Source organism: Salmo salar, chromosome ssa13 (assembly GCF_905237065.1).
Source record: "Salmo salar chromosome ssa13, Ssal_v3.1, whole genome shotgun sequence".
Lineage (NCBI taxonomy): Eukaryota > Metazoa > Chordata > Actinopteri > Salmoniformes > Salmonidae > Salmo > Salmo salar.
In genome coordinates this window covers 25,859,758-25,981,653 of record NC_059454.1, presented here as the reverse complement: position 1 = coordinate 25,981,653, position 121,896 = coordinate 25,859,758, and the positions used below count along the sequence as shown (strand labels likewise).

At 43.9% G+C, this 121,896-nt stretch overlaps 5 protein-coding genes and 1 pseudogene across 9 annotated transcripts in view; 3 read left to right on the top strand and 3 right to left on the bottom strand.

Annotated features, from left to right (window-relative positions):
* Positions 1-11,185: 11,185 nt before the first annotated feature.
* On the bottom strand, positions 11,186-18,149 carry LOC106566705 (uncharacterized). Its single transcript, XM_014135004.2, has 8 exons — positions 18,110-18,149; positions 17,330-17,485; positions 15,856-16,087; positions 13,607-15,635; positions 13,279-13,471; positions 12,553-12,749; positions 11,569-11,742; positions 11,186-11,311 (listed from the first exon to the last, which is right to left on the bottom strand). The coding sequence occupies exons 1-8, from the start codon at positions 18,113-18,115 to the stop codon at positions 11,296-11,298; spliced, it is 3,003 nt and encodes a 1,000-aa protein (XP_013990479.1). The 5' UTR covers positions 18,116-18,149; the 3' UTR covers positions 11,186-11,295.
* Positions 18,150-39,529, top strand: LOC106566707 (poly(rC)-binding protein 2). Of its 5 annotated transcripts, none has more exons than XM_014135017.2 (13): positions 18,150-18,381; positions 19,315-19,448; positions 19,737-19,760; positions 20,398-20,430; positions 20,680-20,796; positions 21,266-21,397; positions 21,749-21,877; positions 24,016-24,090; positions 25,758-25,799; positions 36,113-36,185; positions 36,302-36,357; positions 38,051-38,220; positions 38,360-39,529. In XM_014135017.2, exons 2-13 carry the CDS (start codon positions 19,380-19,382, stop codon positions 38,394-38,396), a joined length of 957 nt encoding a protein of 318 aa, XP_013990492.1. In that variant the 5' UTR covers positions 18,150-18,381; positions 19,315-19,379; the 3' UTR covers positions 38,397-39,529. The 5 variants fall into 5 exon arrangements, with proteins under 5 accessions (XP_013990492.1, XP_013990490.1, XP_013990491.1 ...); XM_014135015.2 differs by having other exon boundaries at positions 25,758-25,817; XM_014135016.2 differs by having other exon boundaries at positions 18,160-18,381; positions 21,749-21,880.
* On the bottom strand, positions 38,794-52,658 carry LOC106566706 (mitogen-activated protein kinase kinase kinase 12). Its single transcript, XM_014135010.2, has 14 exons — positions 52,416-52,658; positions 50,456-50,997; positions 47,819-48,002; positions 47,399-47,590; positions 47,094-47,252; positions 46,835-46,993; positions 46,509-46,617; positions 46,207-46,316; positions 45,745-45,861; positions 45,332-45,466; positions 44,445-45,156; positions 44,276-44,343; positions 43,698-43,995; positions 38,794-40,905 (listed from the first exon to the last, which is right to left on the bottom strand). Exons 2-14 carry the CDS (start codon positions 50,934-50,936, stop codon positions 40,750-40,752), a joined length of 2,880 nt encoding a protein of 959 aa, XP_013990485.2. The 5' UTR covers positions 50,937-50,997; positions 52,416-52,658; the 3' UTR covers positions 38,794-40,749.
* A 1,130-nt stretch (positions 52,659-53,788) lies between these two features.
* On the top strand, positions 53,789-69,109 carry LOC106566710 (aladin-like; annotated as a pseudogene).
* Positions 69,110-69,519: 410 nt separating this feature from the next.
* LOC106566709 (collagen alpha-1(II) chain) lies at positions 69,520-98,391 on the bottom strand. Its single transcript, XM_014135018.2, has 53 exons — positions 98,084-98,391; positions 93,768-93,787; positions 93,449-93,481; positions 92,507-92,539; positions 92,253-92,306; positions 91,685-91,786; positions 90,993-91,070; positions 90,488-90,532; positions 90,110-90,163; positions 89,377-89,430; positions 88,567-88,620; positions 88,274-88,327; positions 88,037-88,090; positions 87,866-87,910; positions 87,692-87,745; positions 87,239-87,283; positions 86,724-86,777; positions 86,220-86,318; positions 86,048-86,092; positions 85,804-85,902; positions 85,565-85,618; positions 85,354-85,461; positions 85,164-85,217; positions 84,778-84,876; positions 84,597-84,650; positions 83,853-83,951; positions 83,601-83,654; positions 83,352-83,405; positions 83,020-83,073; positions 82,847-82,900; positions 82,571-82,615; positions 82,316-82,414; positions 82,031-82,138; positions 81,859-81,912; positions 81,655-81,708; positions 81,469-81,522; positions 80,917-80,970; positions 80,709-80,816; positions 80,459-80,512; positions 80,286-80,339; positions 80,006-80,167; positions 76,409-76,516; positions 75,734-75,841; positions 75,136-75,189; positions 74,352-74,459; positions 74,179-74,232; positions 73,950-74,057; positions 73,764-73,817; positions 73,031-73,138; positions 72,627-72,915; positions 72,229-72,416; positions 71,707-71,943; positions 69,520-71,525 (listed from the first exon to the last, which is right to left on the bottom strand). The coding sequence occupies exons 1-53, from the start codon at positions 98,175-98,177 to the stop codon at positions 71,379-71,381; spliced, it is 4,263 nt and encodes a 1,420-aa protein (XP_013990493.1). The 5' UTR covers positions 98,178-98,391; the 3' UTR covers positions 69,520-71,378.
* A 14,989-nt stretch (positions 98,392-113,380) lies between these two features.
* Positions 113,381-121,896, top strand: part of LOC106566711 (glutaminase kidney isoform, mitochondrial) — a 28,704-nt gene continuing 20,188 nt past the window's right edge. Inside the window, exons 1-2 of the mRNA XM_014135020.2 lie at positions 113,381-113,841; positions 114,623-114,707. Of these exons, the coding sequence (XP_013990495.2) occupies positions 113,633-113,841; positions 114,623-114,707 (294 nt within the window). The 5' untranslated portion in view covers positions 113,381-113,632. The remainder of the gene's footprint in view (positions 113,842-114,622; positions 114,708-121,896) is intronic.

Below are 121,896 nucleotides of genomic sequence, written 5' to 3'. Positions count from 1 at the left end.
CTTCTTGGGTATGACCCTACAAGCTTGACACACCTGTATTTGGGGAGTTTCTTCCATTCTTCTCTGCAGATCCTCTCAAGCTCTGTCAGGTTGGATGGGGAGCGTCGTTGCACAGCTATTTTCAGGTCTCTCCAGAGATGTTCGATCGGATTCAAGTCCGGGTTCTTGCTGGGCAACTCAAGGACATTCAAAGACTTGTCCCGAAGCCACTCCTGTGGTGTCTTGGCTGTGTGCTTAGGGTCATTGACCTGTTGGAAGGTGAAACTTCACCCCAGTCTGAGGTCCTGAGTAAATAAGGTATTTCTGTTTTTTATTTGTAACATATTTCGCTTTGTCATTATGGGGTATTGTGTGTAGATTGGGAAAAAAATGAATTTAATACATTTTAGAATAAGGCTGTAACGTAACAAAATGTGAAATAAGTCAAGGGGTCAATACTTTCCGAATGCACTGTATGCGCTGGGAATATACACTGAGTGTACAAAACATTAAAGACACCTTCCTAATATTTAGGTGCACCTTTGCCCTCAGAACAGCCTCAATTCATCAGGGCATGGACTCTACGAGGTGTCGAAAGTGTTCCACAGGGATGCTGGCCCATGTTGACACAGTTGTGTCAAGTTGGCTGGATGTCCTTTGGTTGGTGGACCATTCTTGATACACACTTGATACACGCGCTGCAGTTCTTGACACAAACTGGTGCGCCTGGCACCTACTACCATACCCTGTTCAAAGGCATTTCAATCTTTTGTCTTGCCCATTCACCCTCTGAATGGCACACATGCACAATCCATGTCTCAATTGTCTCAAAGCTTAAAAATACGGTCCCTCTTTAAATGACGTTCAGCTTATAAAGCCTTCATATACACTACATAAATGTGTTACAAATCATCTATAACCTTATATCATTTTTAATAAAGGGTTCATAAATGTGGCATACTTGTGTGACATAACCACCAATGTCAAATGTGACATAACCCACTATGTCAAATATGATATAAACCTGTGCTTTATAAAGGGTGGCATAAGCACCGCTTAATAAAGGCCTTATGGATCATATTAAATTGAGGCTTCACAAAGCATTTATAATCCTGTCATGTGTCTTGGTAGAGCATTGCAAGGCCAGGATATTGGGTTCAATTCCCGGGACCACCCATACGTAAAAATGTATTCCCACATGACTGTAAGTCGTGTTGGATAAAAGTATCTGCAAAATTGTATATATAATATTATATTTCACTAAAACACTTCTAGGATGGCCCAACCTCTTTCCCTCTTAGGTGCATAATCAATATTGGACCTGACCTCAACTTCCCCCAAAATGCTGTGCTGAAAGATGACACAAACTTTATAGTACAGCAATAAATGCTTACTTCTGTTTGATTTTAGATTTTTGAGTGTATTTTCCCATTAATTCAGTGAGCATGCCCTGCACTGTTGTTTGGTTAGCGGCTTGTCTGTAGTGTGGTAAGCGCACGTGTGATGTGATTCGGCAACCAATGGAATGGGTGGAGTAAAAGTCCAGCAACACTCCCTATTATTCAGAGACCCATGAAATAACACCATATTTACATTCTACAGACCCTACTCAGTATTCCCTACAATACGTACTGCTGTACCCAGAATAGTTCTTGATCTAACCCAATCTGTATTCTATATACAGTGATTCGCATAGGTGGCATTTATTTGACCTTGGAACATGTTTTAAAACCCAAATATAATGCAAATGTCACTTAAATATGAACAAATAGGAATCATTGTTAATGTTTAGACAATTATTTTTTCATATCATCAATGGTTATTGACACTTTTCTACTATTATGTGGAGGTCTTCTATTTAGAACATTTCTGTAATTCCGTGACCCAGAAGTACTTTTTTGTGTGTTGCTGACGAGATACTTGTCATCGTCGTGTGTTTAGGTGGCAGGGAAGTCAGGCGCAGGAGAAACCAACTTGGTATCACTGGAGTTGTTTTAATAAAATAATAAACAAACAACGAACTCAAAAACCAAAATGTACATAAAATAACATGGGCAACAATACCCGTAGCTCACTACTACAAAATACACGACACAAAATAACATACAAACAACTCGGACAAGGACATGAGGGGAAACAGAGGGTTAAATACACAACAGGTAATGAATGGGATTGGAACCAGATGTGTGTGAAAACAAGACAAAACCAATGGATAATGAAAAATGGATCAGTGATAGCTAGAAGACCGGTGACATCGATCGCCGAGCACCACTCGAACAAGGAGGGGCATCGACTTCGGCAGAAGTCGTGACAATACTGATCATGTGATGAGTTCGCCAATCAAATGCCCCACTTGTGCTGCCACTGGACAGCGAAACAAGTTAAGCTTTATTTATTTTAATTAGTTTGTAGTAGTTACAGTTCAAGTCAGAAGTTTACATACACCTTAGCCAAATACATTTAAACTCAGTTTTTCACAATTCCTGACATTTAATCCTGCTAAACATTCCCTGTCTTAGATCAGCTAGGATCACCATTTTATTTTAAGAATGTGAAATGTTAGAATAATAGTAGAGAGAATGATTTATTTCAAATCAAATCTAATTTATTTATATAGCCCTTCTTACATCAGCTGATATCACAAAGTGCTGTACAGAAACCCAGCCTAAAACCCCAAACAGTAAGCAATGCAGGTGTAGAAGCACGGTGGCTAGGAAAAACTCCCTAGAAAGGCCAAAACCTACGAAGAAACCTAGAGAGAAACCTGGCTATGAGGGGTGTCCAGTCCTCTTCTGGCTGTGCTGAGTGGAGATTATAACAGCACATGGCCAAGATGTTCAAATGTTCATAAATGACCAGCATTGTCAAATAATAATAATCACAGTAGTTGTCGAGGGTGCAACAAGTCAGTAACACAAGAGTAAGTGTCAGTTGGCTTTTTCATGCCGATCTTTGAGAGTATCTCTACCGCTCCTGCTGTCTCTAGAGAGTTGAAAATAGCAGGTCTGGGACAGGTAGCACGTCCGGTGAATAGGTCAGGGTTCCAGCAGGTCTGGGACAACAGGTCTGGGACAGGTAGCACGTCCGGTGAACAGGTCAGGGTTCCATAGCTGCAGGCAGAACAGTTGGAACTTGAGCAGCAGTACGGCCAGGTGAACTGGGGACAGCAAGGAGTCATCAAGCCAGGTAGTCCTGAGGCATGGTCCTAAGGCTCAGGTCCTCCGAGAGAGAGAAAGAAAGAAAGAAAGAGAAAGAGAGAATTAGAGAGAGCATATTTAAATTCACACAGGACACCGGAAAAGACAAGAGAAATACTCCAGATGTGACAGACTGACCCTAGCCCCCCGACACATAAACTACTGCAGCATAAATACTGGAGGCTGAGACAGGAAGGGTCAGGAGACACTGTGGCCCCATCCGATGAAACCCCCGGACAGGGCCAAACAGGTAGGATATAACCCCACCCACTTTGCCAAAGCACAGCCTCCACACCACTGGAGGGATATCTCCAACCACCAACATACCATCCCGGGACAAGGCCGAGTATAGCCCACAAAGATCTCCGCCACGGCACAGCCCAAGGGGGGGCGCCAACCCAGACAGGAAGACCATGTCAGTGACTCAACCCACTCAAGTGACGCACACCTCCCAGGGACGGCATGGAAGAACACCAGTAAGCCAGTGACTCAGCCCCCGTAATAGGGGTAGAGGCAGAGAATCCCATTGGAAAGAGGGGAAACCGGCCATTTATTTCAGCTTTTATTTCTTTCATCACATTCCCAGCGGGTCAGAAGTTTACAAACACTCAATTAGTATTTGGTAGCATTGCCTTTAAATTGTTTAACTTGGGTCAAATGCTTCGGGTAGCCTTCCACAAGCTTCCCACAATAAGTTGGGTGAATTTTGGCCCATTCCGCCTGACAGAGCTGGTGTAACTGAGTCAGGTTTGTAGGCCTCCTTGCTTGCACACGCTTTTTCAGTTCTGCCCACAAATTCTCTATGGGTTTGAGGTCAGGGCTTTGTGATGGCCACTCCAATACTTTGACTTTGTTGTTCTTGAGCCATATTGCCACAACTTTGGAAGTATGCTTGGGGTCATTGTCCATTTGGAAGACCCATTTGCGACCAAGCTTTAACCTCTCTGGGGTATGTGGGACGCTATTCAACAGCCAGTGAACAAGCAGGGCGGCAAATTCAAAACCACAAAATCTCATAATTCAAATTTCTCAAACATACAACTATTATATGCCATTTTAAAGATACACTTCTCGTTAATCCAACCACATTGTGTCACGACAGTGACGGATGGTGGCGCCCCTCCTCGGCCGGGCGGAGCTCGGCGGTCGTCGTCGCCGGCCTACTAGCTGCCATCGATCCCTTTTTGTTTCACTTTCGTTTGGTTAGGTCTAGGTAGGCACGCACCTGTTTTGGGTTAGTAATTAGTAAGGGGGGGTTATTTAGGTTAGCGTAGGATGTATGTGGTTGTACGTGATTGTGTTGCTTGTCCGGGTTTTGTGTGTTCGTCAGAACGTGTATTGAGTTTTCCCTTCTGCCAGTGGTTTCTTTATTTTGTGTACACCACCGCAGAATCTTTCAGGGCTGCGCCCCTATACCGTATCGACCGCGTACAGTACTTCAAATAAAGAAGTGTGGTCACGAACTCTCTCTGTCTCCTGCGCCTGACTCTACCTCTCCTGTTGTTCCTCGAGCCAGCCCGTGACACATTGTCCGATTTCAAAAAGTCTTTACGGCGAAAGCATAACATTAGATTATGTTAGGACAGCACCTAAACAAGAAAAACCACACAGCCATTTTCCAAGCAAGGAGAGGCATCACAAAAAACAGAAATACAGCTAAAATTAATCACTAACCTTTGATGATCTTCATCAGATGGCACTCATAGGACTTCATGTTACACAATACATGTTTTTTCTTTGCTTTATCTTGGCCAGGTCGCAATTGTAAATGAGAACTTGTTCTCAACTTGCCTACCTGGTTAAATAAAGGTGAAATAACAAAAAAAAAAAAAAATGTATGTGTTGCTCGATAAAGTTCATATTTATATCCAAAAACCCCATTTTACATTGGCGTGTAATGTTCAGAAATGTTTTGCCTCCCAAAACTTCCAGTGAATGAGCACATCATTTTACAGAAATACTAATCATAAACGTTGATAAAATATTCAACAGTTATTTAAAGAATTATAGATACACTTCTCCTTAATGCAACCGCTGTGTCAGATTTCAAAAAAGCTTTACAGCGAAAGCAAATTTTGCAATAATCTGAGTACAGCGTTCAGATACGAAACCAAACCCGCCATTTTGTGGAGTCAACAAAACTCAGAAATAATATTATAAATATTCACTTACCTTTGATGATCTTCATCAGAATGCGCTCCCAGGAATCCCAGGTCCACAATAAATGTTTGTTTTGTTCGATAAAGTCCATCATTTATGTCCAAATACCTCCTTTTGTTCGCACGTTCAGTCCACTACTCCAAATGCAGGAAGCACGTGCAAATCTTCAATAATATTCCAACCGGACAATTCCAATGTCTTCAGAAAAGAAAAGGAACACAGCTAACTCTCACGTGAGTGTCCGCCTCTGAGCTCATGTCATTTTCTCACTCATCAACTTCCAGGCCCTCTTGTTCGCTTCATATTCACAGTAGAAGGATGAAACAACATTCTAAAGACTGTTGACATCTAGTGGAAGCCTTAGGAAGTGCAAAATGAACCCTAAGTCACTGTATACTGGATAGGGAATCACTTGATAAACTACAAGCCTCAGATTTCCACACTTCCTGGTTGGATTTTTCTCAGGTTTTTGCCTGCCATATGAGTTCTGTTATACTCACAGACATCATTCAAACAATTTTAGAAACTTCAGAGTGTTTTCTATCCTGAGTAGCAGGCAGTTTAATTTGGGCACGCCTTTCATCCGGACGTCAAAATACTGCCCCCAACCCTAGAGAAGTTAACTTCCTGACTGATGTCTTGTGATGTTGCTTCAATATATCCACATAATTTTCCTTCTCATGATGCCATCTACATTGTGAAGTGCACCAGTCCCTCCTGCAGCAAAGCACCACCACAACATGATGCTGCAACCCCCGTGCTTCACCGTTGGGATGGTGTTCTTCGGCTTGCAATCCTCCCTCTTTTTCCTCCAAACATAACCATGGTCATTATGGCCAAACAGTTCTATTTTTGTTTCATCAGACCAGAGGACATTTCTCCAATAAGTACTATCTTTGTCCCCATGTGCAGTTGCAAACCGTAGTCTGGCTTTTTATGGCGGTTTTGGAGCAGTGGCTTCTTCTTTGCTGAGCGGCCTTTCAGGTTATGTTGATATAGGAATCGTTTTACTGTGGATATAGATACTTTTGTATCTGTTTCCTCCAGCATCTTCACAAGGTCCTTTGCTGTTGTTCTGGGATTGATTTGCACTTTTCGCACCAAAGTAGGTTAATCTCTAGGAGAATGCGTCTCCTTCCTGAGCGGTATGACGGCTGCGTGGTCCCATGGTGTTTATACTTGCATACTATTGTTTGTACAGATGACCGTGGTACCTTCAGGCATTTGGAAATTGCTCCCAAGGATGAACCAGACTTGTGGAGGTCTACAATATTTTTTCTGAGGTCTTGGTTGATTTCTTTAGATTTTCCCATGATGTCAAGCAAAGAGACACTGAGTTTGAAGGTAGGCCTTGAAATACATCCACAGGTACACCTCCAATAGACTAAAATTATGTCAATTAGCCTATCAGAAGCTTCTAAAGCCATGACATCATTTTCTGGAATTTTCCAAGCTGTTTAAAGGCACAGTCAACTTAGTGTATGTAAACTTCTGACCCACTGGAATTGTGATACAGTGAATTATAAGTGAAATAATCTGTCTGTAAACAATTGTTGGAAAAATTACTTGTGTCATTCACAAACCGACTTGCCAAAACTATAGTTTGTTAACAAGAAATGTGTGGAGTGGTTGAAAAACGAGTTTTAATGACTCCAAACTAAGTGCATGTAAACTTCCAACTTCAACTGTAAGTGTTGAGTTAGATTACACAATGTAGTTACCTCAATCATTATTTCAAATAATTTTGGTGACTTCACAGCAATTGTGTGAAGATGAAATGTAGCTAGCTAGCAGGTTCAGCTAAATACAGAGCCCCTAGATACAACCATGTCTCATAGTCACATCATGAGATTTGTAAATGAAAGAGCAATATACTATTACGAATTGAATGGAGTTTTCCATCTTTCCATTTAGAGTTTATGGTGCAGTACAGAAACCCCTTATCCAGACGGTGTAACAAAGGCATTTCCTAACAGACCTGTTAATTTTCTTTGATGTTACTTTTAAGGGTGGAACCAACATGCAGTACCTGCAGCAGGAAGAGAGGCAAGAACCAATTTCATTTCTGGACTTTTTGAAACTTCATGTATTTGTTTTAAAATGTACAGATAACAGGAAATGTATGGTTTAAACATGTCTTTAATGTTTATTTGTTTTAGCTGTTAGTGATCATTCCCTAAGTGTTAATACATTAGTGTTTACATAATCCTTTATGTATGTGCTATGAATGACCAAAGGTGACTGACTATATAGTAAGTACAGCATCATATGATACAAGGCATTTAGGTTTAAGTTCTTTATGACCAAAGGGGTCTGACTTTAAATGAAGTACAGTGTCATGCAGTACAGTCTTTATGGATGTGTTATGAATGACTGAATGTGCCTCACTTCAAAGTAAGTATTACAGGACACTACATAAGGTTTCAGTAAATAGGTTATTCATGTTCTGATGATTTATGAAGGTTTTCTCATGATCCACAGTTTACTGTAGGGTGTGAGAGGTATTTAAATGAGTTAATGGAATTGCAAAGCTTGCATTTGTGTTAGTGTCTGTGTGTCAGAACAAAGATGATTTGGAGTAGTCCAAGCTGAGACTACAGCACCAGGTATTTCTCTTTTTTTCCCATGCTGGAGACCAGAGCTTGATTAAAACCTGTTACAATGGTGCCAACATTTTGTGGCTGATCTTTCAGCGGGGGAGTGGGTGAATGTATCAAAGACCTGACTGGGCCCAGCACCACACGGTATGGATAGTTTTTGTAGCGTGCGTGTTTGTGTACTGAGGAACATGCAACTTAGTTCCAGATGAAAGACATTTTCAATTTCTTTAGGTTGGAGGCATTCATCAAGATAAGTATTTCTTGGTGTAACGTCGTCTCCAGACTATTGCACACACATAACATACAGTATAAGCCTGGATATCAACCATTCAAAGTCGGCCTTAGTGGGTGTGCCATAGAATTCTATAGGAGTGACCTTACTGAGTAGAATGTTTGTCATCGTCACTACGTAACACAGTCAAAAAGTCATAATTATTGCTAAACCCTGCCCATTTCCACAATTGATCTTCTTAAAATTGTATTTGAAACCTAACCCTAACTAATGAAGGCCAACTTTGATGCGTTGGTCCATCAGAAATACCGCGTACATGGGGGAATGAGATTAGGTGTAATGTGACTAACATGACATCACTTTAGAGTGTATCCTTCCTTCAGCACAATATGTCGGCCTTTATAAAGCACACGTTTATATCATATTCGACATTGTTACTCATGTCACATTTGACATTGGTGATTATGTCACACAGTTATGCCACATTTATCAACCCTTTATAAAGCATGACATACGGTTATAGATGCTTTGTAACACATTTATTTAGTGCTTATGAAGGTATTATGAAGGCTTTATGAAGCCTTTATAAGCTGAACGTAGTTTAAAGCGAGACCAAAAATGATTCTTCACTCAAAAATGAAGGAAAACTAACATCCAGAGGACCTATCATGCTTTCACTCCCTCCTCTCTACCTTCTCTTCCTCTGTATCTGCCACTTTCAACCGCAATTTCAAGCTTTTGCCTCTAACCCTAGGAAACTCTTTTCCACCTTCTCCTCCATTCTTAATCCTCCACCCCGTCCCCCTCCCTCCTCCCTCTCTGTGGACGACTTTGTCAACCACTTTGAAAAAAAGGTTGACAACATCCGCTACTCATTCACTCAGTCTATTGAGTAAACTGGTCTCACTCACACATAACTACCCTTCGCCTTGACCTCTTTCTCCCCTCTCTCTCCAGATGACATCCTGCGACTAGTGAGGTCTGGCCACCCGTCAACCTGCCAGCTCGACCCCATTCCCTCCACCCTTCTCCAGACCATCTCTAGAGACCTTCTCCCATTCCTCACTTCCCTCATCAACTCAGCCCTGACCTCTGGCTGCGTTCCCTCTGACTTCAAAATGGTTCGAGTTACTCCCCTCCTCAAGAAACCAACTCTCGACTCATCTGATGTCAAAAACTATAGATCTGTATCCCTTCTTTCTTTTCTTTCCAAAACACTTGAACGTGCTTTCTCTTATCAACTTTATTGTTATCTCTCTCAGAACAATCTTCTTGACCCTAACCAGTCAGGCTTCAAGACGGGCCACTCAACCAAGACTGCTCTTCTCTGTGTCACGGAGGTTCTCCACACTGCCAAAGCTAACTCTCTCTCCTCTGTTCTCATCCTCCTAGATCCATCCGCTGCCTTCAACACCGTGAACCATCAGATCCTCCTCTCCATCCTCTCCAGGCTGGGCGTCTCATGCGCTGCACACTCTTGGATTGCATCGTACCTGGCAGGCCGCTCCTACCAGGTGACGTAGAGAGGATCTGTGTTTTCACCACGTACTCTCACTACTGGTGTCCCCTAGGGCTCGGTTCCAGGCCATCTCCTCTTCTCTCTATACACCAAGTAATTTGGCTCCGTCATATCCTCACATGGTCTCTCTTATCATTGCTATGCGTTTGACACTCAACTACTTTTCTCTTTCCCCCCTTCTGACACCCAGGTGGCGACACGCATCTCTGCGTGCCTGGCAGATATCTCCAGTTGGATGTCGGCCCACCACCTCAAGCTCAACCTCGACAAGATGGAACTGCTCTTCCTCCCGGGGAAGGCCTGCCCACTCAAAGACCTCTCTGTCACGGTTGACAACTCCACAGTGTTGCCCTCCCAGAGTGCAAAGAACCTTGGTGTGACCTGAGACAACACCTAGTCGTTCTCTGTATACATCAAAGCAGTGACCCGCTCCTGCAGGTTCATGCTCTACAACATCCATAGAGTATGACCCTACCTCACACAGGAAGCGACGCAGGTCCTAATCCAGGCACTTGTCCTCTCCTGTCTGGACTACTGCAACTCACTGTTGGCAGGGCTCCCTGCGAGTGACAATTAAACCCCTGCAACTTATCCAGAACGCTGCAGCCAACCTGGTTTTCAACCTTCCCAAGTTCTCTCATGTCACCCCGCTCTTCCGCACACTCCTCTGGCTTCCAGTCGAAGCTTACATCCACTGCAAGACCATGGTGCTTACCTACGGAGCAGCAAGAGGAACTACCCCTCCCTACCTTCAGGCTATGCTCAAACCCTACACCACAACCCAAGCACTGTTCTGCCACCTCAGGTCTCTTGGGGTGGGAGGGCAGCTCCCGCTCAGCCCAGTCCAAGCTTTTCTCTGTCCTGGCACCCCCAATGGTGGAACCAGCTTCCCCATGAAGCTAGAACAACAGAGTCTGACTCTACTGACTCTACTTATAGCTACGTTATTGAGGAATCGTGTACTTTCTATGCCTCTGATATGTGGTTGTCCCACCTAGCTATCTTAAGATGAATGCACTAACTGTAAGTCGCTCTGGATAAGAGCGTCTGCTAAATTACTTAAACGTAAATGTGTAGTGTGAGTGTACATACACCTTTTGTTGTGCAAAGGTATATGGTGGATATTGTGTGCGACGTGAGTGAATAAAAAAAAGTTAATTCTCAGAACTGCTCTGGAAAGCCAGATACACTTCTAATAGGGTTTTCAGGAAGCAGTTAAAGACTCCTAGTAGGCTTCCGCATGCATTAACATACTGTAGGAATCAACCCATGTCCAGTCCTGATACCAAAGCAAACAAAGACGGAAAGTCTTATGGAAGGGGAGAGGAAACCCCTCTCATCAAGGTTTTTTAAATGATGTGGCTATGTGAATGGATTCACTGGACGCCTCTTCCCGACAGCTCAACAACTGTACCTTCTGCACATGTGCTTGTTCAGCTGTCCTGTGACGCCACTGAAAACTACAGTGTGGGAGTAAATGAGGCATGGAGCATGGGGCTGGAGTGAAAGTATTATTTATTGGATGGCGTTTGAGATTAGTGACAGACTGGATCCCTTCAGTAGATCATCTCCCTATGCATCAACACATCTCCTCTTGCAAGCATGCAGCTATCCCCCACTCATCCTGAGACAGAGAAGAGATGAGAACACACTCAATAAGTACATAGTACTTTAAAGTATTTTTTACTTAATTACTTTACACCACTGCAGTTCACACATCACAAACCAATGAAAATTTAGAACTGAAACTCAATATCACAAGCAGTCTATACCTTTCACCAGGGGGAAGGACATAATCCTAAAATACTAAGATCTTGCCTTGAATTGTCCAAACAAGCTCCTATCCATTGATACCAGTTGATGCAGTGTGTGAGGCCTTACCTGCCCTGTGCAGAGCGCAGTGCAGTGGCTCGGCTATGGTTGACGTTCATCTCCATCAGCAGAGGGATGGAGGAGAGGTTGCAGGGGGGAGAGGCCATCTTCCTGGCCAGCTGCATGTTGTTCATGGTCAGATTACAATGCCACAGTGTGGGTAGCTGGCCCCTCAACAGCTCCCTGAGAGAGACAAAGCACTGAGTTACTGTATCTGTACCAATTAGGAAGGGAAGGGAGAGCTGAGGCTGAACATTGCAGTATGGTTACATGACTGCAGTATCTTAATAATAATTTACTGCAGCAACATAAAGGCCATTTAATGAGTTCACAATACTGGGGTTTGACAGTGGGAGTCCCTGTACCTATATAGAACAAGAAGGCCCGCACACTGTTAAAGCTCCCAATTCACCGCTTTATTGATAACGTTTCGATCCAAAATGGATCTTCGTCAGGTCAAACACACTGAGTGTTCACATCCCAAAATATACACATTTCACCTCACATTACCATGTGACGCATGATGGGTGCAAAAAAAACATTTGTATATCTCTAATAATTAAATAACAATGAGATGGGTACATGTAATGGTTCCAGAAAATAATATATATTTACAAAATAACCATGTGGGTAACCTGGAAGGGAAGACAAATCAAAGTAAAGTGACATATTCAGGTAACAAATGGTCTGATATCAAACTCTTGATTCAGACCTCTAGGAAACATGGTACACAAACGGTAAATCCAATAGAATTCTCTTCTCAATAATAGATTATCAGTATCTCCGCCCCTCCTAGGAGTCTTAACATGTTCGATGCCAAAGAGCTAATGTTGTGACGAGTCCTGATATTACTCCTGTGTTCTGCTATCCTTGTTTTCAGAGCTTGTTTTGTTTTTCCTACATAGCATAGACCACAAATACACTTGATCAGCTATATCACATTGTTTGGGGAACATGTAATGATGCCCTTAACCTTAATGGCCTTGCCCGTACCTGACTCCGCTCAGGGGTCCGGCCATTGGAGCGGGAATCACCAGGTGGGGGGCCTGGGCTGGAGTGGGCAGTTGGCGGCGCTGGCAACCAGGGTTCAGGGACCACGTCAGCTTGTGGGACTTGATGGCCAGATGTTGACGGGAGTGGCTGGGGCACGGGAACGGGGTGAGCAGGTGCACATTGTAGTCTTGTCTTATCTGAGGAAATTGTAGGAATTGTGGTTGATTTATTTATTTATTTTAAAGGTGCTGTGCGGGAAGTCTTTTGTATCATCGTTTACTAATCTAGCCATCTACATTTCAAAGTATAATATGAAGTATGGTTGTACAGTCCAAACAATACGCTGTGAAATACCTTCTGAACAGCCATTACTCTTGTATATTTTCTGTTGAAATACCCAACAAATACCCGACGGAGATAACAAAAGTCGGAAAACTGTACCGCCTACTGCCAGAAGCAGGATCGCTTCACATAGAACGGATATAGATCAACAGAGTTTGCTTTCCATGGGAATGACCATTCTAAAAAGTATGTGTTTGAGGAAAGGCTCTGAACCCATGGGGTTTCAAATGTTCCATTGAACAGCTTTAACATTTTAAATGACCACAACATTATTAAAGATAACCAACGATAAAGCCACATGAAAAGCCATACCTTTTCAAAAGCACTGAAATGAAAGTGAATGTAGCAACCATATTAAGGCTTGTGTCTACTATTCTTCCTCACCTCACTGAAAAGATATAGCATGCGAGCAAGGCAGGTCTTGCGGTTGTGTTCAATAGCAGCTTGTTTAGCACTCCACCGACGTAACGTCCGTTTCTGGTACACATCCAGTTTTGTCAGGAAGGAGTATATTTCTTTTACCGACTGCCCATCCTTTAGCTCCCGAGCAGCAAGTAACTGCATATTCAGATTGTAACTGAAAAGAAAAAATAGAGGTTGAAAAATAAGTTGAATTCCAAAAATACAAGTTCTGATCAATAAATGGTCACGTGAATCATATGAACAAAACAATTCTACCAAAAAAGAGTATGAGCATAAATTCTTATCATACCTGACTTGCTGCACTGATCTGTAGGCCATGAACTTGCGGAGCAGGCAGGCCAGTCTCATCTCATCCATGCCCAGAATGTGTGTGATGAGGTCCTTGGCCATGCTGTACAGCTCAGTGGAGATCTCCCCGCTGATCGCCGCCTGCCTCAGGAGATTCAGGTTGGTCCTCTGAGACACCACGTTCACCTGGTAGGTCGCCCCCACCATCACCGTTTTCTCTATCTTCCTCCCCTCCTCCTCAATCTCCATCTTATACCGCTCCATGTCCCCCTGGTTGGCTGTCTCTATAAGTCTGGGTTTCAGTACTTGCCTCGTTGTCTGATGTGGAGTATGTCTCCTCTTGATTCGCTTCTCTACCGGTACTTTGACAGTTTTCTCAATGTGGTGGTGGCGTTTCTTCTCCACTCTGATCTCCTCTTCCTCTACAAAGCTGTCAGAGGACGAGATGGAGAAATGGCTGGTGGATGGCTGTTCCTCCTCAGTCTTGGTCTCCTTATCCAACTTGTTGTTCATGTCTATGAGGTTCTCCAGGGTCAGGCGCATCTTACAGGCCTGCTGCTTGCTCATGTTGTTGATGTTCTTCAACTGGATCAGGACCTCAGACACAGAGTGACGGCATTCTTGGTGGGGTCCTTTCTTGGAAGCTGACTTGGCGTTCTTGTCTTCTTCTTTCATGAGCATGTGCACATTGGCACCCAAACTCTCAATGTTCTGGTCATGCCTGATGAACATAGAGTTGATCTCTTTGAGCATGTCCCCTGGTGACTTGGTGGTGTCGTCCCAGAACCCCTCCCGGGCCACTTTGTCCTCCTCAAACGGCATGCCCAGGATGCTGTCTGTAAATTTCCGATGGAGTTTGGAGGTGATGTTGTTGAAGGAGTCTCGGATGGTTTTCTGAAGGATGATGTAGAGTTTGATGGCGTCATTGGCCTTGTCTGCCTCTAGGCCTATACCCTTAACACTGAGGGACTTTTCAATTATGTTGAACACAGATGACTGGAAGCCATCCAAGAGGCGGGTGCTGTTCTTCTCCATGGCCTCAAAGAGGTCCAATTCATCAGGTGATGGCTCGGGCTTGATGTCCTCTTCAGACACAGGGGAAGGTGTGGGAGGTATCTCCTCTTCGTACGTCTCCTCTTCGACATACTCCTCCTCAATGGGCTCTGGCTCCGTCCCAGCCGCAGTCTTGGGTGGGCTCTTGGGTAGCTGTGGTTCCACCACTGATGGGGCTATCTTTGGCTTCTTAGACAGAGGGGGCCGTCTGGGATATTTCGGCTTGAATGAGGCTGAGGTGCTCTCTGGCTGGGTTTGGCTCTGAGTCATGGGGAATTCCATCACCGGCTCAATCACTTTAATCACAGGACCCTGTTGACCTGACCTGACCATCCCATCCAGCTTGTGGATCTGGAACTTGTGCGCTGCGATCTCCTCCTGAAGGTTATAGTTATCTCCCTCCAGTTTGGTGATCCTTGTCTTGCCCCCTTCCAGCTCTGCTCTGGCACGGGCCAGGTTAGCACGGCAGTCATCAGCCTTCATCTCATCCAGTTGGGCCTGGGCTTTGTGGGCCTCGCCAGTGCGCTCCTGCAGAGCCTCGTTTAGGTTGTGGAGCCCCGTCTGAATGAACTTAAAGGCCATGCTCATGGCCTTGTTGCAGGACATGGACTTGGCGATGTCGCCCAGCATGAAGGACAGATCTGTGGAAGACTTGGTGGCCAGGCTGGGGTCCGCCATCATGCGGTCCACTGTGGGCGGCTGCAGCTCCTGGATCTTCAGTATCGTCCTGGCATCGACTTTTGACTCCAGCCACCAGTGCCACACACCTCCCTTCTTATGTTCTGCTTCTTTCTTTTTGGTTCTCCTGGTGTCGAGTTCAAAGAGGAATCCACAAAGCTCATGAAGACGTACAATGCAAGCTTGGATGTCCGACATGAACCTCTGGATCTTGTCTTGCATCTCCTCAACCCACTCCTCAGTGATGCCATCCACCTCCCGGAAGTCCTCGTCCTCCTCAACCTCCCCCAGCTCCTGGTCTACAGCAAACAATCAATAAAATAAAATTGTATTAATAAAGCCCTAACAAATGTCACAATGTTTTTTACAGTGTCCTAACTTAAACTCCTGAAGAGCAAGCAGTGTATAAAAATGATTGTACAGAACATATATCACAACCATGGTATGAGCATTAATTGCTGAAGCACTTTGGTCCAATTCTAAAGCACTTTGAACAGCTTTTTGCACTGTGCCACTCACTCATGTTTCTGAGCCACTGGAGGACCACGCTGAGCTCATTTTCCTTGTCCAGGCTGGACTGTAGGAATGCTTGGATAGTGACGAGCTGCTGGCCACGCCTACGCTTCTCCTCCAGATGCTGTGATTGTGTTATCAGGTCATCATCCTCCTCCTCTACAGCCGAGGCAAAGCGCATGCGGTACAGCGCCTTGTTCACACTGTTCAGGATCACGTGCAGTCTCCCTGCCATGTCCTGTAGGTATTTGTATTTGTATTTATTAAGGATTCCTATTAGCTGCTGCCAAGGCCGCAGCTAATACTACTAATAATACTAATAATACTACTACTACCACATATCTACAATACAAAATCCACGTGTACGTGTGTGTAGAGTGCGTGTCTTATCATCTGCATGTGTAAGCGTGTGTCTGTGCCTCTGTGTGTGTTTCTTCACACACAGAGGCACATGTCCTGATCTCGCATCAGGATGGTGTGTATGAGGCTAGGAGATACTGGATAGGCCTACATGGAATACTACTACAAAGACTATTGTGTAACGATGGAAGGGGAACAGCAGTAGAGAGACTTGAACCTGACTCTGAGGTTACAGTGGGGCGAGTGCACTACCACCTGTGCTGTAAAAACATGAATGCCACACTACTATGAAGTGATTAGATGAAGAAGTAGAACACGTGGCATCATGAAAAAGTGCTTCTCTGCCATATGACCTACAGGTAGTGAGGGGAAATTGGTAACTATGCTCATATCTCATTCCAGCTAACACATATGTTTCTTAGAGCTTGGTGAGATCGTGGTTGTCCTATGGTTATTTTGCATACAACTTTCACACAACTTTCTGGGAATGTTGCAGGATAGTTGCTTGGCTTTGGAACATTCTCAGCACATTTAAGGAATTTGACCAAAAAAAACATACTTTACTTATGTGCTTGGAGTTTTAATAATAATTTTTAATAATCTTATGTTTCACTATTCTGCCATAATACCTATCAGACATGCTGCGCAGTAATATCGTAATATGAACCCTAAACCATGTATACCAGCCAAAGTTACGCCAAAATAAGCTAGCGGTGTTATTTAAATTGTTAATGACACATTCAGGAAGTTTTAACAAAGTTATTCAAAAACCTCCAAATAACATAATTTCTGTTCTCAGAGCATTAATAAAACCTCCCATGAAAACTTTCAAGGATCCAGAGTAAAATGTTCTCTGAACCCAGCACAGGCGAAATTTTGACTTCTGTTCTCAGAACGTTTAAAAAACGTTCAGTTTTATCGGCCAGGAAACTTGTAGCTTCATTCCAACAACCAATGTAAAACCAAAAACATATGTTCCCACAACTTCCAGGGAACCAAATATGCTAGCTGGGCTCATATGCTCTTCTTAAAATGCATATTTTTATGACAATTCTTCACAGCAATAATTGCATATGGGCATGGGCGTTACAAATGGAACCCTTTTTAGAATGTGACTCACTCGTTTAGCTCGACCCATTTCAGCAATTTCCAATTTCCTCAGTACCACCTCAACGGAATGTGGTACTTCTTGAGGTGTAGAAAGGATCTTGTCCAAATCGATATCACTCATAGTTGGTTTCTCCTCCATTTTCCCCTTTGATAAATAACTATTTCTCTGAAAATATAAATACAAATAGATATACTTTTGAAAGAAAAATAGATATGATATAATCTCCTATTTATCTCATGGGCTCTTTAAATAAATACACATTAAGTACCAAAAAATAAACATTTTTGATGAAGCCGAGGCAAAGTCTCATTCGTTCAGAACTGAGAACTTTGAAACACACTAACAAAATAATAATAAATTACGTCATATACTTTGTTACATCATAGACTCCTTTCAGTTTTGGGGAGGAAATTCGATTTTACAAGGGAAACCTAGAATTATTGTAGGCCTATGTGGATTTCTCCATCACCATTCTGAATAATAGCTTTTGCCCAGACATACTCTGCTATTTTCCCAGGAATGAGCTAACACTGCATGGCCATCTGGTCAAATTACTCTCACATCAGTGGCTTTGCCTCTATTATACTCCCTGCTATCTTTTAACACAGATACAAGACCATTCTACTGTCAATTTACAGAAAAAGACTAACAAATACAACATGTTATTCAATAAAAATAAAAAAGATTGCTTAGCTAGCTACATGCGTTTGTCTTGTTGTTCATATGGCCGCCATAGAGTAAGCACAGCCAAAATAAACGTTTTTATATTTTTCTATATTATTTATTTACCATCATCAATATGTGTGGTTTGTAAATGGGGATAAAATGGTGACTACAGCCAGTGTTTTTAATGGGTGGGGTTAACTCGTTGGGGAGGATCGGGTTAAAGTTGAAAGTTGAACAATTTTCCTTTTGTTGTCTTTTGTGTTAAGCAGAAGATTGGAACCCGATCGAGCAGCAGCGTCTCTTCCCTTTTCCCCGAATCCTTTTAAAATTCCCTCCCGAACCTCTTCCCTTAATACCCTACCCTCCCCCTGAACACATCTCACAGTACGGTTCAGGTAAGGCTGCCCTAACTACTGCATTTTCTTTGGAGTGAAGGACAGGGTTAACGGCGCCTGAACGAGTCTCAGGACCTAGGCCGCAACATTCAAAAGTGCGGAGTATCGTTACACATGCTAGTTTGCTAACATTGTGATCATTCTGATTTGATTAACGTTAGTTAGCCAGTTAACGTTTGATATCTTCCTTTTTAAACTAGTTAGTTAATGGTTTTAAAAACAACCTAACGAGAAAACATGCAGCTTGCACAATATTGATGTATCCACACTACTGTACCCAAGGTATGGATAGTTCTCATTAATTGATTCATTTAGGTTTTTCAACTCTAACTAGTTTAGCTAGCTAGCCAATGTCACTGCTAGCCATACTGCTAGCTAGCTAACTCGTTGTCATTTCAAGTAGGCACGTGAAGCTTTGGCATTTTATTTCCACTATAGCAAGCATTCTGATTTATATCCATAAAAACAATGCTAGCTAGCAAACGTTACTACTAGCTAGCTACTACAGTAACTTTGTTTTAAAGTGTTTTGTATTTTCCAAGGTGTAAATAAACGTAGGTAGCTAATGTTAGCAACTAAGTCTAGTTAGCGTCGCTACACAGGGCTGTTTCTTCCAGAGTTGTTTTACGTTAGCTAATCAATAGGCCTTTAACTAGCTAGCTACTATTATTATCTGAACCGGTACACTGCAATGTGAACCGAGTCAGTGAATCTTGGGTGTAGTTAATGAATCAAGTTAATCGACGTGATTCACTTACGAGATGGCATCATCAGACTGGTACTATATCCATCTCATCTGGTCAGCACATTCAGCTGCTAGCTTCACTCTTTTCAGCTTAACACTCTATATAGAACAGTAGCTAGTTTTGGTTGTTGGTTGCCCTCTAACTTAACACTTGGCCATTTATCTCTCTGGTCCCTCTTGTCTTGCAGACCTGATACTTTTGACCAGAGACTCGACTTCTTGGCCAGTCTAGACTAAAGACACTACAACAGCTATGGACACCAGTGTGGTTGAAGGAGGGCTCAATGTCACCCTTACCATTAGACTACTTATGCACGGAAAGGTGAGTGTGAACAGGAGATGGGTGATAGTGTTATGACCATTACACCATGGTTGTTCCATTCACAAAACTCATTCATTACTGTGAATAGTCAGCATAAACCTAATCTCTTGCCACTGTCTTTAGTCAGGCACCAGAGACTAGCATAAACCTTGCACACTACATTGGATAACTTGGATATAATGGGCAAAACTAATACAGACAGGTTTCTTTCAATCTTGAGTAAAGCTATTAAGTGAATATGAAAAACGGATGGATTAGTGACTGTGTTATTGCTTTTCTTGTCTGCAGGAGGTTGGAAGCATTATTGGCAAGGTGAGTGTGCCTTTTTCCTGATGTTTCTCACTGTGTTCGGCTTTGCGCTGATCAATCATGGCTGTGACTGTTGTGTAAACATCTAGCTGCGTTTAGCAGCGTAGGTATATTTACATAGTGTTGCTCCCCATTGTATGGGTTGCACAAAAACACTCCATGGGAAGATAGAACTTAAATAATATCCATTTCAACTTACTGTGCTGGTGGGCAGGACAGTTGGTCATTATGAGAGGGGGGATTTCAGACAAAATATTGAAAGTGATGTATTATTAAAAACACTTTCCAAACGTGGGTCTGTTGTAGACTCACTTCCTATCTGCTTACCTCATGTCAAAATAAAAGTCCTGCACATGCGCCATATGTGGACAAAAAGTAATAACTTGCGGGGGACTTTTACTTTTATTTGGTCTACAACTGACCCAAGTTTGGAAAGTCGGTTTAATAATGCATTCTTTTAGATATTTTCTCAAATCCCCCCCCCCCCGTCATAATCACCAACCGTCCTGCCCACCGGCCCAGTAAATTTGACTGTTTTTGTGCAACCCAATACAATCGGGAGAAACAGTAGTGAATGTAAATGCACCTGCCTTGCTAAAAGCAGCTAGTAAATATTGTGGTTCCTGTAATTTATCTGCAGAAAGGAGAGTCTGTGAAGAAGATGAGAGAGGAGGTGAGTTGTCTGTCATTGCATTGAGGCTGTATAGAAGTGTTGAAAGGAGTTTGAGAGAAGTAAACAATTCTATACATTTTCCATGTCTGATTCTGACTCGTGCTTCAGGGTTGACAGATTGCAATTTTAGAACCAAAATCAGGCTGGCACTGACAGCTTTAATGACTGAATTCCTAAATGCAATGAAATATATGGAGTCTTAATATTTTAGCGTTGTAATAAAGAAACAAGTGACTTTGTCTTGTGCAGAGTGGTGCTCGTATCAACATCTCAGAGGGGAACTGCCCAGAGAGGATCATCACCCTGGCAGGCCCCACCACCGCCATCTTTAAAGCCTTCTCCATGATCATCGAGAAGCTGGAGGAGGTTCGAATGACTCCTAACTACAGATTTCAAACAGGCCATGTATAACTCCCGAGTGGTGCAGCAGTCTAAGGCACTGCATCTCAGTGCAAGAGGTGACACTACAGACCCTGGTTTGAATCCAGGCTGTCTCACATCCGGCTGTGTTTGGGAGTCCCATAGGGCGGCGCACAATTGGCCCAGCGTCATCCGGGTTTGGCCCGGGGTAGGCCTTCATTGTAAATAAGAATTTGTTCTTAACTGGCTTGCCTAGCTAAATAAAAAATGTTTAAGTCTGACTGGAATTGTATTACAATGAAATTGTAAAGAAAATAGTTTTTATGCACCCATAACCACACAATTTTAGAGTAAAAATACTAGTAGCAATTTCTGATTTTTCATAGTAAAGATCCTAAAACATCTATACGACCTACATTCTAGGTCTTTGGACTGACGTCATCCTGACCAGTGTCTCCTGTTCTATTCCCCACAGGACATCAGCAGCTCAATGACTAACAGCACAGCCACCAGTAAACCGCCAGTTACCCTGCGCATCGTTGTGCCTGCCAGCCAGTGTGGCTCGCTCATCGGCAAGGGTGGCTGCAAGATCAAGGAAATCAGAGAGGTAAGTACAGTACAGCCACACAGGAGGCAGTCATCATCACAGCTGGGGGTTTCATGAGATATATTCTAAAGAGAAGTATTGACAATGGAAATTCATCCAAAACCTTTTTTGACTGTTTGGCCAGTGAATGGAAGATTATTGCCCAACACCTGTCGTTCAATACTATGATCCAACCTTTACTGACACCAGGGTTCTTTTCGCCTAAGAATAATGCATCTTTGGCACTGGGTCACCACATGAAATGTTAATGTTTATTCAAAGAACTAGCTATATTATTATTTATTATTAGTATTATTATTAGTAGTAGTATAATTGTCTGAAGATATTTTAAAGAGAACTGTATCTCTGTAGTCGACAGGAGCTCAGGTGCAGGTGGCAGGGGACATGCTGCCTAACTCCACGGAGCGTGCCATCACCATTGCAGGGACCCCCCAGCCCATCATCGAGTGTGTCAAGCAGATCTGTGTCGTCATGCTTGAGGTAGTAGTATGGGAACAATGGCGCACTACCCCTTATTTGTCTTAGATTGTCAGGAATGTTACTTAGCTTCCTGATTTGATAACCATTGTTTTTCTACATTTGAAGTGCCTGCAAAATAACTACTGTGTATGTTAGAGGTCGACCGATTATGCTTTTTCGATACCGATTATTGGAGGATCAACGATATTGATTAATCGGCCGATTTTATTATTTTTCTAATATATATTTATATATTTTTATTATTTATATATATATATATTTATTTTTTATTATTTTTATTTATTTATATATATATATTTATTTTTTTATTATTTATATATTTTTTATTATTTATTTATATATAATAATGATAATTACAACAATACTGAATGAACACTTATTTTAACTTAATATAATACATCAATATAATACATCAATAAAATCAATTTAGCCTCAAATAAATAATGAAACATGTTCAATTTGGTTTAAATAATGCAACAACAAAATGTTGGAGAAAGTAAAAGTGCAATATGTGCCATGTAAAAAAAAGCTACCGTTTAAGTTCCTTGCTCAGAACATGAGAACATATGAAAGCTGGTGGTTCCTTTTAACATGAGTCTTCAATATTCCCAGGTAAGAAGTTTTAGGTTGTAGTTATTATAGGACTATTTCTCTCTATACCATTTGTATTTCATATACCTTTGACTATTGGATGTTCTTATAGGCACTTTAGTATTGCCAGTGTAACAGTATAGCTTCCGTCCCTCTGCTCACCCCTACCTGGGCTCGAACCAGGAACACATCGACAACAGCCACCCTCGAAGCAGCGTTACCCATGTAGAGGAAGGGGGGAAACTATTCCAAGTCTCAGAGCGAGTGACGTTTGAAACGCTATTAGCGCGCACCCGGCTAACTAGCTAGCCATTTCACATCGGTTACACCAGCCTAATCTTGGGAGTTGACAGGCTTGAAGTCATAAACAGCGCAATGCATTGCGAAGGGCTGCTGGCAAACACACGAAGGTGCTGTTTGAATGAATGCTTACGAGCCTGCTGCTGCCTACCATCTCTCAGTCAGACTGCTCTATCAAGTCATAGACTTAACATAATAACACACAGACATACGAGCCTTAGGTCATTAATATGGTTGAATCCGGAAACTATCATCTTGAAAACAAAACGTTTTTCCTGTCAGTAAAATACGGAACCGTTCTGTATTTTATCTAACGGGTGGCATCCCTAAGTCTAAATATTCCTGTTACATTGCACAACCTTCAATGTTATGTAATAATTACGTAAAATTCTGGCAAATTAGTTTGCAACGAGCCAGGCGGCCCAAACTGTTGCATATACCCTGACTCTGCGTGCAATGAACGCAAAATGACACAATTTCACCTGGTTAATATTGCCTGCTAACCTGGATTTGTTTTAGCTAAATATGCAGTTTAAAAAATATATACTTCTGTGTATTGATTTTAAGAAAGGCATTGATGGTTAGGTACAGTCGTGCAATGATTGTGCTTTTTTCGCAAATGCGCTTTTGCTAAATCATCGCCCGTTTGGCGAAGTCGGCTGTCTTTGTTAGGAAGAAATAGTCTTCACAGTTCGTAACGAGCCAGGCGGCCCAAACTGCTACATATACCCTGACTCTGTTTGCAAGAGAGGTGACACAATTTCCCTAGTTAAAATAAATTCATGTTAGCAGGCAATATTAACTAAATATGCAGGTTTAAAAATATATACTTGTGTATTGATTTTAAGAAAGGCATTAATGTTTATGGTTGGCGCAACGTGTACCTAAGCGATTATATGCAACGCAGGACAGGCTAGATAAACTAGTAATATCATCAACCATGTGCAGTTAATTAGGTATTATGATTGATTGTTTTTTATAAGATAAGTTTAATGCTAGCTAGCAACTTACCTTGGCTTCTTACTGCATTCGCGTAACAGGCAGGCTCCTCGTGGAGTGCAATGTAAGGTTAGAGTTTTTTTTTTTTTTTATCTGCTAAATCGGCGTCCAAAAATAGATTTCCGATTGTTATGAAAACTTGAAATCGTCCCTAATTAATTGGCCATTCCGATTAATCGGTCAACCTCTAGTGTGTGTATGTATAGTTTCCGGTTCCTAATAGTTGATTTGTTTCTCTCTCTCTTCAGTCTCCGCCTAAGGGTGTAACCATCCCTTACAGGCCCAAACCCTCAGGCTCTCCCGTTATCTTTGCAGGTGGTCAGGTAAATAAACCAACCTAATTAATCAACTAATTAGTCTGCAATTCATGTCAGTTGTTTGTTAATTAAGTTTCCCTTCTAAAGTGATAGCATTGTCATTTGTTTTAGGGAAGTTGAATACCACTGTATCTTTAGGTCTGTGTTACTACATTTAAGTAGCATTATTCTGCACTGTGCAGATGTCAGCACCATTGCCGATTGGCCAGCGTTTCTATGTTAGAAATCCCCTCCAGTAATTGTAGAGTAGCTGAGCTGACAGATGGGTTGAATGCCAGCTGGAGGGTGCATATGCCTTACCCGCGTGACCATATCATTGTTTTGTGTGTAATATGTTCTTTGTGTGTATATACACAGTGCCTGTCTTAAGTATTCACCCCCTTTTGGATTCATTCACATTTTATTGTTACAAAGTGGGATTAAAATTGATTTCATTGTCATGTTTTGTCAACGATCTACACAAAATACTCTGTCAAATGGAAGAAAAATGTATTTATTTTTTGATTAATGAAAAATAAGACCCTAATAAACAATGATGCGTATTCACCCCCCTGAGTCAACAATGCATGTTAGAAACACTTTTGGCAGCGATTACAGCTGACTCTTCTTGAGTAAATACTTTGCACACCTGGATTTTGCAATATTTGCCTATTATTCTTTTCAAAAGCTGTCATTGTTGGGGATCATGGTTAGACAGCAATTTTCAAGTCTAGTCATATATTTTCAAGTAGATTTAAGTCAAAACTTGGCCACTCAAGAACATTTGCGGACTTCTTGATAAGCAACTCTAGTGTAGATTTGACCTTGTGTTGTAGGTTATTGTCCTGCTCAAAGGGGAGTTACTTTCCCAGTGTCTGGTGTAAAGCAGACTGAACCATGTTTTCCTCTAGGATTTTGGCTGCGCTTAGCTCCTTCCCGGTTCTTTTTATCCTGAAACTCCCCAGTCTTTACTGATGTCAAGCATACCCACAACACTGCAGTGACGTGTTGGATTTGGGCGGCAGGTAGGCTAGCGTTTAGTGTTGGGCTAGTAACGGAAAGATCGCTGACAAAAATGTGTGCCCTTGAGCAAGGCGTCTCCACAGTGGAGCTCTGTTAGAGTGACCATTGGGTTCTTGGTAACTTCTCTGACCAAGGCCCTTCTCCCCTGACTTCTCATTTTTGCCGGGTGGCCAGCTCTAGGAAGAGTATTGGTGGTTCCAATCTTCTTCTGTTTAATAATGATGGAGGCAACTGTGTTCTTGAGGACCATCAATACTGCAGAAATGTTTTGGTGCCCTTCACCAGATCTGTGCCTTGACACAATCCTCTCTCGGAGCTCCACGGACAGTTCCTTCGACTTCATGGCTTGGTTTTTGCTCTGACATGCACTATCAACTGTGGAACCTTATATAGACATGTCCAGTACATTTAATTAAAGATCAATGACTAATTACAATAAAACATTTTAAAGAAAATAAATCCATTGGTGGTGACTACTTATGATGCGTGTTGATGTATGAATTACCCCATAGCATTTTTCTCATTCCAGACATCCAAGGTCATAGGTCCCCAGTGTACTATAGCCTGTTTATTTGCGTGTTTGTCTATACATTCACTTGGTGTGTATGCATGTGCATGCACTTTGTTTCTGTTTCCCTTGCGCCCTCCTAAGTGCTGTTCTCTCATTGCAGGCATATGCTGTCCAAGGACAGCACGCCATTCCACAGCCTGACGTAAGTGAAGGTCATTCTGTAAGTGAGCCCATATATCTACACATACAGTCAACCCTCCTGGGTAGCCATGGCATCCACCCTCTATTACATGCTGTACTTTTTGTCCCTCCCCCCAAAGCACCCAAGTTCCATTTTGTGTTTCAATTCATGCAATGCTAAGGCCTACTTGTAGTTCTAAACACAGTTGGTTGTTTCAATGACTATTTGTTGCCGTGTGTATTGTTTAGTTTCTCTGCACACCAATTATGTTTGATCGGAATTCTGAATTTAGGCTTTGACTCATTGGCTTGATTGTTTGTGATCCTATGCTAGTCTTCTACTGTCAATCAATCCATTGTGTTGAGTTGCTGCATGTATGGTAATTATAAAAAATTGACAGCACATAGTACTGTAAAGTAATTGCTCAGAAGCCCCGCATTCCGGCTTCCTGAATGGCGCAGTGGTTTAAGGCACTGCATTGCAGTGCTTGAGGTGTCACTACAGTACCGGGTTCGTTCACTGGCCGTGACCAGGAGTCCAATAGGGCGGTGCACAATTGGCCCAGTGTCGCCCGGGTTAGGGGAGGGTTTGGCCAGGGGGACTTTACTTGGTTCATCGCGTTCTAGCAACTCCTTGTAGCGACTCCTTGTGTACAGCTGGCTTTTCCAGGTTAAGCGGGTGGGTGTTAATGAGCGCGGTTTGGCAGGTCATGTTTCGGAGGACGCATGACTCGACCTTCGATAATTGGATCACAATTGGGGAGAAAATAAAAGAACCCCCCCATTCTCTGATATGTAGGATGCATGCTATTTCAGCCTATGGTATCGGCTGCCAATTGCCTAAATCGTTCCAGTATCAGACGATAATTTCATAGCCAATGTTTTCTGCAGATATTTCGTAGTGTTAAATCTTCGCCAATAATTTCTGTGTTGACAGAATTTTCATTTTTATTTTATTAGGATCCCCATTAGCTGTTGCAAAAGCATCAGCTACTCTTCCTTTTGTCCACACAAAACATGACATAAATCAGAACATTAATAGACAAGAACGGCATCAATTTAGAAAAGGCACACGTAGCCTACATTTTTTATATATATATATATATATATATATATATTTTTAACCTTTTATTTAACTAGGTAGGTCAGTTAAGAACAAATTCTTATTTACAATGACGGCCCGGACAATGCTGGGCCAATTGTGCGCCGCCCTATGGGACTCCCAATCACGGCCGGATGTTATACAGCCTAGATTCGAACCAGGGACTAGTGACGCCTCTTGCACTGAGATGCAGTGCCTTAGACCTGTGTGTGTGTGTGTGTGTAACTATTTACCTGTACTAGAATGCTTAAAAGGCTGCTAAAATTTGAAGTATCAGGGTTTTTTTGGCAAGGAAAATATCGGATATCGGCCAAAAAATGTCATATCGGTGCATCACTAACAGAAACCCAGCCTACAACCCCAAACAGCAAGCAAAGCAGATGTAGAAGCATGGTGGCTAGGAAAAGCTCCCTAGAAAGGCAGGAACCTAGGAAGAAACCAAGAGGAACCAGTCTCTGAGGGGTGGAAAGTCCTCTTCTGGCTGTGCAGGGTAGAGATTAGAACAGTACATGGCCAAGATGTTCAAATGTTCATAGATGACCAGTAGGGTCAAATAATAACAATCACAGTGGTTGTAGAGGGTGCAACAGGTCAGCACCTCCGGAGTAAATGTCAGTTGGCTTTTCAAAGCCGATCATTGAGTTAGAGACAGCAGGTGCGGTAAAGAGAGAGAGAGAGTCGAAAACAGCAGGTACAGGACAAGGTAGCACGTCCGGTGAACAGGTCAGGGTTCCATAGCTGCAGGCAGAACAGTTGACACTGGAGCAGCAGTACGACCAGGTGGACTGCGGCATGGTCCTAGGGCTCAGGTCCTCTGAGAGAAGATTGAGAATTAGAGGGAACATACTTAAATTCACACAGGACACTGGATAAGACAGGAGAAATACTCCATATATAACAGACTGACCCTAGCCTCCCGACACAAACTATTGCAGCATAATTACTGGAGACTGAGACCGGAGGGGTCGGGAGACACTGTGGCCCCGTCCGACTATACCCCCGGACAGGGCCAACCAGGCAGGATATAACCCCACCCACTTTGCCAAAGCACAGCCTCCACACCACTAGAGGGATATCTTCAACCACCAACTTACTACCCTGAGACAAGGCAGAGTATAGCCCACGAAGATCTCCCCCACGGCACAAACCCGAGGGGGGCGCCAACCCTGAAAGGAAGATCACGTCAGTGACTCAACCCACTCAAGTGATGCACCCCTCCTAGGGACGGCATGGATGAGCACCAGTAAGCCAGTGACTCAGCCCCGTAATGGGGTTAGTGGCAGAGAATCCCAGTGGAGAGAGGGGAATTGGGCAGACAGCAAGGGTGGTTCGTCGCTCCAGTGCCTTTCTGTTCACCTTCACACCTCTGGGTCAGGCTACACTCAATCATAGGATCCTGAAGAGATGAGTCTTCAATAAAGAGCTCTATAGGAGAAAGCCCTGCCTCCAGCTGTTTGCTTAGAAATTCTAGGGACAATAAGGAGGCCTGCATCTTGTGACTGTAGGGGTAGGTATGTACGGCAAGACCAAATCGGAAAGATGGATAGGAGCAAGCCCATGTAATGCTTTGTAGGTTAGCAGTAAAACCTTGAAATGAGCCCTAGCCTTAACAGGAAGCCGGTGTAGAGAGGCTAGCACTGGAGTAATATGATCACATTTTTTGCTTCTACTCATTTTATTTAGTGCTTTATCCGGGTAGCCGGAAAGTAGAGCGTTGCAGTAGTCCAATTTAGAAGTGACAAAAGCATTGATTAATTTTTCTGCATAATTTTTGGACAGAAAGTTTCTGATTTTTGCAATGTTACGTAGATGGAAAAAAAGCTGTCCTTGATATGTTCATCAAAAGCGAGATCAGGGTCCCGACTAACGCCGAGGTCCTTTACAGTTTTGTTTGAGACGACTGTACAACCATCAAGATTGTCAGATCCAACAGAAGATTTCTTTGTTTCTTGGGACATAGAACTAGCATCTCTGTTATGTCTGAGTTTTAAAAGTAAAACATTTGCTGCCATCCACTTCCTTATGTCTGAAACACAGGATTCCAGGGAGGGCAATTTTGGGGCTTCACCATGTTTCATCGAAATGTACAGCTGTGTCGTCCTCTTAGCAGTGAAAGTTAACATTGTTTCTGAATGACACCACCAAGAGGTAATATAAATATATATATATATATATATATATACTGCTCAAAAAAATAAAGGGAACACTAAAATAACACATCCTAGATCTGAATGAATGAAATAATCTTATTAAATACATTTTTCTTTACATAGTTGAATGTGCTGACAACAAAATCACACACAAATAATCAATGGAAATCCAATTTATCAACCCATGGAGGTCTGGATTTGGAGTCGCACTCAAAATTAAAGTGGAAAACCACACTACAGGCTGATCCAACTTTGATGTAATGTCCTTAAAACAAGTCAAAATGAGGCTCAGTAGTGTGTGTGGCCTCCATGTGCCTGTATGACCTCCCTACAACGCCTGGGCATGCTCCTGATGAGGTGGCGGATGGTCTCCTGAGGGATCTCCTCCCAACTCCCGGACAGTCTGTGGTGCAACGTGGCGTTGGTGGATGGAGCGAGACATGATGTCCCAGATGTGCTCAATTGGATTCAGGTCTGGGGAACGGGCGGGCCAGTCCATAGCATCAATGCCTTCCTCTTGCAGGAACTGCTGACACACTCCAGCCACATAAGGTCTAGCATTGTCTTGCATTAGGAGGAACCCAGGGCCAACCGCACCAGCATATGGTCTCACAAGGGGTCTGAGGATCTCATCTCGGTACCTAATGGCAGTCAGGCTACCTCTGGCGAGCACATGGAGGGCTGTGCGGCCCCCCCAAAGAAATGCCACCCCACACCATGACTAACCCACCGCCATACCGGTCATGCTGGAGGATGTTGCAGGCAGCAGAACGTTCTCCACGGCGTCTCCAGACTCTGTCACGTCTGTCACGTGCTCAGTGTGAACCTGCTTTCATCTGTGAAGAGCACAGGGCGCCAGTGGCGAATTTGCCAATCTTGGTGTTCTCTGGCAAATGCCAAACGTCCTGCACGGTGTTGGGCTGTAAGCACAACCCCCACCTGTGGACGTCGGGCCCTCATACCACCCTCATGGAGTCTGTTTCTGACCGTTTGAGCAGACACATGCACATTTGTGGCCTGCTGGAGGTCATTTTGCAGGGCTCTGGCAGTGCTCCTCCTGCTCCTTCTTGCACAAAGGCGGAGGTAGCGGTCCTGCTGCTGGGTTGTTGCCCTCCTACGGCCTCCTCCACGTCTCCTGACGTACTGGCCTGTCGCCTGGTAGCGCCTCCATGCTCTGGACACTACGCTGACAGACACAGCAAACCTTCTTGCCACAGCTCGCATTGATGTGCCATCCTGGATGAGCTGCACTACCTGAGCCACTTGTGTGGGTTGTAGACTCCGTCTCATGCTACCACTAGAGTGAAAGCACTGCCAGCATTCAAAAGTGACCAACATCAGCCAGGAAGCATAGGAACTGAGAAGTGGTCTGTGGTCACCACCTGCAGAACCACTCCTTTATTGGGGGTGTCTTGCTAATTGCCTATAATTTCCACCTGTTGTCTATTCCATTTGCACAACAGCATGTGAAATGTATTGTCAATCAGTGTTGCTTCCTAAGTGGACAGTTTGATGTCACAGAAGTATGATTGACTTGGAGTTACATTGTGTTGTTTAAGTGTTCAATTTATTTTTTTGAGCAGTGTATGTAGTGAAAACAAGAGGTCCTAAAATGGAACCTTGAGGAACACTGAAATTTTACAGTTGATTTGTCAGAGGACAAACCATCCACAGAGACAAACTGATATCTTTCCGACAGATCAAATCTAAACCAGGCCAGATCTTGTCCTTGTAGAACAATATCCAAAAGATGGTATCAAAAGCAAGTGCAGTCTCGGTACTATGATGGGGTCTAAAACCAGACTGAAGTGTTTCGTATACATTCTTAGTCTTCAACAGCTTTTTCTAAAAATGTTGAGAGCAGTGGGAGATTTGAAATAAGCTGACATTTTTGTACATTTTCTTTTTAGTCTTAAGTTTTTTTATTTTATTTTTCTGGATCAAGGTTTGGCTTTTTCAAGAGGTTTTTATTACTGCCACTTTTAGTGAGTTTGATACACATCCGGTGGATAGGGAGCCATTTTATGCTCAACATATGAGGGCCAAGAACAGGAAGCAGCTATTTCATTAGTTTAGTTGGAATAGGGTCCGGTATGCAGCTTGAAGGTTTAGAGGCCATGACTATTTTCACCAATGTGTCAAGAGATATAGTATTAAGAAACTTCAGTGTCTCCCTTGATCCTCGGTCCTGGCAGTGTTGTGCAGACTCCGGACAACTGAGCTTTGGAGAAATATGCAGATTTAAAGAGGAGTCCGTAATTTGCTTTCAAATGATCATTAACTTTTTCGTCAAAGAAGTTCATGAATTTATCACTGCTGTAGTGAAAGCCATCCTCTCTTGGGGAATGCTGCTTTTTAGTTAGCTTTGCAACAGTATCAAAAATAAATGTATGATTGTTCTTATTCTCCTAAATTAAGTTGGAAAAATATGATCGAGCAGCAGTGAGGGCTCTTCAATACGGTACTGTCTTTCCAATCTAATCGGAAGACTTACAGTTTGGTGTAACGCCATTTCAGTTCCAATTTTCTGGAAGCTTGCTTCAGGGCTCGGGTATTTTCTGTATACCGGGGAGCTACTTTCTTATGACAAATGTTTTTAGGGGTGCGACTGCGTCTAGAGTATTACGCAAGGTTAAATTAAGTTCCTCCGATGGTTAACCAATTGTTGTACTCTGATGTCCTTGGGTAGGTGGGGGGGGAGTCTGGAAGGGCATCTAGGAATCTTTGGGTTGTCTGAGATTTTATAGCACGGCTTTTGATGATCCTTGGTTGGGGTCTGAGCAGATTATTTGTTGTGATTGCAAACGTAATAAATTGGTGGTCCGATAGTCTAGGATTATGAAGAAAAACATTTAGATCTACAACATTTATTCCACAGGACAAAACTAGGTCCAGAATATGACTGTGGCAGTGAGTACGTCCGGAGACATGTTGGACAAAACCCACGTAGTCGATGATGGCTCCGAAAGCCTTTTGGAGTGGGTCTGTGGACTTTTCCATGTGAATATTAAAGTCACCAAAAATTAGAATATCTGCCATGACTACAAGATCCAGTAGGAACTCAGTGAGGAACGCTGTATACGGCCCAGGAGGCCTGTAAACAGTAGCTATAAAAAGTGATTGAGTAGGCTGCATAGATTTCATGACTAGAAGCTCAAAAGACCAAAACGTGGTCATTTTTTTGATGTTGTGTGAATTGAAATTTGGAATTGTAAGTGTTAGCAACACCTCTGCCTTTGCGGGAGATATGGTCACTCGTGTAACCAGGAGAAGAGGCCTCATTTAACACAGTAAATTCATCAGGCTTAAGCCATGTTTCAGTCAGGCCAATCACATCAAGATTATGATCAGTGATTAGTTCATTGACTATATCTGCCTTGGAAGTGAGGGATCTAACATTATGTACCTTCCGCGTTCAACAGGAAGTGACGTCAATATGCGGGCTATGGATTCAAGTTGTTTCCCCTCATCAATCTACACACTACCCCATGTATAAAAAAAATTAATAATAATGAAATACTACATTTACATAAGTATTCAGACCCTTTACTCAGTACTTTGTTGAAGCACCTTTTGGCAGTGATTACTGCCTCGAGTCTTGGGTATGACCCTACAAGCTTGGCACACCTGTATTTGGGGAGTTTCTCACATTCTTCTCTGCAGATCCTCTAAAACTCTCAGGTTGGATGGGGAGCATCACTGCACAGCTTTTCAGGTCTCTCCATAGATGTTAGGTTGCGTCAAAGTCCGGGGTCTGGCTGGGCCACTCGAGGACATTGAGACTTATCCCGAAGCCACTCCTGCGTTGTCTTAGCTATGGTTGGGTTGTTTGTCCTGTTGGAAGGTGAACCTTTGCCCCAGTCTGATGTCCTGAGCACTCTGGAGCAGGTTTTCATCATGGATCGCTCCGTACTTTGCTCCGTTCATCTTTCTCTCGATCTTGACTGATCTCCCAGTCCCTGCTGCTGGAAAAACATCCCCACAGCATGATGCTGCCACCACCATGCTTCACCGTAGGGATGTTGCCAAGTTTCCTCCAGAGGTGACGCTTGGCATTCAGTTCAATCTTGGTTTCATCAGACCAGAGAATCTTGTTTCTCATGGTCGGAGACTCTTTTTGGCAAACTACAAGCGTGCTGTCATGCGCCTTTTACTGAGGAGTGGCTTCCGTCTGGCCACTCTACCATAAAGGGCTGCTTTGGTGGAGTGCTGTGGAGATGGTTGTCCTTCTGGCAGGTTCGCCCATCTCCACAGAGGAACTCTGTCAGTGACCACCGATTTCTCAGTTTGGCCGGGCGGCCCGCTCTAGGAAGAGTCTTGGCAGTTCTAAACTTATTCCATTTAAAATTGGAGTCCGCCGTGTTCTTGGACACATGCTGCAGACATTTTTTTTGGTACCTTTCCCCAGATCTGTGCCTTGACACAATCCCGTCTCGGAACTCGACAGACAATTCCTTCGACCTCATGGCTTGGTGTTTGCTCTGACATGCACTGTCAACTGTGGGACCTCATTTAGACAGGTGTGTGTGCCTTTCCAAATCATGTCCAATCAATTTAAATTACCACAGGTGGACTCCAAGTTGTAGAAAACAGGATGCACCTGAGCTCAATTTCGAGTTTCATAGCAAAGGCTTCTGTTTTAAAATGTATAATTTTGCAAATATTTCTAAAAACCTGTTTTCACTTTGTCATTATGGGTTGTTTAGAATAAGGCTGTAACGTAAGAAAATGTGGAGTCTGAATACTTTCTGAATGCACTGTATGTGTACTCACTCACAGGCCAGTCTATTTGGTACACACATCTAGTACCGGGTTGGACCCCCCTTTGCCCTCAGAACAGCCTGAATTCTTTGGGGCATTCTAAAAGGTGTCAGACACGTTCCACAGGGATTTTGTATGTTCCAAGATGCTCCATTGGCTTGAGGTCTGGGGACTGCGCAGGCCACTTAAGTAAACTGAACTCACTTTCATATTCCAGGCAAAGTTTTTCCAGTCCTCAATTGTCCAGTGTTGGTGATCGCGTACCCACTGGAGCCGCTTTTTCTTGTTTTTAGCTGATAGGAGTGGAACCCGGTGTGATCGTCTGCTGCAACAGCCCGTCCGTGACATGGATAGACTAGTTATGCATTCCGAGATGCCGTTCTGCACACCACTTGTACTGCGCCGTTATTTGTCTGTTTGTGAGCCGCCTGTTAGCTTGCAGAGTTCTTGCCATTCTCCTTCGACCCGTCTCAACAAGCTGTTTTCCCTCGGGGGACTGACGCTGACGGGATGTTTGTTTGTTACACGATTCTCGGTAAACCCTAGACACTGTCGTGTGTGTGAAAAGACACGTGATTCATTCACTGTCTGTAGGTGCGATACATTTTTGTGAACTGGGTTGTGTACTTAATGAAAGTGTGTGTACAGTACCAGTCAAGTTTGGACACGCCTACTCATTCAAGGGTTTTCTTTATTTTCACTATTTTCTACATTGTAGAATAATTGTGAAGACATCAAAATGATTAAATAACAAATGGAACCATGTAGTAACCAAAAAAAGTGTTAAGCAAATCAAATTATATTTTAGATTCTTCGAAGTAGCCACCCTTTGCATTGATGACAGCTTTGCACACGCTTGGCATTCTCTCAAACCGCTTTCCCAACAGTCTTGAAGGAGCTCCCACATATACTGAGCACTTATTGGCTCCTTTCCCTTCACTCTGCGGTCCAACTCATCCCAGACCATCTCAATTCGGTTGAGGTCGGGTGATTGTGGAGGCCAGGTCATCGGATGCAGTACTCCATCACTCTCCTTGGTCAAATAGCCCTCACACAGCCTGGAGGTGTTTTGGGTCATTTGTCCTGTTGAAAAACAAATTAAAGGCCAAACCAGATGGGATGGCATATTGTTGCAGAATGCTGTGGTAGCCATGCTGGTTAAGTGTGCCTTGAATTCTAAATAAATCACAGACAGTGTCACCAGCAAAGCACTATCACACCACCTCCATGCTTCAGTGGGAACCACACATGCGGAGATCATCCGTTCACCTACTCTGCGTCTCAGAAAGACACGGCGGTTGGAACCAATAATCTCAGATTGCCACCGGTCTAATGTCCATTGCTTGTGTTTCTTGGCCCAAGCAAGTCTCTTATTCTTATTGGTGTCCTTTTTAGTAGTGGTTTCTTTGCAGTATATTGACCATGTCCTGGTTCACGCAGTCTCCTCTGAACAGTTGATGTATTTCTTATGGATCCCCATTAACTAAGGCAGCAGTTACTCTTCCTGGGGTCTAGCAAAATTAAGGCAGTTAAATGTTGAGATGTCTGTTAATTGAACTGATAAGATTTATTTGGGCTACAATTTCTGAGGTGTAGATAACTCGAATGAACTTCCTCTGCAGCAGAGGTCACTGGGTCTTCCTTTCCTCTGGCAGTCCTCATGAGAGCCAGTTTCAGCATAGCGCTTGATGGTTTTTGCGACTGCACTTGAAGAAACTTTCAACGTTCCTGAAATTTTCCAGATTGACTGACCATGTCGTAATGTAATGACGGACTGTCATTTCTCTTTGCTTATTTTGAGCTGTTCTTGCCATAATATGGACTTAGCCCTATTTGGTAAAAGACCATCTTCTGTATACCACCCCTACCTTGTCATAACAACTGATTGGCTCAAACGCTTTAAGAAGGAATGAAATTCCACAAATTAGGTTTTAACAAGGCACACCTGTTAATTCAAATGCATTCCAGGTGACCACCTCATGAAGCTGGTTGAGGGATTGCCAAGAGTGTGCAAAGCTGTCATCAATGCGGATACTTTGAAGAATCTAAAATATATATTTTGATTTAACACTTTTGGTTACTACATGATTCCATATGATATTTCATAGTTTTGATGTATTCACTATTATTCTACAATGTAGAAAATAGTACAAATAAAAACCCGTGGTGTGTGTACAATCCTTTGACTGGTACTGTATATATAATTGTGTTGATCATAGCCCTCTGTCTCCTGACTTATGATGTCTGTCTCCTTTCATTTTCCCCTCTTCATCTCTTTCCATCTCTCGCTCTTCCTCTCCACCTTTCCATCTCTCTCCACAGCTTACCAAACTCCACCAGCTGGCCATGCAGCAGAGCCCTTTCCCCATCGCTCCCAACAACCAGGGTTTCCAAGGTAGGTCACAGAGGAAGGATGGAGACAGGAAGCATTTGATTGACATGTTATTTGTTTATACGGTGCATTGTGTGCAATGTTTGCTTTGTAGGTACTGAGTGTTTTTCTCTCTCTAGCTGGGATGGATTCTTCTGCACAAACTAGTTCCCATGAGCTGACCATTCCAAACGATGTAAGTGTCCCAGTCCACCCTTGAATTCTCTCACCTGTTCTCGTTACTTCAGCTGAAGTTTCATGTAAATAATTCAGCCATTTGGTTAGTCTAATTGTCTAATATACTTGTCTGATCTGTGTTTTTAGCAGAAACATGTTTAAATCCAACTTCCATTTACAGTGCGTTCGGGAAGTAGTCAGACCCCTTTGACTTTTTCCATATTTTGTTACAGCCTTATTTTAAGATGGATTAAATCAATTTTTTTCCTCAATCTACACTCAATACCCCATAATGAAGAGAGAACCAGGTTTTTAGAAATGTTGGCAAATCCATTAAAAAGAAAAAACATACCATATTTACGTAAGTATTCGGACCCATTGCTATGAGACTCGAAATTGAGCTCAGGTGCATCCTGTTCCATTGATCATCTTTGATGTTTCTATGACTTGATTGGAGTCCATCTGTGACAAATTAAATTGATTGGACATGATTTGGAAAGGCACACACCTGTCTATATAATGTCCTGCAGTTGACAGTGCATGTCAGAGCAAAAACCAAGCCATGAGGTCTAAGGAATTGTCCGTAGAGCTCTGAGACAGGATTGTGTCGAAGCACAGATCTGGGGAAAGGTACCAAAAAATGTCTGCAGCATTGAATGTCCCCAAGGACACAATGGCCTCCATCATTCTTAAATGGAAGAAGTTTGGAACCACCAAGAACCCGATGGTCACTCTGACAGAGCTCCAGAGTTCCTCTGTGGAGATGGGAGAACAGCCATCTCTGCAGCACTCCACCAATCAGGCCTTTTTATGTTTGAGTGGCCAGACAGAAGCCACACTTCAGTAAAAGGCACATGATGGCCTGCTTGGAGTTTGCCAAAAGGCACCTAAGGACTCTGACCATGAGAAACAAGATTCTCTGGTCTGATGAAACCAAGATTGACCTCTTTGGCCTGACTGCCAAGCGTCACATCTGGAGGAAACCTAGCACCATCCCTATGGTGAAGCACGGTGGTGGCAGCATCATGCTGTGGGGATGTTTTTCACCGGCATGGACTAGGAGACTAGTCAGGATCGAAGCAAAGATGAATGACGCAAAGTACAGAGATCCTTGATGAAAACCTGCTCAGGACCTCCGACTGGGGCAAAGGTTCACCTTCCAACAGGACAACAACCCTAAGCACACAGCCAAGACAACGCAGGAATGGCTTCGGGACAAGTCTCTGAATGTCCTTAAGTGGTCCGGGCTTGAACCCGATCTAACATGTCTGGAGAGACCAGAAATGGGTGTGCAGTGACGCTCCCCATCCAACCTGACAGAGCTTGAGAGGATCTGCAGCGAGGATATGCAGAGAAGAATGGGATAAACTCCGCAAATACAGGTGTGCCAAGCTTGAAGCGTTATACCCAAGAAGACTAGAGGCAGTAATTGCTGCCAAAGGTGGTTCAACAAAGTACTGAGTAAAGAGTCTGAATACCTATGTACATGTGATATTTCCGTGTTTCATTTTAAAAAAATACATTTGCAAGAATTTCTAAAAACCTGTTTTTTCTTGTGAGTGGATCGATGAGAAAATAGAATACGTTTTTAACATAACAAAATGTGGATAAGGTCAAGGGTTCTGAATACTTTCCGAATGCATTGCATCTCTTGAAGTGGTTGAAATGTCTTGTATTCTCTGACTCGTTCTCTCTTCCCTTCCTTGCCTCAGTTGATTGGCTGCATCATTGGCCGTCAGGGGGCTAAGATCAATGAAATCCGTCAGATGTCTGGGGCTCAGATCAAGATCGCCAACCAAGTGGAGGGCTCCTCTGACAGGCAGGTTACCATCACCGGCTCCCCTGCCGGCATCAGCCTGGCTGAGTACCTGATCAACGCCAGGTAAGGGACAACACACTGGAACTACTGATATGTCATGGTTCAGAATAAGAGGACTAGACTAGCATGATGGAAATCAAAGCAGCTTGTATACAAACGGTAGTTTGTTTTGATTCACCTTTTGTTTGTTGTGTTGCTGTAGGCTGTCCTCTGAAGCTACTGGACTGGCAGCCAACTGACACGGAGGATCTTCATCAGCACCTGACGTAACCCCCCCTGCTTTTTTTACAGAGTCCCTCACTGAAGTTAATGCAAAAACCAAGTATTCTCAACTTACTGTTTTCTCTTTTCCTTTGGTTAAACACCTACATACTCAGTTGTAATTACATCAATGTATTTTATTTATTTATGTTTTAAATTCCCTTTGCAAATAGTTATTTTGAAAGATATTTTGTTTTTGGTAATTCTTTTGGTGTTTTTCTGTTTTGAAATGGGAAAAATCTGAAAAGGCATATTTTGTCAGACTTTTCTTACAAAATGTAAAAAAAAAAAAAAGAAGACCCAATAATAACATACTAGATGGACTGTTTTTTTCCTCCCTGCATTTGATTAATTTTTATCTGTATTTATTTTTTATTTAATACACACCAGTCCTCGTGTTAGAATTCACTGATATTTGACATTCTTTAAAGCTGAACTTCCAGAACGAGGCATTGTGGGCAATGGGTATACGTGGGGTGTAAATGATGTTCTCTTTAAAAAAAAAAAATGTAATGAAAGACTGTCAGAAAATAATTGAAACGTCTCTCTAAAGTGGGACTATGAAGAGAATTTTAAACTGAATTCTGTGTCACCTCTTATTTGATGTATAATTATTTTGTCATTCCTGTTTCCATCCTCTTTTTTTTTTTTTTTTTTTTTTTTATCTGGACATTTGAGTGTTGTTGTGTACTGGATTCTGATAGGGTTGGGTGGGTGGGGGCATGGTAACCCGGAGACAACGGGCCAGAGGAATGGATTTCTTTTCTCAGAAATTACTAAAATAATAATGATAATAACATTGGAATATTTGTTTTAAATAGAGAAAATATTTTTTTTAACTGCTGGGGTGGGGGCTAGGGGCAAAACTCCCCAAAAGACTTGTGGGTCTTTATATGATCAGACTTGAGGTATTAATTTAAAACAACTAGAAGGAAGATTATATAACTAACACTAGTTTCCTCCTTTGCCTGGGTCAGGTTTTATTTTGTATTATTCTTTGCAGGATGAAGAAACATGTTTTTGTGCACGTTTTCAAACTATTGTAGATTTGGGTGCAACTGAATTGTTGAACTTAAATACAGAAATAAAAATATGTCAAACGCTTAAACTACCTCTGGCTGTAAGCAGTCTTTTTATTTTAAACTTTCCTGGGGTAAACATGAGTAACTTTCCTACTACTAATGTAAAAATAAACTGCCTGAACTCAATGAATAGAAATGGTACAATGTAGTTGTTGCGCGTTTTGGTTTTATTTGTATTGGATTTTACTTGTCATACAGGGGTATCTCCTAGGGTTTAAGGCTACATGTTCCGAAATATAACACACCTGTCACACCTCGAAGATTTACCAATATTTTATTGTTCCTCATATTTGGATTTTGATATCATTCCTATTTTACAGTTACAATGTGTAAACCTCTATTGAAATTCAAAGGATGCTTAATATTCCACTACTTCTACCAGAGAGCAGTATTCTCTCTGTTCTGGCTAATTCCTGTGTGATCTTAAAGGGATGTGTATTCAAAACTCAGTGGTAGGAGAGTTAAGATCAAAGTATGAATTTAACATTACCAGCTGAGGGACCTATCCATGAAAGAGAACATTTCGGTGAGATTTTCATTCCCCTTTGACATAACTATTTAAGTGCCGACATCAATAATAATAAAAAATATATGGAAATAATACAGGGTAAAAAAGTGTAAACCTTCTCACAAAATATAAAATGGATACATCCAGAACTTAAAATATAACCATGTGTAGTCATGCATTTGTTCGTTGGGCTGCATACTGCTTTTTCTTACATCAGTTCTTGTCTTACACTTAAAATACATTTAGATTTTTGTCATGTGATATTCACATATCTACATTATTAATTTCCATGGGAGAAAAAAGCTAATTGGAAATTGGGCTCCTCCAAGAGCAGTGATGGTAAAGTACCAGATGGCAAGTTACCAAAGGGGACAGTTTGTATTTCTGAGTATTTTTTTCTTCCTGAATGGGAGCAGTGGCTGTTGGTACTTGTATTAACAGTATCTAAAGTCTATTTAAAAAAAAAAAAAAGTAATCTAAATAAGTCAGATATTACAAACTGTCATAACTGCTATCAGTTTATAACAAATCACCTGTGTTGTCTTATGAAGGCTTGCTAACGAACAAACCCATATTGCTTTATAAGACACTGGTAGATAACTTGTCATAGCCTGAGCTAAGTTGATGTGACCCCACATCACATTCATTCAAGTCCTGCTTTAGAGACTGGCTAATGTAGGCTCTTGTGATGGTTGTTTACTGTAAGGTAGCTGTAGTTCTATAGTGTCCAGTGTGTTGGCTCTATGGGGGCCCCTGTGGAGACCCTTGTTGGTGCCCAAAATGGGACCCTGATGGAGGTGCACAGGCCCCAGCGCTGGGTGGACGACTGGGCTCCCCACTTCCTGACTGGTCAAGCTCAGCGCTGTCGCAGTCCGAGTCGTCGCACAGGGCCTGACTCTGAGGGGTAAAGATGGAGGAGAGAGAAACATTATGCTAGAGGTAGATCACAGAATCAACTGAAACCTCAGAGTTATGGGAACCGTTAATGTTCCTAGTCTGACGTCACTATCGAAGAAGAGATTGCGGTATGAGAAAAAAACTTCACACTAGAAGTTGTAGATTAGAAACTGGTGGTAATGAATGGATAAATTATAGGTACAAGTACAGTGCCTTCAGAAGTATTTATAACCCTTGACTTATTACACATTTTGTTGTGTTACAGCCTGAATTAAATACAGCTGTGAAGTTGGACCCATTCCAAAATGGACCTGGGGCTTTCCCACCTGGACTCGACATGCATAAATAAAACAATTTAAACACAGAGACCTGTTCCAAACGGACCCGAGGACAACTAGACCCGTTCCGTATAGACATGGTCGGATCCAAATCAGGTCCGATCCGAGTGAGGGTAGCAGCAGAAAATCATGTTTGATTAACCAGAGCTGGTAAAGCACGAGAGGGAGAGAGCGGTGCCGCTCTAGCAAGCGGGGGAGGGGACGTACTGTGTGAGCGAGTGACACAAGAAGCAGCGAGGGAGAGACAGCAACCAACCAAGCCGACTTGTGCAATAGCAGACGAATAGCTGCTATAGAGCCCCACAGTGGAGGTGTCATAATACCCATAAAACCTAGCGGTCAAACAGCGAAATGGTTCCAATCGTTTTCCCACCATTCATTTTTCCCATAGGGGATTTTAGATACGATTAAATTAAGGGCTGTGTTTCGTGTGGCGTGACATTTTGATAATCATGTAAATCTCTCTCGTACAAGGTGACTTTCATAAATATATTTGTCTCTATTTACTCATGTTCGAACATGCTACTTAATTAGTACAAATTTCAAAAAACATCATTCCACTTGACGTTATGCGGTATTGTTTGTAGGCCAGTGACACAAAATTGCAATGTAATCAATTTTAAATTCAGGCTGTAACACAAAATGTGGAAAAGGTCGCAGCTTCAATTCTTGTTAATCTAACTGCACTGTCCAATTTACAGTAGCTATTACAGTGAAAGAATACCATGCTATTGTTTGAGGAGAGTGCACAATTAGGAACTTGAAAATGTATTAATACGCGATGTCTGAGTAAAGACTCTATTTTTGCCATGGGGCAGAGAGAAAAAATGGCAGTTTTATAGCTAATCTCATGCTATTTTACACATTATGCTATAAGGCTGACAGAATATTTTGCTGTTTTAGAGCTCAGGGATTCTTTTTTTCCACAAATATTTGTCTTAAAATTTACAAAATGTTTAATATACATTTTGATAGACCAAAGTATCAGTTATCACTCCAGGTGAAGGAACAACCTCCTTTTTTTCCTTAAAAAAAGAAGAAATGCAATTAACTGGTTTTAACTCTTTCAGACACCATAAAAAGCATGCATGTATTTCTAGGTTTAAAACAAAAAACAACATTTCTAAAACAAACATTATCCCTTAGGGCTTGCACAGCAAATACTTCAATTGTTTAACCTCTAATCAAATAACCATAATTTCGAAGTAAATTTGGAGTCACGCAATGATATGGTGTGTGGTTCTCCCACTACGACTCAGGAAACCATGTAGTTTATAGGCTACTTATGAAATAAGTTATGATGAACTTCACAGGGTGTGGAAAGTACACGGTTATGAGCTTGATGCTGCTTTCCAATAAATAACGAGGGTCTTATTCTGGTAATATGATGATCGATGCTTGACTGCCGTTTAACAAATACAAATATTCTTGCTCTTATCCATAAGAATCTCATCATGTAGACTAGACAACCCGCACTGCCTACTCGCACTGTATCTGCAAGCTGTTGGCTAGAGCACAGGCGCCAAGACCGATGTAGGCACTATTTGCTATTAAACGCAACAGTTTTTGTGGAAAAACTATCGCGAAAAAGTACATTTTGTATATACTACGTCATCACTCACTCGTTTTTTTCCCTCCAACAAATCCATTTACTGGAAACATACCACTGGTGGGAAAATGCGCATATTTTCTTTTTGGAGATTCTGGAGTATTCGCATGAAAATCTGTATCTAATTGGATGGAAACCTAGCTAGTAATAAAAAACATAATTCAGAATATTGACAAAAATATATATTTTAAGGGGGTTAGCCATCAGCGACGGGTTGACAAGCCACTGACGGATTTGACAACAGATACTCAAAACAGACATATTTTTGCCTCAAAAATTAAAGTTCAATACAAACATTTGTAAAGTATGGAAAATGATTCATTTGAAAATCCCAAATAAAAACAATCTTTCTATCAGATCTTTCAGTACTCTGATGGAGTTGAGTTGACATTAGACAAAAATCTGAAGGATTTGGTGTTATACGGACTTTTTCTTCAAGTGGTATACACAGGAGTTGACCACTGGAAACATCTTTGAGGAATTACAGTTTTGAGAAAAATATTCTTTAATGTCACAGAGGGCTCTTACAAGAAACTACATAAGATCATTTTTCAGCTAATATCCATTATTGCAACAAAAATTGGGATGCTTTGCTCCATACAACGGCATTTCCAAGCATAGAACTGACATGGACATTTATAATATTGAAAGTATTTCAAAAACAAAAACTTTTCCCTTATAAAATTCCCGTAAATGTAAATTTTAAGGTCAAATAATGGAACTGAATAAAAAACATTTAACTATAAAAAAGGGATTTTTAAGCTAGGTCAAAGCTCATGGACCCCCCATCTTGCAGGGGCTGCTGGGGTGTGCGCTACGCAAGTGCCAGTATCAGATTGTGTTACCTCATTAGGATTCTGTGCAGCATCTAGCAGGGCTTTGACCTGGCCCAGAGCACTTTTCCTCTCAGACAGCCCGTCAGAGGCCTGCACCAGGTCCGTGTTGTCTGCCGGGAACTCTGACCCCTGCGACAGGAGGTCATCGCTGCGGTCGTACAGACGGTCATCCGTGTTGGTGCTGACCACATCCGGCGTGCCGCTGTGGGAGTGGTCGGTGGTGTGACCTTCCTCGCCGTCTGACACAGAGAGGTTCTCTGAACTGAAGGTGGACCCCGACTGGCACTGGTTGATGCTGGTCGGACGTCTGGGGAGAATGAACAAGAGAGAAGAGGGAGATAAAAGAAAGGAAGAATCCACTTTTGTTTCAGTTTTGATTAATTCCATAATTAATAGTCATCATACTGCATGTCACTTGCAGATTCACTTATACTAGCAACACAAAACATCTCTGATTGGAATTACAAATGTCATTTTTATAATGGTGTCAAACCCTGTGACTCCTAAAATCATATCACAGATCAATGATGAGACAAAGGTAAATTACGGGCAGTTTTTTGGGTACTGGAGTACAGCAACATTCTCACCGTCTCCGTGGCAACTCCACTTCGCTGTCAACCTCCCCCTCCTCCTCCTCTGAAGACACACCACGCCTCTGTGGGCACAGCCCATAGAACAGAGGGAGTTAGCTAAACACATTCACAGAGATGAAAGGAATACATACTGAACATGACTAGCTTTTCATTGGGACTGTACCTGTTTGCGTGTGATGGCTGCCCTGTACAGGATAGCTGAGGGGGTGAGGTGCCCTGACGCCACCCGGGGTAACCTCACACCACTCACTCCCTCCTCCTTATCGTCCCCATCGTGGGGCAGGCGTGAGGCACCCAGCACAGACCCCCTCCCGGCGGCCACCCCCCTCCCACATGGCGAGTCTGGGCTGCTAGAGAAGGGGAACGATGCTGCGTCCTCGCTGGGTGTGTTGCTACGCGGGGGCGTCTCCGTGAGGTCATCCAGACCTGCCGCGCCACGCTCGGACCCCCCCAGGCCCGCGGAGGCACTCAGGCTGCCACCCTTCTCCAGCCCCCCCATGGTGGTCTCTCCTTTCCCCTGGCCCTCAGCTGCCAGCGTGGTGCATATGAGGTCTGGGCTGGAGGAGGACAACTGCCTCTGCTGCTGCTCGTGGCCCAGGGCCCGCAAGACTGCGCTGGGGTCCAGGAGCTGCTTGGAGGGGTCCGTGCTGAAGCTGTTGGCCTGGGCAGGGTTGTCCCCGCCAGGGGAGGGTTGAGTGGCCTTCAGGCCAGCCAGGTCCCCGCTGCTGCCCTTGCCAGGCTTGCGGTGGCGAGTCTTGACTCTCCGTGAGCGGTTAGGAGACGTGGAGCCCCTGTTGGGGCAGGAGGGGATGGTGACCTGCATCACGGAGGAATCCATCTTGGGAATGATCACCTCTGACTTGAGGATGTCTGGCCTATGAGAACAGGATAGAATAGAAAACAATGGTCAGATACATTGTGATATAATCTGATTACACATTTATTTAAAGTGCTTTCAATTGGGTTACATGAGTAAGTTAATTCTGCATTGGGTTCACATTAGAACTACCCTTGCCTCCTATGCTTTTGGCTCTCGGAATTAACTCTCACCTCTTTCCAGAGGGCAGTTTCTGTGGGACGTTTCTCTTCTTGATGAGTTTGTCCATGGAGTTGGAGGAGCTAGTCTGTCTGGAGCTGTGGTGCTTGAACAGTCCTGGAAACTTCTTATCTAAAGACTGCTCTCTCCTAGGCACACATCAACACGATTAAAGTTGATTGCATGCAAAATCCAGTAACTACTCTGTTCTACATATTCTATTTCTATGACTTGTATCTTCTATAACCCTAATTACCAAATACTTATTATCCACTTATTTTCAAACACTGCATGTCCAGTATGTCTATATACCATACTAGCTGATATGATTGATGTGCTAAATTAGAATTTTTTTATACAAATGATCTGAGAATTTGCTGAACAACTCCACATGCATTGAAGTGCTCTGCCTGACGGATCCACCTACTTCTGTAGCTCTTTCTCTTTGAGCTCCAGCTGCAGCATGACAGCATTGAGCTCCATGTAGAGGTTGTTGGCCCTCTCCAGCTTCCTCTCATAGTGCTCACGGATGTCCAGAGCGTGCCTGAATAGAAAACAGTGCACAAGAAGGGACATCATGTTTACGCATGAAAGAATCCAAATGCTGTGTAACAGAAACGTGCCCTGAGCCTATTTATTTTATTTTTTCCCTCCATCTCTTTCTTTCTTTTTTATATCTCCAAAGGTAGATAAAAGAAGAACAAAGGAACTAGAGCCATTTGATGTTAGTGAAACTGCCTGTCTACATGACCCTGGACTGCTGTACTGTAGTTACACAGCTCGTAACAACAAGGCACTGGTGGCTTTCTGTTATACAATACTGGCATTGCATCACTTCCAGCAGGTAAAAGAGAAGAGTAACTGTCTGTCAGAGTGTTGTGGTACAGACCTGAGCTCCTCTCTGCGTCGGTTGATCAGTTCCTCGTCCAGTCGGTGCAGACAGGTCCCATCAGACTTAATCTTCTCAAAGTGCTGCTTCACCTCCTCCCGCCACTCAGCCTGCTCAACACACACACAAACTTAGACACTCTCTGTGTGTGTGTGTGTGTGTGTGTGTGTGTGTGTGTGTGTGTGTGTGTGTGTGTGTGTGTGTGTGTGTGTGTGTGTGTGTGTGTGTGTGTGTGTGTGTGTGTGTGTGTGTGTATACATTCATTATGTTGTGTGTGTGTGGCATAGTGTACAGTAGGCTACCTGAGACTTGAAGTATGTCTCCTGTGGGGTGGAGAGTACATCAGCTGAGGCTATATCCAGATGGAGGAGGATCTGACGGAAAGAGGGTCTATTTCTGGGTTTACAGTTCCTGCAAAACCAAGTCAGAGACAAGTTTGGTATATCTACTGTATAATCATTATGCATCTACATGGGCCAAGTCTACCTAGGAAAGATTTCAAAGGAAAGAATTTCCCTCTATCTATTTCCACTACCTCCTCTTTCCTCTCTCTCCTCTTCTCCACCATCCCTCTCTTTCTCCCCCTCCTTCCCTCCCTCCCACCATCCCTTCCTCCATCTCCACTCACCAGCACTGCCTCAGGAGGATTTTGAAGCCATCGGGGCAGCTCTTGGGGATAGGGAGGTTCAGGCTGTTGTTGCCCACCCCCCAGATGATGGCGGAGGAGTCCACATCCTTATAGGGGACCTCCCCGGTCAGCATTTCCCACAACACCACCCCAAACGACCTGCAGTTCACAACACTCTTTATATTAGTGATCACTGATCAGAGATGGAATTGCATTGGTCCTCTTTTCTATGGTCAATAAGTTGAATTCCTTCACTTACCAGATGTCCACCTTCTCTGATACGGGTTCATTCCGAATGACCTCTGGGGCCATCCAGGCCACCGTACCAGCAAAAGACATCTTCATGCTCTTATCAAAGAGCTCCTTGGAGGTGCCAAAGTCAGAGATCTTCACCAAGTCATCATGTGTAATCAGCATACTGCCATGGATAGAGCAAAAATATATATTTTTTAGATGTCCTTAAGCCAGAAAATACATTTTCTAAAGAAAGAGCTAATTGATTTACTTTGGGGCCTTCTGGTCTATAGGCGGATGGTTTTGATAATACCCAGCACAGTGACTCACTTGGGGGACTTGAGGTCTCTGTGGATGATCTTGTGGAGGTGTAGGTAGTTCATGCCCCCGGCAATGCCCATGGCCCAGTCGATGAGTAGGGAGGGGGTGATGTTCCTGCCCGCCCTTAGCACCTCATACAGCTGGCCCTGCGCACAGTACTCCATCAGGATACAATAGCAGGGAGCCTGGGTGCAGATACCCCTGGGGGAGTGAGAGAGGGGGTAGGAGGAATGGGGAGAGGGAGGGAGGAGGCAGAGGGACAAGTATAAACAAGAGAACATTTGAAAAAGTCAGTGTCTGATGATGTCATAGTCTTGATGGAGTGCTAGTTACTGCTGGTCAAGGCTACAATAGCTCGGACGAACAGTTGACATGTTCATATACATCTATTCTGTTTTCTTGGGGTCTGGGTCAGGGAGTTTTCCTCACTTGAAGGTGATTATGTTGGGATGCTTGAGTTTGCGTAGGTGCTTGATCTCCGTCTCCTTGATGTCCCGGACTTTCTTGACAGCCACGTCCTCTCCATGGAACTTCCCCAAGAAGACGGCACCCTGGGCCCCACTGCCCACCCACTGCAGGTCTGAGATCTCCTCAAACGGAACTTCCCAGGATTCTAAAAACACAACATCAAAACAAGGAAAGAGTCAGTCACAGGCAATGAGCGGCAGATGGAGAGGACTCCAGGCCAGTAAGCAGACCAGCTGAGATGTATCATATACAGTGGGGGAAAAAAGTATTTGATCCCATGCTGATTTTGTACGTTTTCCCACTGACAAAGAAATGATCAGTCTAGCATTTTAATGGTAGGTTTATTTGAACAGTGAGAGACAGAATAAACCAAAAAATCCAGAAAAACGCATGTCAAAAATGTTATAAATTGATTTGCATTTTAATGAGGGAAATAAGTATTTAACCCTTCTGCAAAAGATGACTTAGTACTTGGTGGCAAAACCCTTGTTGGCAATCACAGAGGTCAGACGTTTCTTGTAGTTAGCCACCAGGTTTGCACACATCTCAGGAGGGACTTTGCAGATCTTCTCCAAGTCATTACGGTTTCGAGGCTGACGTTTGGCAACTCGAACCTTCAGCTCCCTCCACAGATTTTCTATGGGATTAAGGTCTGGAGACTGGCTAGGCCACTCCAGGACCTTAATGTGCTTCTTCTTGAGCCACTCCTTTGTTGCCTTGGCCGTGTGTTTTGGGTCATTGTTATGCTGGAATACCCATCCACGACCCATTTTCAATGCCCTGGCTGAGGGAAGGAGGTTCTCACCCAAGATTTGACGGTACATGGCCCCGTCCATCGTCCCTTTGATGCGGTGAAGTTGTCCTGTCCCCTTAGCAGAAAAACACCCCCAAAGCATAATGTTTCCACCTCCATGTTTGACGGTGGGGATGGTGTTCTTGGGCTCATAGGCAGCATTCCTCCTCCTCCAAACACGGCAAGTTGAGTTGATGCCAAAGAGCTCCATTTTGGTCTCATCTGACCACAACACTTTCACCCAGTTGTCCTCTGAATCATTCAGATGTTCATTGGCAAACTTCAGACAGGCATGTATATGTGCTTTCTTGAGCAGGGGGACCTTGCGGGCGCTGAAGGATTTCAGTCCTTCACGGCATAGCATGTTACCAATTGTTTTCTTGGTGACTATGGTCCCAGCTGCCTTGAGATCATTGACAAGATCCTCCCATGTAGTTCTGGGCTGATTCCTCACCGTTCCCATGATCATTGCAACTCCAGAGATCTTGCATGGAGATCTTGCATGGAGCCCCAGGCTGAGGGAGATTGACAGTTCTTTTGTGTTTCTTCCATTTGCGAATAATCGCACCAACTCTTGTTACCTTCTCACCAAGCTGCTTGACGATGGTCTTGTAGCCCATTCCAGCCTTGTGTAGGTCTACAATCTTGTCCCTGACATCCTTGGAGAGCTCTTTGGTCTTGGCCATGGTGGAGAGTTTGGAATCTGATTGATGGATTGCTTCTGTGGACAGGTGTCTTTTATACAGGTAACAAACTAAGATTAGGAGCACTCCCTTTAAGAGTGTGCTCCTAATCTCAGCTTGTTACCTGTATAAAAGACACCTGGGAGCCAGAAATCTTTCTGATCAATTCATAACATTTTTGACATGCGTTTTTCTGGATTTTTTGGTTGTTATTCTGTCTCTCACTGTTCAAATAAACCTACCATTAAAATTATAGATTGATAATTTCTGTGTCAGTGGGCAAATGTACAAAATCAGCAGGGAATCAAATACTTTGTTTCCTCACTGTAAACGGCATCATCTGTTTATATTAGTCTACAGATAGGAAGCTTTTCTGTGAAAAAAAGTATTTTACATCGACACATGAGTAGGTGTTTTCCCCTTGTGGTACCACCATAGATACGATTCGATCAATATGCTCAGTGTACAGTATAGTACGATGGCAGTTGGGGAGAGATGTAGAGGCAAACAGCTGCACATCTCCCCAAATCGAATCGTTCCTCCCTACATCACCTGTCATGAGAGTACATTAGATAGATGAATGACTGAGAATTTGGTCACTGTGAGGAAAGAGAAGCCAGTAGGCGGGATAAGAGAGACAAGCAGAAGAATTCTTCATGAGAAGTGTTGTGGTCTCCAGGGACCTGCTGCTGTGGAGGCAGCTGCTCATGTCATCTGTAGCTAACTGTGAATAAGTCTAGTGCACAGGTAACGTCAGCAGCATTGTAGGGGGCGTGTAAAGAGAAAGTGGGGCATGGTGGCAGGAGTGAGAGATAAACAGAGAGGAAAATGGAAGCCATTTTAGTGATGTACCTCCATAATGAAATTAAGTCAAGTTGAACCTTTATATATAATGCATCACCATGGTTACGGATTTACCTCAACATCTTGACCATATAACATTTCAAGTGACAAAAGATTTGGTGTCGTACATTACATATCCTACGCAGAGTGAAATATCCTGAAGTGTGTCTCATGAATTGGTTAGGTATTCAGTATCCTAAAAGTTTACAAACGTCTTTGTAAAACACAGGAGTCCTTGTGCAAATAGTGAAGTGACATAGAATTGGCTGTTATACTCACTCCACGCACCTTCCTGGTTATGCTTGTGTTCGGTGGAGTAGGCTTTCCCGATCATGGTCCAGACGGGTTTCAGGCAGCCAAACAGCCCCTCCAGGAACCCTCCACTTCCTTGCTGCAGCCGGATGTTGTCTGATTGGCTGTGGATGGCCCCAGCCTCTGAGCTAAGCCCTGCCTCCTCCCCGCCCCCACACTGGCAGGCTTCTAGCTCGTGCAACTTCAGCAAGCTGTTGTCAAAGTGGGGCAGGGGCCTGTCGCTAGGGGTCGGGCTGCTGCCACAGGTGTGGGGGCACCCCTCACCTCCGCCTGACACAACTGGTGCCCCACCTGTGTCGATGCACAGCACGTTGCGGAGGACACACTGGGTGGGGGTCAGGTCGGTCTCTGGGGTGCAGGCGGGGGGGTCTGCATCCAGCCTGCGGAAGGTAGGTTCTGAGAGGGAGGGGGAGGGGGCGTGGGGCTCATGGAGGCAGGTCCCACTCATCAGGGGGTCCCACAACACAGTAACCAAGGATGTACGGGAGTAGAGAGGGAGAAGGGGAGGCCTGGATGGAGTGACACAAAGATGAAGAGGAGAGGAAAAAATGCAATGAGTAACTATAAATCAGTATAATTCATTGATGCCTAGTCTTTTGGCTGTTTCAGAGCTGTCCATTGATGAAATAGACCTGTATCTAGACTTCTCATTTTGAAACAGTGTTTGATGTGTGTTTGGCCTTGTCAGTACTGTTCATAGTTGAAGTAAATTATAGATTATTGTAATCAAGTACTATGCAGAATGACTGTCTGTAACAGATGAACCATCAGACAGATGGGCCTTACTATGCAGGAGAGGAGAGGGAGTGAAAAAAAAGAAATCTTACTCTGCCTTTCTTAAAAAAAACTCCTGTGAGAGCAAGTCAACCATTACATCCAGTTTCTCCTCAATAAAGACAAAAGCCTCAATTATTCAGCAGACCACGTCTTAATATTTAGGAATGGGATTGAGGCAGTCAAACGGTTGCCTCTCAAGCCGCCTGATCTTGCACGCTTACATGAATGTTCGCAACAGTGGTAATCAGTCTGGTAATTACAAGGCTAGTCAATGGGGAATAGTTTATGAATGAACCAAGGACATAGTACTGACTACAAAATAGACCTGACCTTTATCCCCAGGGTGATTCCTGTAGGAGTGTCACCATAGGTCAGGATAGCCTATATCTTGTTTTACACTGTGATGATATGGATGGTGCACTGCTGGAATCAATAAGGATGAGTACTATGCCTCTTCTGGTACTGTATGCATTGAATGACACTTATGGTCCTGATACATGCTTGGCTTGACAGTTTTATGCTGCAAACTATACATATACAATACTGTATGTGTTTCAGTCCTGACATGTTAGTTCTGCAGAATGTGACGAAATTGCAACCCTAACCACTGAGGTGTGTGTGTGTGTGTGTGTGTGTGTGTGTGTGTGTGTGTGTGTGTGTGTGTGTGTGTTACATTACACGGTAGCCCAGTATGAGAACCGCATGAGAACCACTACTCTCGAGCGAATGGAGAACTTGAAATGGGAAAAACACTGGGCCTGTGTGAAGGAGCACTTTCTCACACAAGCGCAGGAAGATCAATCTTTAAATAACCACGGATGTGATGATGACACTCACTAGCATCACAGTCGACGTACGTCAATTAATGCCCGAAACGTACGAGTCCATGCCAAGTCTAACTGCCGCAGCGTCTGTAGATTCACTGAATTTTGGCACCAACACAAAATATTTCGTAATAGACTATGATGCTGATGCAGAAATATGATTTTTCGCATTAATCGACGAGTATGCATTTTCTGCCAGATTGACCTGGTGGTAGCCTATGCTAATGTGAACAGAGTACATTGCACAACATTGCATGAGGCAACGCACCTGAATATCTCATAATAATATTTGATCTAATATAATTGATAGAATGACATTCCATTACCTTTCTGCCTGGTTGCTGTCGCGTTCTCAAGTAAGGGGTGGGTTCAGCTTCCTACATGCAATAATGAAGAGCAATCGTCGTTTTTTCCTTCTCCGGGTTGTCTGTCGTTTTATTGCATGAAAGACCCTTCCCACGAGTTCACGTTATCAGAACGAATCCCAGCGGGCAAATTGTGTTATCAATAACCGGGGACCCATGGAACGTGAGGCGCGCAGGGTTGGGAGAGGGAGGGAGCTGTCTCCTTCCCAGTGCTGAATTGACGTCACGGAGTTGCAAACCCACAAGGGGGCGTGAATATCGCCCCCACAAAACTGTACAGTGGTTTCCATCTTTTCAGCAAAGTTTAAACAATTGTCTTCGTGTCATGTCTGTTCCACTGACACTTAGTTCTGTCTTTGGAAATCTCTAAATAACACACACAATTAATGGTTCAAATGTGCTATAGCTAATCATTTTTCCACCAAGGTCTACACACCATGCATGCACTCATCAAAACGGCATTTGAATGGCAAACAACCAGCACGTTTTTACAGTTTGCTTATTTCATCCATGTTTTGAAACAAACAGCACCAATGTGAACTGAGAAACAGAAGTTGGATGTAATGCCACTATTTATCCGATAGATGACAGCAGCGTATTCACCTCTGGGCAAAGTATGTCCGCGTTGTGGAAATTCGCTGTATTGTATGCCTTCTACAGGCCTCCGTAGTTTATGAATCCAGCACGGCGGGATTTGCTAACTGGCCAATCTGTTTGAAGCTGCTGTAAACCTAGCTACATTTTACAGGAGAAGAAAGGTAACGTTAACAACGGTACATTGGCAATGTACCACTACATGGATAACTGTGTAGTTGTATTTTGTAAATCTCGGTCTAGCTAGCTTGCTAAGTAGCTAGCAAGTCTAAAGTGTCAATCCAATCTAGCTAGCCAAGTTTGATACATAGCCAACGGTAACTAGTTAGCTAACGTTAGTGACTAGCTAGCTGATTTAGCTAGCATCTGCATGTGATAACTGAATGCTGAGCTACTAAATGTGATGTCTTTTTCAGGAGTAATGTGGTTATAATGTGTTCCTTGGCTCTGTTCCCCCCTCCGCTGCCCGGCTATGGAGAGACTTCTCAATACGACGAGTCCAACACAGATCCAGCAGTCTGGTTTGGGGTGGGTGGGTGGGCGGGCGGGCTATCATATCAATGCCAATCCGTGTACTAGTCACCACAAACTTCAGTTACCAAAAACTGTTTGTCACTGTAATGTTTAGATGTTTATTCTTATTAGGGTGTGTGTGTGTGTGTGTGTGTGTGTGTGTGTGTGTGTGTGTGTGTGTGTGTGTGTGTGTGTGTGTGATGTATTTCCATTTGCTGTAGGATTAACGTGCTCTGAATCTGTACTTCCCGGGAGAGTCACTGAAACCTCACAGCTGCCAAGAGAGCAGCAGCAAGGCAGCCTTTCGGGACCACTGTGAGACACTGTACACACGGAGTGCAGAGGCTTGGTGTGTGAGACACACATACACATAGACACAGACAGAGACACACACAGTCAATTCTCTAAGGCCCTGTTCACAAATCCCTACCTCTGTGTCTGTCTGCTAGGCGTGATGCAGGCCTCTCTGGACTCTTAAATGAAATAGCCAACTCCAGTGCAGAGGGTGAGTGCCATGTTATCTTTATTATTTCACGGTCTTGAAAGTATTACATGCAGACTGCGCTTCAGATAAGAAAGTGTTCTATCATGCAAGAGTTTGTGTAACTCTTTAATGTGTGTGTGTGTGTTCCCAGCGCCCAAGTGGCTAGAGGTTAGCTCTAGCTGTGTCCTGGCTTTGCTACGGTGGGTCTCCTCCTTCCACGGCTCTCTGTTTCCTCATCTCACAGTAAGTGGCCCAGTCTCAGTCAATTCACATGGCACAATTTCCATCAGTAACAATCAGACAATACAAAACTTGCCAGAGTGTTTTGGAATCTGCAGGCTTCTCTAATTGACTGTTGTTGTCTGCCCTTTGTCTTCAGTTAAGCAGCGAGGACATGACCGCTGTGTTTTCCCAGGTGCTCGACTGGTAAGACCACCTTTTTAGTTTCAGTCCCCAATTAGATCCTTAAATATACCCTCTCTTATGTCCTTGTCAAATATGAGTTATTTATTAACTAGGACAATGGTCACCAACCGGTCGATCACGATCGATTGGTCAGGTCAATCTTCAAGGCATTCCTAGTCGATCACTTGCTTGCGCTCCTTTTTAAATTGTATTTGTGCTGGATCGCTCAAATCACCTTGCCTACAGTTTCCACAACCCCGGCCACAGAAAATGTTATACTAGCCTACCCGAGATTCATAAAACCTTGTCCAGAGAGAGAGGGAGACCGTCAAAGAATACAGCAAAGAGCTGCTGTTTTTGAGTGAGTTCGTCTGTTTTTATTCATCACTGTCAACACTGTTTTATTATTTTATAGTTTGTGTGTGTGCATTGATATGTAGGCTACGTGTGCCTTTTAAAAAATGTATGTAGTTCTGTCCTTGAGCTGTTCTTGTCTATTAATGTTCTGTATTATGTCATTCTGTATTATATTTCATGTTTTGTGTGGACCCCAGGAGGAGTAGCTGCTGCTTTTCCAACAGCTAATGGGGATCCGAATAAAATACCAAAATCCACACTATTACAAAACATAAAATGTGTTTCTCCCTACTTCCACTGGCGCTGCAATGAATAATGAATGAGTAGACAAGTGAATCGATAGACCTGCGTTTATATTATTATTAGCAGCTCATCGTGTCTATTTTAATAATGAGGAATATTTAACATTCTCTGTTCATAGGAACAACATGAATTTGTACGAGGCAAATGTGGTGCAAGTAGAGTTTTGCCATCAAGTGGAAGACGATGTCCCCTCTCTCTGGTCAGTCTCACCGGAGGAGAGAACAGGAGCCATGAGAGGCGGACCCTCTGCTGCTCCCTCCCTCCGCTGAGACTAATGCTGTATTCAAAACAACTGGGAACTCGGAAATTTCCGACTTTAGTGTGTTCCAAGACAACTGGGAACTTTAAAACAAAATGTGATCCGACTGGGAAAAATCGTTTTGAACGGTCATATAACTCGGAATTTCAAGTTGCAAACTTGGGTATCTTTCTAGAGCTCAGACTTTCCGACCAGAAGATCACTGATGTTATGATTTGACCACGTTTTCTTTTCAGAGTTCCCAGTTGTCTTGAAATCACCATGACTATCAGATGCAGTCCAGTAAAATAAAAAAGCAAATTATTTCAAATGATGCTCAGTTGTGCCTTGCAAGTGCGACACCAACTGATCTATTTTCTTATCAAAGCTCGACTTTTGAAATATAATATGGTCTGAGAAGAACAGTATTGGCAGGCCAAGTAGACAATAATGTTTTAGTCCTACTGCACAAACCACATTTTTATTAGGTTAATGTTTTTTCGTTTTTTTATCATGTAAGAAAAGTTTAAAAAATCTGAGCGGTAGATCTTTCTTTTTAACTTCGAAAGTTATCTTGATTCAGAAAAGGTTGGTGACCACTGCTTTATGGTATATGGTGTTGTTCTGGGGCCAGTTGCACCACTTGGTCGTAAGTGGGTTGTAACTCTACGTCCGACGGAAAATGGGCTCTACGCCAGACCAAAGAATTATACTTGTTGCTAATATATACACTTCACAATAAATTATATTAAGAAATGTTTTATTTCAGAAAAACAGAATATGAGTCGGCCTACAGTGCATTCGTAAAGTATTCAGACCCGTTCACTTTTTCCACATTTTGTTATGTTACAACCTTATTCTAAAATTGATTAAATTGTTTTTCCCCCTCATCAATCTACACACAATACCCCATAATGACAAAGTCAAAACAGGTTATCAATTTTTACAAAAAAAAAATAAAAAATGTGTCTGATTTACATACAGTACCTTTCAAAAGTTTGGGTCACTTAGAAATGTCCTTGTTTTTGAAAGGAAAGCATATTTGTTGTCCATTAAAATAACATCAAATTGATCAGAAATACAGTGTAGATAGACATTGTTAATGTTGTAAATGACTATTGTAGCTGAAAACGGCAGATTTTTTAAAATGGAATATCTACATAGGTGTAACAGTATAGCTTCCATCCCTCTCCTCGCCCCTACCTGAGCTCGAACCAGGGACCCTCTACACATCAACAACTGCCTCCCCACGAAGCATCGTTACCCACCACTCCACAAAAGACGCGGCCCTTGCAGAGCAAGGGGAACAACTACTTCAAGGCCTCAGAGCGAGTGACGTCACCGATTGAAACGCTATTAGCGTGCATCCTGCTAACTAGCTAGCCATTTCACACTGGTTGCACTCACCCCCCTTTTGACCTCCCCCTTTTCCGCAGCAACCAGTGATCCGGGTCAACAGCATCAATGTATCAGTATAGCTTCCATCCCTCTCCTCGCCCCTACCTGAGCTCGAACCAGGGACCCTCTACACATCAACAACTGCCTCCCCACGAAGCATCGTTACCCACCACTCCACAAAAGCCGCGGCCCTTGTGGAGAAAGGGGAACAACTACTTCAAGGTCTCAGAGCAAGTGACGTCACGGATTGCAACGCTATTAGCTCGCACCCCACTAACTAGCTAGCCATTTCACACCGGTTACATAGGCGTACAGAGGCCCATTATCAGCAACCATCACTCCTGTGTTCCAATGTCACGTTGTGTTAGCTAATCCAAGTTTACAATTTTAAAAGGCTAATTGATCATCAGAAAACCCTTTTGCAATTGTAAGCACAGCTGAAACTGTTGTTCTGATTAAAGAAGCAATAAAACTGGCCTTCTTGAGACTAGTTGAGTATCTGGAGCATCAGCATTTGTGGGTTCGATTACAGGCTCAAAATGGCAAGAAACAGATAACTTTCTTCTGAAACTCATCAGTCTATTCTTGTTCTGTGAAATGAATGCTATTCCATGCGAGAAATTGCCAAGAAACTAAAGATCTCGTACAACGCCATGTACTACTCCCTTCACAGAACAGCTCAAACTGGTCCCAGCTTTGATGCACCTGTACTGACCTCGCCTTCTGGATGATAGCGGGGTGAACAGGCCGTGGCTAGGGTGGTTGATGTCCTTGATGATCTTTTTGGCCTTCCTGTGACATTGGGTGCTGTAGGTGTCCTGGAGGGCAGGTAGTTTGCCCCCGGTGATGCGTTGGGCAGATCGCACCACCCTCTGGAGAGCCCTGCGGTTGCGGGCAGTGCAGTTGCCGTACCAGGCTGGGATACAGCCTGACAGGATGCTCTCAATTGTGCATCTGTAAAAGTATGAGGGTTTTAGGGGCCAAGCCAAATTGGCGCGGATGCGCCTTCTTCACTACACTATCTGTGTGGGTGGACCATTTCAGATCGTAAGTGATGTGTACGCCAAGGAACTTGAAGCTTTCCACCTTCTCCACTGCGGTCCCGTCGATGTTGATAGTGGCGTGCTCCCACTGCTGTTTCCTGAAGTCCACAATCAGCTCCTTTGTTTGTTTTGTTGATGTTGAGTGAGAAGTTATTTTCCTGGCACTACTCTCCCAGGGCCCTCACCTCCTCTCTGTTGGCTGTCTCGTCATTGTTAGTAATCAGGCCTACTACTGTTTTGTCGTCTGCAAACTTGATGATTGAGTTGGAGGCTTGCGTGGCCACCCAGTCATGGGTGAACAGGGAGTACAGGAGGGGGCTGAGCACGCACCATTGTCGGGTCCCTGTGTTGAGGATCAGCGAAGTGGAGGTGTTGTTTCCTACCTTCACCACCTGAGGGCGGCCCATCAGGAAGTCCAGGACCCAGTTGCACAGGACGGGGTTCAGACCCAGGGCCCCAAACTTAATGATGAGCTTGGAGTGTACTATGGTGTTGAATGCTGATGAATAGTCAATGGATACATAAGTATTCCTCTTGTCCAGGTGGGATAGGGCAGTATGCAGTACGATGGCGATTGCATTGTCTGTGGATCTATTGGGGTGGTAAGTAAATCGAAGTGGCTCTAGGGTGTCAGGTAAGGTGGAGGTGATATGATCCTTAACTAGCCTCTCAAAGCACTTCATGATGACAGAAGTGAGTGCTATAGGGCGATAGTCTTTTAGTTCAGTTACCTTTGCTTTCTTGGGTACAGAAACAATGGTGGACATCTAGAAGCAAGTGAGGACAGCAGACTGGGATAGGGAGAGATTGAATATGTCCGTAAATACTCCAGCCAGCTGGTATGCGCATGCTCTGAGGACGGGGCAGGGATGCCGTCTTGGCCGGCAGCCTTGCCGGGGTTAACACGCTTAAATGTCTTACTCACGTCAGTCACCAGAGAAGCAGAGCCCACAGACCTTGGTAGCGGGCTGCGTCGGTGGCACTGTGTTATCCACAAAGCGGGCGAAGGTGTTGAGCTTGTCCGGAAGCAAGACGTCAGTGTTCGCGACGTGGCTGGTTTCCCCTTTGTAGTCCGTGATTGTCTGTTGACCCTGCCACATACGTCTCGTGTCTGACCCGTTGAATTGCGACTCCACTTTGTCTCTGTACTGAAGTTTTGCCTATTTCATTGGCTTACGGAGGGAATAACTACAATGTTTGTATTCGGTCATATTCCCAGTCACCTTGCCATGGTTAAATGCGGTGGTTCGTGCTTTCAGTTTTGCGCGAATGCTGCCATCTATTCATGGTTTCCGATTTGGGTTCACACACTTGCACTTCTACACTCGCTTACATGCACCCATTCACACGCACACAAACCCATCCATTTAAAACATGTACAGTCGTGGCCAAAAGTTTTGAGAATGACACAAATATTAATTTCCACAAAGTTTGCAGCTTCAGTGTCTTCAGATATTTTTGTCAGATGTTACTATGGAATACTGAAGTATAATTACAAGCATTTCGTAAGTGTCAAAGGCTTCTATTGACAATTACATGAAGTTGATGCGAAGAGTCAATATTTGCAGTGTTGACCCTTCTTTTTACAGACCTCTGCAATCCACCTTGGCATGCTGTCAATTAACTTCTGGGCCACATCCTGACTGATGGCAGCCCATTCTTGCATAATCAATGCTTGGAGTTTGTCAGAATTTGTGGGGTTTTGTTTATCCACCTCCCTCTTGAGGATTGACCACAAGTTCTCAATGGGATTAAGGTCTGGGGAGTTTCCTGGCCATGGACCCAAAATATCGATGTTTTGTTCCCCAAGCCACTTAGTTATCACCTTTGCCTTATGGCAAGGTGCTCCATCATGCTGGAAAAGGCATTGTTCGTCACCAAACTGTTCCTGGATGGTTGGGAGAAGTTGCTCTCGGAGGATGTGTTGGTACCACTCTTTATTCATGGCTGTGTTCTTAGGCAAAATTGTGAGTGAGCCTACTCCCTTGGCTGAGAAGCAACCCCACACATGAATGGTCTCAGGATGCTTTACTGTTGGCATGACACAGGACTGATGGTAGTGCTCACCTTGTCTTCTCCGGACAAGCTTTTTTACGGATGCCCCAAACAATTGGAAAGGGGATTCATCAGAGAAAATGACTTTACCCCAGTCCTCAGCAGTCCAATCCCTGAACCTTTTGCAGAATATCAGTCTGTCCCTGGTGTTTTTCCTGGAGAGAAGTGGCTTCTTTGCTGCCCTTCTTGACACCAGGCCATCCTCCAAAAGTCTTCGCCTCACTGTGCGTGCAGATGCACTCACACATGCCTGCTGCCATTTCTGAGCAAGCTCTGCACTGGTGGTGCCCCGATCCCGCAGCGGAATCAACTTTAGGAGACGGTCCTGGCGCTTGCTGGACTTTCTTGGGCTCCCTGAAGCCTTCTTCTCAACAATTGAACAGCTCTCTTTACAGGTCTTGATGATCCAATACATGGTTGATTTTGGTGCAATCTTACTGGCAGCAATATCCTTGCCTGTGAAGCCCTTTTTGTGCAAAGCAATGATGACGGCACATGTTTCCATCCAAAACATTAGGAACACCTTCCTAACATTGAGTTGCACCCCCTTTTGCCGGCACATGATGACGGCACATGTTTTCTTCCAAAACATTAGGAACACCTTCCTAACATTGAGTTGCACCCCCTTTTGCCCTCCGAACAGCCTCAATTGTCGAAAGCGTTCCACAGGGATGCTGGCCCATATTGACTGCAATGCTTCCCACAGTTGTGTCAAGTTGGCTGGATGTCCTTTGGGTGGTGGACCATTCTTGATACACACCGGAAACTGTTGAGCGTGAAAAACCCAGCAGCGTGCAGTTCTTGCCACAGTCAAACCGATGCACTTGGCACCTACTACCATACCCCGTTCAAAGGCACTTAAATACACTGCTCAAAAAAATAAAGGGAACACTTAAACAACACAATGTAACTCCAAGTTAATCACACTTCTGTGAAATCAAACTGTCCACTTAGGAAGCAACACTGATTGACAATAAATTTCGTATGCTGTTGTGCAAATGGAATAGACAACAGGTGGAAATTATAGGCAATTAGCAAGACACCCCCAATAAAGGAGTGGTTCTGCAGGTGGGGACCACAGAATCAAATCAAATGTATTTATATAGCCCTTCGTACATCAGCTGATATCTCAAAGTGTTGTACAGAAACCCAGCCTAAAACCCCAAACAGCAAGCAATGCATGTGAAAGAAGCACGGTGGCTAGGAAAAACTCCCTAGGAAAAACTCCCTAGAAAGGCCAAAAACCTAGGAAGAAACCTAGAGAGGAACCAGGCTATGAGGGGTGGCCAGTCATCTTCTGGCTGTGCAGGGTGGATATTATAACAGAACATGGTCAAGATGTTAAAATGTTCATAAATGACCAGCATGGTCAAATAATAATAATCATAGTAGTTGTCGAGGGTGCAACAAGCACGTCCGGTGAACAGGTCAGGGTTCCATAGCCGCAGGCAGAACAGTTGAAACTGGAGCAGCAGCACGGCCAGGTGGACTGGGGACAGCAAGGAGTCATCATACCAGGTAGTCCTGAGGCATGGTCCTAGGGCTCAGGTCCTCCGAGAGAAAGACAGAAAGAGAGAATTAGAGAGAGCATATTTAAATTGACACATGACACCGGATAAGACAAGAGAAATACTCCAGATGTAACAGACTGACCCTAGCCCCCCAACACATAAACTACTGCAGCATAAATACTGGAGGCTGAGACAGGAGGGATCAGAAGACACGGTGGCCCCATCCGATGATACCCCCGGACAGGGCCAAACAGGCAGGATATAACCCCACCCACTTTGCCAAAGCACAGCCCCCACACCACTAGAGGGATGTCTCCAACCACCAACTTACCGTCCTAAGACAAGGCCGAGTATAGCCCACAACGATCTCCGCCATGGCACAACCCAGACCACTTCTCAGTTCCTATGCTTCCTGGCTGATGTTTTGGTCACTTTTGAATGCTGGCGGTGCTTTCACTCTAGTGGTAGCATGAGACGGAGTCTACAACCCACACAAGTGGCTCAGGTAGTGCAGCTCATCCAGGATGGCACATCAATGCGAGCTATGGCAAGAAGGTTTGCTGTGTCTGTCAGCGTAGTGTCCAGAGCATGGAGGCGCTACCAGGAGACAGGCCAGTACATCAGGAGACGTGGAGGAGGCCGTAGGAGGGCAACAACCCAGCAGCAGGACCGCTACCTCCGCCTTTGTGCAAGGAGGAGCAGGAGAAGCACTGCCAGAGCCCTGCAAAATGACCTCCAGCAGGCCACAAATGTGCATGTGTCTGCTCAAACGGTCAGAAACAGACTCCATGAGGGTGGTATGAGGGCCCGACGTCCACAGGTGGGGGTTGTGCTTACAGCCCAACACCGTGCAGGACGTTTGGTATTTGCCAGAGAACACCAGGATTGGCAAATTCTCCACTGGCGCCCTGTGCTCTTCACAGATGAAAGCAGGTTCACACTGAGCACGTGACAGACGTGACAGAGTCTGGAGATGCCGTGGAGAACGTTCTGCTGCCTGCAACATCCTCCAGCATGACCGGTTTGGCGGTGGGTCAGTCATGGTGTGGGGTGGCATTTCTTTGGGGGGCCGCACAGCCCTCCATGTGCTCGCCAGAGGTAGCCTGACTGCCATTAGGTACCGAGATGAGATCCTCAGACCCCTTGTGAGACCATATGCTGGTGCGGTTGGCCCTGGGTTCCTCCTAATGCAAGACAATGCTAGACCTCATGTGGCTGGAGTGTGTCAGCAGTTCCTGCAAGAGGAAGGCATTGATGCTATGGACTGGCCCACCCGTTCCCCAGACCTGAATCCAATTGAGCACATCTGGGACATCATGTCTCGCTCCATCCACCAACGCCACGTTGCACCACAGACTGTCCAGGAGTTGGCGGATGCTTTAGTCCAGGTCTGGGAGGAGATCCCTCAGGAGACGATCCGCCACCTCATCAGGAGCATGCCCAGGCGTTGTAGGGAGGTCATACAGGCACGTGGAGGCCACACACACTACTGAGCCTCATTTTGACTTGTTTTAAGGACATTACATCAAAGTTGGATCAGCCTGTAGTGTGGTTTTCCACTTTCATTTTGAGTGTGACTCCAAATCCAGACCTCCATGGGTTGATAAATTGGATTTCCATTGATTATTTTTGTGTGATTTTGTTGTCAGCACATTCAACTATGTAAAGAAAAAAAGTATTTAATAAGATTATTTCTTTCATTCAGATCTAGGATGTGTTGTTTAAGTGTTCCCTTTATTTTTTTGAGCAGTATATTTTGTCTGGCACATTCACCCTCTGAATGGCACACATACACAATCCATGTCTCAATTGTATCGAGGCTTAAAAATCCTTTAACTGGTCTTCTCCCCTGCATCTGCACTGATTTGAAGTGTATTTAACAGGTGACCTCAATAAGGGATCATAGCTTTCACCTGGTCAGTCTGTCATGGAAAGAGCAGGTGCTCCTAATGTTTTGTACACTGAGTGTATAATGGCACAATCTTTATTTTAATAACTTTTTTTCTTCCGGTTTGCGCTCATATATACCGATTAATCGGCCGATTTTAGAATTAAATTTAAAAAAAAAAGAAGTTATTTGTAATAATGACAATTACAACAATACTGAATGAACACTTATTTTAACTTAATATAATACATCAATAAAATCAATTTAGCCTCAAATAAATAATGAAACATGTTCAATTTGGTTTAAATAATGCAAAAACAAAGTGTTGGAGAAGAAAGTAAAAGTGCAATATGTGCCATGTAAAAAAAAAAAGCTAACATTTAAGTTCCTTGCTCAGAACATGAGAACATATGAAAGCTGGTGGTTCCTTTTAACATGAGTCTTCAGTATTCCCAGGTAAGAAGTTTTAGGTTGTTGTTATTATAGGAATTATAGGACTATTTCTCTCTATACGATTTGTATTTCATATACCTTTGACTATTGGATGTTCTTATAGGCACTTTAGTATTGCCAGTGTAACAGTATAGCTTCCGTCCCTCTCCTCGCTCCTACCTGGACTCGAACCAGGAACCCATCGACAACAGCCACCCTCGAAGCAGCGTTACCCATGCAGAGCAAGGGGAACAACTACTCCAAGTCTCAGAGGGAGTGACGTTTGAAACGCTATTAGCGCGCACCCCGCTAACTAGCTAGCCATTTCACATCGGTTACACCAGACTAATCTCGGGAGTTGATAGGCTTGAAGTCATAAACAGCACAATGCTTGAAGCATTGCGAAGAGCTGCTGGCAAACGCACGAAAGTGCTGTTTGAATGAATGCTTACGAGCCTGCTGGTGCCTACCATTGCTCAGTCAGACTGCTCTATCAAATCATAGACTTAATTATAACATAATAACACACAGAAATACGAGCCTTTTGTCATTAAAATGGTCGAATCCGGAAACTATCATTTCGAAAACAAAAAGTTTATTCTTTCAGTGAAATACGGAACCGTTCCGTATTTTATTTAATGGATGGCATCCCTAAGTCAAAATATTGCTGTTACATTATACAACCTTCAATGTTATGTCATAATTAATTACGGCCTTTGTTAGGAATAAATGGACTTCACACAGTTCGCAATGAGCCATGCGGCCCAAACTGCTGCATATACCCTGACTTCTTGCACGGAACGCAAGAGAAGTGACACAATTTCCCTAGTTATAAGAAATTCATGTTAGCAGGCAATATTAACTAAATATGCAGGTTTAAAAATATATATTTCTGTATTCATTTTAAAGAAAGGCATTGATGTTTATAGTTAGGTACATTGGTGCAACGACAGTGCTTTTTTCGCAAATGCGCTTGTTAAATCATCACTCGTTTGTCGAAGTAGGCTGTGATTCGATGAGAAACTAACAGGCACCGCATCGATTATATGCAACGCAGGACCAGCTAGATAAACTAGTAATATCATCAACCATGTGTAGTTAACTAGTGATTATGTTAAGATTGATTGATTGTTTTTCATAAGATAAGTTTAATGCTAGCTAGCAACTTACCTTGGCTTATTGCTGCCCTCGCGTAACAGGTAGTCAGCCTGCCACGCAGGCTCCTCATGGAGTGCAATGTAAGGCAGGTGGAGCGTTGGACTAGTAACTGGAAGGTTGCAAAAACGAATCCCCGAGCTGACATGGTCAAAATCTGTCGTTTTGCCCCTGAACAAGGCAGTTAACCCACCGTTCCTAGGCCGTCATTGAAAATAAGAATGTGTTCTTAACTGACTTGCCTAGTTAAATAAAGGTGTATAAAAAATATATATATAATAAAAAAAATTTTAAAAACGCCAAATCGGTGTCCAAAAATACAGATGACCGATTGTTATGAAATCTTGAAATCGGCCCTAATTAATCGGCCATTCCAATTAATCGGTCGACCTCTAATATAGGCCTATATGTATGCATAAGCTATAATATGCATATGGGTGTTTTGAATTAATCATCACCTTAGAAAGCGCTGTCCATTTCCGTGTTTGAATTTGAAACAACATCCACAAGGAACATATTTTCCACTCAGTTTCAACCTTTTGTTGAACTTTCTTCAAATTGATCGATCACTGTGAAGTACGTTTTAAAAGCATGATACTGTTTTGATGATAAGTATGTGATGTGATTTTCAATTGCAACTGCATTGACAATAGAGCCCTCAGTACCAGGCCATTAATGACCTGATGGTTGTTAGGGAGTTGGGTACAACCAACGCATGTCCAGAGTGCATAGAAGGAGATTTCCGTGGCTTAATGTTCACGTGGAATATGACTGCGGTCACGACTCATGACTGCTGGTGTGGCAGTAATACGGTCACCGCAACAGCCCTATAAAAGATCAATGTTTTTTAAGCCCTACTGGTGCAACTAGACCCTATTGTTGCTCCCTGTGTTTCAGGTCGGACTGTGCAGTGTGGAGCTTCACCCACACACCCAGAAGTGTGCTGTTTCCCGTTAAGACGACCCCATCCAGATCTACAACCCCAAGAGGTAAGTAGCAGACTCATGGCCCCACTGTCGGTCTATTGCAATGGTGCTGTGTCATTGACTATTAAACTCTATGGGAGTTTCTCAACTCCTCCGTCCTGTTCTCTGGGGCCTGAAAATTGATGTGGTCGAGGAGAATGCTAATTCGTTAGTAGGTGAACGGAGGAATATGCTCACCTCCTCGATTACATCCTTCGGCAGAGGGTTCACAAGAGTATCCTACGGTCGGCTATCGCGGAAGAGTTTTGAAACCAGTCACACCCCCTTTGAAACAGCTGTTGTGTTCTCTGAGGAGAAAAGAATGCACATATTTGAAAACAAAACTTATCTTTAATCTATAAAATGTCTAGCACAACTATCTAATTACATTTTTCCTGAAGATATTTATTTTGGGATTCCTAAACGTGATTTACATGATGACGCGCAAGTGGAGAAGGAGAGTCATTTCATATAAGCAAAATTGTTTCCTCTCTTCGCCGCCTCTTGATTATTTTTTACCTTTTCAAAAGGTGAGGAGAGGACGTGAGGAGCCGAGCAAAACCAATTGAGAATCTTCGTATGGGTCGGTTTCCTGGATTCAGATGAAACCTATGTCCTCAAAATCATATTCAGTCAGACCAACCTAGTGTGGTGTTAAACTTGTTCTGTCTCGCTCTCTCTCTCGCTCTGTCTCTCTCTCAAACACTGTCTCTCTCCCTCAGTGCTCCTACTCCCACCCTAAAGCACCGTCTGCAGCGCAGTGTGGCAGCCCTGCAGTGGAAGCCTCTGTGTGCGTCTGCCCTGGCCGTGGCCTGTCACAACTGCCTGCTGGTCTGGCATGTGGACCCCACCTCGTTCTCTGCCAGGTATACATGCTCATTATTATACTCCTCAACTTTCTTTTTCTCCGTCCTCCCTATTTCTCAATTCAATCTCTTTCTATCTCTCCTTCCCTCCCACAGACTCTCTTCTGGCTGTGCCCAGGTCCTGTCCCACCCAGGCCACTCCGCTGTCACTTCCATGGCATGGTCACCTAACGGATCTCTCCTGGTGTCGGCCTCTCCCAGGGACACTGCCATGCTGGTAGGAACCAGCAGTCTCAACCTCTACTCAACTGTGAAAGTATTTTACTGTGATGCTGGAACATCCTTGTGACTCTGTATTTCTCTCGCTTTCGCTCTCTCTTTCTCTCTGTCTCTGTTTCTATCTCTGTCAGGTGTGGGATGTAGCTGTTGAGAGCTGTGTGCCTCTACCGTGTGGGAGGGGGAGGAGTCACGTACCTGTCCTGGTCCCCTGATGGCAGTCGCGTGCTGGCAGCTTCCCCCTCCTCCCTCTTCAGGTCAGAGACAGTAGTGCAGGAGAGCTTTATGTCGTTAAGGCCCATTATCAGCAACCAACTCACTCCTGTTTTCCAATGGCACGTTGTGTTAGCTAATCCAAGTTTATCATTTTAAAAGTCTAATTGATCATTAGAAAACCCTTTTGCAAGTATGTTAGCACAGCTGAAAACTGTTGTTCTGATTAAAGAAGCAATAAAACTGGTCTTCCATTGGAACACAGGAGTGATGGTTGCTAATAATGGGCTTGTGTAGATATTCCCTTCATCCGTTTCCAGCTAGAATAGTCATTTACAACATTAACAATGTCTACACTGCATTTCTAATTAATTTGATGTTATATTAATGGACAAAATGTGCTTTTCTTTCAAAAACAAGGACATTTCTATGTGAACCCAAACTTTAGAACAGTAGTGTATGTATTGTGTGTGTTGCTGCAGGGTTTGGGAAACCAGGATGTGGACTTGCGAGCGGTGGCCTTGTCTGAAGGGGCGCTGTCAGGTGAGACACCTGGTCTGTGTGATTGTTTGTGTGTTTGGCTAACTGTCTCTCTGTAACTGTCTAGTCTGGCAGTTGGAGTCCCGATGGGAGTCGGCTGCTCTTCAGTGTGCAAGGTGAGACTGTCATCTATGCCCTAACTTTCACTGACACCCCAGGTACAAACACAATACCATGTATGATATGAAGCACACCAACCTCTTACAGTTGTTTTACACTGTGTGCTGTGTGCTTGCGTTGTTTGTTTTGATGTAAGTCCTCCTCTTTCTCCACTAGGGATGCCCTTAGGGATGTCAGGGGGGCCGAAGGCAGCAACAGTGGTGGCCGACCTGTCTAAGACAACCTTAAATACACCAGATGGAGATATGGCGTAAGGAAAGGCCTGGGTTAACTAGTCATTCACTAAACTAGTTATTGATTAACCTTACAGATTAGCTTATTGTGTATGTGTTTTTTTCAGGGTCGGAGGAGAGATCCAGTCGCTAGCGTGGGACCCGACAGGAGAGAGACTAGCCGTGCTTCTCAAAAGTCAGGCTCCTTCCCTCCTCTTTCTCCAAGTTGGAAAGTGTTGTTTTTTTTCTTCATCTTCTCTCCTCCACTCACTTCCTCCCTCTTACCCGTTCCATCAGGAGATGCTGAAGCAGGCCACCCTGCCATGATCGCAGTGTTCAAGACTCAAATCAACCCCGCTTTTAAGCTTCTGCCATGGTAGGTGCTCTAGTATGTTATATATCCAGGAGGGTGTCTCAGTGTTGTGTATCTCTGTATGTCAGTGGTAATAACTGTCTGTCTATGTGTTCCAGTGGTTTTGTTCAGGGGAGGCCGGGACAGAGCCCAGACTGATGCAGTTCAACCCCAATTACCATCATGGAGCCCAGCTCACTGTGGTCAGTCTCTACAAACGCTATTCTTTACATGTAGGGGACCACCAGGCATTTAGATGTTTCCCCACAGTGCTGCTTAAACTGATCTTAAAGCTATATTTTACTTTCAATTTTAAAGTTTTTATTTGTTTTTAGTTTTACTCAAAAGTAGTTTATGCATTAATGTCATTTGAATGGGAAAGATGGGCAATGAGACTTCAACTAGAAATTGTACATGGTCTACACACTGATCATTCCATTTGACATGGCTGTTGACGTGCTGCAGTGAATAGAGCACAAGGTCTAGCTAGGTGGCACTCATCTCAGTGACTAGTGATGTTGTCACTCCACAGTGTTGGTCTAATGGAAAGATTACCCATATGCCTTTTTGCTTTATGAGTGCTGGGAATCCCCAGCCCGGCCTGGGAGGCAGCCCCTCTCTCCCCCTGTCCCATGGCAGGCCAGCAGACTACGCCAACCAGACACTCTACACAGAACTCCTAACCACACACACACGCAAACTAACATAGAAACCATATTTCAAGTCATGTTTGTAAGTACAATTTATAATTTTTGGAACACTTGTTAAATAAACGTGTACAAAGTGTTATGCAAATGGGTATTTGTGTCTTTTTTTTATGCCTAGTCCAAGACATGGCAAGGGGGTTGGTGGGATGAGGTAAAGGTCAAGCCATCGCCGGTTTGTTCTTGCAAAAGAGTTGAATGAGTTGATTGGGAGGCTTCAGTGTGTCTTTAATGATGTTTCTTAAATCATCTCCATGTTCTAAGGTAAAAGAGTATACTGTATCGTCCCTTATTCTATACTTGGCAATAATAAGTATTCAATCTTAGAACAATCTGGCATTAATAGGATAGTTTGGTGTTTTACCTTCCTGATTTGCCCTTCACTTTCGGTCAAGAATAATCAGAAGGATTTAAGTAAACTATAATGTGACATTAGTGATAATGTCAATGTAGGTTTGTGATAACAAGAATATTTTCCCTTTACAGAAGAATATATCACTGTTTAGTCTTTTCAGTCTAATTTTTATTGCTCAGAAGAAAGATATGGAGAGGTACAGAGAGGAGAACGGAAGTGTAGAGGATAAGGGAAACAGACAAGCGGGTCACCAAACGCTGACAAACACCTACGTGGTCATGTCTTGAAGCATCATTAAAACATTACTGTTAATGTACAAAATACTTCAATTCCATTCAGCACATTATTTTCTCTACTTTATTTATCTCTTAGTTGAAACAGAAAGAAGTCAACCATGCCTGACCCCACCCTGAAAACCGGTGAATGAATACAGTACTTTAATTCCTGTGTTATGACATTCTCTCATAGGAAAACACACTCACACATGCATACTTACACACACATGCCATGCACTCACAAACATTCAAAAAGGGTAACTGACCTCTCAACAACTACAAGAAAAACTAAGTACACAGGCCTTGGGTTCAGTTAACAGAAAAGGTTATTTAACCCCCATGCCTTTTCTGTACTTATTTCAAAGAAACTCAGTTAAAAGTCAACTTAATTGTTACTTGGTATTTCCTTTTTATTTCCAATTTACATCAATTAAAAGTGTAACAAAATAAACAAACAAAAAAAAAATGATCATGATCATAATAAAATTTAATAATAACAAAAAAATATACACACCCTCACACACACAGAGACAACCCACCCTGGTTGTTTTGGGCGGCTCTCCTTGGAGTCCCGTCATTCTATTTGTGGGGCATGAACTCCATAGGGTACTACCCAAAGTCCCTTGGTTCTCTGCCTTGCCTGGCTGCACTTGTCCTCCAGGGTGGGGTGTGTGTGTGTGGTGTGAGGCTAGTGGGAATTGGGGGGGGGACAATGGCAGAGACTGAATGCTAGAACTCATAGCACCTTCTGAAGACGGAGCAACCCAAAGCAAAGATGGCCGTTCAGCCCCAGTTCCACCCAAAAGCAAATTTTGGTCAGCTCAAGATTTAAGGTCAACGTTTTCACTTTGTTTTTCAGCGTGAGGTAGCTTTAAACAATCAGGATGACTACAACTTCCACCAATTTTATTAGAAAATGTAGGTTGTTTGTGAACTGAGTAAGATATTTTCCTCTAATGGACAGTGAAGGGGTAAAAGACAATGGAAAAATACATCCCAAATGAATCCTCATTTTCCAAAAAGTGTTGGTGTGCATATATCTAGACACATGTACACACGCAATGTGGAAATATATATATAAAACCATCTGGCTGTTTATAAACACACACTTTTACAACATAGAACCAAAGATTTATAATGCACAGTCAAAGTTTCGCTCCTCGTCTTGATGGTAAAAAAACATTTGGAGCACTTGGACTTGTTTATAATAACTGAAAATATGTTTTGGTCTACATTGATTCAAAATGGCATATTTGTAGCTAGGTCGGGGAGGAGACGGGGGAGGGAGGTGGAGTAGAAGTGGGAGGTTCTGGGTCTTCTGTGGTAGGATGGGCTTGTGTTGCTCTTATGGTGAAGCTCCCTAGTCCTACTGTACCTCTCCTCTGCCCATGTGAGGTTTAGACAATAAATAAGTGACATCGAGTCATGTTCCTGTTTCTTCATCACTCGTCTCTTGGCTTGGTCCCTCTTCCTCCTGGCTCATTCCCTTCAACTGTGAGCCATGGGAAACATGACTGGATCTCAGGAAGTGGGTTGACAGGGACTGCTGGAACGCCGGTGCCCTTCAGTGCTAACATCCATGGAGTACAACTTGGAGAGCACTTTGCCAGAGAAAAAGTTTCCTTTTTTTAAGTTAGTCTTCTTTTTTTGTAGAGTGTGTGTGTGTATTGTTTCATAGTTGAGTTATTTCTTTCATGTTTTAGTTTTTTTGCCGTTGTGTTTATTTCACTTTACAAAAAGCAGACTGCACCCACATCCAGACCGAACTCCTGGTCCGCTCCTCCAATGTCCATAGGAGCAATGTCCACGATGGGCAGACGGGAGGTCTTCTGTGTTTTGTACTCGAAGACAGTCTTTCCCCACTGGCCTGTGTGTTTCTGTGGGACGACAACAGAGACGTGTTGAAGCACAGTAACCCACTATATATTCCCATAGACTACAACAACAGAAAAACTGCTTCTTTTTTTTACGGTGACTGCACTGTGCCTTCCCCCATGGTCCTACTTAACTATGTCCATCCTTTCCCTGACCTAACTTGACAGTGCCTATCCCTCTCACCTTGCAGCCATCCTCCACAACGCTGTAGGTGAAGCGGCTGTTTCCCTCAGCTCTGATCTCCACGTCGTTGGAGCCCTGGAGCAGCAGACCCTTCTTCAGGTTGCTGGTGGATGCGTCCATGTAGGCCACGCTGTTCTTGCAGTGGTAGGTGAGGTTCTGAGATGCTTCCGTGGACAGCAGCCTTAGGAAGGTCAGCTGGATACTGGCAGCGTTGGTACCGTCCTCAGCGTAGCTGAACTATACAGGGAGAGGGAGGGTTAAGTGTGACATGGTAAGGACGAGTGCAGTCACAAAAATGGAGGTCATATGGAGGTCATAGGTTTATGGATGGTAGGATTTGGTGATGTCTACCAATTATCTGCGAGGCTGAAATATAGGTTGTCTAATTCATAAAAGGAAACACTGAGGAAGGGTTTGACTGATGATCAGGATATCCCTTGAAATGAAGTTCTACTAAAGGAGTAGCTATGTTTCACTCCAAGGTGCCAATGACATTATTATTCATAGAAAGAAGAGACTCACGTGGAATCCTCCATTCATAGTCTCTCCGAACCAGACGTGTTTGCGGTCCTTGCTCTTGCTTGTCCACCAGTTCTTTTGAGGCACGTTGGCTATGCTGGGGTACACACAGGTCTCGCCAGTCTCCATGTTGCAGAAGACCTTGATGGCATCAGCTGTGCTACCAATGTTAGGATCCACCCAGTAGTCACCTGAAGAACGAGAGGAGCAGAGGAAGAATTGTTCAAACCCTAGCACTGTTTGGACTGATCATGTTATACACGTGCTCTTTCCTTTCTACACTGTATATTTTTGGGGAATCTTCCTTGATGAATAAAAAACACAATTCCATAAATCCATTTCTCTTTTTTCTTTCCATTCACTCTATCTTCTCCCTCTCCTCTGCCCGTTCCCCCACTCACCGCTCTTCCACTCTGGGTGGCACAGTCTGAGGTCTCTGCAGGTGCGGGCAGGGTTCTTCTGGCTACCATCAGGGCTGCGCAGGTTCTCGATCTGGTTGTTGAGGGACTTGAGTGTGGAGTCCACCTCCACGTCGTGCTGCCTCAGGGAGCTGGACGCCTCATCAGCCCTCATGTACCTCAGGGGATCCGGAGACTTCTCAGGCTGAGACAGGCCAGCAAAGGCAGACATGTCGATGCCAGGGCCGGGAGGACCAGGTGGACCAGGGGGTCCGGGGTTACCAGGTGGACCCTGAAGGAGGAGAGGAGATGACATTTCAAATATGAAGAATTTAAGACTTTTGCAGCTACGTGTACAGTATATATAGTATATTCAGGTAAGTCTAAGGTTGACAAGCGTTACTCACAGCAGAGCCAGTTTCTCCAGAACGACCACGAGGTCCAGGGGGTCCGAGGGGTCCAGGCTGACCGTTAGATCCATCCTTACCAGCGGGGCCGACTGGGCCAGGGGGTCCCTGAGGAGATGGATAGGGTGGGTCAGTCATGGCTCATACATATGGATGCTAGCATAGCATGAATACATGTAAGTCTCCCTTTAGTGTTTGGTTTCACATTGTTTTAAACTTTTACCTGATATATTGTTTTTGTTCAATTGTTGTTGATTATGTGTGAGAGTACTCTCTCTTTAATTCAAGAACAACCTGCTTATCGGACATTACAAATTTAGCATTTATCTCACTTTGGGTAAAAATGATTCACGTTGTAGTGGCCAGCCCTTTCCTCCTCTTTATCATGTAATTCGTCTTAATGGATTATTTTAAAAGTAGTAACCTCTCCTGTCTGTCTTCTACTCTTCCATAGCATGTTGTAATCATAAAAGCATTAGCCTTCCTTGTTATCATAGAATAGGCTAATTAAAAACACAGTGGCTATTTCCGTCCTCCTCTTTATCATGGTGTTGGAGGATTATAACTAGATTATAATTGGTGTTGGTGGATTATGACTAGCCTGTGCCCCTCATTATCATAGCATGGGATAACTACTGTATAGGAGTAGTCTCTATTTGTCTCATCAGAGTATGGAGGGATTAGAGAAGTGTTCTGTCCTCTCCACCTCTTCTTCTCTTTCGTCTGGACTCACCTTAGCGCCACTCGGTCCGGCAGGTCCAGCAGCTCCCTGGTCTCCAGCGGAGCCCTGTTAAGATAATGACGACAGGAAGTCAGGGAACAGAACTTTTTCCACATTGAAAGTCAAGCATTCTAGTTCTATGCAGATAGAGCGGTATAATAACTGGTGCAGTGTGGCCAGAGGATTTGGGTGACTTACTGGAGGTCCGGGAAGACCCTGCAGACCGGTGAAGCCACGGTGTCCCTTCTGTCCCCTCTCTCCTGTCTCGCCAGCCTCTCCCTTGTCTCCACGGGGTCCTTGGGGTCCCTGATGTAGAGAGGCAGAGAGTGTAAATCAACTCAGTGTGCCAATGCAGGTACAGCTACAGTAGGTACAGTTTATTAGAGAATGGTATGTGTGTTTCACAATGAGGAACATTGACACTCACAGCCATTCCTCTAGCGCCAGCTGGTCCAGCGGGTCCGGCAGGTCCTTGAGCACCCTAAAAACAAGAGTGAGGTTCTTCCATTAGACAGGCTAACAACAACCTAAGTACTATCAATTACAAAACACCAACATTTCTCTCATTCATATTGTGTGTAGTTTTGTAGGGGTACTCACTCCCTCTCCTCTGTCTCCCTGCTTGCCCAGGGGGCCAACAGGGCCGGGGGCACCTGGAGCGCCAGGGGCACCAGGTGCACCTGCAGGACCAGTGTTACCACGCTCACCCTACAGGTGGAGAGAAGATCATAGGATATAAGGACATTTCAAGAACATTTGATATCTTATCCACCAATTGGACTGATTGGTTTGATTGGTGTATAATGCAGGTAAGTAAGCATCTCAGCAAACCAAAATTGGTTCTGTGAAAGTTCCTGAAACATTTGTTCGGATGCGGCAAATATTCTCATAACACAAAAACGGTCCAGTTGGGCTGATGATTATACGATGTTTGTATAAAACATTTGTCTGATGTTGCAAGAACGTTCCCAGAACACATTTCATTCTTTACTGGTACATTGTGTTGTTACATTACCTGGAAATCTAATGAGAACGTTTGGAGAATGTTCTGTGGTGGTTGTTACAGATGTTATGCACAACATTTTTGTGAATGTTAGAATATTTAATTTAAAACATAAAAAAACAAAAACATTTTGTGATCAAAAACATTATTTGAACGTTTTTGTGATTATCATCCTAATGTTAGATAAACCCTAACTAGAACTTAATGGGAATCTTAGCGAATGTTCGCACTTTGCTGGATTTCACTCCAAGGTCTACTACACAGTGTTTTATTTGTCACATGCACCGAATACAGCAGTTGTTGTCTATACCTGCTGTATTTGGTGCATGTGACAAATAACATTTTATAGAATAAAATACAATTTGATTTGGAGTGTCTCACCTTGACTCCGGTGGATCCATCTCTACCAGGGGGCCCATCAGATCCAGCGTTGCCCTGTGAGGTAGAGACAGAGATTTAATCAATACATGAAATGTATTGGCTTCCAGTCGTGAAGTAGCTGCCACAGCAAACGTTTGGGATCCATGGGTTAAGGGTGCTGTAGAAATACAGATGACTGTGGTTGCTGTTGGCGTTTGCAATTGACTATGGTTGTGTTTTTTGGTTTTCTGTTGTGTCATTGTTTGTTTTGGTTATTGTTACTGTTGTGGTCATTATTTACATTTTTGTTTTGTGGTTATTGTATGTGTGTGTGGAGGGGTGTTCTTGTTTTGGAAAGTTGCTGTTGTTGTTATGGTGATTATTGATGTATTTTTATGTTGTTGTTGTGGGTGTTGTTGTTTATGTTGCTGTTGTCGTTCCTATGGTTCTTGCAGTAGCTCAACCCAGAGGTGTAATTATATTGGCCAGCTGGTGGCACTATAGTGCAGCTATGGCCTTTATCCCAGTGATTGCTGCGTGCAGCTACAGTGGCCTATATTTGTTGTTGTTGTGGTTTATATTGTTGTTGTGGCTTGTGTTGTCGTGGTTTAGTTCTGACCTCTCTTCCGGGCTCGCCAGAAGGTCCCGACAGTCCAGGAGGCCCCACAGGCCCAGGGGGTCCACGGTCACCACCAGCACCAGGAGCTCCCTGCTTACCGGGCTCTCCCTGGGACACACAGATCAGTGAGTACGTGTCAGACGTCATCACTATAACCACAAGGACGTAACATTTGACTAGTCAATGGGTTAATGGACTTAACTATTGATTTGCAAGCAAAGTAGGACTTCAGCAACTGGCTGAAAGTCCCTATGTGGGAAAAAGCAGCAAAACCCCAATAGAAAGTCTGTTGTATGACGTAGTATGATGGAAATTAAAGTTCTGAATGCATCTCCCTTACAGCCAATTAGTCACTGAGTGATTTACTTCTTTGTGACAGTTTTAAGGAGGAAGTAGTCTGGATGTTGATCTGTCATATTGAACGTATGTGGATATCAGGACTCTGTGATTTAACAGTCGATCACTCCAGGCATCGCAGATATGATATTCTGGTAAATATGTTGCTTAGTTACCACTCAATGGTGCAGGACTAGTGGGAGTTATATGAACCTGGATTTAAAGAGAGCTTAACATACAACTGGACCAGTAAGAGCAATGGTTCCGTAACAATGACCTGGCTTTCAAGTTCATAGCCTACTGCAAGTGTGGTAGTACTATCGGGGGTGAGATACTCACAGAAGGACCAGGAAGGCCAGGGAAGCCCCTCTCTCCACGCTGCCCAGGCAGACCAACAATACCACGTGACCCAGCCAGACCCTGGGGACCTGAAGGACCATCAGGACCCTAGAGATAGAGAAGACGATAGGTCAGTTTAATACATTGACTTCACAACTTCAGTTCTAGCTCATTGACTTCACAACTCCAGTTCTAACTCATTGACTTCACAACTCCAGTTCTAAATCATTGACTTCACAACTCCAGTTCTAGCTCATTGATTTCACAACTCCAGCTCTAGCTCATTGACTTGACAACTCCAGTTCTAGCTCATTGACTTCACAACTTCAGTTCTAGCTCATTGACTTCACAACTCCAGTTCTAACTCATTGACTTCACAACTCCAGTTTTAGCTCATTGACTTCACAACTCCAGCTCTAGCTCATTGACTTCACAACTCCAGTTCTAACTCATTGACTTCACAAATCCAGTTCTAGCTCATTGACATCACAACTCCAGCTCTAGCACATTGACTTCACAACTCCAACTCTAGCTCATTGACTTCACAACTCCAGCTCTAGCTCATTGACTTCACAACTCTAGCTCATTGACTTCACAACTTCAGTTCTAGCTCATTGACTTCACAACTCCAGTTCTAGCTCACTGACTTCACAACTCCAGTTCTAGCTCATTGACTTCACAACTCTAGCTCATTGACTTCACAACTCCAGTTCTAGCTCATTGACTTCACAACTCCAGTTCTAGCTCATTGACTTCACAACTCCAACTCTAGCTCATTGACTTCACAACTCCAACTCTAGCTCATTGACTTCACAACTTCAGTTCTAGCTCATTGACTTCACAACTCCAGCTCTAGCTCATTGACTTCACAACTCTAGCTCATTGACTTCACAACTTCAGTTCTAGCTCATTGACTTCACAACTCCAGTCCTAGCTCATTGACTTCACAACTCCAGTTCTAGCTCATTGACTTCACAACTCCAGTTCTAGCTCATTGACTTCACAACTCTAGCTCATTGACTTCACAACTCCAGTCCTAGCTCATTGACTTCACAACTCCAGTTCTAGCTCATTGACTTCACAACTCCAGTTCTAGCTCATTGACTTCACAACTCTAGCTCATTGACTTCACAACTTCAGTTCTAGCTCATTGACTTCACAACTCTAGCTCATTGACTTCACAACTCCAGTTCTAGCTCATTGACTTCACAACTCTAGCTCATTGACTTCACAACTTCAGTTCTAGCTCCATTGACTTCACAACTCCAGTTCTAGCTCATTGACTTCACAACTCCAGCTCTAGCTCATTGACTTCACAACTTCAGTTCTAGCTCATTGACTTCACAACTCCAGTTCTAACTCATTGACTTCACAACTGTAGCTCATTGACTTCACAACTTCAGTTCTAGCTCATTGACTTCACATCTCCAGCTCTAGCTCATTGACTTCACAACTCTAGCTCATTGACTTCACAACTCCAGTTCTAGCTCATTGACTTCACAACTCCAGTTCTAGCTCATTGACTTCACAACTCCAGTTCTAGCTCATTGACTTCACAACTCCAACTCTAGCTCATTGACTTCACAACTCCAACTCTAGCTCATTGACTTCACAACTTCAGTTCTAGCTCATTGACCTCACAACTCCAGCTCTAGCTCATTGACTTCACAACTCTAGCTCATTGACTTCACAACATCAGGTCTAGCTCATTGATTTCACAGCTCCAGCTCTAGCTCATTGACTTCACAACTCCAGTTCTAGCTCATTGACTTCACAACTTCAGTTCTAGCTCATTGACTTCACAACTCCAGTTCTAACTCATTGACTTCACAACTCCAGTTTTAGCTCATTGATTTCACAACTCCAGCTCTAGCTCATTGACTTCACAACTCCAGTTCTAGCTCATTGACTTCACAAATCCAGTTCTAGCTCATTGACATCACAACTCCAGCTCTAGCACATTGACTTCACAACTCCAACTCCTGGTCATTGACTTTACAACTCCAGTTCTAGCTCATTGACTTGACAACTCCAGTTCTAGCTCATTGACTTCACAACTTCAGTTCTAGCTCATTGACTTCACAACTCCAGTTCTAGCTCATTGACTTCACAACTCCAGTTCTAGCTCATTGACTTCACAACTCCAACTCTAGCTCATTGACTTCACAACTCCAACTCTAGCTCATTGACTTCACAACTTCAGTTCTAGCTCATTGACTTCACAACTCCAGCTCTAGCTCATTGACTTCACAACTCTAGCTCATTGACTTCACAACTTCAGTTCTAGCTCATTGACTTCACAACTCCAGTTCTAGCTCATTGACTTCACAACTCCAGTTCTAGCTCATTGACTTCACAACTCCAGTTCTAGCTCATTGACTTCACAACTCCAGTTCTAGCTCATTGACTTCACAACTCTAGCTCATTGACTTCACAACTTCAGTTCTAGCTCATTGTCTTCACAACTCTAGCTCATTGACTTCACAACTTCAGTTCTAGCTCATTGACTTCACAACTCCAGTTGTAGCTCATTGACTTCACAACTCCAACTCTAGCTCATTGACTTCACAACTTCAGTTCTAGCTCATTGACTTCACAACTCCAGTTCTAACTCATTGACTTCACAACTCTAGCTCATTGACTTCACAACTCCAGTTCTAGCTCATTGACTTCACAACTTCAGTTCTAGCTCATTGACTTCACAACTCCAGTTCTAGCTCATTGACTTCACAACTCCAGTTCTAGCTCATTGACTTCACAACTCCAACTCTAGCTCATTGACTTCACAACTCCAACTCTAGCTCATTGACTTCACAACTTCAGTTCTAGCTCATTGACTTCACAACTCCAGCTCTAGCTCATTGACTTCACAACTCTAGCTCATTGACTTCACAACTTCAGTTCTAGCTCATTGACTTCACAACTCCAGTTCTAGCTCATTGACTTCACAACTCCAGTTCTAGCTCATTGACTTCACAACTCCAGTTCTAGCTCATTGACTTCACAACTCCAGTTCTAGCTCATTGACTTCACAACTCCAACTCTAGCTCATTGACTTCACAACTTCAGTTCTAGCTCATTGACTTCACAACTCCAGTTCTAACTCATTGACTTCACAACTCTAGCTCATTGACTTCACAACTTCAGTTCTAGCTCATTGACTTCACAACTCTAGCTCATTGACTTCACAACTTCAGTTCTAGCTCATTGACTTCACAACTCCAGTTCTAACTCATTGACTTCACAACTCTAGCTCATTGACTTCACAACTCTAGCTCATTGACTTCACAACTCCAGTTATAGCTCATTGACTTCACAACTCCAGTTCTAACTCATTGACTTGACAACTCCAGTTCTAGCTCATTGACTTCACAACTTCAGTTCTAGCTCATTGACTTCACAACTCCAGCTCTAACTCATTGACTTCACAACTCCAGCTCTAGCTCATTGACTTCACAACTCCAGCTCTAGCACATTGAAATGAAGTGATAGACAATCAAGGTGGCTGAGTTGGTGTTACTAAGCCTACAAGGGGTAAAAGGCTGGGTGGCGTTTCCTCCATGAGATATCATATAAGAGTGGAGGGGGAAGACTCACAGGGAGACCATCCCCTCCAGCATCTCCCTTCTCGCCAGGGGCTCCAGCAACTCCACGCAGCCCAGCGTCTCCCTGTCTTCCTGGGGTTCCAGCATCACCACGAACTCCCTTAGGACCGTCTTTACCAGCAGGACCAGCGGGGCCAGCAGCACCAGGGTTACCCTGAGAGAGGGAAACAGAGAGATGCAGCATATTTCAGTCACACAGATATATACAGGTAATCTGAATGAAAAGGTGACTTTCTATTGTCTATGGATACTTGTGATGATGTGATACTCACGTTAGGCCCGGGAGAACCAACTCTTCCAGCAGCACCAGGGAAACCAGTAGCACCCTACCAACATGAGAGAGGGACAACACAATATTTCAGTAAAAGCAATTACAGAACATAGCATTTTATATTGTCACTTACTATTGGGTAATAATCTCTTATCATTGGAACTGTTGACTTACAGAAGCCCCCTGGGCACCACGAGCTCCTTTAGGTCCAGAAACACCAGTGGGACCCTGGAATAAAAAGCAACCAGAAACACAATTAAACAAAGAAACAAGAACAAAGAAACAAGAAGTGCATCAATTGTATTCTCAAATACTCTCCATTTTATTATAGATTATAGAATGGTAATGTCTTGGGCAATAAGACATCAGTCTCTGGGACATACAGCTATTTCATATCTCAAAGTTAATTTTGAGGGGTACCTACCACAGGTCCAGGGGCCCCAGAGGGTCCTTGAGGTCCATGGGCACCACCATCTCCCTTCTGTCCAGCCTCGCCTAACTCTCCCTTGGCTCCAGGCTGACCATCTGCACCCTGGAGGATGGAAGATGCAGGTCAATAAAGATCCAATGTTTTATATGGATTAGATTATTGTTTGCATTGAAATTGATGTGCTTAATGTGGTTCTACTCACAGGTGGCCCAGCGAAGCCAGCAGGCCCGGGAGGACCACCCTCACCACGGTCACCCTACAGGAAGAGAGAATAGAGAAGGGCTCAAAACAGATACCACAGAGGAAGACATTCTAACTGTACATGTATGTGTCCCTGTCCATCAAGTTGCAGGTGCAGTGATTTAATGTGAAGGAGGCTACAGTATACTCAAGAAGTTAAACATTTTGTGATGAAATTCATTCTGAGGGATTCAAGATGGTGTACTTGGAAATTATTTTACTATTCATAACTGTATATGCTGGGAAACTTGGATAGTGAGTGGTCTTTGAATCAATATGAACGGTATCTTCAGATCAAAATGTCTGGAGACTTTGACTAAATATTTGGATCTGTAGAGTTCTACATTGTTTCATGGCAGGGTCTGGTTCTCTAGTTTCTTCCTGCTCTCTGTGCTGTAGTGAAGGTAGTTTGCACTTTGTACATTTCAAACCTGGGCATGTTGACAACATGATTGATTTAATACAAATCTAAAAACGGACCATATGAAACCGGAGGCGGAGAGATATAACTTACAGGAGCACCACGGGCACCAGCAGCACCAGTTGGGCCAGAAGGTCCACCCTCACCCTGAGAGGGAAGGAGAGAGGAATGACAAACCCATACTGTACACATACAATACATTACAATCATCTGTCAAATAAATATTAGACCATACACCTAATAACAGGTGAATTTTGTCATTCTTATGGTAATTCTCACCTTTATGCCGTTGGGACCAGCTGGGCCAGGAGGACCAATGGGACCAGTCAAACCCTGAGGGAGAGGAGAGAAGAAAGATGGAGAGGAGAGAGATAGAGTTATTATCGACCTCACTTGGGGTCATTGGATCATTGTATTTTAATATGCTGACAGACTTGGCACAGAAGAGTGTGGCTATGTTCCCTGTTTCTGCTGAGTACTCACTCTAGAACCGTCTTTTCCAGAAGCGCCCTCAGGTCCTTTCTCTCCATTGTCACCCTGTAAGACACAGAAAACCATGGTATGTATCTAGCAGACATCATGATATAACCTTGCAATCCACCGTCTAGTTTTCTACGACTATGATTAGAGTATATTTTTTAGGGTTGTTACTCACTCTGTCACCCTTGGCGCCGGAGATTCCACCAGCTCCCCTCTCTCCTGGCATACCCTGCAGACCTGGGGGTCCCTGAGCTCCAGCACCACCAGCTGGCCCAATGGCTCCCTGTCAGAGAGGAGGAACATGGATTTAGAAGTTGGCTGATCACACTTTCTGATGTTTCTCTCTTCAGTAGTGGCATTGTGATTGCCAGACTATAGGGACTGAGAAGTTCTCCAAGTGCTCAATAAAAGCAGAAACTCTTATTGAAGATGAGGTTGGCCGAAGGGAGTGGCTCTTAACCTTCGGTCCATCACTTCCGGGAGTTCCAGGAAGTCCACGAGGTCCCTGCAGACCCTGAGGTCCACCACCGCCTCTCTCACCAGGGAAACCACGCTCGCCCTATAAGGGAACAGAGAGACTGGAAGTGTGAGGCAGAAACAGGGAGGACTACAGATGTAAAGGTTTGACAAGTAGATGGCGGTGGCTATGTAGATGATTATGGCAGTAAGAGAGAAAAACATCTATATCAGACTTATTGTAGAAATGAAAACTCACTCTAGGTCCAGTGGCACCAGCAGCACCAGCCTCTCCAGGAACACCCTACAGAGTTAGGAGAGAGACATTGTAGCTGCATATTTTTACAGTAGATAAATAATACCTTTTAGAATACAGCATGTGCTTGTGTTTGCTAGTATAACTTGATCAGGATAAAATGCTGAGGTGTGTGATAACAAATGGACATGAGTAACATGGTTAGATGTTCCTAATGTGTTCAATCAATCAGGGACCTGGACAGGCCTGGTGGGTTGCTGTGGCAGTGTGGACACTCACCGCATCACCAGGCTTGCCTCCCTCTCCTGGGGGGCCAGCAGGTCCGGGCAGACCCTGCACAACAACACAAGACAGTCAGTGACTTCCTATGACATCATAAAAAATGGACATCAATTTATTCCGAATGGAATCATTTATGTTCTAGCCAATCCAGAAAAGTAAGGTGAACTCACCTGGAAGCCTGAAGGTCCAGCAGCTCCTTGCTCTCCTCTCTCTCCAGCAGGTCCCTAGGATGGAAGCACCTCAGATGATCAAAAAAGGTGATCAAGTGACTGACACAGCATTAGCACCCTGTGGAGCTGTGTGTAAGTTTGGGAATGCCATTGCATTCTCATGCTCAAAGACAGATGCTAGCTATTACAGATACTATGGCTACACTTATATTATGGGTGCACCAAATAAACTGATTATATTACTATGGAGTGCAGTTGTCATGTCTAAAATAGATGTCTCCTTAAGAACTGTCTAAAATACTTTATATGTCTGTCAGAGGTTGAACACTTACAGGAGGGCCGAGAGGTCCAGCAGCACCAGTCTCACCATCTTTACCAGCCAGACCCTGTTCAGAGAGAGAAAATGTATCAGTTCTTCATGAACCACCACAGCAAAGGAAAGGATCGGTGTCAGATCCTCCACTGTTTAATTTCTTGAAACTTTGTGGGGGTTAAACACCAAAATTGCACAGATGTTAATAACTCAACTTCGCTAAGACCAAGGGATACAGGAAGGTCATCTAAAAGGTTAATCTACTTACTATCAGACCTTGACGACCCACAAGACCCTTCTCTCCTGCCTTGCCAGGCTCACCCTGTTGAAAGAAAAACACACTGGTCAGTCACAGAGAAGAAGCATGGACATCAAGTGCAAGGGGAATTAATGGGGACGTTTACATAGTTATTTTCCTGTACTGTCAGATACTGTCTGTATCTGGTGCTGGAGGCAAATCTACAGGCAATTTCTTTCCTCTGGGTATCAAAACATTATTGGAATCCCCTGTGACACTTACATTGGCTCCCTTTGGTCCAGGGAATCCCATCACACCAGGTTGGCCACGGGCTCCCTGAGGACCAGGTGGGCCGGGGCGACCGTCCTCACCAGCAGCACCCTACAGTACCACACACCGAGAAGAGAGGAGCAAGTCAACATCACTCGAGATTTTGTATTTTTTTGTATTTTACCCCCCTTTTCTCCCCAATTTCGATTTTGTCTCATCGCTGCAACTCCCCAACGGGCTCGGGAGGCGAAGGTCGAGTGATGCATCCTCTGAAACATGACCCTCCTAACCGCGCTTCTTAACACCGCCTGCTTAACCCGGAAACCAGCAGCACCAATCTGTCGGAGGAAACACCGTTCACCTGACGACCGAGGTCAGCCTGCTGGCACCTGGCCCGCCACAAGGAGTCACTAGAGCGCGATGACCCAAGTAAAGCCCACCCAGCCAAACCCTCCCCTAACCCGGACGATGCTGGGCCAATTATGCACCGCCTATGGGACTCCCGATCACAGACGGTTGTGATACAGCCCGGGATAGAATCCGGGTCTGTAGTGACGCCTCTACCACTGCGATGCAGTGCCTTAGACCGCTGCGCCACTCGGGTGGTCCCTCCAGTGAGATCTTGTACATCTTATACATCTCATGGGTTTAGAAAGGAAAACTCTGTATTACTGCACCAAATCTTGGTTAATTGTATGGCAAAATGTTTGAGTGGAATACAGTATGTGGTCTAGACGGGGAAAGAGGCATACTTACACCAGGACCAACTTTGCCTTGAGGACCAGCATCTCCAGGGCGACCAGTAAGACCCTGTGAGCATCACAAACAATGAGAGAGTGTCAACCCAATACATGAAGGCTGACATGCTGAGCCACAGCTCTTGTTCTGGCTGGTTGTGATGATGGATGTGGTGGGGACCTGAGGTACTACTACTCACTCTGGCTCCAGGAAGACCAGGCTCTCCTGTGCGGCCGGGGTCACCAGTGCCTCCCTTAGGCCCACCCACGCCGGGAACACCACGGTCACCAGGGGCTCCCTGTGGAGGAAGAGTGGAGAGAAAGAGAGGTATTAGTGTTATGCATTCATCATTCAAGCTTAAACAACATTGTTTATAAACTGTGACTGGCTATTGTATTATATAGCTGCTACAACAGGATACCAGCAGTACAATATAACAGGTTTGGTTGTTTTGAAACTACTCAGCGGTCTACAACGACATCTTACAGTTAGGGACTCATTAAGTAGAATTTGTTATTGTGATTTTGCAACTACTTCTGTCCATTCCTGGATGTCATTGAGAACTGTAAAAGTGTCAAGACCCACCTTAGAACCAGCAAGACCATCCTGACCTGGGAAACCACGGTTACCAGGAGCTCCCTAGAAACAAGGACAGAGAGAAGAGAGAAGATTTCCATGATGAGGAATAGGATATGGGAAGAACTGATATGACCCAATGACTCAGAACAAAAACATAAACATCTGTGGTGAGATCTGTGATGATTCAGATTCTTACTCTCTCGCCAGGAGGTCCAAGTGGTCCAGCAGCACCGGGCTCTCCTCTTGCTCCTCTCTTGCCCTCCTCGCCAGCGGGGCCAAGGGCGCCTTGGGGACCAGCAGGGCCCTACAGGGGGTGACCAAGAAGATAGCAGATTAATTTCAAACAGTAGAATGAAAAAGTGCAGATTTGATATGAATGATATATGTTCCATCAAAACAGAACTCACAAGCTCTCCCTTGGGACCAGCCTCTCCTTTGAAGCCAGGAATACCGGGGTCTCCCTACAACATAAACAGGTGCAAAGTCAAAAACATCTGAAATAGGAGCAATGTTATCCACAGCACATTATCTGTCATGACCCCACCTCCCTATACACCCTCCAAGACTAACCAATGTAAACCAACCTACAGCACCACCAACATATAATTGGTGTGTCCAGGTTTTGGGGTGAATATAGGGGACTTACAGACTGTCCCTTGGGTCCAAGAGGTCCTGTTGCTCCCTGAGGTCCGGGGGGGCCACGGGGTCCGGGAAAACCAGGTGCACCAGCAATTCCAGAAGCTCCCTACAGAAAGAGAGATAAAGTAATTGAATATTACTGACTGAGCAGTAGACTGATAATGAACTAAGATCAGTGTTTATTTCATGCTGAGTATATAAAGAGTGTAGAGGGTACATTCTAAACCCAAATAGTGTAAGAATATGCTTACAGCAGATCCTTTAGCTCCAGGGATACCATCAGTACCAGGGTTGCCCTAAAGGAACAAAGAAGCAGAGACAAGGTGAAGAGATGAAAATAATGCATCAGTTAATTGATGAGAGATGATCAGTGTGAGATAATGCACTTCAGACTTTATCACAGATTGCCTGGATGTTACGTACTGAGGCACCAGCAGGTCCAGGAGATCCGGGTGTACCAGCCTCTCCACGGGGCCCCTGTGCACCCTCAGTTCCACGTGCACCAGTGGGGCCAGCTTCTCCCTGTGGGATGGAAGAGATTCAGAGGACCATTAGGACTGTTGTTGCTTCTCTGTGTAACTGTTATTCAAACTGTACTCAGTGATGAAGTAAAATGGTATGGTGATTGGAGCTCATTGCCTCCCAGAGACGTGATCGACAGATCTACAGTGACTGTTCAATGTGTCCTTGAGGTAGAGTGACTCTGAGAATCTCATCTCATTGCAGCTTATCATTATTGATCATCTTATTAGAGCTATTCACTAGTGTTGAGCTGTTCACTAGTGTTGTAGTGGAATTAAGTGTCTCACCTGATGATTGGGAATTCCTCAGACACACCGTTTGTCACATCAATAGGCTTCCATTGGATTCAATCAGGTTAGGACTGACATGATGCATGATAGAAACATAATTGCAAATAGTACAAACCTTGGCTCCTGGGGATCCAGGGAAACCGGGTGCTCCAGCAGGCCCAACGGGCCCCTGTAGGGATCAGAGGTCAGTTAACAAATGTACAAATTCCTGATTTTGCTATTATTGCACAAAAAATACAACATTGACTGGAAGAAACAGTCAAGCAATTCTAAATCTATTCAAAAGTATTTGAAAATGTGTACAATTGTGATTGTGTTATAATACATGAAGTGCATAATTGATCTCTGCATTGCATTGACGGTATCTTGTACAGCAGTGGTTCCCAACCTTTTTCGGCTACTGTACCACCAACTGAATTTTGCTTTCCCTGGAGTGCCCCTGAAGTACCTCCTCATGCATTATACCAGTAGGCCTACGTTCTCATGAGACTTCTCAAGTACCCCCTGTGGATAGGTCAACTACCCCAGGGGCCCTAGTCCCCCTGGTTTGAAACCACTTTTGTACAATAATAATAAAAGCTATATGTCTTTGAGACAGTGAGGAAGCAACACGAAGAGTGCAATACGTACGGGAGGACCAGCAGGGCCAGGCAAGCCATCATTACCTCGGGCACCCTGAGGAGAGAGCAGACATGGGAAACATTATGATGGTACAGTACTCTGGGTGTTTATCGATGGACACATTTACACCATTAAGAAGGTTAACCTAAACATAATTGTAATTTTGACTAATTGATTTGCTACACAGCACATATTGAGTAGGTCTTCATCAGGTGTCCACATTAACCAAAGAGATAGTCCTAAACACTGGGCTGGGATTGTCTGGTAGGCTAGTGTACAGAATATCACTGGGTCTGGTTAGGATTGATTGGGATTGGGCACATAAATCCTCAAAAATATTATGCATATCATTCAGGGCTTTGGATCATTTGGTGTGTAATTACCTGAATTGTTGAGTTCATGTATTATTCAAGAGTGCATTTATATCAGAGAGAGTTAAAGGCACATGTCTGTGTTACTCACAGCAGTTCCAGAAGGTCCGGGACGGCCCCTCTCGCCAGGCAGACCACGTGGTCCCTACAGGAGACAGAGACACAAGATGAACACTTAGCTTGGTCACGTTAAGCAAAACAGTAGGTGAATAAGAGCTTTTTACTCATATTATTCAGGTAATGCACAGGTGTACTGCTCTCTTACCATTGGTCCAGACGCACCGTTCTCTCCGGGAGCACCACCCTCACCCTATAGAGACGACACAGTCAGTCTGTCAGCCAATCAGACTGCTAATCAGACAGTCAGTCAGATAGTCAGACACAGGAATAGAAATGAAAAGATTTGATGAGTTGAAGATCTAGTTGGCAGTCTTACCTTGGCTCCAGCAGCACCGCCTTCTCCCTTAGCTCCATCCAGACCAGGATGACCCTACACACAGACAGGCAGACAGACAGACACAGAGAGACACTTAATCTACATCCGTCTCATTAGACTGATCAATTAACACTAATTAGCTCATCTTTTGTCTTGCTAATCATGTTGAACGTGTAACATCATAATATCCTTGCTGATGGAGTTGTGATTATAAATGACGCATGATGAAACTCCCACCCTGTGTCCTTTGATTCCAGGAAGACCAGGAGTTCCGGGGAATCCACGAGCTCCCTGAAATAAAGAGATAAATTAGATATTGAAGGATTCTGTGTGGGATTCATCTGTTAAAGGAACTTCTATCTTAAGATATTGAATGATTAATTGAATTTAATTAATCAGGAAATATTAAGATGTAACAAAGGCAATTGATGATAAAAACTAGAGAGCGATGATCCATGGCAATGTGCTCTAATGTTTTGGACATGGTTTTGTATACTTTTTGGGACTATGCTCTATGTCTCTCTGTTTACCTGAGGTCCTGCAGGTCCACGCTCACCAGCCTTTCCAGGTTTGCCAGCCTCACCCTAGAAATAAAGAGAGGGAGTAATGATTGATTATGATTATAGGTATGATTATCAGGAGTGTATCAACTGCATAATAAATGTCCAAGAGAACTTTTCACATTTTATATTTCAAGCAGACGAATTCAGCTCAGGAAGAGAATGCCCCCTGGTGGACATATTTGTGAACATGATGGGGGTTGGGGGGAGGTAAATATGGGACTGCAGATTGTGGACATAGAGCTGAAGATTATTTGCACTATAGATATTCAATGAGGGACAATGGTAGGCAAGTGTGGTGCTTTGTGGACTGCTTCGTGATACTGTGTCAAAGAGAATCATGCTTGTGGTTTTAAACAGTGGGGGAAAAACAAGGTCCACTCTTCATGATGGAACAAGGGGCACTGGAGTATGGCCTGGTCCCAGATCTGTTTGTCCTTTTGCCTACTCCATTCTCATTGTCAAGCATGACAATATCATAAGAAGTTGGCAGGAGAGCAGAAACAGACTGTCACTCAGGTTACTGGAGTATGGCAAGTCAATAGGTGAATGATAGTTTGGGCAGGCACTCTTTGTTAATGCGCTCTATGTACATAACACAATTGAAGTAACACAGCATATTTAGAGCTCTACATGTGATAGTGAAGCCTTTTGTCCTCGTTGTCCTCAGAGTGAAAATAACATGGTGTGTGCTTGTGCTCTACTTGAGCATGACTTTGACAACAGAACTCAGACCTGAGCCGTGGATCTGGTTTTGTTGATGAAGATGACAATACTTACATCACTTCCTGGTTTGCCAGAAGGTCCGGGTGGTCCGTGTGGTCCCAGTGGGCCCTGTTATAGGGAGAGAGAGGTGTTTGTTATTGTTTAGGCTGGAGGTTGTAGGCTTAATTGTTGTGACTAAGAACAAACTAGTGTAAGAAGCTACCTTCCCATAGTTAACTAAAATGAAACAACGCCATTCCACATTTACATCATAACTTTAGTGCATTCAACCTTGACTCTAATGAAACTGTTATGTAGCAGACAGTTATGTTAAAAAGGAAACCCTGTCTATTTTTATTTTCCTGTTGCTAGTGGTTTGATTTTAAGGAAGGGTAATGATGTTGGTGATTTTCACTTGAACTCTGTGGGGGATGGAGGTCCATGTGATCCTCACATAGGCAGACATTCCATCCACTTCTACAGGTCAGGGATTCTAGGTCAACTTGGGTTGCATAAGGTCTTTTTATAGAAACAAAATGCTTAAAACAACTATCAGTGCTGAGGATGAGAATGTATGAATTATATTGCCCATCTGAGTGGGTTTATTAGACACTTTCACTATAAACCCTCATTTCTCTGTTTCATGTGGTAAGTATGCAATCATATAGCGTACAATGGAAAATTACTCCCTAGATAGCTAATACTAGAATGCGCCGGTGTTGCTGCCAAGGTCTACGCATTCTAATTCTATGTTGTTATCGTGACACCGAGATTTGCGGTGCACCCTGGGATAGTTTTGGATACTCACAGCTGGGCCTGGCTCTCCAGTCTCTCCGGGGTTACCTTGGAAACCTTGTGGGCCCTGGAATTGATTAGAAGGAACATTTAGTCACAGACATCCTGATAGTCTGCATATTGTTATTGGCCTAGGGTGTCCACAATATGGATCCATACCGCATATTAGGATACAGATAAGCCATAAAATAATGTCTTAACCATCCAATACCGAAGGCTAAAGGGTCATGTACTATTCTACAGGACTGAGTCGTATGTACATAGACATCTAACACAATGTCAGTAGCTATTAAATTACAGTAGCAATTACACAACATTGTCCTTCTGTTGTGGTTATTACTAAGGCTTAGAGAGGTGTCCAGCCCGCAGTAAGGAAGGTGTGTATACTTACAGGGGCTCCAGAAGGGCCAGGTGGACCACGGGGACCCATAGGGCCCTACAGAGGGAGAGGAAATACATAATATTTATAACAATTTATAGCTCAAAAACTGTTGGGATATTTGATAATTAGTCATGTCTTAAGACAAAACCCTTTGAATTGTCAGGCAAGCCATTGTATCCAAATAGCATGGTCTATGTGTCTTATGATGTTGCACAATAAGTTCGTTCTCAGCCTGTAGTTGTATGGTGGTATGAGAACAAAGAAGGAAAATAAATACAGTACATGTCAATGGGTTGACGGATAGCATACAGTGGTTCATTTTCACCACAAGGTGGCAGTCTGGCTTCAAGTCTGTAATACAGCATGCTACTACCACCCTACAGTCACCATATACCTACCTATCTATTTAGCTTAAAACTATGATTTTATGTTTTTCATTCATTCATTTTGAAATATTTTGAACCCCTCTGGATTCTGTTATGTTCATGTACAGTAACGTCTCCTGTCCCCTTACCATAGGTCCTTGCATCACTCCCATCTGTGCACCTCCAGCTTTCTCGTCGAATCCACCAGCCATCTGAGCAGCAAAGTTCTGCAGAAAGGTAAGGGGACATTGTTACTGAATTGACAGCATCTACAGTAGATTCACTGCCCCCTGGTGTCTACCAAAGCTTTCACAGGCTGTATTTCTGCCTCACTACTGCTCTGGCGCAACAAAAAATATGGTAGCACATTTACTTAGTAGTTGTCAGGAGGGATAATAATGGTGAGATTGACTGTGGTACGGTAGCTTAGCAATGTGTCATCCATCTTTCTTTCTCGATCCTTATTCTACTAACACATAGAGCAGCACATAGGCTTATAGCTTAGTCTCTTTCACATGCACACACACACACACACACACACACACACACACACACACACACACACACACACACACACACACACACACACACACACACACACACACACACACACACACACACACACACACACACACACACACACACACACACACACACACACACACACACACACACACACACTTCTGACAATTAGAGTATTCCCGATGCTCTACTGCCACAGTCTGTCAACATGGAGTGCAGAGTGCTTCTCTGCACCACACAGACAAAGACACAGAGTTTTGCGGTGGTGACGTCCTCCCCCACTGATCTACTGTCCTGTCCTTTGTCTCATGCCACTTACCCCACCAAGGCCTGGAGGTCCGTTAGGTCCGGGTGGGCCAGGGGGTCCGGGGTTCCCGGGGGTGCCAGGCTCGCCATCTCTGCCTCTGGGGCCAACATTTCCCTAGGGAAAATGAGAGAGGGACAAACGCATTCAACAATGAGTTCAATACCTAAGCATGTCCAGTATTATGACTGAATGTTATTCTGTTTGGAATCAATCAACCAATCAACCAGTCAATCAACTGTAATGCATCAATTAACCTTTCAATTTGCTGCATTACTAGCCTGGCCAATGGTGAATAATTGCAGAGAACATTTTGAGGTGCTTTAGGAATGCATGCCACTATGTTGTTTGAATCTTATTGTATTTTTTTGTAATTATAAAGGAGAATCTTCTCCATATTGGGGAGGTTTTACAAAATAATGCAGCATATATATCTTACTATCGTGGAGCTAAATTCAAAGTCTCATACATAATAAACTATGCAGTGATCTCTCACAGCAATTACAGATGTTGAATGGTTAGCCTTGATTTCAGTCCACACCACAGACGGATTCCTAAAAGTTACAGGGATTCTGTGTCTTACCTTATCACCCTTAGCTCCGGCTGATCCACGAGGTCCCTGCTCGCCTGAGGGGCCCTGCGCAAACAAACATATTAGGATGACCAATAGTACTTCATCAAGGATATTGTGCTGGGGCAAGATGCACATTACAACTCATGAAAGATATTCTGCAAGGCAAAATACAACACAAATAATATTTCATGGAATATATTCAAACAATCGTCATTATAATTCATAAAACAAATGAGCAAATAAATATATGAGAGTATGTTTACCATAGGGCCTGCTGGTCCATTTGCTCCTACAACCTGGACAATGGAACATAAAGGATAGCTTGCTCAGATATCAACACTTGTTGGGATAAAAGTAGTCTTGTGAAAGGCTTGATGTCTTTGATACAGTGTTGGGTTGCACTGATTTGAATAGCCAAGATGCTGGGAAAGAACATTCCAGGACACTGTGGCCATGGACAAACAGCACAAAATAGACTTCACCAGGAAGTCTGTTGACAGACAAGTTAGTTTAGCTGAAAACATCTTCTGCTTGTCAGGGTTCGTTTTCCAAGAATCCTTGCCTACCAGTGAATAAAAATGTTACTAAATGGATGTATGGTGATTGGTTTGGATCCATTATTTCAGAGGAATGTAGGCTTCCTTCCATGTTGTCATTCAAGGCCCTAAAAAAACTCCAGGTTCAAAGCATGGTAGCCAATCACTTATCAACTGGAGGCTTTGGCTTTCTTGGAATCATATCATTCCCAAAAAGAAGAAGAACAATGTGCAAATTGGTAATCCGTAACACTCAATGGAATGTTGCCTGTCCATCCACAGTCCATCCAAGATGCTGAGGAGAGTCAACCCAGATACTGACTTGGATAGCTTTACTGCATGTATGTGAGTTTTAAGTGAGGCTATTGTAACAGTCACATAGTCTTGAAAAGCTTTATATGCAGTTGTTCGCGAATGCTTGGCAATGGCATGCATGGGTACTTAAAAAGAACCTTCAGTGCCTTCACTTAGATTTGATGGACAAAATAACCTTCTGATGTCTTTCTGAGTAAGCATGAGCTATAGTGCAGCCCATAAGCTATCGTCGTATCCATGAACGATACTGAGAAGTAATCAGTGCGTGAGATAATACAAATCAAGAGATCCCCTGTGTCAAGAATAGCAGCTAAATAATTTGACTAAACTGTAAAGCTGAGGGTGCATACTTACATCTGCAATCTCGCCGGGTTCCCCCTTCTGGCCCTAATAGAGTAAATTAACAAGAAAGTCAGTGGTCATAATTTAAACGTATCTGTATTATGACATACTCACATCATGTAAGTCTGAGTGTTGTTTAGTCTGAGTGTTGTTTAGTCTGTGTGTGTGGATGCAGCGTTTAGATGATCACGTAATATGATACAGTGTGAAATATGATACATTGTCTAAAATAACACATTGCTGATCCAACAACAGAAAATATCATTCAATTGTGATTTGTCCAGAACAGCTTTCAGAATAGCTGTCATATCATCGTTGCCCATGGTCTCACCTTAGCACCAATCGCCACGTCTGTTGTTGCAGATGCATGGGATGAGGAAGAGAGAGAAAATAACATTAAAAAGGGTGATCCTAAGACTGCAGGATTGCTGTGTGAATGGGCCAAACCTCCAGGGGTTGAAAACCCCAGATTAAAAGCCACACCTGTGGAAACCAATGGAAACCAAAGACTGTACTCCAAACCCTAGAGTCTGAGAACCTTCCAGAGTGTGTTGGAGGGTAAGCTGTAGTTCCATGTTGAGGGAGATGGAGCAGAAGCAAGCAAAGCCAGAGGATGGGACAGATGTTTGGATCAAATCCTCAGTGTGTAGTGGATACCAAAAAGATTTGTCTCTATAGCGTATTTTGGAGCCTACAACTGAGAACATTGACACAGCCTATGGAGTTCAAAGCATAAATGGCCTTAGGGAGGAAAGCATCCTGTTATGAAATGTCACACTACATGGTTATTACGATAGATTGATGATACATATCCTCAAGTACTTAAAGTCATTACAATTTAGTTTTTAAAGACACTTCTACATCTTTCAAAATGCATGAAAATGATTGTTTCAGAAAAGAAAGACATAACACATAGACAATGACTGAAATATGACTATTCTACGTTGAAAGTAAACATATCTTAGAATCTTGATAGTAAAATATTATAATACTCAATATTATCCTATCTTTGCATCTCTTCTCTTTGCTAATGTTATATATTGTGTGTTGAGCCTGGGAGTAGGTTGGGTCAAGTCTGGTAATGTGAAGGACAGTAATGACTCTCCCATGTGTGTCACTGGAAATAGGATCATATCCATACATGACAGGAGTAATACGTGATAGGTGTTTAAAAAGATGATGCTATAGAAAATGTGTCTTCAAAAAAAGGGCAAAGCAGTCCAAATGTTATGTATACACACTAGTGATGGAAGAAATTCAACTTCAGAACCCCAAAGTTGGTGGGACTATCATGTGTTGTCACACATTGTCTTACTTCACCCAATAGGATCGCTTTGATGTGGTGGGAACGGAGCTTCCATTGGACAAAATGAGACAGTGATTGGCAGCTCAGGATAACACAGGCTCCCATAGGTTCTGAGGCTTCTTAGCCACCCGCCACTAAAATGAAAGCAAACTTAGAAGTGTGTCATTTTCATTGTTGACCCTTGTTGTTTCTGGTGGAAACCAGATGCCACGACTAAGGGATTAAACTCCTCATAAAGTGAACATCCATAGAGAGGGATATCCAGAGGATGTTGCAGGTTTAGTCTCCAACCCAAAACAAGCAGGGGAAAAGGTAACACTTTTGAATAGGGAACATCACAGCTAGCTACTAGTAAATACCTTTAGTATCAATTTATGAGCCACAAAATCTGTCCTGACTCATGTCTGCACACCAAAGTCATGTACAGTACAATAAACTACTGGGGACCTGTTAACCCCAGTTAACATCTTAACTGACATTTACTTCCCCATTCAAAAGTGTTGGCATGTTAAGGGCACAGTCATTTATTTATGAATGTGTGAATAAATAAATGACAACCAGTGGGGGCGCTGGCGTCCGCAGGGCAGATGGGGCAGCACTCTCCAGGTTGGATGATGGGGTTGGCACACTCTTTTATCTCCTCGCAGATGATCTCATCACACAACACTGACCCGCTGTCACACACACAGATACGACACGGCTCCTGCTTCCACACATCCTTATCATTATAACGATGGTCATCCTGGATGCAGGAGCCTGCCTCCTCTGTGGCCACCACCAGGGGGTGGTACAGAGGGCATGGGGCAGAGATGGGGTGGAGGGTGGTGGTGGTGGGGTGGGGGGTTGGCAAAGAGGGCACGACAGTGATCATAGTAGTTAGGTGAGGGGAGGGAGCATGAGGGGGTGGCATGGGTAAAAGAAAATGGCAGGATAGGTTAGAGGGCAAGCATGATGGGCATTGCGTGCAAGATGGTGGAGGAGAGGGGTGGGGGTCACAGAGAGACAGGGGTGGAGGTGAGTGGTGGCAGTTTGGAGGAAGAGGGAGAGGGAGAGAGACACAAGTTATCAGCTTATCATGAGGCCTAATTTACACCCCATGCACAGCACACATCATCACAACACCACAGCATCACAACACCACAGCATCACAGCATCACAACACCACAGCACACAGCATCACAACACTCTCACTCACATGACTTCACACACAGCTTGGGAGAGTTATCAACCACATTAAAGACAGAAGCATATCAGCATAATTAATCAAAAACGTATGGCATCAATATGTCCATCATATCCAGGTATTAGGCCTAATAGACTCATCTCAAAACTCTTCAACATGAATTGGTAGCATGAGCAGACAGGATCTGTCAAGGCATTGGTCTGGGTGGGTGCTGATTCGGGACATTGGTTTTACCTGGGGGCCTCAGTCTCACACGCTCTAACCACCAGCCTGAGGTTTATTTTCATAAAACAGCACAGCTCAGGAAGCCTCATCCAGGTTTATTTATCCTGCACGCAAACTGCTAGATTTATTAATTTAGAAGGAAGCCAAAGCACCAGAAACATCCATTCAGATTACAGTAATCATATGCAGAAAGCAGCTTCAATGCAGCCAACAAAGAGTACATTTAGCAGTGCCATTTAAAGGCAGTAGTAGGTATTTTTTGTCCCAGTGGAGTGAGTATATTTAACCTGTAGGCCTGCTGCACTCTCTGGTGACCAATGGACCTGCATGAATGAGTCCCTCACATTGGGAGACTGTGCCCAATGGCAAGCTGCTGCCCTAAGTAAACAGGGGGTCCTTCATAAATTCTCCATCTGGATCGCATAGCTGTGTCAAGCACCAGTTCAGACACATTGGACAATTAAGAATGGGGAGCTTTCATGCATAGGGTCTCAGGTTTGGCCTGCTAAATATAACGAATTATAACTATTTGTTTTTCTTGCAATAGTGTAAAAGTGGTTCTTATCACATACCTGCTACCAAACTATACTATATAACATGAGTAGTCCATTTAAGCTTTCCCCACAGAAGGTGGGGTTGGTTGGTGACGTGTTGTTCCACAACTTTTCTTTGAGTTGTGGTGAGATATATATGGACACACGATCCCTAATTCATTACTAAAGGCTTAAACTACCACTACACTGAGCATGTGGCCCCTACATTCTCTTATTCGGGGTACTAAATGGATGACAAATTATAGCCTATGTAGCACAGGTCCATGAATATGTTGATTATAAAGCAGCACATTATATATTACACATTGCATGATGTAGTATAGCCCATCTCTCTAGCGACATACAGAGAGTGTCCTGTTCCAAAGTTTGTTCATAAAGCACCTACTCCTCTCTCATTAAGTGACCAACTGCCATTCACTTCCTGCTACCCTTTGAGCCTGCTCGTCTGGGGTCAAGATGTGTCTGACCCTGTCTCTTTAAATGATGAACTATTTCATCTACAGTATTTCAGCCACCACCCAGAAACTCAAGCAATTTCAATCGCTCAATTCTAACAAATAGTCACCTTAAACAATATAACTATTCATTTGAAATCAGAACTGATAATGTTGTTTTCTCAGGATGGTAAATGCCACTCTGAACAACAGTAAAACTGCTCTAAATTGCCTAAAAAGCTAAGGAACTGCCAAAGCATCTCAAGAGAGCCACTGTGTCTGTCTGATGTAAATAGATTAGTGCTGTTAAATACTGGCACTAGAGAGAGTGCTTGTGCAGCGACGGGATCCACAGTGAATATCCAGTAGTGAAACAAACGCACACTTGTTCACCTGGTCCTCCATCCCACATGGATGTGCCTTGATAGCCTCACCTATGTTCCCCCAAAAAACTATTTCAATGTATAGGCCCTGTATATCTGCAAACACTTACAATGTAATTAACATGTTGTAATTAACTATGTCAATATCAAACCAGTATTAGGATATACTGTTCAATTCAATACCATTATTTAAATAGTCATTTCTTAATTTCACATCATGGACAGTATAACAGTCCAGATAAATCACATTTAATCTCTGAATTGTATCTGCAAGAATTGTAATTCATAATTGTGCAATTCCTCCAATGACTGACCAATACTTTTCTGAGTATGTGCCTTCCATCAATGTCAATGTTGATATATGTTGTATATCATATCTTGTTCTCAGCAGTTTTACATTCAATACTCGGCCTATTCATTTTGCAGGCAAGAATTGCGCAGAAACTGCACACTTTAAATACCAAGGTAGTGCCACAGACATACAGAAAGAAAAAAGATTAGTTGATAAAATGCGATCATCAGAAGAATCCAAAAGAAAATTCTACAGAAAGATGCAACTTACGGTCATCCTCTTCCTGACATCTGACAATGGATAGTAAAACAACTTGGGATGCTACAAGTAGCAGAACAGTCCGTGAATCCACAAAGCTGAACATGTCTAAATATTAGACATGCAGGACCTTGGGTGACGAAAAAGATGGGACAGAGCAGACGCAGCTCTCTTTCAGCGGTGTGTAATGTGTGTTCCCAGAGACTACAAGGGAACCATGCAGTCAACCTTCCAAAATCGAAGTGGAATCCAACGCGGGGCCCCAGCCGGCACTTTACACCCACCGCGTCAGAGCAAGAACCGTGGTTTTATGTCCACTGTGCCTTCTACGAATCTTCGTATATTCCAAAATACCAGTCCTCCCCCCGACCCCCAGTGGAGCTGAAACTCGACCCACATCTCCCTCCCCTCCACTCCTTCAGCGTCTATTCTGCCAGGGACCTCTCTCTCCCATTTCTCTCGTGACATGTGGAGATGAGGTAGGCTACCTATAAATCACACTTTTTGGTTCTCTTTCAACCCCCCCATTACAATAGTGTATGGCCACTCACCTGCCAGACTCATATAGATAGACAACTTCACAATATAGAGATTAGAATATTTGAGGTAGGCCTAGACCTATTAAGAAAGTCATCAACAACAGAATTATGATTTTACCATTTGCAGGTGGCAAGGTGCATTGGGCCTTCACTGAATAAGAGTAGGCCTACACTCATTCATTGGCTTCATTTTATTGGCATGTAAAATAGCCAAATCTCTTATGGGTGTATTAATACACATTTGCAACTCAATAACCTAATATGTGATCTGAATAACTTACTATTGATGTGGTAATGGTAGTGCAGCTCTGATTATTTCACATACAGTTGCAATTTATGTCAACCCCCTAGGACCCATACAGGTGAGAAACAGGGGTTTACAGATCAGCTCCTGTACTGAAGTTAGCTGGTTAAATCCCACACATCTTTGAAATAGTGCTTGGATAGTGCTTGGATTCACCCAAGGGGAAGCTTAGAATCAGATCTCCTCACTTGGTTTGCCTAGCCGACTGTCAATCATGTCAATCACATCTGAAAGTGAATTAAACTGCTGAGCTGTCTGCTTATACAGGCCCTCATCTCAGCATTGGTTGTGCATGGCAAATGTTGTAGGCCTAAAATTTCAACATTTGAACAGAGAACTCTCTCTCGCTCTCTCTACCTCATTCTCTCAGAATTATTAGCAATTTTGTTCCACACCTTTTTTACTAAACATGGTGTTCATCCTCTCACTGGCCCTGATACTAACCTAATCTGTAAAAAAAATATATATACAGTACCAGTCAAAGGTTTGGACACACCTACTCATTCAAGGGTTTTTTCCTTTATTTTTTGTTACATCTGCTCCTGCAACACCCTCTACTTCTCATCCTGTCTCTCCCTAACCGGCCGCCACTCCCCCAGTGCTCTCTCCCTCTTCCTCTCTGTGTGTGTGATTGTGTGGGCGGAGACAGGTGTGCTGGAGGCAGAGCAGATCCCCACCAGCTGCAATCTGTTTCATAATCAAGACCTCTACAAATACTCAGCCCTGCCACGCTGCCAGATCATAACCTCTGCTCAGTCAGTCTGCGGTTTTTAGCCGTTTGTTCCTGCTTAGATCCTGTTTTCGTGTTATGACTGTTTTCCCTTGCCTGGCACTGTTTTCCTCTCTGCTACAGTTCTACCCGCTCTGACTTAGGCCCCTGTCTCCAGTCCCATGTCTCGTCGGTCCTGCTACTCTGTCCTGGACCCCCCCCCCACTCCACAGCGTCCTTGGATTCCTCTCCAGACCTGCTTACCCAATCCCAACTCCCCTCTCTCCAGCCTCAGCCTCCGCACCTAGCTTCCTGCAACCAGCCCGAGCTTCCCTGGCCTGCACCCCATCTTCCCCCTGTGTTTCAATAAATACCTTGGTTACCTCATCCCAGTCTCCTCGTCTGAGTCTGCTCTTGGGTTCACCTGTTCCGCTCCGCGTGACATTTTTACTATTTTCTACATTGTAGAATTAATAGTGAAGACATCAAAACTATGAAATAACACATATGGAATCATGTAATAATCAAAGTGTTAAACAAATAAAAATATATTTAATATTTTAGGTTCTTCAAAGTAGCCACCCTTTGCCTTGATGACAGCTTTCCAGCTTTGGACTGTCATTTCTCTTTGCTTATTTGAGCTGTTCTTGCCATAATATGGACTTGGTATTTTACCAAATAGGGCTATCTTCTGTATACCACCCCTACCTTGTCACAACACAACTGATTGGCTCAAGCGCATTAAGAAGGAAAGAAATTCCACAAATTTACTTTGACAAGGCACACTTGTTAATTGAAATGCATTCCAGTTGACTACCTCATGAAGCTGGTTGAGAGAATGCCAAGAGTGTCATCAAGGCAAAGGGTGGCTACTTTGAAGAATCTGAAATAGTACACAGCATTTTATGAGATGTTCAGTTTCTTGGCAATTTCTCGCATGGAATAGCCTTCATTTCTCAGAACAAGAATAGACTGATGAGTTTCAGAAGAAATAAAAAACATTCTGGCCATTTTGAGCCTGTAATCGAACCCACAAATACTGATGCTCCAGATATTCAACTAGTCTAAAGAATGCCAGTTTTATTGCTTCTTTAATCAGAACAACAGTTTTTAACTGTGTTAACATAATTGCAAAAGAGTTTTCTAATGATCAATTAGCCTTTTAAAATGATAAACTTGGATTAACTAACACAACGTACCATTGAAACATAGGAGTGATGGTTGCTGATAATGGGCCTCTGTACGCCTATGTAGATATTCCGGCCAGTGTGTCTCTGAGGATTAACTACATCTAACCTGTCAGATTCTAGAAAGATTCTTGGATTATGGCTTTATGGGTATCTAATTATTGCAGGTCCTGAAGCAACCTCTGGGTGTGAAGAGCACTCCAGTCAATGACTGTGTACTAAGGGTCAGTCAGAGTTTTGACAAGAGGCCTCTGGGCAAAGACCAGTTAACATGAGGCTGTGAGAACCAGTTAGAAGAAGATGTCTGCCACCACTGTTTGCAATGGATATTAAGGGCTGGAAACTGTAGGCGTGTTGCCGGCATTTCCAGTAAATGTTGTGAATATCCAGTAATATTGTTGGCTTGAATAAAATGAAACGGTGAACAAATTATACAAACCAACTGTAATGAGCTGTAGCTACTCATCAACAGTGTTGGGGAATCTACTCTGAAAATACAGTTTGCCAAGCTACCAATTACCTCACACTGGAAGAAGGTAAGCTACACTAAAGCTACCAATGAAAAATAGTTTACTTAACTAAAGTTACTTTGAAAAAATAGTTCACTACATCCAAACTACTTTGTGAAAAATTATTATAGGTACATTTGAAATGTCATAGACTATAAATTGCAAAAATAGATCACTTCGGGGTCTTATGTAAAACAGAATGTGTAATTTAGCCTATTAAACACAAAAAACAATGTTTCAAGTGATAATTAGGCAGGTCTGATGCCGAGAAAAGGAAATGATTACCTACTTCACCCATATTTTATTTTAGCAAAAAAAGTAGTATGTAGATTTAAATGTATTTCAACGACCACCAAGCTACTGCAAAATGTACTTAAATTACTTGTTGAATTACATGTAGTTCACTACTCCCCAACCCTCTCATCAAGTACCATAAGTACTGTCTATTGTAAACCAAAAAAGTATCCCTTCACAGTCTGGCCTCAGAGCCATACGAAACATACTTTACGTATTTTTGAACACCCCCAAGTTGTATGATAGCTACTAACGGTCTAGTTGCTTTAGACAGAAACAAAAGTAGGGAGGTTGTTAATCCATGACCATTTGCAACCTCTGGATTGCTATGTTTGAGTCGCGTTGGGGCAACTGTAGCATTGTAGCTAACCCTTCCTCTAAACCTTATTCTACATTTAACCCAAATCACTTAACCTGCTGCGTAAATTTCGCAGATTAGCATTGTTCGTCATGAATCTTGTTCTGGAGGCAGCTCTGCAGAGTGGTCAATAGCTGGCACAGCCACAAAGTCATAAAATCAGATTTGAACCCTAACCTTAACCACACTGCTAACCCTAATGCCTACCCCTAACCTTAAATTAAAGCCAAAAAGCAAATTTATGTTTTCATGAAATTGTACAATTGTACTTTTCAGCTGGCGGAAATTGCTCAGTTTTGCCTCCAGGGCAATATTCATGACAATAAAATTCAACCTGCATAAATTCCCCTAACCTTTGTTATTTTAGTTCTCCTAACCTTTTACGTAAATTATCCTAACCTTGTCGTAAGTTCCCCTAACCGCCAACATAAATTCTCCCCGTAATTCTCCTTTGTTGTTACAGTGCAACAAGCAACCTGTTCTCAGATAAGGACGTGTAATACTATACATCCTACAATATGTATGCTAAGTTACATCATCCAATTTGTATGCTATTGTACGACCGGGTAAGATGTATGACTATATGTCCTATAATTCGTATGATATTGTACGACCACAATTCCATTCATCATGTAACCTAACGTAACGTAACGTAATATATCATACTAAATGGGGTCACAGATTTACGTACAGAACAATAAGATTTGCCCTGAGACCACCGCTTCTTCTCCAGAACCTTAACATTCCTGATAGAGACAAGACAACACGTCAGACTCTCTTCATTGTGAAGCCCTGCAGTGGTGGATGGGGATAAAAGGGGATGAAATGTCTGTATGTATGATCTTTATCGTGTACCTCTCTGTGGCAGATAGGGCGGGCCAGGTGAGAAAGCCTGAATGCGGGTCTTTGTTGAGTGGAAAGGCACAGTCCTTCCAGGGTCATGACCTATTAGAGAGAGACCTCATTAATCATACAGGGAAGAAAGAGACTGAACCCTCCACCCATCTCACCCTGGGTCACTTTCTGATCTTACTGTAACAACTGATCCAGGGACAGCTTTATTGTTTAGTGAATATTGGTTAAGGTTAGGAATAGGGAACGGAGAGCTGATCGGAAATCAATTGTTATATAAGCGCATAGGAAGCATATTGTCCAATGCCTTCCTCATTTCTAACCATGCTTTTGTCTATTCTTGAAGCCACTATAGCGAGCAGCTAGCGCTGTATGTCTGTCAGAGAGACTAGCTGTTTTCTGAAAAGACCATCATGGATGCCCAATTTGCCGATGACCCCAGCAAAGTCTAGTTCACATAAACCTATCTGGAATTTAAAGTGCCTGTCCCAGCTGAACCAATAATATTGTAGTGAATTCGGGGGGTAGTCCTGACCGGGACTCAAACCCGGGTCCAGCGACTGTCAAGCCAACACCAAGAGGTCCGAACATCTTGACGAGGTCACTAGGTGTTTGGTTAAGGTTGCTACAATATGTTCTATTGAGACAATAGACCACAGCACACTCTCCTTCTCCATAACACATTCCCAGTTTACCAGGTCAATGTTGCCTGGTTACATGAATGAAGATGGAGGGTCAGCATTGGATTAAGAGGAAGGTGTCTTGATTTAAGGCCAAAAAAGGTGCTTAGCCTCAAAGCATGTTTATTCTACTTTACTTACAATATATCTCATTATACAAAATGATACATTAAATTGCTCTTATACCTTTGTAGTAATTCAGTAATTACTCTAGAAATTGTAGATAATTATAGAAAATTATAGTAAATTGTTATAGTAAATTGATAATTATAGTAAATTGTTAGGAAAACTGATAAGTTATGGAGGTAGTGATCATTTCTTACTTCATAGCAGGGTTTTATGATAAATGCAGCTGTTTTCAATCATACATACAGTTGAAGTCGGAAGTTTATATGCATCCTAGCCAAATACATTGTAACTCAGTTTTTCACAATTCCTGACATTTAATCCTAGTAAAAATGCCCTGTTTTAGGTCAGTTAGGATCACCACTTTATTTAAAGAATGTGAAATGTCAGAATAACAGTAGAGAGAATTATTTATTTCAGCTTTTATTTCTTTCATCACATTCCCAGTGGGTCAGAAGTTTACATACACTCAATTAGTATTTGGTAGCATTGACTTTAAATTGTTTAACTTGGGTCACACGTTTCGGGTAGCCTTCCACAAGCTTCCCACAATAAGTTGGGTGCATTTTGCCCCATTCCTCCTGACAGAGCTGGTGTAACTGAGTCAGGTTTGTAGGTCTCCTTGCTCGCACACACTTTCTACAGTTCTGCCCACAAATTTTATATGGGATTGAGTTCAGGGCTTTGTGATGGCCACTCCAATACCTTGACTTTGTTGTCCTTAAGCCATTTTGACACAACTTTGGAAGTATGCTTGGGGTCATTCTCCATTTGGAAGACCCATTTGCGACCACGCTTTAACTTTCTGACTGATGTCTTGAGATGTTGCTTCAATATATCCACATAATTTCCCTTCCTCATGTTTTGTGAAGTGCACCAGTCCCTCCTGCAGCAAAGCACCCCCACAACATGATGCTGCCACCCCTGTGCTTCACGGTTGGGATAGTGTTCTTTGGCTTGCAAGCCTCCCCATATTTCCTCCAAACATAACGATGGTCATTATGGCCAAACAGTCCTATTTTTGTTTCATCAGACCAGAGGACATTTCTCCAAAAAGTACGATCTTTGTCCCCATGTGCAGTTGCAAACCATAGTCTGGCTTTTTATGGAGGTTTTGGAGCAGTGGCTTCTTCCTTGCTGAGCGGCCTTTCAGGTTATGTTGATATAGGACTCGTTTTACTATGGATATAAATACTTTTGTATCCGTTTCCTCCAGCATCTTCACAAGGTCCTTTGCTGTTGTTCTGGGATTGATTTGCACTTTTCGCACCAAAGTACATTCATCTCTAGGAGACAGAACGCATCTTCTTCCTGAGCGGTATGACAGCTGCGTGGTCCCATGGTGTTTATACTTGCATACTATTGTTTGTACAGATGAACGTGGTACCTTCAGGCATTTGGAAATTGCTCCCAAGGATGAACCAGACTTCTGGAGGTCTACAATTTGTTTTCTGAGGTCTTGGCTGATTTCTTTTGATGTTCTCATGATGTCAGGCAAAGAGGCACTGAGTTTGAAGGTAAGCCTTGAAATACATCCACAGGTACACCTCCAATTGACTCAAATTATGTCAATTAGCCTATCAGAAGCTTCTAAAGCCATGACATAATTTTCTGGAATTTTCCAAGCTGTTTAAAGGCACAGTCAACTTAGTGTTTGTAAACTTCTGACCCACTGGAATTGTGATACAGTGAATTATAAGTGAAATAATCTGTCTGTAAACAATTGTTGGAAAAATTACCTGTGTCATGCACAAAGTAGATGTCCTAACCGACTTGCCAAAACAATAGTTTGTTAACAAGACATTTGTGGAGTGGTTAAAAACAAGTTTTAATGACACCAACCTAAGTGCATGTAAACTTCCCACTTCACCTGTATGTGGTGGTCCACCTACTCCGAGATCCCTTGATCACTTAATATCCCATCAATGCTATTCATAGATTGTTCTTCCTCTCAGATTCCAACCCACATCCTCACATTACCATTAGCATAGCAGGAGGTTGATAAAGACTACAAAGTTGGTAACTCAGTTGACTGTGGCCGATTTCCAAGAGAAACATCGTAGGAGAAAATGAGAGATTGGGAATGAAAGAGAAGAGGGGGTCGAAGGGAATATGGAATTCCTGCTTCTGTCCACTGCATCTTAAAGGTGATCCTGGTGATGGGGAATCAGAAGTACCTAACATAAAACTGGAATATGTAGAACTGCAATCTGCACTGAAAGCATCATTCAACTGCTTGCCTACTAGACGACCATTTTGTGGACTTGGAATGTTCAGTTTTACTGATACACACCGCTGCATTTCTCAATGTAGGCCAACTATTCTATACCTTTAGATTACAAGAACGGGTCAATTCAACTGTGCCACCACACTGGTAGCCTAGGTCCATCCATAGAACTAAACCTGTGATAGAAAAGCCTGTCCATTCTAGACATTCTATTTATCTCTTTCTCTAACTGTACGCTGCCTCCATCTCCCTGAGCACACAATAGGCCTCTGTGTGTAGGGCCCACGGAATGCTGCGATGCAGGCTAGTGGGGATAGCTGCCTGGTAAGGATGGGGGGGTGGGGGTTGGGGAAGGTAGAAGGATGGAGGGGGTGGGGTTGGGGGGGTATGGGAAGAGGTGGTGGTGATGGAAGGAGAGGGAGGGGGGTTCATCTTTCAGGACTGTACAAGCTGCACAGAGGCTCCAGGGGTCTAGAGGGTGTCTAGGTTTTCGGCACAGTGACCGCTGTGGAGGGGTGGCTGTGGTTTACTAAATACACAGAGAGCATGGGAGGGATGTCTGGACAGGGCCTGTATGCAAGTACATTCCCTGTCTATAAAATATCTTAGTTATTGTATCCTTTTCTATTATCATTTCATAAATGGTGCAGGAAGTAACATTTTGAAAGTTGGATAGGTTACCCAAATAATAGATTACCAGAGACCATGGGACCAGAAAGTTGATCCGATATAATCAAATACAGATACACAAACTATATATTTTTTCAACGCTGTACAATTGCACTGGGTTCAACTGGTGGAACTCTAACTTCTGCTGAGGGTAATGAGGAGAAACTCTGGAATACTTGGATGTCAGCGCATAGCTCTGGTGTGAAGATGTCTTGGTCAAGAAACTCCCTCTAGTGGAAGTCTGGTAGAACTGACTGACTACTGTAGCTCCTGTGTGTGTGAGTGTGTGTGTGTGTGTGTGTGTGTGTGTGTGTGTGTGTGTGTGTGTGTGTGTGTGTGTGTGTGTGTGTGTGTGTGTGTGTGTGTGTGTGTGTGTGTGTGTGTGTGTGTGTGTGTGTGTGTTTGTGTGTGTGTGTGTGTGTGTGTAAGTCGCTCTGGATAAGAGCATCTGCTAAAGGACTAAAATGTAAATGTGTGAGTGCACTGCTAGGCCTGTACGTCCGTGTGTGTGTGTGTGTTTCACTATGTGGAGGAATGTGGGAGAGAGTCAATTTGGCAAAGAGTGGGTATTCCATTCATGCTGGGTGGTAGATGGATTAATGGGCCATGTTATTTAATTTGATCTACGAATTAAACGATTCATTAAATCTATACAAGTATTTAACGTTCTCTAATTAGAGAGTTTTGTTTTACCACTCACAATTCTAATTTTGCTCTCGCTATGATCAATATCAAATGAACGCCTTACAAGTAATCTAAAGTTGAAAGCGGGGGGATATGTTGAGATTGGAAAGGAACAATTCCCTTCAGAAAGGAAAAGCATAAAATAAAGGTGTCACAGACACTTTTTTCTTCACTGGCTTTTTTTCAACATCATTCTAACCTTCTGCAGTGCAAAGCAAGAAGAGCATACCTCTCTTGCCCAAGAGGATTTAGGGAGGGTCAGAAAAACAAACAACATCCCCTCTTCCTCAGAGAATGACAGTGTAATTGGAGAAATATGACTGACTGTGGGCAAAACACTCCTCTTTGCTCTCTTCTTTAGCACTTCATGAAGTAGTTGTGTTTTAGGGTCGTGTGCACTCTCTGAAATGTGCTTGTGTGAAATCGTGCAATGCTATTAGCCAAGTAGATACCACAATTTGAGATACCCTGAACTGCTAAAGGAATCCCAGACAAGCTTTGGACCCAACAGAAATCTATAGCAGTTTCTCCTAAATCCAGGATATCATGAGTATGGGTCTTCACATTGTTTCCTCGTCATCTCAATCAAGGACCCTGTTTCGCTGGCCACTGTAGCCTTAGGCCCACTGCATGTTGTGTATAACACTTTCTGATAAAGAAAAAACATGGTGACGTTTGAGGTGAATCTGTTAATTACTATATTTCACCTGAATACTTTTTGACCCATATTCAAATCAAATCAAATGTATTTATAAAGCTCTTCTTAAATCAGCTGAGGTCACAAAGTGCTGTACAGAAACCCAGCCTAAAACCCCAAACAGCAAGCAATGCAGGTGTAGAAGCACGGCGGCTAGGAAAAACTCCCTAGAAAGGCCAGAACCTAGGAAGAAATCTAGAGGAACCAGGCTCTGAGGGGTGGCCAGTCCTCTTCTGGCTGTGCCGGGTGGAGATTATAACAGAACATGGCCAAGATGTTCAAATGTTCATAGATGACCAGCAGGGTCAAATAATAATAATCACAGTGGTTGTCGAGGGTGCAACAGGTCAGCACCTCAGGAGTAAATGTCAGTTGGCTTTTCATAGCCGATCATTCAGAGTATCTCGACCACTCCTGCTGTCTCTAGAGAGTTGAAACAGCAGGTCTGGGACAGGTAGCACGTCCGGTGAACAGGTCAGGGTTCCATAGTCGCAGGCAGAATAGTTGAAACTGGAGCAGCAGCACAGCCAGGTGGACTGGGGAGACCAAGGAGTCATCAGGCCAGGTAGTCCTGAGGCATGGTCCTAGGGCTCAGGTCCTCCGAGAGAGAGAAAGAGAGAAAGAAAGAGAAAAAGAGAGAAAATTAGAGAGAGTATACTTAAATTCACACAGGACACTGGATAAGACAGGAGAAATATTCCAGATATAACAGACTGACCCTAACCCCCGACACATAAACTATTGCAGCATAAATACTTGATGCTGAGACAGGAGGAGTCAGGAGACACTGTTTGGCCCTGTCCGGGGTTATCGTCGGACGGGGCCAAACAGGCAGGATATAACCCCACCCACTTTGCCAAAGCACAGCCCCCCACACCACTAGAGGGATATTTTCAACCACCAACCTACCATCCTGAGACAAGGCCGAGAATAGCCGACGAAGATCTCCGCCACGGCACAACCCAAGGGGGAGTGCCAACCCGGACAGGAAGATCACGTCAGTGACTCAACCCACTCAAGTGACGCACCCCTCCTAGGGACGGCATGGATGATCACCAGTAAGCCAGTGACTCAGCCCCTGTAATAGGGTTAGAGGCAGAGAATCCCAGTGGAGAGAGGGTAACCGGCCAGGCAGATACAGCAAGGGCGGTTCGTTGCTCCAGTGCCTTTCCGTTCACCTTCACACTTCTGGGCCAGACTACACTCAATCAATGGACCTACTGAAGAGATGAGTCTTCAATAAAGACTTAAAGGTTAAAGACTCTTAGAGTCAATCTGGACTGGAAGTGGATACCATAGCATTCTAACCACTAGGAGGAGAGTGGCAGAGTCTGAATGGTTAATGGCAGTTCAGCCTATACAGTTTAAAACCCATGTAATATAATATGGATGTGTGCAGAAACTTTTCAACTACGAGGACGGTTGGTGGGGAGTCTAGGGACCATTGGGGGCCTTGACTGTCTGCATGACAACAATCTTGTCTCCTGAAATAATGCAAATTGCCTGGAAGTGAGCTCCTCTTGTTAGAATCTTGGTAAATGTAATCCACCAATTTATGATGATCCTCTCCTTAACTAGGGTTTTCATATTGCATTAGACATAGATATCCAATAAGGTGCACACTGTAAATGTTTAGAGAAGAAAGTTGAGAAAAAGTGTATAGATGCACCTGTGTAGGTTCCTATTATCTTATGTTTACTGTAGTAGCCCGTAATGTCTTACCCAGTCAAATCATTTCCCAAGAGAGGCTATTTTACAACAATGTGTTGATCATGCTGAAGAAAACGTCCGTTAGTGTGTTGTACACAAACACTGAGCGCATAAAGGATCAAAGTGCTACAGAGAGGCCACTGGGCAAAAACCGGTTGAATCAACATTGTTTCCACATCATTTTAGCCAAATATTCAACATGATGACGTTGAATCAACGTGAAAAACTGACTGGATTTCCAAAAAGTCATCAACATAAGGGAATTTGGCCATTTTTTCACTCAACTACTAATCTACATCCAATGACAGGGTGACATTTTTGGTTGATTTCACATTGAATTCACGTTAGTTGACAACTCAACCAAATGTAAATCAGAACTAGACATTGAACTGGCATCTGTGCCCAGTGGGAGCTGAGAAGTAATGCTTGGGCAGGCTGCCCAGACAGGCTGAAGTACAAGACAGGAAGCCAGTCCCCTCACTCAAAGGCTTGTGGGTAGGTAGCAACACTGTGTGTGCGTGTGTGTGTGTGTGTGTGTGTGTGTGTGTGTGTGTGTGTGTGTGTGTGTGTGTGTGTGTGTGTGTGTGTGTGTGTGTGTGTGTGTGTGTGTGTGTGTGTGTGTGTGTGTGTGTGTGAAAGAGACTAAGCTATAAGCCTATGTGCTGCTCTATGTGTTAGTAGAATAAGGATCGAGAAAGAAAGATGGATGACACATTGCTAAGCTACCGTACCAGAGACCATGGGACCAGAAAGTTGATCCGATATAATCAAATACAGATACACAAACTATATTTTTTTTCAACGCTGTACAATTGCACTGGGTTCAACTGGTGGAACTCTAATGTTTGCTGAGGGTAATGAGGAGAAACTCTGGAATACTTGGATGTCAGCGCACAGCTCTGGTGTGAAGATGTCTTGGTCAAGAAACTCCCTCTAGTGGAAGTCTGGTAGAACTGACTGACTACTCTAGCTCCTGCCATCCATGGTCCTGTCACCACTTAGAGGAGCACTCGGTGCTGGTTTGGCATGTATTTGTATCAGTTTGAGTTCCACTACTGGGAATATACTGCATGAATGTTTTATGATGAGGCATTTAGTTTTCACTCATCATGGTCTGGCACGGCACAACAAAGCTTCAGTATTTACATAGTTGCCATCCTGTTGTGTGTCCACAAGAATAGTAAACAAACAAGAATTTGACAAACTGGGGACTACAAGGTTGATGTAGATTTAATTGAACAGGAAATATAAAGGAATCATTTGATAATTTGGTCCTACTTCCTCACGTGTACCGAAACCCATACTTACATGGTAGCTACTGCGGTAGTTACAGTGTAGAGCCCTGCATTACCGCAGGACCCCAACAGAGAAGTGTGCGGTGCAGTCGGAACGGTTCATGCTGCAGCGGGCAGCAGGCGACCAGAACCACAAATTCAGTATTCAAATATTATTTCATCCCGCAAATTATTTCATACTGGTCGTATCGCCGTGAGTTGTTAGAAAATCACTTATACAGTACCAGTCAAAAGTTTGGACACACCTATTCATTCCAGGGTTTTCCTTTATTTTTACTATTTTCTACATTGTAGTAATAGTGAAGACATGAAATAATACATATGGAATCATATAGTAACCAAAAAAGTGGTAAACAAAGCAAAATATATTCTATATTTGAGATACTTCAAAGTAGACACACTTTGCCTTGATGACAGCTTTGCACACTCTTGGCATTCTCACCAGTTTCATGAGGTAGTCAACTGGAATGCATTTCAATTAACAGGTGTGCCTTGTTAAAAGTTAATTTGTGGAATTTATTTCCTTCTTAATGCGTTTGAGCCAATCAGTTGTGTTGTGACAAGGTAGGGGTGGTATACAGAAGATAGCCCTATTTGTTAAAATACCAAGTCCATATTAAGGCAAGAACAGCTCCAATAAGCAAAGAGAAACGACAGTCCATCATTACTTTAAGAAATGAAGGTCAGTCAATCTGGAACATTTCAAGAACTTTGAAAGTTTCTTCAAGTGCAATCGCAAAAAAACATCAAGAGCTATGATGAAACTGGCTCTCGTGAGGACTGCCGCAGGAAAGGAAGACCCAGAGTTACCCCTGATGATAAGTTCATTATAGTTACCATCCTCAGAAGTCGCAGCCCAAATAAATGCTTCACAGAGTTCAAGTAACAGACACAACTCAACATCAACTGTTCAGAGGAAACTGTGTGAATCAGGCCTTCATCACTACACAGATGATAGGTTCATAGGGCCTATACTATGGCATAGTAGGCTACAAGCTAATAGTAGAATCTCAAATATATGTTGATTTGTTTAACACTTTTTTGGTTACTACATGATTCCATATGTGTTATTTCATTGTTTTGATGTCTTCACTATTATTATACAATGTAGAAAATATAACAAAATAAAGAAAAACCCTTGAATGAGTAGGTGTGTCCAAACTTTTGACTGGTACTGTATATCACATGAAGCCCTCTCTGTCATTCTGTCTGCTAGTGTCTCTCCCCTCTCCCCTACTCTAACTGGGGCTCACGTTACAGAACCGGCTCGTGCGCCTGCTTCAAACAGTACTGGTGGCAAAAACAATTATCTGATGTGAATGAGTTCATGTGGTCACTTGAGATGAATTATAAAAGCAATTATAAAAGCAATTGTCAGCTTGCAGTTCTCACTGAAAAGTATGCTGTTAATCATTTACTAAAGGTAATGAAATAATGGCTATTATGATTGGTCACTAGTCAGCCTATCAATAGCATATTTGTTGCCTTTCCTTTATCTTACTGAGAGTTCGAGTTGAGATGATTTTGGAATCGGAAAGTTTACAATGTGAACTCGTTCCAACTCGCAGGGGCTTTTTGTCTGCTTCAAATTAGTTTTTTTACACAGTTTATTTTAATAAAATTACTTTATTCCAAACAGCAAATATCTTATGAAACCATGCATTAATTGCACATTATAATGCATAAGATGGTGGTTTTGAAAATGTGTAATTTTGACGTTGCGGGACTGGGCAGGAGCTGGATGAGATCTGGTGGGAGCATGTGGGATGCCGGCAAAAAAAATCTGGAAAGGGGCAGGGTACTGTATGAAATCTCGTGGGAGCGGCGGGCACGGTATCAAAAATCAGTCCTGCTCAGACCGCTATTACAGCGAAGTACACATTGTTACTTACAACTGTAGTAGCAAACCTCTTTGTGCTTTGTGTAAAGGGGAGTATAATCATGTTCATATAAATGTAATAATACGATATGCAAACATAAAAAGTAAAAATATCCACTAATGTCATCACTACACAGATTATAGATTCATTGGGCTTATACTATGGCATAGTAGGCTACAAGCTAATAGTCGGCCCACATGTAGTGTGATACACTACCATATGGTGTCGCTACACAAGATACAAATGACTAGAAAATTCCCAATGCCATCTCTGCGCCTTATTGGTAACCTTCATTTCACTATAGCCAATGTGGCTATCAAATTGTAAGCAATTGAATTCAAATAAGTTTAGATAATAGTATTATTTATATATTCACATTTATTTACAGGTTCACAGATATTACCTTGTTCAACAGTTGTGAACAACAAACAAGATTACATAATATTACATCCTACACAGCAAGGCTTTTAAAGGTTTTGTTTCCATAGATGCATCTCAGAAAAGTAGCCTAAACTTAGATTTGTAATGTACCACTCAATCACGTCATTGAAATCATACCTGTGCCATGGATCGTACATTTCTCACCCTCTTCCCGGTCTGGACTCAGCTGTCATTGGTCACTGGTCTATTTCATCTGTCAACCAACTTCTGCCAGTCACAACTCCACCCCCCACGCGACAGTATCATGTCCTTGTGCTAGCATGCATAACAAATGATATAAAGCCTCAGAGGAACGACGCACTGGACACAGATCTGATGTCTCTACAGTTTTTATTCTATTTTAACTTTGTTAACCTAACCCAGCGCTATATATCTTTTGGTTGCGAACCACCCTTCAATAATGCATTGTCTGAAACGTCTGCGGATTACTAATGCGGGAGTTTTACAACTGCTCAAACATGCTGTCAACTCCGCACTAGTTGGGAGTGACAGCAATGTATTTTCCAGGAGCCAGCAACCCTTTCAGCTGTTCTGCACGAGCGCAGCACTGCACCACAACAGTCAGCAACCTCATCAAGCTGTCAATAATTTGGACCAAACAGAGTGCAGGTAAATACTTACTCATTCACATTATCTACCAATAAGGGAATATGTACAGTATATACAGGTAACTGCCAAAATAATGGAAATACTTACAAAGTATAATGAAAGCTAGTGCTTCCACAAAGATGTGGTCCCTGAGTTAATTAAGCAATTAACATCCCATAGTGCTTAGGGTCATGTATAAAAAGGCTGGGCAGGCCATTCTTTTGGCTACCATGGCTATGCCCACATTGAATGACAATGCCCCATCCACAGGGCACAGTGATCACTAAATGGTTTGAGGAGTATGAAAACGATTTAAACCATATGCCATGGCCATCTCAGTCACCAGATCTCAACCCAATTGAACACTTATGGGAGATTCTGGAGTGGCGCCTGAGACAGCATTTTCCACCACCATCAACAAAAAACAGAATTATGGAATTTGTCGTGGAAGAATGGTGTCGTAGACTACGTTTAAGAACTTGGAGCTGAGTAGTCAGTGGAATTGGTTTGAAAGCAGATATTAACTACACTAGGCCTACACTACACTACCCTTCACACCCTACTACACTCTCCTTTTGGTGCTGGGGGGAAAAGAAAAACAGAACATTTGTTCATACACAGTTGTCAATGATTAAGTGCTCTTTTGCACATGTACAGAATGTCTTAAGGAAAGTTATACAGATGAGTCAACCCAATCAAAACACAGTGTAAAACGTGTATGCAGTGGTAATCTTTAACAATGTCCCTGTAAGACCTACACTAGTATTGTGACATGGTGCACTGTGTTGTCTGGTCTTCACAGGAACATCTTGATCTCTGGGATGGACCTTCTTTTCTACACCATCACAGAGGGCAAAGAGATGATCTCAGTCTCTCAGTTCGTCTCTGTGAGTCTCCATCTCATCACATCCTCTCTCACTGTGTAACACCATGCAGAACCTAACCTACAGTTGAAGTCGGAAGTTTACGTACACTTAAGTTGGAGTCATTAAAACTCGTTTTTCAACCACTCCACAAATTTCTTGTTAACAAACTATAGTTTTGGCAAGTCGGTTAGCACATCTACTTTGTGCATGACACAAGTAATTTTTCCAACAATTGTTTACAGTCAGATTATTTCACTTATAATTCACTGTATCACAAGTCCAGTGGGTCAGAAGTTTACATACACTAAGTTGACTGTGCCTTTAAACAGCTTGGAAAATTCCAGAAAATGATGTCATGGCTTTAGAAGCTTCTGATAGGCTAATTGACATAATTTGAGTCAATTGGAGGTGTACCTGTGGATGTATTTCAAGGCCTACCTTCAAACTCAGTGCCTCTTTGCTTGACATCATGAGAAAATCAAAAGAAATCAGCCAAGACCTGAGAAAACTAATTGTAGACCTCCAGAAGTCTGGTTCATCCTTGGGAGCAATTTCCAAATGCCTGAAGGTACCACGTTCATCTGTACAAACAATAGTATGCAAGTATAAACACCATGGGACCACGCAGCTGTCATACCGCTCAGGAAGGCGACGAGTCCTGTCTCCTAGAGATGAATGTACTTTGGTGCGAAAAGTGCAAATCAATCCCAGAACAACAGCAAAGTACCGTGTGAAGATGCTGGAGGAAACGGGTACAAAAGTATTTATATCCACAGTAAAACGAGTCCGATATCGACATAACCTGAAAGGCCGCTCAGCAAGGAAGAAGCCACTGCTCCAAAACCTCCATAAAAAGCCAGACTACGGTTTGCAACTGCACATGGGGACAAAGATTGTACTTTTTGGAGAAACGTCCTCTGGTCTGATGAAACAAAAATAGAACTGTTTGCCCATAATGACCATCGTTATGTTTGGAGGAAAAAGGGGGAGGCTTGCAAGCCAAAGAACGCCATCCCAACCGTGAAGCACGGGGGTGGCAGCATCATGTTGTGGGGGTGCTTTGCTGCCACTGGTGCACTTCACAAAACAGATGGCATCATGAGGGAGGAAAATTATGTGGATATATTGAAGCAACATCTCAAGACATCAGTCAGGAGGTTAAAGCTTGGTTGCAAATGGGTCTTCCAAATAGACAATGACCCCAAGCATACTTCCAAAGTTGTGGCAAAATGGCTTAAGGACAACAAAGTCAAGGTATTGGAGTGGCCATCACAAAGCCCTGACCTCAATCCAATAGAAAATGTGTGGGCAGAACTGAAAAAGTGTGTGCGAGCAAGGAGGCCTACAAACCTGACTCGGTTACACCAGATCTGTCAGGAGGAATGGGCCAACATTCACCCAACTTACTTACCAAGTACTAATTGAGTGTATGTAAACTTCTGACCCACTGGGAATGTGATGAAAGAAATAAAAGCTGAAATAAATAATTCTCTCTACTATTATTCTGACATTTCACATTCTTAAAATAAAGTGGGGATCCTAACTGACCTAAAACAGGGATTTCTTTACTCTGATGTCACGATTCCTACCGACGGTGGCGCCCCCTCCTGCTCGGGTGGCGCTCGGCGGTCGTCGTCACCGGCCTATTAGCTACCACCGATTCCCTTTTTGTTTTTCCCTTTTTTTTATGTTTTCTCACCTGCCCTGAGTTAGGTAATTAAGAGGGCTATTTAGTTCAGCTGGCCCGCACCCTATTGTGCGGGATTGTTTTTCGGTATGTCAACTGCGTTTGTTGACTGTGCTTGTCCATTGTATTTTTCCCTGTTGTTGGGAGACCTTTTATTTTGTACGGGTGGTTCCATTAAAATTACCACACAGTGTTCGCTGCTTCCTGCGCTTCTTTCCGCCACACCACAGACAAGACGTTACAGAATCCCGCACCACCAGAAGGAGCATGGAATCAGCGGGAGCAGCGGGCACTCCACTACCCTCAATGGAGGAACGTGTCCAGCACAATACATCGGTCCTGCATCGCATCGGATCCGCCATGGACCAGATGATGGAGAGGATGGAACGATGGGAGAGGAGTGGTATCCTCTCTCCACCTACACCCCCCGATACAACCATCTCCTCCTCCTACGACGTCTGGCTCTGGCGCGCTTCGCCTGGCACTCCCGAGGAGTACGATGGGACGGCGGCTGGGTGCAAGGGGTTTCTTCTCCAGCTAGAGTTGTACCTGGCCACCGTCAGACCTGCTCCTACAGGAGAGGAGAGCGTAAGTGCCCTCGTTTCCTGCCTGACGGGCCGAGCTCTGGAGTGGGCTAATGCGGTCTGGAACACTCCAGACTCGGCGAGGGACCACTACCCAGAATTCACCCGCCGCTTTCGGGCTGTTTTCGACCACCCCCGAAGGTAAAGCGGCGGGTGAACGGCTGTTCCACCTCAGGCAGGAGACGAGGAGCGCTCAAGACTTCGCGCTGGAGTTTAGGACCTTGGCTGCTGGAGCGGGGTGGAATGACAGGGCCCTCATAGACCACTACCGGTGTAGTCTCCGGGCGGACGTCCGCAGGGAGCTGGCCTGTAGGGACACCAATCTATCCCTGGACGAACTCATTGACATGTCCATACGGTTGGACAATTTGCTGGCTGCCCGCGGGCGTTCGGAGAGGGTCCTGCCCGTTCCACCCCCGTGCACCCCCGCCCCTACCCCTATGGAGGTAGGGGGGGCCGTGCCAAGGGGCACCGGAGGAGGTGGCTCCTCCTGCACCAGCTGTGGTCGGAGAGGACACACGGCCGACCGGTGCTGGAGGAGCCAGTCTGGGAGTCGAAAAGGCAGGCAGAACACTTCTCGGTCACCTCAGGTGAGTCAGCACCAGACTCGCCCAGAACCCCCTGTTGGTCATGTGTTTTTGCCTGTTTCATTTTCTAATTTTTTCCCTCTTCCCAGCATAGGGCGCTAGTCTATTCAGGCGCAGCTGGGAACTTTATGGACCGTGGACTTGCCATTAAGCTGGGCATTCCACGGGTGCCGATAGATTCCCCCTTCCCCGTGCACTCCTTAGATAGCCGACCATTAGGGTCAGGGCTAGTCAGGGAGTCTACGGTGCCGCTGGACATGGTAACGCTGGGGAATCATAGGGAAAGCATTAACTTTTTCCTTATTGATTCACCTGCGTTTCCAGTGGTGCTGGGGGTCCCCTGGCTGGCTGGTCACAATCCCCTCATTTCATGGAAACAGGGGGTTCTCCAGGGGTGGTCGGAGGAGTGTTCAGGAAAATGTCTAGGAGTTTCCATAGGTGCCACGTCGGTGGAGAGTCCAGACCAGGTGTCCACCGTGCGCATTCCCCCTGAATACGCCGATTTGGCGATCGCTTTTGTAAAAAGAGAGCGACTAAATTACCACCTCATCGACAAGGGGATTGTGCGATAGATCTCCAGGTTAACGCTGCGCTTCCCAGGAGTCACGTGTACCCCTTGTCACAAGAGGAGACGGCGGCTATGGAGACATACGTCACGGAATCCTTGGGACAGGGGTACATTCGGCCCTCCATCTCACCCGCTTCCTCGAGTTTCTTTTTGGTGAAGAAAAAGGAGGGAGGTCTGCGTCCGTGCATTGATTATAGAGGTCTAAACGCGATCACGGTGGGGTTTAGTTACCCACTACCTCTTATCGCTACGGCGGTGGAATCATTTCACGGAGCACAGTTCTTCACAAAATTGGATCTCAGGAGCGCGTATAACCTGGTGCGTATCAAGAAGGGAGATGAGTGGAAAACCGCCTTTAGTACCACATCAGGCCATTATGAGTACCTCGTCATGCCGTATGGGTTGAAAAATGCTCCAGCCGTCTTTCAATCCTTTGTTGACGAGATTCTCAGGGACCTGCACGGGCAGGGCGTGATTGTCTATATCGATGACATTCTGATATATTCCGCCACCCGCTCCGCGCATGTGTCCCTGGTGCGCAGGGTGCTTGGTAGACTGCTGGAGCATGACCTATACGTTAAGGCTGAGAAGTGTGAGTTTTTCAAACGAGCCGTCTCCTTTCTGGGTTATCGCATTTCCACCACGGGGGTGGTGATGGAGTGTGACCGCGTTAAGGCCGTGCGTAATTGGCCGACTCCAACCACGGTGAAGGAAGTGCAGCGGTTCTTGGGCTTTGCCAACTACTACCGGAGGTTTATCCGGGGTTTGGCCAGGTAGCGGCTCCCATTACCTCACTGCTGAAGGGGGGCCGGCGCGTTTGAGATGGTCGACGGAGGCGGACGGAGCCTTCAAGAAGTTGAAGACCCTGTTCACCGACGCGCCCGTGTTGGCGCACCCGGACCCGTCTTTAGCGTTCGTAGTAGAGGTGGACGCATCCGAGGCTGGGGTGGGTGCCGTGCTATCACAGCGCTCGGGTGCGCCACCGAAACTCCGCCCCTGCGCTTTCTTCTCAGGGAAGCTCAGTTCGGCGGAGCGTAACTACGATGTGGGGGACAGGGAGTTGCTAGCGGTAGTCAAAGCCTTGAGGGTGTGGCGACACTGGCTTGAGGGGGCTAAGCACCCCTTTCTCATCTGGACCGACCACCGAAACCTGGAGTACATCCGGGCAGCGAGGAGACTGAATCCACGTCAGGCAAGGTGGGCCATGTTCTTCGCCCGGTTTAGGTTTACCATCTCATATAGACCGGGTTCCCTTAATACTAAAGCCGACGCGCTGTCCCGTCTGTATGACACGGATGACCGCCCCATCGATCCAACTCCCATCATTCCAGCGTCTAGGCTGGTAGCACCAGTGGTGTGGGAGGTGGACGCGGACATCGAGCGGGCACTGGTGTTGGATCCTGCGCCTGCGCAGGTGCCCGTGGGGCGCATGTATGTGCCGCTCGATGTTCGCGATCGGTTGATTCGGTGGGCGCACACGCTACCTGCGGCGGGTCATCCTGGTGTAGAGAGGACAGGGCGGAGTCTAAGGGGGAAGTATTGGTGGCCCACCTTGGCTAAGGACGTGAGGTCATATGTCTCTTCCTGTTCGGTCTGTGCCCAGAGTAAGGCTCCTAGGCATTTACCGAGAGGGAAGTTACAGCCCCTCCCCGTTCCGCAACGGCCATGGTCGCACCTGTCTATCGACTTCCTGACAGATCTTCCCCCCTCTCAGGGGAACACTGCGATTCTGGTGGTTGTGGATCGGTTTTCTAAGTCCTGCCGTCTCCTCCCCTTGCCCGGTCTCCCTACGGCCCTGCAGACTGCGGAGGCCCTATTTACCCACGTCTTCCGGCACTACGGGGTGCCGGAGGATATTGTCTCTGATCGGGGTTCCCAGTTCACATCCAGGGTCTGGAAGGCGTTTATGGAGCGGCTGGGGGTCTCGGTCAGTTTAACCTCCGGTTATCACCCCGAGAGCAATGGGCAGGCGGAGAGGGTGAACCAGGAGGTGGGCAGGTTCCTGAGGTCGTATTGCCGGGACCGGCCAGGGGAGTGGGCGAGGTATATTCCTTGGGCAGAGTTAGCCCAGAACTCACTTCGCCACTCCTCTACTAACATGTCACCCTTCCAGTGTGTGCTAGGGTACCAGCCGGTCCTGGCCCCATGGCACCAGAGCCAGACCGAGGCTCCTGCGGTGGAGGACTGGGTTCAGCACTCCAAGGAGACCTGGAAAGCAGTACAGGACTCACTGAAGGAGGCCAGTGCTAGGCAGAAAAGGAGTGCTGACCGCCACCGCAGTGAGGCGCCGGTGTTCGCACCGGGTGACAGGGTCTGGCTCTCGACCCGGAACCTGTCTCTCCGCGTGCCCTGCCGGAAGCTGGGGCCGCAGTGTGTGGGGCCCTTCAAAGTCCTGAGGAGGATAAACGAGGTGTGTTATCGGTTGCAACTCCCTTCCTATTACCGTATTAACCCCTCGTTTCATGTGTCTCTCCTCAGGCCGGTGGTGGCTGGTCCCCTACAAGAAGATGAGGTGCCGGAGGCCCCTCCACCCCCCCTGGACATCGGGGGTCCCCGGCGTACAGCGTAAGGGCCATTCTGGACTCGAGACGCCGGGCGGGGGGCCTGCAGTACCTTGTGGACTGGGAGGGGTACGGTCCGGAGGAGAGGTGCTGGGTGCCGGCGGAGGACGTCTTGGACCCATCCATGTTGAAGGAGTTCCACCGCCTCCGTCCGGATCGCCCTGCGCCTCGTCCTCCGGGTCGGCCTCGAGGCCGGTGTCGGCGCGCTGCAGGGGCCGCGCGTCAGGAGGGGGGTACTGTCACGATTCCTACCGACGGTGGCGCCCCCTCCTGCTCGGGTGGCGCTCGGCGGTCGTCGTCACCGGCCTATTAGCTACCACCGATTCCCTTTTTGTTTTTCCCTTTTTTTTTATGTTTTCTCACCTGCCCTGAGTTAGGTAATTAAGAGGGCTATTTAGTTCAGCTGGCCCGCACCCTATTGTGCGGGATTGTTTTTCTGTATGTCAACTGCGTTTGTTGACTGTGCTTGTCCATTGTATTTTTCCCTGTTGTTGGGAGACCTTTTATTTTGTACGGGTGGTTCCATTAAAATTACCACACAGTGTTCGCTGCTTCCTGCGCTTCTTTCCGCCACACCACAGACAAGACGTTACATCTGATTAAATGTCAGGAATTGTGAAAAACTGAGTTTAAGGTGTATGTAAACTTTTTACTTCAACTGTATATACAGTACAGGTTATTTAACCTTTTTTTTTAATCTGGAATGCCCTTTTTATCTGATTGTATTGACAGTTGCCTTGACTTTCCTTGATATCCTTTTAAAGTTGACACAGTACTGCCTGTACAACAACACATTCTAGTTCCTGAAGAGACCTTTGGGCTTGCTGTTTTCACTTGAGCTAAATGCATACCGATCGAACCCCAGAGAGTGTAAGACGAGCCAGGCAGGAATCCATCACACCATGTCACCAGCCAAGTTCAGGCTCAGGTTTAAAAGTGTTGAGGAAACGCCATGTGTAACAAATTAATTTACCTCACCAATGACCACCAGCCACCCCAAGCAACAGTAGCCTCTGGAATGTTGGGTACATGAGTCGAGAAGAACATCACAGAAGTTGTAGCTCAGTTGGTGAGAATGTCATAGAAGCACATAACCTTCAGTCATTTTACGATGCGTGAAGAGACTTTGTGTTCCCTCTCCGTGCTTTTTACACCATCATTTAGAACACGTACAGAAGTCTCAGCTCAGTTGGTGAAAATATCATACAAGCACATTCGTCCAT

Excerpts from the sequence above, each read along its gene's own strand:
- LOC106566705 (XM_014135004.2), bottom strand. Across the intron at positions 16,088-17,329 it reads AAATGGGTCGAGCTAAACGA|GACATGGCAGGGAGACTGCA; the intron begins GTGAGTCACATT and ends AAATACCTACAG. Across the intron at positions 11,743-12,552 it reads GGACCCCTGAGCGGAGTCAG|GGAGCTGTTGAGGGGCCAGC; the intron begins GTACGGGCAAGG and ends TGTCTCTCTCAG.
- LOC106566707 (XM_014135013.2), top strand. The coding sequence starts at position 19,380 with ATGGACACCAGTGTGGTTGAAGGAGGGCTCAATGTCACCCTTACCATT. Across the intron at positions 21,398-21,748 it reads AGATCAAGGAAATCAGAGAG|TCGACAGGAGCTCAGGTGCA; the intron begins GTAAGTACAGTA and ends GTATCTCTGTAG. Across the intron at positions 38,221-38,359 it reads GAGTACCTGATCAACGCCAG|GCTGTCCTCTGAAGCTACTG; the intron begins GTAAGGGACAAC and ends GTGTTGCTGTAG.
- LOC106566706 (XM_014135010.2), bottom strand. The coding sequence starts at position 50,936 with ATGAGTGGGACCTGCCTCCATGAGCCCCACGCCCCCTCCCCCTCCCTC. Across the intron at positions 45,862-46,206 it reads CGACGCAGAGAGGAGCTCAG|GCACGCTCTGGACATCCGTG; the intron begins GTCTGTACCACA and ends TTTTCTATTCAG. Across the intron at positions 44,344-44,444 it reads CAGCCATCACACGCAAACAG|AGGCGTGGTGTGTCTTCAGA; the intron begins GTACAGTCCCAA and ends CTGTGCCCACAG.
- LOC106566709 (XM_014135018.2), bottom strand. The coding sequence starts at position 98,177 with ATGTTCAGCTTTGTGGATTCACGGACTGTTCTGCTACTTGTAGCATCC. Across the intron at positions 81,913-82,030 it reads CCGGCGCCAAGGGTGACAGA|GGTGACAATGGAGAGAAAGG; the intron begins GTGAGTAACAAC and ends TGTGTCTTACAG. Across the intron at positions 75,842-76,408 it reads CTGGCCTTCCTGGTCCTTCT|GGAGAGCCCGGTAAGCAGGG; the intron begins GTGAGTATCTCA and ends TGTGTGTCCCAG.